This window comes from Ovis canadensis, chromosome 1 (assembly GCF_042477335.2).
Source record: "Ovis canadensis isolate MfBH-ARS-UI-01 breed Bighorn chromosome 1, ARS-UI_OviCan_v2, whole genome shotgun sequence".
Taxonomy (NCBI): domain Eukaryota; kingdom Metazoa; phylum Chordata; class Mammalia; order Artiodactyla; family Bovidae; genus Ovis; species Ovis canadensis.
Window position 1 is genome coordinate 199,167,794 of NC_091245.1, and position 144,179 is coordinate 199,311,972.

A 144,179-nucleotide genomic window follows, 5' to 3' on the forward strand; every position below is an offset into this window, starting at 1 on the left:
TGCTGTTGCCTTTCATTTGTCCTGTCATAGAGTGAAGGAAACATGGTGCTGAATAAAGCCTATTCTTTCTCTCATGAGTTTAACAGTTCAAACCTAAACCAACACCACTGGTCAGGCAGAGTAGACACTGTAGTCTTAATTGGCATCTCTCCGATTACCATAAAGTTCCCATCTGCATTTCTTCTCCAGACCATCTGTTTGTATTTTTTAAAAAATTTTACGAGTTGTTTGTGTTTTTCTGATTCATTTGTTGGGAAATTTTTTTTATATTAGGTGTAGCAATCCTTTATTAATAAGCATTAGGTTGTTTCTCCTAGATGACTGTTCATTTTGTGACTTTGTTTTAATAGGACCTTGGGCTGTGCAGAAGTTTTTGTTCTATGTGATTAAATTTGTCCTCTTGTTATTTGGGGCTTCTGGATTCCTAAGATTTATACAAAGAGTATCCTTTATTTTCTTCTCACAGTTGTGTTTTAAATTTATTACATAACTTATTTCACACTTGGACTGCAGTGTACCGTTCCTGATTTCCTTCAAAGAAAGTAAGCTGTCCCATTATCATTATTAAATTTACCTTCCCCTCTCCACTGAATTGAAATGCAGACTACACAGATACCAAGAAAATACATATTTACCGGTGTACTGTTTCTGCTCTGTATGCTGATCTACCAATGTATTTGTCTATTTCTGTTTTTATCAATCATAGTAGCATTAAGTTGTTTTAAATCTGATATGCGGGTCTTCCTCCATTATTATTTGCCAAAATCTTCAGTTTCTATTGAGTATGAGATAGGCTACATGGGTGTATTGTACAACATGGGAAATAAAGTCAATATTCTAAAATAACTATAAACAGAGTATAACGTTTAAAAATTGTATAATTTTATATTGAAAAATAATACAAAAATATCTTCCTCAGTTTCTATTGGCTAATATTTAAGTGCTTACACTGGGTTTGCAAAAATGTAATTTTGATCAAGTCGCGCTGGCTCTCTGGAAGTCGCTTAGAAAATGAGGTGAGTGTTCTCCATGTGTACCACTGCAGTTCATGAACTTATTCTCTAGTTTTCGGTCCTTTCCTAGTGTTCCTGGAGATTTCTTACTTCAAGCTCAGTTGTGTACTTTCAGTAAGATCTCAGTTACCTATCTTCTTTTTTGTGTACATTTTTTTATTTTTTAAATTGTTTTCTTTATTGGAGCATAGTTGATTTACAATGCTGTGTGAGTTTCTTCTGTACAGCAAAGTGAAACAGCCATACTCGATTACCTTTTATTCAGCATCCCAGGTAGTTGTGTGTGTGTGTGTGTGTTGTGGGGGGGAGGTATTTTTGCCATACAGGTGGTTAAAACAGAAGTCTTCACATTCCTAAGTCTGCAGGGATTTTTCTCTGAAATAAGGGAGTTGGACCAGATTTTCTTCCTCACTGTGCTCCCTGGAACAACAACCTGGGGATCCCTTGGGAAATTATTAAAAAGGCAGAACATAACCCCCCACCTCAATGCTATGTTTTTAATAAGTCTCAGGGCAAGTTTGCGTATTTGAGTATGAGAAGCACTGAACTGTTTTGTGTCTTTGTAGCTCTAGCCCTACAGAACTCAATAACTAAGTTACAATCGTGGTTTCCCGATTTTTCCTACCTCAGACTGAATGAAGTCTGGGAATATGCTCCAAGTTTGAAGAACTTCTCAAAAGAGTCAGTGAGAGGGAAGGAGAAAGCAGTAATCAGGTTTACCTGAAATTTTCCCAATTCATGGTAAATACAGACAATGTCGTCCTGGTCACTGGCATGATTATATGTCCTCTCCTAATCTCCTGGGCTTCCCTGATGGCACAGCGGTGAAGAATCCACCTGCCAATGTCGGGGACACAGGTTTGATCCCTGGGTTGGGAAGATTCCCTGGAGAAGAAACCCACCCCATTATTCTTGCTTGGAAAAGTCCACAGACAGAAGAGCCCGTCAGGCTACAGTCCATGGGGTCACAGAAGAGTTGGACACAACTTAGTGATTAAACAACAATGACAACAACCACCTGGTCTCCTGGCCTTCAGACTCTTCTCCCTTCCATTCTTTCTGCAAATTTCTCCTCCCTTGCTCAGCAATATTTCACTGACTCTTGTTCTCCTTCCCCGACAATCTGCTTCAACTTGTGTGACTACACTCTATCCACTTTCTATACAGAGTTTCCTTCCAATATTTTTTTTCTTCCAATATTTTATTTGATAATGGGTTCCCTAGTTTAAAAAAAAAGAAAGGAAAGAAAAAAGAACTCATCTCTGGCATTCTCATATTTTAGTATTTTACAAGTTAGAAAAGAAAATTTATATAATAAGTATAAATAGCCAATAAGGATAGGAAAAAAGTATGCTCTCTCTAGTGGCAAGGAAATGCCATTTAGAATACATAGTATTTTTCAACTATCAGCTTTTCAAGGATTAGAAATATTGGGCAAGGTTATGCAGGATAAAGTTGTTTCTCAAAGTGAGAGTATACAACATTGCTTCATTCTGAAAGAAGAAATATGTATCAAAATTCCTTAGGAAAAAATCACAGTAATCATATTTCCAGGAGTTTGACCTAAGCAAATATTTAAGTGCACAGAGATTTAGCTATAGAGATAGTCATCAAAATGGTGTCCCTTTTAGGCAAGAGAGGAAAAAAATTGAAATGACATAAATATGAAATAAATGTGAACTAGGTTCAGTTATTTATGGTAAAATTATTCAGTGGAACATTTACATAGAAAACCTTTATTTACAAAATAATATGATCCCATGTTAATAAAATAAATATGTGTATTTGCATGTATATTTGGCTTGAGGAGAATGTATTAATAAATGACTTGTCATCTTTTGTTCTGGAATTACAAAATGTTTCCCCCTTCAGTTTTCTTTTCTGTGTTTTCTAATTTATCTATGATATACATGGCTTTTTACTAGAAAAGAAATAAGAAAAAAGCATTGATAACTTTCAAAAAGTACAGTCTTTCTCCCAAGGCTGATAATGGATGAAAAAGAGATAAAATCTAAGAAAAAGTTCACCCGGCCTTTTTGAAGTTCTTAATCTTTTGTCCTTTTTGATGAAAGCTCCAAATTGCCAAATTACCTTTTCATGGCCATGACTGTCTTGATGGGGCCAAAGTCAATTACTGGGGGCATTATTAATTAAATAAAAATGTAACTACTTGTATCCCTTCAATAGACACAGTATCTAGGGCCTTTGTGTCTTTAGTTTCTCTCTGTATCTGACAAAGCACTTTTTAGCACCTTTGCCAAATGGGCTCAAGACAATTGCATACATACTTATCCAGATGACTCACTTTGCCCTTTTTTTAGCAGCTTCAGTTAAACTCCAAGTGTTAAAGTGGGTGAGAAAAATTGGTTAAACTTTGGGAAAGAACAAGAGATTTTTTTCAATTTTTCTCCACGTAAACAAATAGGAAAAACCAAATACAAGAGAAACCATTGAATTTCTGATTTCAGCAAGGTTAAAATAGGCACTAATGTTTTGCAAATTAAGTTGAAAAATAAATTTATTACTTGTAATTTTAATTTCTAAGCAAGATGGGGTAAAATCTAATGAAGAATTTGCAAGTATAATAACTATTGTTTTTTCATTTCAGCAAATAATACAGCCATTTGAATAAATTAAGAAAAAACAGATAAGCAAAAGAAAAATATATTAAAATTACTCATAAATCTCACTTCTAAGGAATGATATCTTTGCCATTTATAAGCTTATTGTTTCAGTCTATTTTCTATTCAAAATATATGTGTATGCACAGTTTATATAACTTGAATCATAGCATGCTTATTCTTTATAAGCCTTCATTTCATTCAAAAATGAATCACGAAGATATTCTGCGGATTAAGATTTCATAATGGTAAGTGTAATGACAAAAGAATGATCTACATGACTAGGTGTCCAAATTCTTTTTCATGTAAATTTTAGACTTACAGAATAGCTACAGTAATAATACTTTACAAAGAAATCCTAAAATCCTTTCACCTAAATTCTCTAAATATTATTCTATTGCCTACGTTTATCTGTGTGCATGCCTCTTTCACTCTTCCTCTGTGTGTATATGCACATGTATACTATACTTATTTTCTTGAACCATTTAAGATTAAGCCGCAGAGAAAATGATACCTGTTTAAACAGTAGCATGCAGCTTTCTAAACTGAAGGATATTAACTTGAATAAACACACTACCAAGATTAAAAGCAGGATATTAACATTGATATGATATTTCTGATATACAGAATATATTTAAATTTTTCTAATTGTCCCATTACTGTCTTTTATAGAATTGAAATTTTCTTTTTCTTATCTGGAACCAATCAAGGATCACACATTACATTAATAAATTGAGTAAGAGTCAAATCAGGGTGAACATTAAGATGCAGGACTATTCAGCAAAAGACAAGTACTCTATGATATCACTCACATGTGGAATCTAAAAAAAAAAATGATACAAATGAACTTATTCATGAAACAGAAACAGATTTACAGACACAGAAGAGAAGCTTATGGTTACTAAAGGGGTAAGAGGTAGGGAAGGGATAAATTAGGAATTTGGGATTAACATATATACACTACTATATATAAAATAGATAAACAATAAGGATGTATTGTATAGCACAGGAAACTACATTCAATATCTTATAGTAACCTGTAATGGAAAAGACACATATATGTAGGTGTCTTTTTCGGGGTTTACCTGATGCAAAGAGCTGACTCATTGGAAAAACCTTGATGCTGGGAAAGATTGAAGCCAATAGCAGAAGGGGATGGCAGAGAATGAGATGGTTAGACAGCATCACTGACTCAATGGATACGAATTTGAGCAAACTCTGGGAGATGGTGGATGACAGAGGAGCCTGACGTGCTGCAGTCCATGGGGTCACAAAGAGCAGGATACAGCTTCAGTGAGTGAACAACACGCACATATCCGCGTGTATGTGTATGACTGAATCACTTTCCTGTACACCTGGGGCATTATAAATCAACTATACTTCAATAAAAAATAAATGAATGAATATTTTTCAAAAGATGTAGGTCTATTAAGAATTTTTTACCTAATCTTATAAAAATAGAAGACATTGGGGGTTTTAAGCAGGAGGGAAGGTTTTGAGATTGTTTTATTTTTTCAAAAGGCATTTCTGTTGTTAAACAGAAAATTATTTTACAGGAAAAGGTACTCTAATAAATTCCTGGAATCATGAGAGGAAGGAGGACAAGGTAGAGACTGTATGGTTAAAGAAGAAGGAAAATAAGAGACGGATGAAAATCCAGTGTGCAACAATCACCCCACGCTGATATTCCATAACAGCAATAAAACAGTTTGTCTGCAATGCCAGACCTGCTCTTATCACTGGTATGAAAATTCACACAAAAGAAGACGAGGAATGTTCCCTGCTTTTAACTTACGCTTACAAAAGATGTCTTAAGATTGAGTCTGTAATCAGTTGCCTATTTCTCAGTGGAAGGGCAGAGCCCAGTTTCACACCTTCCCATTTCATTTCTAAAAGTCCTTTTGTACCATCACAATCCCTATTATTATACTCCAATTAACCAGTGAAGTTGCTCAGTCATGTCCAACTCTTTGCAATCCCATGGACTGTAGCCCACCAGGCTCCTCCACCCGTGGAATTTTCCAGGCAAGAGTACTGGAGTGCGTTGCCATTTCCTTCTCCAGGGGATCTTCCCGACCAAGGGATCGAGCCCAGGTCTCCCACATTGCAGGCAGATGCTTTTACTGTCTGAGCTACCAGGGAAGCCCAATATTCCAATTAAGATAAGACCTAAATACTTAGGTTTATCCCATAGTCAGTGTAATGTTAAAGGTCATTCCTGGGTTTTACTTGATTTTAAGGAATCATCTCTTTAGTTATTTGTAATGCTGAACTTCTGTCATGTAACAAGCTAAGCTAAAGGACAATCAATAGCTTTATGAATTGAAATGAAAACATATATGCACATGTGTTGTTTTCCAATCCTATAGAGCCTGAGAGGCTACTCTAACCAAATATATCCATCAATTACATGTCCAATCTGAGAACTTAGTATCTTGCAGATTTCAACATGCACATGACTCTTCCAAGAATAGAGTTAAAATGTAGATTCTGATTTCATAGGTTTGGACTAGAGTCAAAGATTCTGCTTTTGAACATTCTGCCAGGGTTGGGGGTAGGGCATGGCACTGGTTGCTAGACCACATTTTGAATAAAAATGTAGAGATCAATTACTTACCACTAAATAATAGATTTTTCCTTGAAAATGGAGGTGGAACAGCAGGTTGGAAAGAGCACAGGGGTGGGTTTAGGATAAGAAATCCAAGACCTGTCTGCCATCAGTGAAGATCCTTTAATCACTTTGAGCTTCAGTTTCCACAATATAGAAATCTGCAATAGAAGCGTGAATTGCTTTCTAGGACATAAGGTATGCTTTAACTAAAACTTTAAGAAAATTTAAGACTTTAGGATGAATAAACTATAATTGGTTTAATTGCAGTAAATATATTTATTTAAAAATGGTAAATCTTTTCCAGCTGAGAGTGCCACCCCAAATAGCTACCATGTGATTTTATGGAAAATGAAAATTTAAATTACCTCTATAAGAAAGTGACCCTTTCTTTTTACGAAGTCACAAGCTGAATGAAACAATAAACAAAGAACGTGACAAAAAAACCCAGATTAAAATATCTTTTCGTATAAAAAAATGGATATACTACTTTTCTGCCTCAGGCATGGCTTTTAGCAAAATACACTCTTTGGACTTGGAATGAAGCAGATTTTCCTTTCAACATCTGTCTCTGAACTGATGGGAGGTAAAGAAAAATCAAGTGTTGAGTCTCTTGCTTAAGGAAGTGTTCAGATGAGTATTGGCAGAGCTCCCAGAGGAATAAAACTGGGAGACTGAAAATCCAAGAGTATAGACATTATACAAAATATTATTTCATAATAATCAGCAAGTGATCAAGTAGCAAGGATGGAGCTTTTAAACCCAGAGACAGACAGACAGAGAGAGTTTAACTTGGTCGAGGTCTTCACTCTTGGCTGGATGGTGAGCAATCCACCTGCCAATACAGGAGTCACGGGTTCAACCCCTAATCTGGGAAGACCCCATGTGCCATGGAGCAACTGAGCCCATGGACCACAACTACTGAGTCTGTGCTCTAGAGCCCAAGAGCCACAACTACTGAAACCCAGACTCCATAAGAAGTGTGTGCTCTGCAACGAGAGAAGCCACCTCAATGAGATGCCTGCACCCTGCAACTGGTGAGTGGCCCCTGCTCACCACAGCTAGAAAAAAGGCCATGCAGCAACAAAGGCCTAGCGCAGCAAAAACAAAAATAAATTATCAAATAAAAATTTTAATTACATTATTAAATAAATTACTTCTTTAAATAGTGAGAGAAGTTTTATTAAAAAAAAAAACTTGGTCAAGCCTTATCTTGAACACATTCATTTACTTCCTCACAAATGTCAGGATCAGCTGTGTTTTTGAAGCAGATGAGTATCCAGGGTCACCTTCTGCCAGCTGCCTGAGTCCTGTTGCTTTTGATCACCTTCTCTGGCAGATGTGATGTGATTCTTTCTGCCAGCTCACTCCTCTGTGTCTGCTAACTTGCTGCAGCCCGCTCTCATCTCACTAGCAAGGCTGCCTCTGGGTGAAGGCACTTACTCCTGCCACAGGTCCCTGTCATCTCCTGACAGCACAGACTCCCGTGGCAGCTCTCCCTCTGGTCCTGGTGTCAGATACAAAGGCCTGACCAGCTTCCGCTGGCAGAAGCTGCCTCTTAATTGCTATAGATCAGAGAGTACTGAACATGTCAATTAAAATAGAGTGGAAGAGGGCAGAAGAGATCTGGCATTTACCAAGATAGCCCATTCCCCTCTGGGTTGATGGCTTTCTTTATGCCCCATGGTCCTGCCTGACTAATGGGCAGGTCATTTCCCAGCAACACCACGAGCACAGCAACTGGTTACAGTGTCTGTCTCTTTTGCCCTACTCTAGCAGACTTTTCTCTTTCCTATCATTTGTTTTCTTCTTTAGCAAAAGGGTTTGTCCTTAGAACTAGCTACATATTTCCAGGAGAGAACTCTCCCAAACCACACAACACAAATATGAGGAAAGAAGCCCCAGTTCTTTTCATTCACTTATTTGTCCTTTGTTCTTTCCTGTTACATTCCATTCATGGAATGTATGTATGTAATTAATGACATGACTAAAAACTTGATTCTTAGAGCGGCAAGGGGCCTTCACCACATAGAGTCTAAAGATGAGTGAACAAAGACCCAGAGATTTGAGCTGACATGCACAGGGCTACACAGATGCTTTCCTTCCTACCTCACTTTCTGGGTGATGCACACTTCCATTGCATGGCTACATTCCCAGGCTCGCAGTGTTTCAAGAATCCGATTAAGACCTAGAGAGGCAATTCCATGTAGGATTGAAAACCAAGCCTACTGTGCTCATTGGTCCTGCCTCCTATTAGCTTCTTTTTCTGTACATTGGGAGGTTACAGAAGTAAGATGGTCAGTATTGGCAAAGCTCTTGGTCTGAACACATAGTGAATTCTACTCACAGACTCTTAATTATGTGGAAATTAGTATTCAGGAGGTAGATGGGTCCAGGACAAACCTGAATTATGGCGTCTGGGCATATTGAAAATCTGGGGCTGGAAGAGTTTGAGAAAAAAGCAGAATTAGAAAGTCCATCCTGACCTTCCCTCCTTGCCCCTCTTCCCTGAAGCAGGTCATAAACCTCTCATGTGATGGTTCCCTCCCTTGTATCAACTTACTCCTTGAGCTGGGGAGTTTAGAGCTAAGGAATCTGTATAAATAAACCTTGTTAAACTTGCCTTTGTCTTCCCAGTTACTTCTTCACCATTTAGAACTTCAAGTTCAAACACCTTGCCATCTTGCCATTTTTTCATGGATTTATTGTTTCTTTGCCCTTCCTTGGTGGCTCAGTGATAAAGAATCCGCTGCCAATGCAGGAGGCCTGGGTTTGATCCCTGGCTCAGGAAGATCCCCTGGAGAAGGAAATGGCAACCCACTACAGTATTCTTGCCTGGGAAACTCCATGGACAGAGGAGCTTGGCAGGCTACGGTCCATAGGGTCACAAAGAGGCAGACACAACTTAGTGACTAAACAGCAACAACATTGTTTCTTTGTCTTAAAGATATAAAAGCCTCCTGATTTGGTCATTTCTTCAGGTCTTCCTTCTCTTGTAAAACTTCCCATGGACATGTGAAAATTATGCTTTTCTCTTGTTAAATCCTTGTCAGTTTAATTTTCAGACCCTGCCAAGAACCCTAAGAGGGTAAAGGAAAAATTTTTCCCTTCTCTACAAAGTGAAAACATTATTTAATGTATCTAAAAGTATTATTTAATGTATGTAAATAAATTAGAGACTAATACTCTCTAATTTGATAGGTCAACAGTTGGCCAAATTTTATTTTTCCAAGTAAGCAGATAAAAAAATTCTACTTCCCATCACAACATCTTGTAAGTTAAAGAACACTTAGATTCATAGTAGAAAGGGTACACTTGGAAAAATAAAAACAATCCTTCTCAAAAAGGAACAATTATTTTGCTTTTGATGACAAAGATTGTCAGGGCCAGTGTTGGCACAAACCCTGGAGCTCACAGGCCCCTTGTCTCTGGTTCATCTTCTCTAAGGAAGAAGCACGTTGCCAGAGGCTGTCTATAGCCTCGTTCTCTTTACCTTCCTGTGGCAAGGCTCAGGGGGTCTGACTATGAAAGACAATTTCCAGGTTTCTAAATGGAGCATCTGCCAATCACCCAAGCCTTAGCCAGTGTTCTTCAAATCTGCACATAAACCCCCTTTTCCAGAATCAGAATGCCCAAAACATCATCAAAGGTAGATGACAGGCTGATCTGCAAAATGAGCAAGCCCTGCCCTTTGTTGAAAAAAAATCCATCTGCCCTTCTGGGGAAGTCCATAAAAATGCCATGGCAAAACCAATACAATATTGTAAAATAATTAACCTCCAATTAAAATAAATAAATTCATATTTTAAAAAAATCATTGTGGGCTTTATATTTGGAGGCTCTAACCTGCCATCTTCTCGGTCAGCCAGCTCCCCAATTTTTTGGCCTTCCTAGGTGGTAATAGTGGTAAAGAATTCATCTGCTAATGCAGGAGATGTTAAGAGACATGGGTTCGATCCTGGGGTCAAGAAGATCCCCTTGAGGAGGGCATGGCAACCCACTCCAGTATTCTGCCTGGAGAATCCCATGGACAGAGGAGCCTGGTGGGCTACTGTCCATGGGGTCACAAAGAGTTGGACACAACTGAAGCGACTTAGCATGCATGCACATGGGCTTCAACTGCATGAACTGTGTCCATACTTAAGATGGTGATGGCCCTACTCAGCGCTGTGGGATTCAGCTGGGAGGTGAGGTGTAGGGACAGAGATAGACTAAGACAGGCACAGAAGTGATCAGTAGTGCCAAGGCCCAGGTGTGTGTCACAAAAGGACACTGAAGACCCAGGGATGACTACAGGGAGACAGTCACTGACTCCAAATGTCTGAGGACCTGTCATGAGAAGAGAAGGCAAAACTGCTGGAGGGCATAAGGTCAAACGACTGGAAATAAGGAAAACCGATTTATGCTACAGAAAGAAAAATCTCTTAACTCTTACAGCTGTCAAGAGGAAAGGAAAAGAGAAGAGAGAAGACAGAAGGGGAAGGGAGAGAAGAGAAAAGGAGGACAGGGGAGCAGAGCGAAGGGGAGGAACTTACAGATTTTAACAAAAAGTTAGAGATCTTGATAATCCCGCAGTTTGATCTTGAACATCTCCTGGCTTCTTTCCGTTTTTCCTTGCCCACGATTGAATTTATTATTGATGAACTCAGAACATCCTTCCAGTTTGAATATGTTCTGGCTTTTATCAATAAATATGTCTTAAGTTTTTTTCCCTTAGTTTTGATTACAACCATCATTCAGTGAATATTTTCTATGAAAAAGACATTGTAAATTTTTGAAGTAGATGATTTTATTATCCCCATTTTTAGGTAGGGAAACTAAGTTTCAGAGTTAATATTTAATTTGTTCAAGTCACACAACCAGCATGAGAGTCAAAAACTTACTTCTAAACCAAATCTATCTAATGTTTAAATCCTACGGTGTGAGGCCTAAAAACAGTTCAAATTTATTACCTTGAAATAATATTTTTTCTCATTTTGCTCTAGGAGCCTTTGTTTCATTACTGAATTCTATGCCTAGAAATTGACACAAATTTCTGGTTACTCAAGGATCGCCTTCAAGATCAGCATCATACATTTTTGGCCCTTCCCAGATCTATTTCCTTTGCCATTAGTGCAAACTTCCGTGACAACAACTTCTGTCAGGTGCTGTGAGTCAAGGCCCACATAAATGGCATGTTAGACCACTAAGGGTTCAATGTCCTTGACCCCAAACTATAGCCATGGGAAATCGATGGGGAAACAGCGGAAACAGTGTCAGACTTTATTTTGGGGGCTCCAAAATCACTGCAAATGGTGATTGCAGCCATGAAATTAAAAGACGCTTACTCCTTGGAAGGAAAGTTATGACCAACCTAGATAGCATATTGAAAAGCAGAGACATCACTTTGCCAACAAAGTTCCGTCTAGTCAAGGCTTTGGTTTTTCCTGTGGTCATGTATGGATGCAAGAGTTGGACTGTGAAGAAAGCTGAGTTCCAAAGAATTGATGCTTTTGAACTGTGTTGTTGGAGAAGACTCTTGAGAGTCATTTGGACTTCAAGGAGATCCAACCAGTCCATTCTAAAGGAGATTGGTCCTGGGTGTTCTTTGGAACGACTGATGCTGAAGCTGAAACTCTGGGACTTTGGCCACCTCATGCGAAGATTTGACTTATTGGTACTTTGATGCTGGGAGCGACTGGGGGCAGGAGGAGAAGGGGACGACCCAGGATGAGATGGCTGGATGGCATCACCAACTCGATGGATGTGAGTCTGAGTGAACTCCAGGAGTTGGTGATGGACAGGGAGGCCTGGCGTGCTGCGATTCATGGGGTCGCAAAGAGTCAGACACGACTGAGTGACTGAACTGAACTGAACTGACGGCCAAAGACCTAAATATATACATACATATGTATATATATATATATATATATATATATATATATATATGCATATATGACTATGTGTCTCTGGTTCCTCACCATATCAGAAATTTTATTCTATGAGTAGTGGAATTTCTCTATTAATAGTGCAAGTTCTGAATAATTATTTTCATCATGGTTGATCAATCTCATCAGCTTTGAAACATGCCCAGATCTCTCTGAGCCCACATTCCCCTTAATATAACCATGATTACATGGAATTAAATTCTATGTGCAGGAAAGAGCCTGGAACTTTTATTCATAGTAAAAAGTATTTGTGTTTCAGCGGGACTATGGGGGTGATGTATTAATTGATGTAAATTCTACTCATCACAGTTATAAAAATTTCTGTAATTAGCACCTAATAGTTTCATAAGGTATTTGTTTTGTAAGAGTATGATTTTCCCTAACTGAACCACTGTATTGGTTTTTGTATCCAGCCAATCCAGTCAGTAAGAGTAAGTCTCTAGTACGTTCAAGTTAAAGACGACTTGTCAGCTCCGAGCGCCCTCTGCTGGTGATATTTGGGTACAACAGGCAAACTCATGGAATTTACAGTTAGGTGAAGGTTCAGTTCAGTTCAGTTCAGTTCAGTTCAGTGGCTCAGTAGTGCCCGACTCTTTGCGACCCCATGAATCGCAGCACGCCAGGCCTCCCTGACCATCACCATCTCCCAGAGTTCACTCAGACTCACGTCCATTGAGTCCCTGATGCCATCCAGCCATCTCATCCTCGGTCGTCCCCTTCTCCTCCTGCCCTCAATCCCTCCCAGCATCAGAGTCTTTGCCAATGAGTCAGCTCTTCGCGTGAGGTGGCCAAAGTACTGGAGCTTCAGCTTTAGCATCATTCCTTTCAAAGAAATCCCAGGGTTGATCTCCTTCAGAATGGACTGGTTGGATCTCCTTGCAGTCCAAGGGACTCTCAAGAGTCTTCTCCAACACCACTTCAAACGCATCAATTCTTCGGCTCTGAGCCTTCTTCACAGTCCAACTCTCACATCCATACATGACCACAGGAAAAACGATAGCCTTGACTAGACGGACCTTAGTTGGCAAAGTAATGTCTCTGCTTTTGAATATACTATCTAGGTCGGTCTTCACTTTTCTTCCAAGTAGTAAGCGTCTTTTAATTTCATGGCTGCAGTCACCATCTGCAGTGATTTTGGAGCCCAAAAAAATAAAGTCTGACACTGTTTCCACTGTTTCCCCATCTGTTTCCCATGAAGTGAGGGGACCAGATGCCATGATCTTCGTTTTCTTAATGTTGAGCTTTAAGCCAACTTTTCGCTCTCCTCTTTCACTTTCATCAAGAGGCTTTTTAGCTCCTCTTCACTTTCTGCCATAAGGGTGGTGTCATCTGCATATCAGAGGTTATTGATATTTCTCCCAGCAATCTTGATTCCAGCTTGTGTTTCTTCCAGTCCAGCATTTCTCACGATGGACTCTGCATAGAAGTTAAATAAGCAGGGTGACAATATACAGCCTGGACATACTCCTTTTGCTGTTTGGATCCAGTCTGTTGTTCCATGTCCAGTTCTAACTGTTGCTTCCTGACCTGCATACAGATTTCTCAAGAGGCAGGTTAGGTGGTCTTGTATTCTCATCTCTTTCAGAATATTGCACAGTTTATTGTGATCCACACAGTCAAAGGCTTTGGCATAGTCAATAAAGCAGAAATAGATGTTTTCTGGAACTCTCTTTCTTTTTCCATGATCCAGCAGATGTTGGCAATTTGATCTCTGGTTCCTCTGCCTTTTCTAAAACCAGCTTGAACATCAGGGAGTTCACGGTTCACTTATTGCTGAAGTCTGGCTTGGAGAATTTTGAGCATTACTTTACTAGCATGGGAGATGAGTACAATTGTGTGGTAGTTTGAGCATTCTTTGGCATTGCCTTTCTTAGGGATTGGAATGAAAACTGACCTTTTCCAGTCCTGTGGCCATTGCTGAATTTTCCAAATTTGCTGGCATATTGAGTGCAGCACTTTCACAGCATCATCTTTCAGGATTTGAAATAGCTCAACTGGAATTCCATCACCTCCACTAGCTTTGTTCATAGTGATGCTTTCTAAGGCCCATTTGACTTCACATTCCAAGATGTCTGGCTCTAGATTAGTGATCACATCATCATGATTATCTGGGTCGTGAAGATCTTTTTTGTACAGTTCTTCTGTGTATTCTTGCCACCTCTTCTTAATATATTCTGCTTCTGTTAGGTCCATACCATTTCTGTCCTCTATCGAGCCCATCTTTGCATGAAATGTTCCCTTGGTATCTCTGGTGAAGGTTAGAATTCAAAAATAGCTGAGATGAGATGGTTGGATGGCATCACCGACTCAATGGACATGAGTTTGGGTAAAGTCCGGGAGTTGGTGATGGACAGGGAGGCCTGGCATGCTGCACAGTTCATGGGGTCACAAAGAGTCAGACAGGACTTAGCGACTGAACTGAACTGAAGGTTAGAAAACACCATTTGTTACTGATCAATCACTTTATAATTTCCAAAATGCCTTCACTTCCATTGCTGTATAAGAGCTAGTTAACATGTTAAAATGGGACTCTCCTAGTCTCCGTTTGAACTGATGTTATGTAATAGACCTGTGCTGTTTGTTGGAGGAGCCACTAGCCAAGTCCGATTCCTATACTTGAAATGTATGAATTGACAGATTTTGTGAGTATAAAATACACACCATAATCCAGAACTTATTATCGGAAAAATTAAGGTTAAAATATTACGTTTTTGGAAGTTCTCAGCTATTATTTAGTCCGATAAGATCTCTGCTCTCTTTTCCTTCTGGGTTACCCATTACCCTAGTGTTGCCCTTTCTAAAAGAGTTGATTGTTCTTAGAAAATTTTCTCACATTTTTACATCTTAATTGTCATTTCCCTTCTACCTGTATCATTTCTATTTCAAGCTCACTATATCCATCTTCCAAATCCCCTGCTCAATTACCAATGCTTTTAAATGAATTCTTCATCTCATTTATTAAGCTTTTCAGCTTCAGAATTTGTTTGGTTCTTTTTTCAGAATTTTAATTTCTTTGGTAAGAAATTAATTTTCTTACCATCACCCTCCTCTGCCTCTGTAATTTCTTTGGAAATTAATTTTTTCATCAATTAATCTTGTTCATTAATTTTATCCCTGAGCTCATTAACGGAGAAGGCGATGGCATCCCACTCCAGTACTCTTGCCTGGAAAATCCCATGGACAGAGGAGCCTGGTAGGCTGCAGTCCATGGGGTCGCGAAGAGTCGGACACGACTGAGCGACCTCACTTGCACTTTTCACTTTCCTGCATTGGAGAAGGAAATGGCAACCTACTCCAGTGTTCTTGCATGGAGAATCCCAGGGACAGGGGAGCCTGGTGGGCTGCCGTCTATGGGGTCGCACAGAGTCGGACACGACTGAAGCGACTTAGCAGCAGCAGCAGCAGCAGCAGCAGCAGCAGCAGCAGCAGCAGCAGCAGAGCTCATTAAATTGCTTTCCTGAGTTTCCTTGCAGCTTGTTGAGTTTCTTCATGACAGCTACTTTTGAATTCTCTAACAGATTCTAATATTTTGTGACTTTAAGTTTGAATCCTGAAGAATTGTCATTTTCTTTTTGTGATACAACGTTTCTGTGGTTCTTCATGGTGTTTGATGAGCTGTTCTTTTGCTGGTGCATTTAAAGTAGTGAAAGCACTAAATACTACGAAAGTAGCATTTCTACTTGAGATCAAGCTTTCTTTTTTTCCTAACTTGATTCTAAAGAGTCAACGGGTTGGGAATGAGAGGGCTTTCTTTTATTTCCCAGTGAGTGGCACTATAGCACAACATTTGGTTTCTCTTCTCTGAGCTGTTTCTGGTTGCATCACCCTCCTCCGCCTCTGTAAGAGGCTTGGTCAAGTGCTTTAATTAGCACTGCTGGTGCCTTTGGGGATGCTGGCACTTTGCCTGGAGCACTCAGGTGGTGAGCACTTCGGCAGCATTAAAGATCTGTTTAGTTTCAGTTCCTGCTGCCACAGGGGGAGAGAAATGGGAAGCCAGGGAGCCAGGGTCTGCCTTGACCAGTGCTGTCAGCTTCCCAGGTGCCACACTGCAGGCCAGTCAGGGGCCGAATCTGTGGGCACCTTCACAGTCGAAAAGATGTGGTATCAGATGCCACTACCTCTACTGTTCAGCTGGGTTTCCCTGGTGGCTCAGATGGTAAAGAATCTGCCTGTCATGTGGGAACCCAAGTTTGATCCCTGGGTCTGGAAAGTTCCCTGGAGAAGGGAATGGCAACCCACTCCAGTATGATTGCCTGGAGAATCCCCATGGACAGAGGAGCCTGGTGGACTGTACTCCACTGGGTCACGGACTTGGACAGGACTGAGCGACTGACACCCACCTCTGCTTTTCAGTCACTTGTGGCCACAGACACCACTAGGCTGGGGGACTGCACACCACTCTTCTTGCTGATCCTGGGTTCTGTGGGGCTGCAGGCTCATCTGCCATGTCCAGGGGACCAGGCTACAGGCACAGCCTCCAGTGTTCCACTGGCTTTATCTCCTCTATTCCACCCACCTTTGGATGTACAGATGTGTGGAATTCTCTAGCATCTTGGTATGGTGGGTGGAGGAACCTTTGTTGAGTTGTGGATGCTCTATTGGTTGTAGATTGAAAGGGACAAAGGAAATGCCTCACTCAACCATGATGCTGGCATTGTTCTCCCTTGTTCTTTTATTCTTCATCCTATAAACGCTTCCAGCCTTTCACCCCATTTTACAGTTCTCCAAAAGAAGACTCTGCTTCATAGTTTGTCTGCTTAGTTCGTGTCACCTAAATTGTCTTCTTTAATAATTTTTTAACACTCTGCATAGTTATGAGGGTCCCAAGAATGTCAGAGTTGGAGAGGGCCTTATGAGTCTTCTTTCCATGGATCAATTCACCATGAAAACTTCTACACTGAGCTCCTACTCTATGTCAGATACTGTGCTAGGCAAGAATAAGATGTAGTCCTAGCCAGGGTTGTATTTGGTTAGAAATCACTATTTCTCAGTGTAGCCTGTTTCACCTTGAGAAACTTGTTTGTATTAGAAAGATTCTGTTTACATCTAAAATAGAATTATAAAACAGCCTGCATGTTTGGAGAAAGTAATTTCACTGGGATTGGACCATAACTTGGTAGATAACTTACTATTCCTGAGGCAGCCTAACAGCTTTAACTGTTAGAAAATTTCACTGATCATTTTGTCAAAATCATCCTGGTAAAGTGAAGTTTGCAAATTTACAAAATGTTCCTCTTTTTTGCTAGTAATATTTTTACTAAAGTTTGCTTTTTCTGAAATTTATCACAGCTTTCTTTTGGTTAGTGTTTTCATGGAACATCTTTTGTTTTTTTGTTTTTTTTTTTACTTTCAATCTTTCTGAATCATATATTTCAAATATTTCTCTTATAAGCAGCATAAATTTGGATTTTCTCTGGAACATTTAGTTCACAAACACACAGTTTAGTTCACTTCACAAACTACTGAAATGTTTTGGTTTGAATTTACCATCTAACTGCTGGCCTTCTAATTATTTCACTTTTCCCATGTTCCTTTTAGATTGATTATATTTTATTTTTCCATTTCCTTCAGTATTTTCTCTATCTTAGTAGTCTTACATTCTTTTACTACTTTTTTTTTGTTATAATAAAGATTACAGCAAGCATATTTGACATACCAAAGTCTAATAAAAGTTAGCATTTTTACTCTTCCAAGATATTGCAGAAACTTTACCTTGCTACTCAGTATGTTCTGGGACCAGCAGCATAAATATCACCTGGGAGGTTGTTAAAGTTCAAAATCTCCAGTCCCACTCTAGACCTTTTGATTAAAATCAAATGATTTAACAAGATCCCTAGGTGATTCATATGTTGAAAGTTTGAGAAATATTGCTTTATGGCACTTTAACTCCATTCACATTTTTATAATTCATATACAATTTTTGCATATTTATGTTTTAAACTGCCAAGATACCTTACTATTGTTTCTGATGATCATCATTCACTTATATTTACCAACAAATATATACTTTTCATATATGTTTATTCCTTTCTGTATTTCTGACTTTTCACCCAAGATCTTTTCGCTTTTGCCTGCAGCATGTATACATCTTTACTGTAGCTCTTCATAGTTTTTGTTTCAAAACTTATTTCCTTGTCATTTAAAAAACTTTACTATGGACGTTGATGTGTGCCGAGTTGCTGCAGTCATGTCCAACTCTTTGTGACCCTATGGACTATAACCGGCACAACCTCCTCTGTGCACAGGATTCTCCAGGCCAGAAAACTGGGATGGGTTGCCTTCCCCTCCTCCAGAGGATCTTCCTAACCCAGGGATTGAACCACTGTCTCGTCTCCTAAATTGGCAGGTGGGTTCCTTACCACTAGTGCCCCTTATTGTGGACATTTTCAAACACATATAAAAATAGAGAGAGTTCAGTTCAGTTGCTCAGTCATGTCCGACTCTTAGTGACCCCATGGACTGCAGCATGCCAGGCTGTCCCGTCCATCACCAACTCTTGGAGCTTGCTCAAACTCACATCTATTGAATCGGTGATACCATCCAACCATCTCACCCTCTGTCGTCCCCTTCTCCTCCTGTCTTCAATCTTTCCCAGCATCAGGGTCTTTTCCAATGAGTCAGTTCTTCACATCAAGTGGCCAAAGTATTGGAGTTTCAGCTTCAACATCAGTCCTTCCAATGAATATTCAGGACTGATTTCCTTTAGGATGGACTGCTTGGATATCCTTGCAGTCCAAGGGACTCTCAAGAGTCTTCTCCAACACCACACCTCAAAAGCATCAATTCTCGGTGCTAGCATTCTTTATAGTTCAACTCTCACATCCATACATGACTACTGGAAAAACCATAGCTTTGACTAGACAGGCCTTTGTCAGCAAAGTAGTATCTCTTCTCTTGAATATGCTGTCTAGTTGGTCATAGCTTTTCTTCCAAGGAGCAAGCATCTTTCAATTTCATGGCTGCAGTCATCATCTGCAGTGATTTTAGAGCCCCCCCAAAATAAAGTATCTCACTGTTTCCATTGTTTCTCCATCTATTTGCCATGAAGTGACAGGACCAGATGCCATGATCTTCATTTTTTGAATGTTGAATTTCCAGATGCCACAGATCTTCGTTTTTTGAATGCTAAATTCTAAGCCAACTTTTTCCCTCTACTCTTTCACTTTCATCAAGAGGCTCTTTAATTCTGCTTCACTGTAAGGGTGATGTCATCTGCATATCTGAGGTTATTGATATTTCTCCCAGTAATCTTGATTCCAGCTTCTGCTTCATCCAGTCTGGCATCTTGCATGATGTATTCTGCATATAAGTTAAATGAGCAGGGTGACAATAAACAGCCTTGGTGTGCTCCTTTTCCAATTTGGAACCAGTCCATTGTTCCATGTCCGGTTCTAACTGTTGCTTCTTGACCTGCATACAGATTTCTCAAGAGGCGGGTCAGGTGGTCTGGTATTCCCATCTCTTTCAGAATGTTCCAGTTTGTTGTGATCCACACCGTCAAAGGTTTTGGCATAGTCAATAAAGCAGAAGTAGATGTTTTTTTGGAACTCTCTTGCTTTCTTGATGATCCAATGGATATTGGGAATTTGATCTGTGGTTTCTCTGTCTTTTCTAAATCCAGCTTGAGCATATGGAATTTCATGGTTCACGTACTGTTGAAGCTTGGCTTGGAGAATTTTGAGTATTACTTTGCTAGCATGTGAGATGAGTACAATTGTGCAGTAGTTTGAACATTCTTTGGCATTGCCTTTCTTAGGGATTGGAATGAAAACTGACCTTTTCCAGTACTGTGTCCACTGCTGAGTTTTCCAAATTTGCTGGCATATTGAGTGCAGCACTTTCACAGCATCATCTTTTAGGATTTGAAATAACTCAACTGGAATTCCATCATCTCCACTAGCTTTGTTCGTAGTGATGCTTCCTAAGGCCCACTTGACTTCACATTCCAGGATGTCTGGCTCTAGGTGAGTGATTACAGCATCGTGGTTATCTGGGTTATTAAGCTCTTTTTTGTATAGTTCTTCTGTGTATTTTTGCCACCTCCTCTTAATATCTTCTGCTTCTGTTAGGTCTATACAATTTCTGTCCTTTATTGTATGGGAGGCAGTGGTCAAGATCATCCCCAAGAAAAAGAAATGCAAAAATAGAAAGAATAACATAATAAACCCGATTTACCATTCCCAGTTATTGATATGTGGCCAATCATTTCTTTTTTATACCTCATTTATATCCTATCCCCTGACACCATATCATCTATTAATATTTCAGTGTATATCTCTGAAATAAAAGAACTTTCTTTATAACACAACCCCAATATTATCTGACCAAAATTAATACTAAATTCCTAATATCAACAAATATCCAGTGTTCACATTTCCCGTATCACCTTATAGATTTCAGTCTATTTTCAACTGAAGTATTGCTTGCATCTTATACCCTCCCAGTTCTCCATTGTCCTCACAAGCATATTTTATTTTGAAGAATTTTTGCTATTTGCTTGATAAAGTTTATCAGTCTGAATTTTGCAGTTCAATTTTATGTTGCTATTTAAAATGGTCCTCAATGCCTTATACTTCCTATATATTAGTAGATAAACACAGAAACTTGGTAATTTTGTTGATAATATTGTTATTTTCATTTGGAAGGATATAATACCTAATTTTCCCTCCTTTTAAAATACCAAATGTTGGTGATCATTATATAGATCTATTAATTCTTTGAGGGTTGCAAAATGATTATAATATCATTCTGTCATTTTTAAAAATTTGACTAATAGTTAAAATGTTCTATAAAGGGAAGTTTATCATAATCAACAAGTCATTTATTCACCAATAAGGTATAGATCTTAATTTTTTTAAAAAATTGGCAGAATAAATCCTTGATCTTATTCACTAGTTTTCAAAATAACAAACTGACCCAGAGCATCTGAGGAGCCTGGCAGGCTACAGTCCATGGGGTCGCAAAAGAGTAGGACATGACTTAGCAGCTGAACAAAAACCACCACAGCATCTGCCACAGGTGATCAGTGTGGGTCGTTTTAAGCAGATAAAATAATTTTAAATCATTGGTTTAAACATATTTGATATGTTTCTATCCATTTCAGTTATTATCCCTGTTGATGCACAAACTACCCTCTCTTTGGCTGACTGGGGACATATTGACTCAACCTTAATTTCTTTGACAGCTTCCTAAGCTAGGACAAACTAGTTCAGTTCAGTCGCTCAGTCGTGTCCGACTCTTTGTGACCCCATGAATCGCAGCATGCCAGGCCTCCCTGTCCATCACCAACTCCCGGAGTTCACCTAGACTCATGTCCATCGAGTCGGTGATGCCATCCAGCCATCTCATCCCCTTCTCCTCCTGCCCCCAATCTCTCCCAGCATCAGCGTCTTTTGCAATGAGTCAGCTCTTTGCATGAGGTGGCTGAAGTACTGGAGTTTCAGCTTTAGCATCAGTCCTTCCAAAGAACACCCAGGACTGACCTCCTTTAGACTGGACTGGTTGGATCTCCTTGCAGTCCAGGTGACTCTCAAGAGTCTTCTCCAACACCACAGTTTAAACGCATCAATTCTTTGGCGCTCAGCCTTCCTCACAGTCCAACTCTCACATCCATACATGACTACTGGAAAAACCATTGCCTGACAAACCAAGACAGTGTATTAAAAAGCAGAGATATTATTTTACTGACAAAGGTCCATATAGTCAGAGCTATGGTTTTTTCTAGTAGTTATGTACTGTTATGTGAGAGTTAGACCATAAAGAAAGCTGAGCACTGAAGAACTGGTGCTTTTGAATTGTGGTGTTGGAGAAGACTCTTGAGAGTCCCTTCCAACTGCAAGGAGATCAAACCAGTCAACCCTAAAGGAAATAAACTCTGAATATTCATTGGAGGGACTGATGCTGAAGCTGAAGCTCCAATACTTTGGCCACCTGATGTGAAGAGCTGACTCATTGGAAAAGACCTTGATGCTGGGAAAGACTGAAGGCAGAAGGCATCAGAGGAAGAGATGATTAGATAGTATCATTGACTCAATGGACATGAATCTGAGCAAACTCTGGGAGATAGTGGAGAACAGGGGAGCCTGGCGTGCTGTAGTCTATGGGGTTGCAAAGAGTCAGACACTACTTAGTGACTGAACAACAGTTATTCTATTTTTTATTTGGTAAGGAAACTCAATACTGAGATTTGCTATAAGAGTAGATCCCAAGTGTTCTACACACACACACACACACACACACACACACACACACGAGTAGATCCCAAGTGTTCTCAACACACACACACAGAGTTAACTATGAGGTGATGGTTACGCTAGTTTGATTGTGATCATTTCACAGTGTATATGTACATCAAAACGTCACACTGTACCTCTTAAACATATAATATTTGTCAAAAATAAGCAGTTTTTTTTAAAGGGTACAAAGTCAGAAATGAGGCCTTTCAAATGAATGCCTAGGAAGTTTGTGGTTTTCCAGGCCCCCAGTAGTGCATGAGATTCTTCTCTTTCAGGAGCATCTGAAAGGAAACTGACACATCCTAACGGGATCCTAGAATGTTACAACTGAAGGAGTGCTTACAGATTACCAACCCTCACTGCAACAAGTTTATCAGTAGAAAGGCTAAGTGGTGTCCCAAGGCCCTGAGAAGTTCACAGCAAAGCCAGGACTAGGACCCAGGTCTCCTTACTCCTGTTGATTTCTTTAATCGTGGCTTTGCTGCGGTGTTCAGTTCATGTTTGTTTAAGAATCTGACTCAGATATAAAACAGGGAGGAAAACACATGATCTTTCTGCCTCTTGGTATGTGGGTGAGATTTTTCAAATCCCTACCCTAACATGGCATAGCCCAATGTCCTCTCAGAGATGTCTCCAAATTTCCAGAGTGTAGGAGCTGGCTATGGTTCTTCTGGATGCCTTTAAAGGACGGGGTGTCTCGTGCGCTTCCTCTCCACACCACGTGGCCAGAGCCTGACACTCAGACCCAGGCATATGCACGAGACCTATCCAAGAATACTGGGTACCTCCTGCTGCAGATTACAGGAAGTTACCTTAATTACGCACTTAAAGTTTTAATTGTCTTCTAGGTATGCAAACTTTTATCCCTACCAAGCTTCATCCATTCTTTAGAAACTGAAGGCTGAATCAGCACACCAAATTTCTTCAACTTGAAAAATGAAGAGTAACGTCTGCACATCACTGGTGCTCCTTGGGTGTCTGGCACTGACACAGCGTTAAAACAGAGCAAAGAGCAATTTTGCTTACGCAAAAATGAGTATATTTGGGAAAAGGACTTGCAATTTGGGACAAGCAAGCTATGTTAAAACATAAGCAAGTCAGCAGAACAAAGTGAAGGGCTGTTTCAAACGAAAGTTTGTTTGAGGAGAATGAGATTTCAAAGTGGTGGTGTCTTCTCATTGGCTGAAGCATAGGGCAGCTTAGAGTTGCCAAGTGAGAGAGGAAATCTTCCTTCTTCCTGCTAAATTACACGAGCAGCAACGCGTGGGACGTGTGAGAGCCCTCCTCTCGTGGCTTCCCAACTCCAATTTTGGATTGGGTTTCCTTAGCACATTTTCACAGTAGTATAAATACATAATGGAGATCACTTAGACTCCCTGTAACATTTGCCAAAGAAGAAAGTGTAGTCTAGGTTCTGGTCCAGGGAAACTTGAATAGTTATCTCTCTTAAATCAGTTTAATAGTCATTGAAAATTGTGTCTTAGCTTTAAGTAACCAGCCGAATTTCTGCAGAATCAGTTTCCACATCATGGCTAGTCTAGCAAACAAAATTAGATAAAGAAACACACCTCATAAAGCTAAAATGTTCAATAAATGTTAGTTATTATTGATGCCTATTTTCAACATCCATGGAATACATGTGTGGTGCAGACTGTTTTTGGCCTCATGGAGTATAATCATTCGGATTATTGTGTGAACATTCACGCATCTGTTTTTCTCTCAAATAAATCAACCAAGCTATCAACCACCACACACAAAACAAAGCCATTTCTCTAATGGATTTAGACTTGGGAATACTTGTTGAGTACATTGAGTTGAATACATTGAGTTACTGTACTAGGCATCAATATACGCTTCCCTGGTAGCTCAGCTGGTAAAGAATCTGCCCGCAATGCAGGAGGCCCCAGTTCGATTCCTGGGTCAGGAAGATCCCCTGGAGAAGGGGCAGCCTACCCTCTCCAGTATTCTTGGGCTTCCCTGGCACAGACGGTAAAGAATCTGCCTGCAATGTGGGAGACCTGGCTTTGATCCCAGGGTTGGAAAGATCCCCTGGAGAAGGACATGGCAACCCACTCTAGTATCCAGTATACTTGCCTGCAGAATCCCCACGGACAGACGATCCTGGCAGGCTACAGTCCATGGGGTCACACAGAGTCAGACACAACTGAGTGACTAAGCACAGCACACAGGCATCAGCATAATGTTATATATGGCTACAGTAACCAGTGTAAAAGAAAAAGCTACTGTTATTAAATGACATTTTAGGGTTAACTTTATAAAGAAAAAACAAATGAATGTTCCCAGAACTCCCCAAGTCCTTGAATGCAGTAAAGAAAACATGAGACAGAGACCACTGATGCAACAAATGAGTGACTTTATTAAGAGAAAATGACAAGGTTGGTGTTTGCCTCCAATCACTCAGGAAAACAAGCACACAGACTTATACAATACTTTGGTTTAAAAATTATTCATAATATCAATGTTAAGCCTGATGTTAAAGGAATCAAATGGGATGCAAGGTGTAAAAAATGAAGTACTGAAACACAAGCTTGCATAGATGAATAGATGGAGATGTGTAAGTGGCACTGACGGGAGGCCTGAGTACTGGAGAGGCATCACCACCTCAGCCGCCCAAGACACGAGAACGTCTCCAGCACCACGCTTTCTCACTTTCTCCAAAGAGGTCATGAGCAGGAAGGCGTGCTGTATGAAGGTGAATTGAAACCGTCTGTTTCCATAAGCCTCGTCCAAAAGGATGCACATATACCCGCCAGCACCCAGTATCAGGCACCTTTACGGCATCCACAGTGTCTCTCAGTTTCATTAATCTCTAGACAGGCATGTGATTTGAGGTGGCCTCCTCTTTTTCTGAACTGAGGCCAGTAACTCTGTTCCATTAAGGTTCTGTTCAATTCTGTGAAATAACTATGTCAAAGCTGCCTTTCCCCTAGGGCTTGGCTACAAACTGGTAAGTGCTTGGGATAACATCTCACTTGTTTAAACATCCACATTCTAAATGTCAAAGGGCTTTATTGCCAAAGCATCCAAAACCTTTTGGGCACTGTGCAGTTATTAATCTCTCTCAAGAGCGTACTTTTCCAAAATTTGAGACAAATGACAGCGCACCTCAAATTTCCTGAGCAACTTGATTCATATGAAAAACTCCTGTACTTTGTAATTCAGCACCTCTCAGGATACAACAGTGTGTTGGGATGGATTCTTCTTAAGGACCACCGCATTTACAGAGAATTCTCACTTTGGAATATCATTTCTATACCCTATCATCTCATAATACTTCATGAACAAATACTACCTTGCTTTTAAGAGGCAGGTAGAAAATACAGCTATAGCTGGGAAAAGACATTTGGCTTTCAGTTGATGGCAAACCTGAAGTTATAGCCTACAAGGATTCTAGCAGCTAATTCAATGAGAAATTTTAAAAATTCTAACATCAAAAACCTTCCCATTATATTTAACAGCTAGAAACTATTTTAGCAGTTATGGTCCAAAACTCAGGGCAACAAAAGCTTCTCCCAAGCATATGAGGTGTAACAGTATATCCTCTCACCTTTCTCTTTGTTGTCCTTAATCCTTGCTCTTCTGTGAAGGAAATGTCACTCAGACCCTGTCTTTCAATTCTTCCATTCTTTCTATATGAACCTCAGCAATGAGTCACGGGGCACTAAGTTATACAATTAACTCTGTCCTTATCTGAAATGCTGAAATCAGCACAGTGCCAGCTCCTTAAGGTATACACATTTAACCCAAAAGTGAGAGAAACATTTTCTAGTTTGCTGAGAATACACAAAAACATGTAAGTCTATTAGGAACATATTTCTAGGCAGTGTTCACAAATGTTTAAGGGCAGAAAGAGTGATCTTTAGGACCAGACATTTCCACAAATCAACATGATTACTTAGATGACATTGTATTACTCTGTGGCATCAAATGCAAACCTAAAAAACCACTCTGGTGTCTTCCCTACCCTAGCAAAAGTTTTTCTGATTTTCTCTTGAAAGTAATAAAACAGAAACACTTTTCACATCAACAAATCTCCCATTTGAGTAAATGTCTCTGTTTTGTTTCGGTTTTCTCCTTTTTTGTTAACGTATGTATGCATTTCAATATATAAGAGTGTTAGCAAAATTTTTACAGAATAACTGACTTCACTGCATAACAGAACCTTTGGAAACATCTTCTACACAAACACCATAGGAAATGAAGACAGTCAACTCTCAACTATTCAGGAAGTGATCACCTGAAGAATATGCTCAGGAAATTCTCACTCTCCAACCACCAGCATTCCTGATCATGCCACTGCTCATTCACAGACTGAGAGGCAATTTGAAATGAAATGACACGCCTATCAGTGCATACGTCACCCATAGCTCGGTGGAAGTCCAAAACGTCTGATGACAAGGAGGTTTGGGGCTCACCTGTGAATCTGATACCTCAATGGAGAGTTGACAGTCACTCATCTATAGGAAATACAGTACACTGACCTCGGTCAGAATCAAACTAATTTAAGGCAATACTGCTCCTCACAGACGTTGCTGACGTAAGTGTAAGTCTCATAAGAGAAGTGACTCTGCACAAGTGAGGGTTTCTTTCTTTACCCTTCCGTTCTTGACTTCTCTAGAAATAAATCTACCACTTCTAATGAGAGTTAAACATCAGGGGCAACAGCAGCCCCAGCTGTTCCCTTTGAAAATCTTATGTACCGCCAGGGATGACAGAGACTCTTGCTGGAGAACCCCGGGTGACACTGCGCCCCTCACAGCACTATCAGGACAGTCTCTGGTGTCGTAGGCCACCTACGACAGACGAGGGAAAAAAAAAAGATCCTATCACCAGTAAGACCAGCAGTTATGGCTTTAAGACACAGGCACCACCAGACAGAAGGAAAAACACTATCTAGTCACTCCTCTGACTCTGCGCTGTAAGCAGTAGACAAAGTATCATTAAAAACGTTCTTTTTTTTTCTTTTTGCTCAAACAGCAGGTTTTTATTTTTGTATGTTTGGTTCTAAAAAACTGATGTTATCAGAATATGACACACTACGTAACAGTGACATCTACCTGAAGGGTTTCCTTTCTGCATTGAAGTCCCCAACACAAACCAAAGGGAAACAAGCCTTTGAGAGCAACTTCTGTTTTGTTCTCAGTTCTTCAGAAAGCTGCTTACATGGCAGTCTCGTGCCTTTAACAGGCTGAGGACATTACAATCACCACAGTTACCTTTCAAGAAAATCAACACTGAATAAATGAGTAATCTCCCCCAACGTGATTTTTATATAAAGGCAACACTCATGAAAAATCAAGGCCCGAAAATGTTAACCACTCATGTGGTAAACCGAATGCACCATATTATACCAGAGATTTCTAAACAGCAATTTGGCACAAGACAAAATTCGGAGAATATCAGACAGCATTAAAGAAAAATAATTATCAGTTAAACGTTAAGTTTTATACTGAAAAGTCCCGACATTGTGCGAAGGGTATGGACAAAGTCAGCAATGGATTTATTCATCGTCCAGTTCTGCTGCAGGCCACGAAAAAAAAAGGGGAAAACAGGTTTGGTTCCTAATTTTCTCAAGCGAGTTCAGTGGAGCACAAGGCCCAAGGTCATGCTTTTTGGAATATGTTGATCTAGATCCAAGTGGCCGCTGCTATTCTAGAAAGGTTTTCCTCTTGGGAGCATCTATCCGTATCTTTTCTACTTCAGATGTTTTCCTATGATCAAAACCCATGAAGTCTTTTCTGCAGTTCGTCTGCGGCTGGTTATTGTAAATTCACTTGATAAATATTAAGTCACTGTGTGCAAAGTCACCTTCTAAAAATCTCAATGTCATTTTAAAGCATGTGAAGCAACTGTCCCGTCACCCAATAAAATTATGTCTAACAACAATTTGACAATACAGTCACATTTTTTTTCAACTCAGAACATTTAAACTGACCCCTTTCTAACCTTGCTTCCAGGTGATGACTTAAAAAAAGTTAGGTTGGGGTGATGCGGTGTCCATGTCCAGCAGCCTCATGACAAGGCTCCGCAGCACACTGTGCTCATTCAGTAACACTGATGTTAATGGGGTCTGGCCCCTGGGAGAACAGAGGTATAGAAACAGGAAGATTTTCCAAGGCCAGAATGATTACATCACAACATTAAAGTATAATACACTATGGATCTAAAAATTAAACTGTGTGTGTTCCAGCAGTAGGAAAAGAAATAAAATAAATGCTTCCATATTTATATAAAAATGACAAGTGGAAAGCAGAGAACACAGTGAAGATGTTTGGCAGTTTCTTAAAATAAAGTGCTAGTTGCCTCTAAATGGGGCTTCTCCAGTGGCGCAGTGGTAAAGAATCCACCTGCAATGCAGGAGACCCAGGTTCGATCCCTGGGTTGGAAAGATCCCCTGGAGTAAGAAATGGCAACCCACTTCAGTATTCTTGCCTGGAAAATCCCATGGACACACACAGTTGCTCCTACAGTCTCAAAATCAACAATAATTAACAATTACACTATTTGAATGAGAATAAGAGGAATTCAACTGGTTGTTTGATGTGTCTTCTTATTCACAGGAAAAGAATTACTCTGATACTCCTTAAAAAATGTTTGCTTTACAAAAAAAAATTAATTAAATTAAAATATTTAAAAACTCTGATCTTTTAAAAACATTAAAAAAAATAATGAATTTTCAATACAGATGTTGAATTGTGTGTAATGAGGGAAATACTACCTTTGGTCACTTACTAACATAGCTGAAACACTAATATCCTGGTTATGTGTAAAGTGACCTGACATTTTTTGAGTAAAATACACCCAGTTAGCATTTTACAATAATAAATATGATTGCATGAAGTAGTACATGAGAGGATAAATGGAGAATTTGAAAAGAAGAACTGATGATTGTATGAGATAGAAAAATAAACATTTATAAAATAAAAATATGGCAAATGATGTTGCCCATTTGCCTGATTTTCAAATAAAAATACATTGTTTTTCTTTTCTTTAAAGCTACTATAAAAAACTTTTAAAAACATGAAGCAAATCACAGGGCAGACAAAGAAAAATATAGCATTACTATGAATCAAAAGGCCTAACCTTTGATATTGAAAACATCTTCTGGAATTTGATTTAAGGCTAGCACCTCCATTTGGTCTCCTCTTGCCTATTTAACTGAAGATTTTTCTTCCTCAGTCATTTCATCTTGGACATGCAAAGTTATGTTCTTTTCCCTTTACCTATTTCTCCAAAATGACTACAACCTTAAGGATTTTATTTCTAGATTATTATTTTCTCAAAACTTAACTCTTAAGTATCCTTTGCTTAAGTTCATACAATCCATTAACTATGAAATTAAACCTATTCCTCAAAATGAAAAACCCAAATCCTCTGAGAAGCTAGTCTAAAAAACTTCATGAATATTGTCCAACTAGAAAGACTATTTCAAAAGACAAGGCCAACAGAAGGCAGTTCCCAGCCAGAAAGGAATGGATTAGCAACTTTTTTCTCAAGTATAAATATGCTGAATATGCAACATGACTGATATTTATGTTAACTAACTGGTATGGAAAAAGAAGCATTTCCATGAGGCTAGAAGATTAACAAAAATTCCAGATTTCCTGAAGAGGGGTTTAAGGTCTGGCACAAAGGAATCCAACACCCATGTGTCACTAACGTATGTGCAGGACCAAATAATTGGATGAAGAACTTCTTTATCAACTTCAAGTCCAATTAATCTGCTTATTGACAGATATACAACATTTTTTTGAGAGGTTGCCAACCAATGCTGCTATGTTTTATATGCAAGAGGAAAAATTCAATCTTACAGCCAGAGAAAATGACAGCATCATTACCTACATAAACATCTTTCCAATTCTAATTCCCTTGGCTTTATACATAAATGTAAAATAAGAGAAGGGATACAAAATTTTTCATCTTTAATTGATCTTGCAGACTTGAGTTAAAACTTCTTAGAATTAAATTTTTGCCAATAAGTACTAAAAAATGGTTCAACACCCAGAGGCTTTAGCATTCTTGCTATTGTGGAGGCAATAGCAGAGACGGTGTTAGTGAATGACATCTAGGCCAAATCCTCCCAGAAGGGTGTGTAAGGATACATAAAACCTCTACAGTCTTTATAGTCAGTTACATATTTCAACTGTTCCTTTTTATTTTTCTTTTTAAATACTTTATGGTTGTGATTTTTTTCTTTCCCTGAATAGCAAAAAAAAAAAAAAAAAGCAAAAGTCTCTTATCTTTTAATGTATCATACACTAATGCACAAAAAAGGCTATTTCTTATATTCTTTTATTCTGCATTGCATCCAAACATTATGTTTTACTTCAATCATTACCTCCACAAAATCCTAACTGCTAAGTAAAGCCTATTCATTAAATATCAATACTCCACACCTAATGAAAATGGCATTTTATAGAGCTCTTAGATACTATACCCCAGGATGTATATGCTCCATAGAGATGGCCAATATTCAGAAGCTAGATTTTCTTGTACTGCCCAAGTGATCAGGAATAACCAAAATATTTTAAATGAATGAAAAATATTCATGGTCCAAAAAACACTTGAGGATAAATCTCAGGAATACAAAATAGAGGAAGAAAAAAATAAGCGTGGAATGTGTTCTGTATCATCCAGTAATTTTGCTACAGTGAGTCCGTTTTCAAGGCAGATTCCTAGGTTTTTACGGTTTATAATGGAAACCTGAGGAGAGAAGGAAAAAGGAAGAAAAACGATTAAGGAAAAAATGTCTGAGGTGCTGTTTTTCTCCCTGTTCAAATAAAACAATGTTATCTATATTTCTATGCATTTCAAATGGTTCATGTGTTTTGTTTGTTCTTGGTTGTAAGCATACAAATTGGCTCTCCGTATCTGTGGGTTCTCCATCCAGCATGGATTGAAAATATTCAGAAAAAAAAAATCCCAGAAAGTTCAAGTTTTGAATTTGACATACATTTGAAGTATTTACAGAGCATTTACACTGTATTATACATTATTAATATAAGTAACCTAGAGATGACTTAAAGTTTAGGGGAGGGTGTAAGTAGGTCATATGCAAATAATATGACATTTTATATAAGGGGGCTTAAGAATCCAGGGATTTTGAAATCCTTGGGAATTCTGGAACCAATCTGGAACCAAGGTACCTAGGGAAACTGTAATCAATGTGTTGGTTTAGTATTACGTATAAAATGTATGGCAAGGACAGGAATGCACCTCCTAAAAGTAATGCTTGTATATAATTTGAGAAAGAAATAAACAAGGGATGCTGAAAAGGTCACCAACTGATGAAAATCGTAGTGTATGGGTTGTTTTGATAATGTTCAACTAACCTCATCTTTTTGTCTTATTTTCAACATTGGATAAATGCAGGATGATAGGGAAGCAGGAGGAGAGCTTTTCATTATTTTTAATTGGAGGATAACAAGGAGAGATTTAAAAAAAAAAAAAAATAGAATGCCTGGCAAAACAAGTCCTCAAAAATCCTAATTTAATGTGTCTGGAGTGGCACCTGTGCACTGGTATCTTGTATGTCATTGCAGAAAAGAAAATTTAAGTAAGCTTGGAAAGGTAATCATTAGATTTGGGAAAAGATAATGAAAACATCACCTAAGAAATCTTCAAAAAACATAAAAAATAAAAAACATCAACTAATAAGACCTAATATTTGTGAAGTCCATTGCAATCTGCTTTCATGTATTTTACTTATATAATTCCGACAATGCTGACACCATTAAACTCACCTATACTTTTAGATGAGCAAATTAATATGAGAAACTCCATTTTCATTATCTCATTTTATGACTGTCATAAAATTACACATTAAGTCAATGCCTATCGTTGGTAAAGGAGACAGACCTGAGTATTCCTTTCATTTTAAAGATCTGGTCCAACTTAGATCTCATGTTCTTTCCTCATTTTCTTTGCCCCATTTTTCTTCTGTGTGAAGTGTTTCTGGGGATGTGTATGTGTATCTGTGTACTTTAATCTAATTAAGAGAGTCATGGGCAGATGGGAAACAATAGCCAGGACAGTAAAAGTCCAACAGATCTAAATGGGGGACATAGCCATCTATTAAGAATCTGATAAAAGCTATGAACTCTCCTTGGAGAAAATGCAAATAAATACTGTTGACCCCTGAACAATGCAGGGGGAGTTAGAGGCACTGACCCTTTGCATAGGTGAAAATCCACATACAATTTACAGAGGCCCTCTGTATATTTGTTTGCTGGCTCAACCAACATGGATGGTGTAGTACTACAGTACTCACTACAGGAAGAAAAAAAAAGAAATCCATGTATAAATGGATACACGAGCAGTTCAAAACTGTGTTGTTCAAAGCTCAACTAAGTGCACACAGAAAATCTTCCATTCAATTTAAGGTGTCTGCTTTCTGTTTTTAAATCATTTTTTTTTAAATAAATGAAGAATAAAAGTTATGACCAACCTAGATAGCACATTAAAAAGCAGAGACATTACTTTGCCAACAAAGGTCCGTCTAGTCAAAGCTATTGTTTTTCCAGTAATCATGTATGGATGTGAGAGCTGGACTATAAAGAAAGCTAAGCACCGAAGAACTGATGCTTTTGAACTGTGGTGTTGGAGAAGACTCTTCAGAGTCCCTTGGACTGCAAGGAGATCAGTCCTGGGTGTTCATTGGAAGGACTGATGTTGAAGCTGAAACTCCAATACTTTGGCCACCTGATGCGAAGAGCTGACTCATTTGAAAAGACCCTGAGGCTGAGAAAGATTGAAGGCAGGAAGAGAAGGGGACGACAGAGGATGAGATGGCTGGATGGCATCACTGACACAATGGACATGGGTTTGGGTGGACTCTGGGAGTTGGTGATGGACAGGAGGCCTGGCAAGCTGCGGTTCATGGGGTCACAAAGTCGGACACGACTGAGCAACTGAACTGAACTGAACATAATGATCTTCTCCAGTGGATCTTCCCAACCCAGGAATCGAACCGTGGTCTCCTATATTACAGGCAGATTCTTCACCAACTGAACTATCAGAGAAGCCCTCTAATAAATGAAGAATAATATAATGATCTGCTCAAAAGACTAACTTATTTTTCCACTCTAGTGATCTATAATATAGCACCTGGCTTTTCCACTATAGCATGGCGATTATTAAAAACGATCTTACAGCTGACCATATACATTTGTCTTACCTTTATGAGAAGACTCTGACTTTGAGTAGTGACGTGTGGAATTATGCTGGTTTCCAGAAGGAGTGTAATCCAAACCCTCAGCATCTGTCATGGCAGGTGGTGGTGGCCTAAAAAAAGTCAAGATTTAAAGAGACACTCTATGTAGTGATGACTACAATTCCACCCCTCACTGGATCTCTTAGAAAACATAGTTTCAGTGGAGATGCAAAGCCAGAATATTTCAGAATCCTCATGGTAGTTCCTAGCCAGTTGTATAACCTCGGATAAATTATTTAACTTGTTTGTTTTGATGCACATAATTCAATAAAAACAAGTATCTTCTGGGGATCTAACAAGTGTGAGGCACTGGTGGGCTTCCCAGGTGGCTCAGACAGTAAAGTATCTGCCTGCAATGCAGTAGACCTGGGTTCGATCTCTGGGTCAGGAAGATCCCCTGGAGAAGGAAATGGAAACACACTCCAGTATTCTTGCCTGGAGAACCTCATGGTCAGAGGAGCCTAGCGGGCTACAGTCCATGAGATCGCAAAGAGTCGGACGCGACTGAGCGACTCATACATTCACATTCATTCACTGTGCTAAGGCATAGATAAACAAAGATTAATAGATATGATCACTGCCATTAATGAGAAATATATTTTGTTTTCGCAGGTTTCATCAAGAAAAAGAGAAAGAAAGGAAAAGACAGAATGGGGGGAGAAAGTAATTAAGGGAGAGAAGGTAGCAGCTAAGAGGGGAGGGAGATGGGACATTGGTCAATACAGGAAATTTAGAGCAAAGTTCGTTAAACCACTAGGTGGCAGAGTAGAGCTTAGAGAAGGAAAGGACAGTTATAATACATGTGCAACTTCATGTCAAAACAACTGTAAAAAAAAATGGGAAATTTTTAACACTCCAAACTTTTATTATTTTAATTATATAACAGATTTTTGCAGACACTTGGCATTGATAAAGCTATAAAACAAAATCTCTCATTTTTTTGGTGTTTCCCAAAGGTGTGCTCAAATTGTGTGTTAAGAGCATGGAATCATTAGTTTATAAATATTAGAAATTAAATAAGTGTTTTTCTTTCATTATTCACAGACATTTAGAACATTCACCTTTAAAAAGTAACATAAGTCTTGGCAGGTAAAGTTGAGACAAAGCAATCTGACTCCAGAATTAAGATTGTTAACTAAAGAAGTAACTTACACTCAAGAAAACAGGATTTATAATCAGGGTGGCAGGGTCTCTATTTTACTCTTTTTATTATCCTCATTAGATGACCAAATACTAGAGAAACACAAGCCAACTGGTACTGTCAGAAAAACTCATCACCAAGGAAAGGGATGCTGAAGTGTTGAACAAAGTTTAGGATGTCAACAAATCCTCTAGAATAGCTCCCATGAGGATAAACAGATCAGCCTAGGATGCCCTCAGTTATCTGGTATGCTGTTTTATTAATTTTTTGCTCATGTGGAGAACAAATCTTGGGTTAATGCTTCCAGGGGTTCTACCAAATTATCTGTTGCACTGGAGACAGTTATTTCAGCTCGGGGTATTTAAATCCAAAGTTGGAAAAATCTTGCTAACTAATAGTTTGTTTTATAGTTTCTGATGTATTAGGATTACCTGTTTCCAACTGTTCTTATGAAATGATTTATATCTTTAAGCTAGTGATAAAACCAAATATACTTCAGAATTCACTTAAAACTCATTTCTTCAAGAAGCCTTCCCAGACACCCAGTCTAGGTTAAATGTCTCCTTATGCTCTTCTAACAACCTGCATTTTTCATCCTTAGCATTTAACACAATCATAGTAGTTAGTTGCATAATTTTCTGTTTAGATTATAAATTTCTTAAGAGCAAGAAAATTTTTGTTGACTGCCACTTACTCTGGGTCTGGGCAATTATTATGGAGCTCAATAAATACTGGATAAATGAATAAGTGGAGAAAAATATATTTCATATTCATAAGAAAACTGTAGGAACCAAATGATATTTATAAAATCCTTAAGTTTTTATAAGAGAAAATACAAAAACAAAATACCAAGTAGCATTATTAATATAAAATCCTATAGTTAAAACAGTTTAGAACTTAGGTTAAAACTTTTTCCAATTACAAAGAATTGGAATTAATTCAGATTGACAACTAGTTTTCTGTTTTTTAGAGTAGAAATCTTTAATGGACAACGAAAACGACTTTTAACCATGACTGTTATAAGCTCTCCATGAGAATCTGTTTCCCCTGTACCACTATTGGTACTAAATTGAAGTAAACATCTTGAACTAGCAAGCTCCAAGTTTCTCAATCCTTGAAACCATCTTTCTGTACAAATGGTTAACTCATCTTCCACCATGAATAAATCTGAAAGAGGAAACCACAGAATCTAACTTTAACAAAGCATACCTTCTAACATTAACTGTACAAGTTATCTATAATAAGATCATAAACTATAAGTTTTAACTATGAAAATACAGATTTCATAAAAGTCTTATTCATTTTGTTTTGCCATATATAGAGTCTTTCTGCAAAAAAGGTTTTTTTCTTTTAGTACTTTATTTTTTGATTAAAAAATAATATTTTTAATAGTTATAGACAAATATTCTTAAGTCAAAAAATGACTTCAGTTTTACTAGTCATAGGCCACTTTTCATTCATTTACAAAGGCCAGTTTTAACACTGGATCATTTGATTATTCATTCTTTCAATATATCAAATATTTTTAAGAGAACCCATTTACATTTCAGAAAGTTGTTTTCAACTTTAATAAATCCTTTAAATAGACGTTTCAGACTGTTCTATCATATGCTGTCAAAAATACTGGTGTTCTAAAAAGTCCAAGGACTTCAAAGGCTGCAAAATAACTCTAAAGATGATTTTAATTCCCTTTATTAAAAAAAAAAGGCATAATAAGCAACTCCTACCTATTTACCTACTGAGAACAGATTAGTTCTTCCTGTTTTACTTGGATGTTGTGCAGGGATATAAATAAAGCTGAACTAAATCTAAAATTTGCTTTAAAAGACATTTGGCATGTGTGTAACTAAAAGCTGTAAGAACCAATTGTGCACAATTAGACAAAATACACTACTGTGCCCTAAAAGTTTTACAATCTGATATAATTTTCTGAAAGGTATTTATCTTCTGAAAGCCCATGAGTTTAAAAATAGAGTATGGCTTTTCAAGAACACGAAATACATTCTATTTAAAGAAATAAGTCTAGTAGTTTAAGCGTGAGCAATGAGTGCCAACAAGAGTGTATATTTTTCAATGTCATAAAACTTATCCTTTAATAATTAGTAAACATATCATTAATAATCAGGACCAAAATACTGTACAAAGTTTCAATAATTTAGAGTTTTCAAATGTTAGATTTAGTGTTACTTTTGTCTTTTTCTTTTTAACTTTCTCTTTTCCTCTTCCAATCAGTTTTTCCTTCAAAAGCAACAGAAAGCAATAAAGAAAAAATAAAGGTTGCTTCCCAAAGACTTAAATGTTGACAATTTGCAGTGGAAAAGTAGCAGTTGCTCCATAACCATGACCCCAGACTGCCTGAGAGAAGTTAGAAAGTATACATATACTGTAACCACAGCTACCTGTTGCAGTGGGATGAAGAACAGTCTGCAATGACTGAAATGAATATTTGCCTAGGACACTGAGATTCACACGGAAATGAATTTAGACATATGTAAATGTCATGCACACACCCATGTGATCATGGAACTCAGTAAACATTTAAAACCTGAGATTTTACTTAAGAAAATGGTTAATCTCATCCCTTCTTAGTTGAGGGCAGTCAATTCAGTGACTCCAGAAATAAGAACTGGTCCTAACAAAAAAGTGCATCTCTCCTTACCTCAGCTTCTGTAAAATTCCCCATCTTCCTGAGTTGACTTGTTCAACACAATTTAAAACAGAAAACAAAGCTTGAAAATAATCCTGCGAGACTTGATACCACCTCACAACTGCAGATTTCTAATCTCCTCTCCAAGGAACAAACACTCTTCCCAGGCAGCCAGTATCTCTTGCTCACCCCAAGGTCAAGATCCTCACTCCCCTTTTCAGGTGTCATCTTACCGTGCTGGTCTGTCATTCTTAGAACGGTGAGGTTCATCACTCTCTTTTGACTTTGAGTGTGCTGATTTAGCTGTTTTGGGCTAAGGGGGAAAGAAAAAAGACACACACACACCCAGAAAACAGCAAACAGAGAAAGATTACATTTATAGATTATCTAAATAATGTCAAACTCTCCTTTCGTAATTTTAGGTTACTTACACCTAGCTTAGCAACATAAAATATATTTGAACAGTTACTTAGAGACCAAAAATTACAGTTATGAAAGAGTGTTGCAGGTTGTCAGTACAACCAGATGAGTGGACTAAACCCTCACAAACAGGCTCTACCACAGAGGTACGCTTGGTCACCCATTAGTAACAAGGCAGCCACATGTAGCTGTCAAGAACCGTAACTGGGCACGAATCTCTCAAGCCTCCCCCTCCCCCATAGCCTCTGCTTCAGCTCTCTTATGAAGTACTTCCATAAAAGTATATGGTGCTCACTTCCTGAGTGGTTTTACAGATGTGAAAACCCCCACCAGATGAAGACGTGAACTACATGATGACCACAAGTACACAGTCTCCAGATCTTCTAAAAATGCTTTCCTGAAACCCACCAGGGAGTTCGGGCCTTCTGAGTACTAGCTGTCCCTGACTGCACGTACGGAGCCTTACAATAAATGCTACACTTTGCTTCACCACAACCCAGTATATCAGTAGATTTGCTTTACTGTGCAAGAGCAAGCAGATCCAAGTTTGGTTCAGTAACAGAACTGGAGGACTCCCAGAGTCTATCGAATCCAGCTTCATGCTATTAAACTTGTTTCTTAACATCTGACTTAGGGATGATAACTTCCAAGCCCAGAAATAAGGCATATTCATGCCAACTTTTCTGGAGAGAAACAACTCCAGCCACACTGACAGAATCTAAAAATACCAGAAGTCCTGATGCTTGCTAGAAATGTGACCTTCTTCCTCTTCCCTTCCTGATGTGTAACCTTTAAAAATACCTACTTCCAGTATAGCTGAGTTAACAAAGAACTTGAGGAACTCTTGGGCAATTACTTGCAGCTTAATTTACGTAACAAGAGCATTTGGGAAGCCTTCTATGAAAATGATATATGTCTGTTTGGAGAAATCCTGAATTACAAACAGGGTAAATAGATAACAGGGAAATAATATTTTCATTTGCTTTTAGATTCGCAACTGAGCCACAGGCAATAGTAGAGAAATACTATTATAATACTTCCTCTTTGTTTTTCTCGAAACATATGCTGAGACTGTGACAGGACCAGCAGCCCAAGGGCGGATTTTGTTTGAGAGAGGGAGGGAAGCGGGGAGAAGAACCGAGCGCAACCTCAACCATATCATGGACACACACCTGGTTGCATCCTTCAGGCCCAGTACAGACTGCCTCCCTAAAAGCCTTTACAGTATAAATCATCACTCCAGCTCCTTTTGTTTCTCCATTATGCATTTTTCAGCCAGCTTGACCTCACATTTGTTAGCTGTCTATAGTCTGTCTTCTTCCCAACATTATACATTATTCTGAGGAAAATCTATCTTCGTCTCTCCCTGTAAGTCCAGAGTGGTGCTTTGCACACAGAAACTAATGAGTAACATCTGTTCAATTAAACTTGCAGTCACCACATACAATAATTAGACTATGTCAGAATGAACAGCAGTCGCTGTCTATTTTGTCTCTGCTATTTCTGATTAACGAGAAGAAGGTAACAATTGAAGCTCATGCTAGATAGTTTCATAAGCAATGATGGCTGGTGATAAGAATGGCTGTCCATCTGCCATGGATCAAGTGATGCCAGAGGCAAGAGAGACAGCTGGCATAGGACCAAGAAGGAAGGACAATATAAGCAAACAGAAAAGTCCAAAGAAGAGGGAAAGGCCCCTGTGGAAATCTAAGAGCATGTGGGAAACACAGCATTTTCCTGGAAAGCAAGCAGAGTAAAAAACTATGTCTGCTTGTGGCCACAGGCACCTACCTCTTAGTAGCTATTAAAATGAAGGAAATGAGTTTTTCAACCTCATAAGTAACTTCTTTACATAGTTACTTCCAAGAATTCAATATGATTTTTCACGGTGAAACAACTCTTATAAGTCAGATTCACATACGAGAAACAGATAATTTATATGCCCTAAAAATATCTGTGAGCATACCCTAAAAAGGACTCCCCATTATAGTTTTACCTGTATTTCTCTTTAAAGACAAACAGACTCTACCTTCCACTCAGGGTCATGCTTTCTTTTGTCCAAAGATGATTTCTCCCGCTCCCTGGCTTTCTTGTAAGCTTTCTTTTCTTCAGCCATTAGGAGTCTAGCAATTTCCTAAACAAAAATTGCAAAGCTGTAAGTAGAAAATTACTGGGGTATTTCCAAAGAATAATGGCTAAACAAATTAACATGAACGCACCTCATCCTGAGCAACTTGAGCTGCTCTCATGTCCACCTGGGTGGCCTATGGTACAGAAAATGCAAAAAAGCATAATTTAAGTGCAACCTAAGTTGGCCATTGGAAAAAAAACAAAAAAAGCTTACATTAAAAAAAAAAACACACACACACACACACACAAGAAAACCCACTGTATTTGAAACCAATTGTGATCAACATCCCTGAAGATGACAATCAGTTTGTATACTTTCAATAGCCAGTTCAGTTCAGTCACAGTCTGTTGCACAGAAGGATTTCCTCATTTTCATAGCTTAACAGTATTCCATTGTACATATATATATTGTCAAATATAAGCTGGGACTTTGCAAAATTGTTGCCAACAACTGGACAAATAGGGCAAGCGCCATCTGCCTCTGTAAAGACTAAACCCTCTGTTGTGGCAGCTGTTGACCTTTAACATAACCTGGGGGAGTTCAGGGTAGAGTAAGGCACTCTATGCTTGAGACAATCTGGCGGGACAGGTCTTTCAGTTCAGTTCATCTGCATAACTGAGGATATTGATATTTCTCCCAGCAATCATTAGACAGAAAAGCGTCTACCTTTACCAAATTATACAGTGCATAATAAACAGGAGCGTGAAAAAGTTGGCTTAAAGCTCAACATTCAGAAAACAAAGACCATGGCATCCGGTCCCATCACTTCATGGCAAATAGATGGAGAAACAGTGGAAACAGTGGCAGACTTTACTTCTTTGGGCTCCCAAATCACTACAGATGATAACTGCAGCCATGAAACTAAAAGACACTTACTAGTTGGAAGAAAAGTTATGACCAACCTCAGTTCATTCAATTCAGTCACTCAATCGTGTCCAACTCTTTTCAACTCCATGAATCGCAGCACGCTAGGCCTCCCTGTCCATCACCAACACCTGGAGTTCACTCAAACTCATGTCCAACAAGTCAGTAACGCCATCCAACCATCTCATCCTCTGTCGTGCCCTTTTCCTCCGGCTCCCAATCCCTGCCAGCATCAGAGTCCCTTCCAATGAGTCAACTCTTTGCATGAGGTGGACAAAGTACTGGAGTTTCAGCTTTAGCATCATTCCTTCCAAAGAAATCCCAGGGCTGATCTCCTTTAGAATAGACTGGTTGGATCTCCTTTCAGTCCAAGGGACTCTCAAGAGTCTTCTCCAACACCACAGTTCAAAAGCATCAGTTCTTCAGTGCCCAGCTTTCTTCACAGTCCAACTCTCGCATCCATACATGACCACTGGAAAAACCATAGCCTTGACTAGATGGACCTTTGTTGGCAAAGTAAAGTCTCCGTTTTTAAATATGCTATCTAGGTTGGTCATAACTTTCTTTCCAAGGAGTAAGTGTCTTTTAATTTCATGGCTGCAATCACCATCTGCAGTGATTTTGGACCCCAAAAAGATAAAGTCTGACACTGTTTCTACTGTTTCCCCATCTATTTCCCATGAAGTGATGGGACCAGATGCCATGATCTTCGTTTTCTGAATGTTGAGCTTTAAGCTAACTTTTGCACTCTCCTCTTTCACTTTCATCAAGAGGCTATTTAGTTCCTCTTCACTTTCTGCCATAAGGCTGGTGTCATCTACATATCTGAGGTTATTGGTATTTCTCCCGGCAATCTTGATTCCAGCTTGTGCTTCTTCCAGTCCAGCGTTTCTCATGATGTACTCTGCATAGAAGTTAAATAAGCAGGGTGACAATATACAGCCTTGATGTACTCCTTTCCCTGTTTGGAACCGGTCTGTTGTTCCATGTCCAGTTCTAACTGTTGCTTCCTGACCTGCATACAGGTTTCTCAAGAGGCAGGTAAGTGGTCTGGTATTCCCATCTCTTGAAGAATTTTGCACAGTTTATTGTGATCCACAGAGTCAAAGGCTTTGGCATAGTCAATAAAGCAAAAATAGATGTTTTTCTGGAACTCTCTTGCTTTTTTCATGATCCAGTGGATGTTGGCAATTTGATCTCTGCTTCCTCTGCCTTTTCTAAAACCAGCTTGAACATCTGGAAGTTCACAGTTCACGTATTGCTGAAGCCTGGCTTGGAAAATTTTGAGCGTGTGAGATGAGTGCCATTGTGCAGTAGTTTGAGCATTCTTTTGCATTGCCTTTCTTTGGGATTGGAATGAAAACTGACCTCTTCCAGTCCTGTGGCCACTGATGAGTTTTCCAAATTGGCTGGCATATTCAGGATTTGACATAGCTCTACTGGAATTCCATCACCTCCAGTAGCTTTGTTCATAGTGATGCTTTCTAAGGCCTACTTGACTTCACATTCCAGGATGTCTAGCTGTAGGTGAGTGATCACACCATCGTGATTATCTTGGTTGTGAAGATCTGTTTTGTACAGTTCTTCTGTGTATTCTTGCCACCTCTTCTTAATATCTTCTGCTTCCGTTAGGTCCATACCATTTCTGTCCTTTATCAAGCCCATCTTTGCATGAAATGTTCCCTTGGTATCTCTAATTTTCTTGAAGAGATCTCTAGTCTAGACAAGATGACCAACCAAGACAGCATATTAAAAAACAGAGACATTACTTTGCCAACAAAGGTCCATCTAGTCAAGGCTATGGTTTTTCCAGCAGTCATGTATGGATGTAAGAGTTGGTCTATAAAGAAAGCTGAGCGCCGAACAATTGATGCTTTTGAACTGTGATGTTGGCGAAAACTCATGAGAGTCCCTTGGACTCCAAGGAGATCCAACCAGTCCACCCTAAAGGAAATCAGTCCTGAATATTCATTGGAAGGACTGATGTTGAAGCTGAAACTCCAATACTTTGGCCACCTGATGCGAAGAGCTGACTCATTTGAAAAGACCCTGATGATTGATTATATTCTTTGCAGCCAAAGATGGAGAAGCTCTATACATTCAGCAAAAAGAAGACCAGGAGCTGAATGTGGCTCAGATCATGAACTCCTTATTGCCAAATTCTGACTTAAACTGAAGAAAGTGTGGAAAACCACTAGGCCATTCAGCTATGACCTAAATCAAATCCCTTATGATTATACAGTGGAAGTGAGAAATAGATTTAAGGGACTAGATCTGATAGATGCTGCGGCTAAGTCGCTTCAGTCGTGTCCGACTCTGTGCGACCCCATAGAGGGCAGCCCACCAGGCTCCGCCGTTCCTGGAATTCTCCAGGCAAGAACACTAGCGTGGGTTGCCACTTCCTCTTCCAATGTATGAATGTGAAAAGTGAAAGTGAAGTCACTCAGTCGTGTCCGACTCTTAGTATCCCCATGGACTGCAGCCTACCAGGTTCATCTGTCCATGGGATTTTCCAGGCAAGAGTACTGGAGTGGGTTGCCATTGCCATCTCTGAAAGACTTGATAGACAGAGTTCCTGATAAACTATGGACGGAAGTGAGTGACACTGTAAAGGAGATAGGGATCAAGACCATCCCCAAGAAAAAGAAATGCAAAAAAGTAAAATGGCTGTCTGAGAAGGCCTTACAAATAGCTATGAAAAGAAAGGAAGTGAAAAGCAAAGGAGAAAAGGAAAGATATACTCATTTGAATGCAGAGTTCCAAAGAATAGTAAGGAGAGATAAGAAAGCCCTCCTCAGTGATCACTGTAAAGTTATAGAGGAAAACAACAGAATGGGAAAGACTAGAGATCTCCTCAAGAAAATTACAGATGCCAAGGGAACACTTCATGCAAAAGATGGGCTCAATAAAGGACAGAAATGGTATGGAACTAACAGAAGCAGAAGATATTAAGAAGAGGTGGCAAGAATACACATAAAACTGTACAAAAAAGATCCTCATGACCCAGATAATCACGATGGGGTGATTACTCACCTAGAGCCAGATATCCTGGAATGTGAAGTCAAGTGGGCCTTAGGGAAGCATCACTACAAACAAAGCTAGTGGAGGTGATGGAATTCCAGTTGAGCTCTTTCAAATCCTAAAAGATGATGCTGTGAAAGTGCTGCACTCAATATGCCAAAAAATTTGGAAAACTTAGTAGTGGCCACAGGACTGGAAAAGATCAGTTTCCATTCCAATCCCAAAGAAAGGCAATGCCAAAGAATGCACAAACTACCGCACAATTGCACTCATCTCATATGCTAGCAAACTAATGCTCAAAATTTTCCAAGCCAGGCTTCAGCAATACGTGAACCATGAACTTCCAGATGTTCAAGCTCATTTTAGAAAAGGCAGAGGAGCCAGCGATTAAACTGCCAACATCCGCTGGATCATGGAAAAAGCAACAGAGTTTCAGAAAAACATCTACTTCTGCTTTATTGACTATGCCAAAGCCTTTGATAGTGTGGATCACAATAAACTGTGGAAAATTCTTCAGGAGATGGGAATACTAGACCACCTTACCTGCCTCTTGAAAAACTTGTATGCAGGTCAGGCAGCAACAGTTAGAACTGGACAGGGAACAACAGACTGGTTCCAAATAGGAAAAGGAGTACGTCAAGGCTGTATATTGTCACCCTGCTTGTTTAACTTATATGCAGAGCACATCATGAGAAATGGTGGGCTGGAGTAAGCACAAGCTGGAATCAAGATTGCTGAGAGAAATAGCAATAACTTCAGATACGCAGATGACACCACCCTTGTGGCAGAAAGTGAAGAGAAACTAAAAGCCTCTTGATGAAAGTGAAAGAGGAGAGTGAAAAAGTTGGCTTAATGGAGAAGGAAATGGCAACCCACTCCAGTATTCATGCTTGGAGAATCCCATGGACGGAGGAGCCTGGTGGGCTATAGTCCATAGGGTCGCAAAGAGTCAGACACGACTGAGTGACTTCAAAAAAATAAAAAAAAGTTGGCTTAAAGCTCAACAATCAGAAAACGAAGATCATGGCATCTGGTCCCATCACTTCATGGCAAATAGATGGGGAAACAGTGGAAACTGTGGCTGACTCTATTTTGGGGGGCTCTAAAATCACTGCAGATGGTGACTGCAGCCATGAAATTAAAAGATGCTTACTCGTTGGAAGGAACGTTATGACCAACCTAGACAGCATATTAAAAAGCAGAGACATCCCCTTGCCAGCAAAGGTCCGTCTAGTCAAAGCTATCGTCTTTCCAGTAGTCATGTATGGATGTGAGATTTGAGTTATAAAGAACGCTGAGCACCAAAGAACTGATGCTTTTGAACTGTAGTGTTGGAGAAGACTCTTGAGAGTCCCTTGGACTTCAACGAGATCCAACCAGTGCATCCTAAAGGTAATCAGTCCTGAATATTCACTGGAAGGACTGATGTTGAAGCTGAAACTCCAATACTTTGGCCACCTGATGTGAAGAACTGACTCATTTGAAAAGACCCTGATGCTGGGAAAGATTGAAGGTGGGAGGAGAAGGAGAAGACAAAGGATGAGATTGTTGGATGACATCGCCAACTCAATTGACATGAGTTTGAGTAAGTTCTGGGAATTGGTGATAGACAGGGAGGCCTGGCGTGCTGCAGTCTACAGGGTCACAAAGAGTTGGACACGACTGAGTGACTGGACTGAAATGAACTGAATGCTAACTTAGTGAATAAAACTGGACACTTCATCCCTGTTGTTTTGCTTTTTACATCCATAAAAAAGGTAACAGTTTCTCAACAGAAAGGACTAAAACACCTATTATATAAATGCCAAGGTTGATTTAATTCACAGAGAAACCTGATTAACCTAAAATCTTGCGTTAAATTCTGCTCACCAAAATTTCTTCTTCTTGAAGTTTTCTGGCAATTTCAGCATCATACCATTCCTGATCTCTGTGGGTCACTCGTGACGGAGTAGAAACTGCTTCTTTCATCACTCTGGGCTTCATTCCTAGAAAAAAGTCAGTGCAATAAGGCTATTGAGTAATTTCATGAGAAGTTGCAACATATAAGAAAAAGAAGTTTGTCTTCGTATCTAACTGTGACAATACTGTGTCGACTCTAAACTTCAGTGTAGGGTGTGATGGAAATAACTGTTTCCCCTAGGCATGGGAGAGGAGATACAGGTAATCCACACATTTAAACACAGTTACCCACCCAAACCTGCCTGGTAAAAAATGCCTCCCAGTTTCTCCAACAGAAGTAAACCACACAAAGAACTCTAAGTGAAGGTTTTGTAAAACAGGAAGTGAAAAAAGATTAAGTCTCTGAAATAAAAAGAATTTGGAGAAAAGAAAGTTAGTTGCAATTCTGAAGAGACCAAGTTGTGAGGCTGCAGGAGCTGAGAGGCTTTGCACTTTTCTGCCTCAGCCTTGCAGACCTCACTTCAGAGGGGACACGAACAGCATCGCCTGGGAGTTCTGTGGCAGTGCCTACTAACCAACCAATGGCTGTGCCCTGGGTTTTGCTCTGATAGCCTCCAAATTCACTTGCTTTAGATCTCTCTCAGTGCTTTGATCAGTTTAATGTTGTTAAATTTTAAGGAGGATGTAACATAAGTGAAATGTCAGAGAGCACAATGACCTTGAGTTTTATTTGCTCTGAGGAGAAAGGAACAGGGAGACTAGTAGGGAACCTTGACTTTTTACTTTGAAATGTTATGTGTGTTAGTTACTTGGTCGTGTCCAACTCTTTGTGACCCCATGGACTGTAGCCCAACAGGCTCCTCTGTCCAGGAGATTCTCCAGTCAAGAATACTGGTAGTAGGTTGCCATTCCCTTCTCCAGGGGGTCTTCCCTGACCCAGGGATCAAATCTGAGTCTCCTACCTTAAAGAAACATAAAGAATCATTGCAGGCAGATTCTTTACCATCTGAGCCACTAGGGCAGCATATATTCCTTTTAAAACTCTTAAGTGGTGAATGCTAATGGTTTTTCCAAAATTGTGTGTACTGCCCTCTTGATATCCTTTATAAACTACAATTTTTCAACAATGTATTATATTCAAAAATAATAAAAATGTTTTATGCAGTGAACAAGATTAACCATCTGGAACAGTGACTTTCAGTAACTGTGTCACTAAAGGGAGGAAAAGTAATTTACTCCTAGTTGCCTATTTCTTTATATTAGTGGTTCTCAATCATGTCTATACATCAGAATCACTTGGAATACGTTAAATACACGTGAACATTTTTAAACCAAACCCCTGAGATCCTAATACATGTAGCATGGGTGAGATCTGGCCTTTGTTCAGTTCAGTTCAGTCCAGTCGCTCAGTCGTATCCAACTCTTTGCAATCCCATGAATCGCAGCACGCCAGGCCTCCCTGTCCATCACCAACTCCCGGAGTTCACTCAGACTCACATCCATTGAGTCAGTGATGCCATCCAGCCATCTCATCCTCTGTCATCCCCTTCTCCTCCTGCCCCCAATCCCTCCCAGCATCAGGGTCTTTTCCAATGAGTCAACTCTTCGTATGAGGTGGCCAAAGTACTGGAGTTTCAGCCTCAGCATCAGTCCTTCCAATGAGCACCCAGACTGGTCTCCTTTAGGATGGACTGGGTGTATCACTTCTGCAACTACTAGTGCATTATGTCCATCAAATTAACTGTACATGAACATACTTTTTTCAAAATGCCTTACTTCATGATTCACTTGCTTTAAATAAAAGAGGAAAAAGTAAAGGAAAAAAATACAACTAAATTCTGGGCACATGAAGAGTTTACTTATCTGGTGCAGCGTCTTATAGAACTTTAAATCCAGCACTGTGGTAAAACCAAAAGCCACAGGCTCATGTGCCTTACCACAAGTGAAGACTAGTGAACCTGGGTTTCTTCCTGGGTTTCAATCAGGAAACAGTGGCATACTCACTCCCAAGAGTAGATAAACCTCCTTGAATTATGATTAGTTTGGTCGTAACTAGAAAGGAAGATTTTAGGGAAAAATAATAGAATTAGATGAGCACTGGGAAAAGTCAATGGACAAAATAGATTTCTGTACCATATGCCCATCTACAGAGCCTCCTGGTATCTCAGACGGTAAAGAATCTGCCTGCAACTAAGGAGACTTGGGTTCGATCCCTGGGTAGGGAAGATCCCCTGGAGAAGCACATGGCAATCCACTCCAGTATTCTTGCCTGCGGAATTCCAGACAGAGGAGGCTGGTGGGCCACTATCTATGAGGTCACAAAGAGTCAGATACTACTGAGTGACTAACAATATCACTTCCTGCCCATCTACAGGAAAATGACACTTCCAAGAGCAGTCCAAAGCCTAGTTGAGGACAACAGGGAAGATCACACCCTGTTCCTTCAAGTAAGCCATGTGGTGAAAGAAACACAGTGGAAATGCACTCACATTTTGAGAACTAAACTTTCTCTATGGCTGTGCCTCCTACTCTATTATCATAAAACTAACTAAGAAAATATTTTGCTTTAATATCAGTAAAGGATGTTTGGAAGGCATTCAAACGCAATGGTAAAATGAAGAGTCTTAATTGATTTAAAAGGGTGTTAAGTCTATGACTGCTTGGCAGCTAAAAAGAGAATGACACACGGGAATTCTGTGGGGTTCCAGTGGTTAGGACACCGAGCTTTCACTGCTGAGAGTGTGGGTTCAATCCCTGCTTGGGAAACTAAGACCCTGCAAGTTGTGCAACCAAAAAAAAAAAAAAAAAGAGAGAGAGAGAATGATACACAGACCAATGGAGCAAAACAGAGAACCCAGATGCATATATGGTCAATTGTTTTATGGCAAAGAAGGTAAGAATACACAATGGAGAAAGGACAGTCTCTTCAGTAAATACCGCCACGAAACCTAGACAGCCATATTCAAAAGAATGAAACTTGACCATCTTGAAACTTGACCGACACCATACACAAAAATTAACTCAAAATGGATTAAATACTTCAACATAAGACCCAAAGCAATAAAACTCCTAGATGAAAACAGAGGCAGTAAGCTTCTTGTCGTTTTTCTTAGAGATGACTTTTTGGATTCAACATGAAAATCAAATGCAACAAAAGTAAAAAGAGCAGGTGGGACTACATCCAACTAAAAAACTTCTTCATAGCAAAGGAAACTGTCAACGAAACAAAAAGGCATGGGAGAAAAAAAGAATGGCAGAAAACATTCACTAATCACATATTTGATAAGGTTTAACACCCAAAATATATAAATAACTCATACAACTCAATAGCAAAAACACAATCTGATTAAAAAATAGGCAGAGGATCTGAACAGACATTTTTTCAAAGGAGACACACAGACGGCCAACAGGTACAAAAGGTGCTGAACATCACTGTATCATCAGGGAAATGCAAATCAAAACCACAATGAGGTATCATATGGCACATCTTTAGAATAACTATTATCAAAAAGACAAGAAGCAACAAGTGCTGGCAAGGATGTGAAGAAAAGAAAATCTTTGTGCACTGTTGGTGAGAATGTAAATTGGTGTAGCCACTATGAAAAACAGTATAAAAGTCTCTCAAAAAAATTAAAAAAAAAAAAATTAGAACCACCATACAATCCAGTAATTCTACTTTTGGAATTTATCTGAAGGAAATGAAAATACAAACTCAAAGATATGTACACCCTATATTCACTGTATTATTATTTACAATAGCCAAGACATGAAACAACCTAAATGCCCATTGATGGATAAATGGATTAAGAAAATGTGAGATTTACACATACACATACACACACAGAGGAATATTATTCAGCCATAAAAAGAATTAAATCTTGCCATAAAGCTGAAACTCCAGTACTTTGGCCACCTCATGCGAACAGTTGACTCATTGGTAAAGACTCTGATGCTGGGAGGGATTGGGGGGCAGGAGGAGAAGGGGATGACAGAGGATGAGATGGCTGGATGGCATCGCTGACCCGACAGACGTGAGTCTGAGTGAACTCTGGGAGTTGGTGATGGACAGGGAGGCCTGGTGTGCTGCGATTCATGGTGTCACAAAGAGTCGGATACGACTGAGTGACTGAACTGAACTGACTGATTTACAAAAACAGGAATGGACCCTGAAGGCACCTTGGTAGGTAAAGTAAGAAAGAGAAAGGTTCAGTTCAGTTCAGTCACTCAGTCGTGTCTGACTCTTTGCAGCCCCACAGACTGCACTATGCTTCCCTATCCATCACCAACTCCTGGAGCTTACTCAAACTCATGTCCATTGAGACAATGATGCCATCCAACCATCTCATCCTCTGTCATCCCCTTCTTCTCCCACCTTCAATATTTCCCAGCATCAGGGTCTTTTCCAATGAGTCAGCTCTTCACATCAGGTGACCAAATACTGGAGTATCAGCTTCAGCATCAATCCTTCCAATATTCAGGACTGATTTCGTTTAGGATGGACTGGTTGGACCTCCTTGCAGTCCAAGGGACTCTCAAGAGTCTTCTCCAACACCATAGTTCAAAAGCATCACTTCTTTGGCCCTCAGGTTTCTTTATAGTCCAACTCTCATGGAAAAACAGACTGGTTCCAAATACATCAAGGCTGTATATTGTCACCCTGCTTATTTAACTTATATGCAGAATACATCATGAGAAATGCTGGACTGGATGAAGCACAAGCTGGAATCAAGATTGCCAGGATTTATATCAATAACCTCAGATATACAGATGACACCACCTTTATGGCAGAAAGTGAAGAAGAAATAAAGTCTCTCGATTAAAGTGAAAAGGGAGAGTGAAAATGTTGGCTTAAAACTCAACATCTGATCAAATTAAGATCATGGCCTCTGGTCCCATCACTTCATGGCAAATAGATGGGGAAACAATGGGAACAGTGACAGACTTTCTTTTCTTAGGGCTCCAAAATCACTGCAGTTGGTGACTTCAGCCATGAAATTAAAAGACGAAGATGTTTGGTCCTTGGAAGAAAAGTTATGACCAACTTAGACAGCATATGAAAAAGCAGAGACATCACTTTGCCAACAAAGGTGCATGTGGTCAAAGCTTTGGTTTTTCCAGTAGTCATGTATGGATGTGAGAGCTGGACTATAGAGAGAAAGGTAAATAACATATAACTTCACTTATACATGGAATCTAAAACATAACAACAAAACAAAAAATCCTGAGCCCAAAGATACAGAGAACAGATTTGTGATTGTCAGAGGAGGGATCGGAGGATAGACAAAATGGGTACAGAAAGTCATAAAATACAAACTTCCAGGTATTAAATAAATAAGTATATAATGTACAGTATGGAGACTGTATTATACAGTCCATCTACAGGTTGCTAAGAGAATATATCTTAAAAGTTCTTATCACAAGAAAAAAGTTGTAATTAAGTATGGTGATGATGTTAACTAGACTTATTCTGGTGATCATTTTGCAATATATACAAATATACATTTGAAACTTATATGTCAAATATACCCCAATAAAAATAAATGTTGTTAAATTTTAAGGTAATTTCTCCCTAGGTTAAATATTTAGAGGGAGAGAGAAGAGTTTATTTGAACTCTCTGTTTGGAACGTGTAGATCTCGTTAAGCAGAAAATTTCTACATCCTGGAATACTAGGTTTCTAGACTGACAAGACTGCGGACTAACTGCAGCATATTTCATACCAAAGGTGAAAAGAGCTTTTCTAAGTATCTAAGAAGGAATTTCAGATAGTACACTGTAAGCCTGTCATTACAGAAAACAGAGATGCTTCTAAATGTTATTAAATATAGTTAATTCAAAGAAATTAAGAAAATGGTGGTCTTCATTTTGGTAACCTAAACACAATCTGGAAACCAGCTTTCAAAAAACCAGGTAAGCCATATTTTCAACAGTTCCACAATGACTTTTCAATCAAATTCTTGCTTATCTTTTTCTGTTCATCATTCTCCAGTTTGAGAAAATAAGAACCTCCCTCAATAAACAAACAAAGCTTACCTTTAAAGAAATTTTGATAAAATAAAACTGCTAAAAGTATTGGTATTCAAGATAAACTTATCACAAACTATGGAATAAGCCAATATGATGACACATGGATCCTGATACCATTCACGTATATTTTTTTTTTTTTAATTTTTAGTTTTTTATTTTTTAAATTTTAAAATCTTTAATTCTTACATGCATTCCCAAACATGAACCCCCCTCCCACCTCCCTCCCCAGAACATCTTTCTGGGTCATCCCCATGCACCAGCCCCAAGCATGCTGCATCCTGCGTCAGACATAGACTGGCGATTCAATTCACATGATAGTATACATGTTAGAATGGCATTCTCCCAAATCATCCCACCCTCTCCCTCTCCCTCTGAGTCCAAAAGTCCGTTATACACATCTGTGTCTCTTTCCCTGTCTTGCATACAGGGTCGTCATTGCCATCTTCCTAAATTCCATATATATGTGTTAGTATACTGTATTGGTGTTTTTCTTTCTGGCTTACTTCACTCTGTATAATCGGCTCCAGTTTCATCCATCTCATCAGAACTGATTCAAATGAATTCTTTTTAACGGCTGAGTAATACTCCATTGTGTATATGTACCACAGCTTTCTTATCCATTCATCTGCTGATGGACATCTAGGTTGTTTCCATGTCCTGGCTATTATAAACAGTGCTGCAATGAACATTGGGGTACATGTGTCTCTTTCCATTCTGGTTTCCTCGGTGTGTATGCCCAGAAGTGGGATTGCTGGGTCATAAGGTAGTTCTATTTGCAATTTTTTAAGGAATCTCCACACTGTTCTCCATAGTGGCTGTACTAGTTTGCATTCCCACCAACAGTGTAGGAGGGTTCCCTTTTCTCCACACCCTCTCCAGCATTTATTGCTTGCAGATTTTTGGATCGCAGCCATTCTGACTGGTGTGAAGTGGTACCTCATTGTGGTTTTGATTTGCATTTCTCTAATAATGAGTGATGTTGAGCATCTTTTCATGTGTTTGTTAGCCATCCGTATGTCTTCTTTGGAGAAATGTCTATTTAGTTCTTTGGCCCATTTTTTGATTGGGTCGTTTATTTTTCTGGAGTTGAGCTGCAGAAGTTGCTTGTATATTTTTGAGATTAGTTGTTTGTCAGTTGCTTCATTTGCTATTATTTTCTCCCATTCTGAAGGCTGTCTTTTCACCTTGCTTATATTTTCCTTTGTTGTGCAGAAGCTTTTAATTTTAATTAGATCCCATTTGTTTATTTTTGCTTTTATTTCCAGCATTCTGGGAGGTGGATCATAGAGGATCCTGCTGTGATTTATGTCTGATTTTGCCTATGTTCTCCTCTAGGAGTTTTATAGTTTCTGATCTTACATTTAGATCTTTAATCCATTTTGAGTTTATTTTTGTGTGCGGTGTTAGAAAGTGATCTAGTTTCATTCTTTTACAAGTGGTTGACCAGTTTTCCCAGCACCACTTGTTAAAGAGATTGTCTTTACTCCATTGTATATTCTTGCCTCCTTTGTCAAAGATAAGGTGTCCATATGTGTGTGGATTTATCTCTGGGCTTTCTATTTTGTTCCATTGATCTATATGTCTGTCTTTGTGCCAGTACCATACTGTCTTGATGACTGTGGCTTTGTAGTAGAGCCTGAAGTCAGGCAAGTTGATTCCTCCAGTTCCATTCTTCTTTCTCAAGATTGCTTTGGCTATTCGAGGTTTTCTGTATTTCCATACAAATCTTGAAATTATTTGTTCTAGTTCTGTGAAAAATGTGCCTGGTAGCTTGATAGGGATTGCATTGAATTTGTAAATTGCTTTGGGTAGTATACTCATTTTCACTATATTGATTCTTCCAATCCATGAACATGGTATATTTCTCCATCTATTAGTGTCCTCTTTGATTTCTTTCATCAGTGTTTTATAGTTTTCTATATATAGGTCTTTAGTTTCTTTAGGTAGATATATTCCTAAGTATTTTATTCTTTTCGTTGCAATGGTGAATGGAATTATTTCCTTAATTTCTTTTTCTACTTTCTCATTATTCGTGTATAGGAATGCAAGGGATTTCTGTGTGTTGATTTTATATCCTGCAACTTTACTATATTCATTGATTAGCTCTAGTAATTTTCTGGTGGAGTCTTTAGGGTTTTCCATGTAGAGGATCATGTCATCTGCAAACAGTGAGAGTTTTACTTCTTCTTTTCCAATTTGGATTCCTTTTATTTCTTTTTCTGCTCTGATTGCTGTGGCCAAAACTTCCAGAACTATGTTGAATAGTAGCGGTGAAAGTGGACACCCTTGTCTTGTTCCTGACTTTAGGGGAAATGCTTTCAATTTTTCACCATTGAGGATAATGTTTGCTGTGGGTTTGTCATAAATAGCTTTTATTATGTTGAGATATGTTCCTTCTATTCCTGCTTTCTGGAGAGTTTTTATCATAAATGGATGTTGAATTTTGTCAAAGGCCTTCTCTGCATCTATTGAGATAATCATATGGTTTTTATTTTTCAATTTGTTAATGTGCATTCACGTATATTTTGTAAGAAGCCAGTCTTGGGAAATATCATAGAATGGTGTTTAATGGCTCTGAGAGGCTGGAAGTTAAACTGCAGAAAATTAATAAGCTGTTTCAATCTAATAGCCCAATAGCAATGTTACCCTCAAAGGTAGTATGGATTTACTGCTCTTTAGAAAATTAGCCAATCATATATTTAATTTAGCAATTTTATTCTGTGTTCCTTTTTCAACGGATCGTCCCACAAACCAGCGCTCTTAGAACTAGCTCTCTGTTGTCCTGCTGCTTTCTTCATTATTAGGTTAAACAAAACTTTGGCCTATGCTAACAACTTTAAGAACTTTTACAACAGCAAGAACAGACACCAGTACATGATTATATTTTAATGTAATCTTCTGACCTATTCTAGGGTGGTGGGTGGCTCACAAAATCAAATGCCAACAAAGTCTTTGTAGGTGAAATCTGCAAAGTAAGCTGAAAATAAGATGACAGATGCTAGCAGCTATGATGCTGCCATTTTAGTAACTGCCTAGTCACACTGTTTTTAAAACTCTTATGCTATTAAATTAAAAGGAACAAAACATTTGCCTACAACTCCAGTAGTAGGGTTTGTGAGTCACTGAGTTTCTTTCATATTATTTCCACCCTTTCTGAGTCTGTTTAAAATACCCTTGAGCATACTAAAAAAGCCATAGAGGTTAACCAGCCCTCAGAGCACACTTAGCGGGTAGCAGTCACAAAATCAGAAACACAGAGGTCGGTGAAATCACCCTTCCTCCCTGATACTTTTTGGACTCCAATGTCTTTCTAAATCTGATATAAAGTAACTTTAAAAACATACTCCAGGTAGATTTTATCACTTTCTCCTCTATTGCCCCAGAGCTCTTTGTTCAAAGTGTATCAAATTTGCAATTGCTTATTTACATATCCACCTTTGTGGCTTGACTCATGAACTGTTTGAGGCTCAGATCCAAGCATCTATCCCTGAACATAAAGCCTGAGGCAAGAAGATTTGCGGCATACAGATACTTGCTGACCTGGATTTTCATTTTCTTTATCACCAAGCCCTTTAGAAACTTAAAGGAGTAACATGACACGAAGAGATAAAATGATAGGGGGAACCAAAAGAATCAACATGAACCTGCAACCTAGAAACCACTCTCCAAACCAGAAGCAGAGGTTGGCTGGGCAACAGTAAATGGAAGGAAGTAAGAAGAGTCGCCTCCTTGGTACTTTCCCCTCAATAACCCCTGAGTCTCTGTAAACATTCCATAAGAGCAAAACAAAACTAGGGAGATGAGTATGGTCTAATTGAAACACCAGACAGCCAGTGCTACGACTTGTAGTGGTACAGCCATATGGAAAAACATCACAGCAGCAGTTTCCAGAAAGGCATGGAGAGAACCATTATTATGTCAGTGACGGGCTTCAGAGTAGGGCCTCAGGGATGCCAGAAACTGGAGGCTCATTCACCTCATTCCTAAGTAAGTACCAAGAACTTAGCTGACACTGGTGCTTCAGAGCACCAGCTGTAGAGCTGAAGCTGGTTAAAGCACAGGAAGGAACTCAAAACAACTGTTTTCAAACTCTAAGTACACAAGAATCACCCCCTGGTAAAACAAGCCCGAGCTGCCAGGCTGCACTCAAGGGATTGATAACACATGTCCAGAAATCTGCATTTTTAGGAGATAGCCCAGCTGATTCTGACGAAAACACACTACAGGCTCACTATTTGAAAAACACTATCTTAAAAGACCGTCTGTCTCATCTCTCACTTCACAACTGAGAAAGATGAGGTGAAGAAAATCCAGTACTTCCAGCCCTGTAAGTCTTCTTTGGAGGCAAATATTATGAAGGTGGTGTCATTAGACCTTCTGGGTTCATGGAATCAAAATCAGAAACTCAATAGCACTGCTTTAGTATCAGAATCTCTGATGTAAGGTCTTGGCAGTTTAAAAATTGTACCTGGGACGAGTACCTCCACTGCAATTGTGGGGCTGGAAGAACCCTGCAAGGAGTGTGTATTCTCTTAGAAAGAAGGGAAAAGGTACAGATATCCTCCTTCTTGAGATTTGAGATTAAGTAAATACCTTTTATAATATCTGGTCCAGGATTTATTTCAAAGCCATAAGCATAAACCAGAGAGAAGGGCCATGTTGTCTACGGTGCTTAACAGATACATTTGTTTGCATGTATATACAAGGTAGCAGCACTTCCGACCAGGCTGGCCTTCATTACCTGTGTCTCGGAGCGGGAGCTGCTCCTCACTCTCTGAGAAGGGAGGGGTCCGGGGCCTGCGTTTCCTCTCTCTGTGCTCACCTTGCCCATGGTCCCTCCTATAAACGGCTTCCTTGCAGGGAAGCCCCGCTTTCCGTGAGGTTTTGGGAGAGAGCTGGTCTTGCTGTTTGAACTGTTTTTCCCAGTTCCGAGTTCGATGGCTAGAGTGAGCCTCCCAGTCATCCGATTCGGTGCTCAGAAACACCTCACCGCTGATCTTGGGGAGGGGAGGTCTCCGGAGCCTCTCGTGGCCACAGCGTTTTCTTTCGGGCTCAGTGTTAACTTGGGGATCATCCCTCACTTGACCCGAGCTAGAAGATGATGGAGGTTTCTCTGACGAACAGTGCTCTTCCGGTCCTCCCAAGTTCTCCTGTGGATGTCTAGGTCTCTCCCTCCTGTGCTTCACAGTCTTTTCCTCATGTTGGAGTCTACAAGGCCTTGAGCTTCCTGAACCCAACTCCCTTGCCCTCCTTGACCGTGGCTGGTCTGAGCGGAGGTGGAGGAACGTGAAAAACAAATGCAGGTTAGCTTAATGATTGAGTATGAACTCACTACAGGATGGAGACAGGCCTCAAGCTTAATGTATTTTAAAATGAAGAGGACCATTTTTTCAGTTTAACAAACTGAAATGAATGGATGAGTATTTGCCAGAATGGTCCGTGCATACATGAAGGATTCTAGGTACATAGCCAAAAAGGTAATAAAACTAAAATGAAATTAAATGAAATAAATCTGAAAGAAGAGCTTGATCATGATTAGGGAAGGATTAACACAGTGCTTTAATATTTGCCAATAACAAAAATTCCAGTCATTAAGTGTTCTATTCTATTTATAAAATCAATTTGGAACTAGTATATGGTGGGGGAGGACAGTAATAGAAAAAGAACTATACTTTGTGATTCCAGTCAGAGACTTTCAAATATTCTTATTGGAAATAACAATAAATTTAGATCAGAATATTGCTAGTTTCTACTTGGTTCAGACAGATGATCCACAGATTTTGTATTCCTCCATCCTCTCCCCTTAGGTGGCCAAAGCAAACATCCCCAGAAAAATTACAGTTCAGTGTGGAAGAAGAGGGAGCAAAGGAGAATTTTACGTGAGTAAATGACCCTGTTATCTTTGGATGACTCTGTTTCAAATCTTACTTGAAGCTGTGCAGAGGAAAATAATTAAAAATAGATGCCATAACGGAATACATAAAAAGAAGCCAATTCCCAAACCCATTTCAAAAAACTTTATGATACTGTATTCTGTATATAGAAATACAACAAGTTCTAAATATACAAGTTCCTAAGTTTAACACAAACTAGAGAAACAGCACATACACGGTGCTTTGTTGTCAGGGCTTTTTTAGGAACAGGCAAACTATGAAAACAAAGGAAATGAATTAACAACGCATATTCCAAGAGCATATTTAACATTTCCAAAGATTTTTACTATAATGGGGAAATAACAAAAAGAAATCCTAATTCCATAGAAAATTGCTAAAACAGCCAAGATTCCCCATTGGAATTAGTCATTTGCTGAACTGCATTTGAAGCAGCTCTTGCAACTGGATGGAATGTCGAAAAAATAAATAACCATACCTTTCCTTATTTATCAGGGTTTCCTTGTTTGTTTGGTTTGGTTTTGGGCTCTTTGCTTTTGTTAATGTTTGTTATTGTTAATCTAGTGAGGGAATTCAGGAAGGGGAGATATGGATATGTGTTAAATGCATCAATGATGCCAAAAAAGCTTGCACTCAAAACTCTAAATGGTTTCTTTCTGAGCTTTCCAGAAGAAAAGAACATTTGCTTCAAAGACGATGTCTAAATTAAAACTTGTCTTCTAAAAAGTCTGTAGAGGTATTTATCTTCATAATTTATGACAGAATTTATTTTTTACATAAAGCAAAAGTGAAACAGAACAATTCCTCTCTGTAATAAAAAAGTATGCTTTACGCAAACTATTATTTTAAGTGTATCTTGACAACTGAGAAAGAATCTATTTACTACTTCTATGAATTAACATAATACTGACCAGCTACTTAAACGATGATCACAAGGAGGAAACAATGGTTTAGTGTTAATACCAACGTTCCCACAGAAAACTGCAGGAGTGAAGCCTGCCTATAAAACCCAAACAGAGAAAAGAAAGGTTTTGTTTTTCACATGGACTTGCGAAGTCATGATTGTTTTATTTTTACTTCTTTTAATATGTTAACAGATATTAACAGTTGTACTTTAGGGAAGCGTGTTGCAAGAATTAGAACTGGGCTATTACTACATTTTCATAGAGTTGATAGGGAAAAATATTTATTGTGATCACTTGTGATATCTTTAAACCTGGGGCAAAAAAGAAGACACGGATGGAGGAATGTTTGAATCCTTTAAACCCCTGTCCATTTAAGGATTGAGACTTCTATATTTCTTGAGACCAAGTTATTTGGCAAATATAATTAACTTCCTTACAGGCAATACATACATATGTATATACGTATATATATATATATATATATATATATATATATATATATATGTATGCATGTGTATATATATATATATACATATATATATATACACACACATACACATATATTTGCAAACATTTTGTATTCTTCCATGTTTGTCTTTCAAAATAAAATGATTTTTGTTTAAACAGACCAAATGTTATTTAATACACATATTACATTAAAGTGAAATGTGAAGTCATTCAGTCGTGTCCGACTCTTTGTGACCCCATGGACTGTAGCCTACCATGCTCCTCCATCCATGGGATTTTCCAGGCAAGAGTAGTGCAATGGGTTGCCATTTCCTTCTCCAGAGAATATTCCCAACCCAGGGATCGAACCTGGGTCTCCTGCATTACAGGCAGACACTTTACCAGCTGAGCCACCAGGGAAGTCCACTTTACATTAATATATGTACAAATAATAGTACTTTAATAAGTCTTCACAAAAATTCTATTGTTTAATCAACATCCATGTGAAGGATATATTTTTAGAATCTCCATTTTACAAATGAGAAAAAGGCTTACAGTGATTATAGTGGATAACTTCCTTAATATTACAATTTTTCTAAGGAAGGGATGTAACTTGAATTAAGGTCTAATGACTCCAAAGACAATGACTTAAAAAAAAAATCTCTAATATGCCAGCCATACAACTGAGTGGCTTTGAAAGAGAAACATGGATTCATAGATAAGATATACAATTTCAGTTAATATAAATCTGACAGGGGTTTTGGATAATTCCAAATTTGTAGAAAATCTATAAATGATTACTTTTTAAAGATTAATTTATTAAAGTTTAAGTAAAATTAAAGCTAAAGCGACCACTTCCATATGATTCGCTGTGATTATTATGTAAGACAGACAAAAATTATATTGCACGCAAAGGCAGAGAAGTACAATTCAAGAATATCCCTTATGTGTTGGGAAAGGACCACTGCAAAGAACATACAGCTGCTTTGTAAATGTCAGCTGGACTACAATGTGGTTTCTGTGGAATTCACCTTGGTCTAACTCAAGGGCATAGAAACGAAGATCACATGTTCAGCAACGTATCATCTCCCAGCAACAACACAACCGAGGAGAAATTCCAACAGTACTTTACAAGTATACACTCAGGAGACCCCTAGATCCTATTCCCAATCCCCCGCCCCAACTCCAAGAAAAGCACATACAGCATTCTCTGTAACTTTACAAAAGCACTAAATACAAATTTTTTTAAAATTTAGGTGTCCCTGAAAATCTACTGAATTGTTAACACAGTCTACAGAGATAAATCACAATGACAATACTCTGGTCAAAACCACCAGGTTTGACTCCCAATTCAAGTAACTGTAAGGTTTTAAAAGAGGATTGCTAAAATCAGTACTTTTGTGTACTTATTTACCAACCTAATGTTTTTAGATTCAAGTTTAGAATGGTTATATTTTTATCTGCAATGAACGTGCCTTCTGGCAAAAAAAAAAACAAAAACAAAAAAAACACCAGATCATATCTCTTAAGATTTTAAAGCTGATGAGTAACTCTTTACCTTTTGATCTCTAGTAGAGAAAAATACTGGCAGTTTTTCTTCTTGAATGATATATCACATGATTTTATTAGAAAAACCCAGATAAGGAAAATGGCTATCAAAAAGAGTTGAGCATTTCACATGTGGAAGAACACACCGAGCCACAAGCAGAGAATCAGTCTGCTTACTAAGTGTTGAGCTCAGTCTGCTTACTAAGAGTTGAGCTCTACTCATTTTGAAAGATTTGGAACAATGTGACTGGAAGACTCAACTATAATAGTTCTATTATCTACATACACATACTTTCCATTCTACTCACCAAAGAAAAATACCTACTTACATTTTATGATACTATAGAAAAGCAACAGACAATTAAGTTTCAGTGGCCTTGGGGATTACTCATCTTAAAATCTTTACTCTCTAGAAGCTGCCTTTAGATGTTATTTGGTTGGTATTTGGTATCCTAAGTATGGTCTCCAACTGAGCTACCACAGAAGCCAAGTTGGTTCAGAGCGTAAAAATCCACTTGCAATGCAGGAGACCTGGGTTTGATCCCTGGATTGGGAAGATCCCCTGGAGAAGGGCACGGTGACCCACTATAGTATTCTTGCCTGGAGAATCCCCAGGTGCCTGGCAGGCTACAGTTCATGGGGTCACAGAGATGCGACTGAGAGACTAGGTACAGCACAGCACATGGTCTCCAAGCTGAACTACAGTTAAACGCTGACACTAAAACTATACGAGATATCCTTCCTTTGACATGTCTTTAAAAAGAAGTAAATAATACTTGCAAATACTCATTTCCCAACACACTTTTAAGATAAAGAATCACCATTACCACAAGCGCTACTACCAGCACATCACCACCACACTGCAGAAGCAAGCACTAGAGAAGGGGTCTCTAGAGAACTTTCTATATGGTAGAAATAGCAAAGAAGCATCAAAAGCAAACACTCAACAGAAAATCATAGTATTCAATTTTGTCTCCAGCAGGATGATCCACCGGCCTAGGTTTAAAAGATAAAAGGCATGGGAAAAAAGCTCTGGTATCCAGTAATCTATAAATGCTGCACCTCCTTTATCATTTATGCCACTTTGAGGCTTCAAACAGTACTGCCCGGACTTCCTTGAGGCAGAGACTCCTCTGCCATTTTTCCGTACCCTAGTTTATGTGCTTAGAATGTAATGTAACATTCTAAGTAGCAACAGTGCAAAAGAACACATGTCAGATTTTGCTAAACTATATTCACATTTTACAGCCATAAAAATGACTCTAGCCATCCATCTAAAGAACAGATGGATTCATTAGATAAGATAAAATTTCACCACAAATCCAAATGGGCCCTAGAGTCACTTTACAGACAAATTTAAAGGGTGTCTTGCAACTGAGTCTAAAGACAGGAACTGTTACCTCCATCTTCGTAACAGTAACTATCACCATGAGCACTGACTCCAGAAGACTCTGGAAAGTGCTTCTTTCGCTTTTTCTCTTCCTGTAACTCCTTTTCTTGCAAGAGTCGAGCAATGTCCTGCAAATACAGAGAGAAGAAAAGTAAATACTTCAGAGAAAGAAGAGATGCCACACAGCAACCCTACTGGTCAGCGGTTTGACATTCCACTCCCAGGCTTTCGCGGCTCTGCCTATGGTTTTCCAGACCTTCCGGTATTATGCTCACCCTGTCCAAATGTCAAAGACGACTGCTCAACAGGAAGCGCATCAGATACAGATGAGGGAGAAAGGTTTTTTAACTAAATTTAAATCTAACTCAACCTGAAGATATTCAAATATAATATTCCTAAAACTGGTTATGGAACAGAATTTTTAAAACACATATTTATGGGCCCTTTTTCCAAGATGATGATTCACTAAGTCTGAATGAGGAAGACTGTCATAATCTATAACCTTTTTTAAAATTTATTTTAAATTGGAGGATAATTGCTTTACAATATTGTGTTGGTTTTTGCCATAAAATAACATGAATCAGCCACAAGCATATCTATGTCCCCTCACTCTTGAATCTCCTCCCCACCCCTCTAGCTTGTCACAGAGCACTAGACTGAGCTCCCTGTTTTATACAGCAACTTCCCATTAGCTGTTTATTTTATATATAGTAATGTATATATACAGTGATTTCATTTCATTAAAAAAAAGTTTTTTAAAGAATCTTTCAGCTGATTGTGATTTAGCTTTGCGATAGAGGATGGCTGTGTTAACTAAAAAATAAACAGAAAACAGTCCTCCTCCTGTCTCCCCTATGTTCCATCTCCAGGCAAGTTTTTAGTAGCTGCTGAGTGGCAAATAACATTCTGATTTCATCCCCTAAAAAATCACCACCCCACTTTGAAAATAAGCAATACAATAAAATTGACAAACCATTAGCCAGACTCATCAAGAAGCAAAGAGAGAAAAATCAAATCAATAAAATTAGAAATGAAAATGGAGAGATCACAACAGACAACACAGAAATACAAAGGATTATAAGAGACTACTATGAGCAGTTGTATGCCAATAAAATGGACAACGTAGAAGAAATGGACAAATTCTTAGAAAAGTACAATTTTCCAAAACTGAACCAGGAAGAAATCGAAAATCTTAACAGACCCATCACAAGCACGGAAATTGATACTGTAATCAGAAATCTTCCAGCAAACAAAAGCCCAGGTCCAGATGGCTTCACAGCTGAATTCTACCAAAAATTTCGAGAAGAGCTAACACCTATCCTCCTCAAACTCTTCCAGAAAATTGCAGAGGAAGGTAAACTTCCAAACTCATTCTATGAGGCCACCATCACCCTAATACCAAAACCTGACAAAGATGTCACAAAAAAAGAAAACTACAGGCAAATATCTCTGATGAACATAGATGCAAAAATCCTCAACAAAATTCTAGCAATCAGAATCCAACAACACATTAAAAAGATCATACACCATGACCAAGTGGGCTTTATCCCAGGGATGCAAGGATTCTTCAATATCCGCAAATCAATCAATGTAATTCACCACATTAACAAATTGAAAAATAAAAACCATATGATTATCTCAATAGATGCAGAGAAGGCCTTTGACAAAATTCAACATCCATTTATGATAAAAACTCTCCAGAAAGCAGGAATAGAAGGAACATACCTCAACATCATAAAAGCTATCTATGACAAACCCACAGCAAACATTATCCTCAATGGTGAAAAATTGAAAGCATTTCCCCTAAAGTCAGGAACAAGACAAGGGTGTCCACTTTCACCGCTACTATTCAACATAGTTCTGGAAGTTTTGGCCACAGCAATCAGAGCAGAAAAAGAAATAAAAGGAATCCAAATTGGAAAAGAAGAAGTAAAACTCTCACTGTTTGCAGATGACATGATCCTCTACATGGAAAACCCTAAAGACTCCACCAGAAAATTACTAGAGCTCATCAATGAATATAGTAAAGTTGCAGGATATAAAATCAACACACAGAAATCCCTTGCATTCCTATACACGAATAATGAGAAAGTAGAAAAAGAAATTAAGGAAACAATTCCATTCACCATTGCAACGAAAAGAATAAAATACTTAGGAATATATCTACCTAAAGAAACTAAAGACCTATATATAGAAAACTATAAAACACTGATGAAAGAAATCAAAGAGGACACTAATAGATGGAGAAATATACCATGTTCATGGATTGGAAGAATCAATATAGTGAAAATGAGTATACTACCCAAAGCAATTTACAAATTCAATGCAATCCCTATCAAGCTACCAGGCACATTTTTCACAGAACTAGAACAAATAATTTCAAGATTTGTATGGAAATACAAAAAACCTCGAATAGCCAAAGCAATCTTGAGAAAGAAGAATGGAACTGGAGGAATCAACTTGCCTGACTTCAGGCTCTACTACAAAGCCACAGTCATCAAGACAGTATGGTACTGGCACAAAGACAGACATATAGATCAATGGAACAAAATAGAAAGCCCAGAGATAAATCCACACACATATGGACACCTTATCTTTGACAAAGGAGGCAAGAATATACAATGGAGTAAAGACAATCTCTTTAACAAGTGGTGCTGGGAAAACTGGTCAACCACTTGTAAAAGAATGAAACTAGATCACTTTCTAACACCGCACACAAAAATAAACTCAAAATGGATTAAAGATCTAAATGTAAGATCAGAAACTATAAAACTCCTAGAGGAGAACATAGGCAAAACACTCTCAGACATAAATCAAAGCAGGATCCTCTATGATCCACCTCCCAGAATGCTGGAAATAAAAGCAAAAATAAACAAATGGGATCTAATTAAAATTAAAAGCTTCTGCACAACAAAGGAAAATATAAGCAAGGTGAAAAGACAGCCTTCAGAATGGGAGAAAATAATAGCAAATGAAGCAACTGACAAACAACTAATCTCAAAAATATACAAGCAACTTCTGCAGCTCAACTCCAGAAAAATAAACGACCCAATCAAAAAATGGGCCAAAGAACTAAATAGACATTTCTCCAAAGAAGACATACGGATGGCTAACAAACACATGAAAAGATGCTCAACATCACTCATTATTAGAGAAATGCAAATCAAAACCACAATGAGGTACCACTTCACACCAGTCAGAATGGCTGCGATCCAAAAATCTGCAAGCAATAAATGCTGGAGAGGGTGTGGAGAAAAGGGAACCCTCCTACACTGTTGGTGGGAATGCAAACTAGTACAGCCACTATGGAGAACAGTGTGGAGATTCCTTAAAAAATTGCAAATAGAACTACCTTATGACCCAGCAATCCCACTTCTGGGCATACACACCGAGGAAACCAGAATTGAAAGAGACACATGTACCCCAATGTTCATTGCAGCACTGTTTATAATAGCCAGGACATGGAAACAACCTAGATGTCCATCAGCAGATGAATGGATAAGCAAGCTGTGGTACATATACACAATGGAGTATTACTCAGCCGTTAAAAAGAATTCATTTGAATCAGTTCTGATGAGATGGATGAAACTGGAGCCGATTATACAGAGTGAAGTAAGCCAGAAAGAAAAACACCAATACAGTATACTAACACATATATATGGAATTTAGGAAGATGGCAATGACGACCCTGTATGCAAGACAGGGAAAGAGACACAGATGTGTATAACGGACTTTTGGACTCAGAGGGAGAGGGAGAGGGTGGGATGATTTGGGAGAATGCCATTCTAACATGTATACTATCATGTGAATTGAATCGCCAGTCTATGTCTGACGCAGGATGCAGCATGCTTGGGGCTGGTGCATGGGGATGACCCAGAAAGATGTTCTGGGGAGGGAGGTGGGAGGGGGGTTCATGTTTGGGAATGCATGTAAGAATTAAAGATTTTAAAATTTAAAAAATAAAAAACTAAAAATACAAAAAAAAAAAAAAGAAAATAAGCAATACACAAATAACTATAACACAATCAAATTGTAAATGTCTCAAAAAAAAGGGGGGGGAAATGCCTATGAGTGCACAAAAAAGGGAATACTACTTCTGCTTATATGAATTGGTTCAAGGCTCTACATTAATGTTAGGTTTTAAACAAAGAACTGGATTCCAACAGGCAATGGAAGATATTCTTTGCTGAGAACACCACCAGCAAAGTGATAAATATTTTAATGGACATCACTCTAGAAAACAACCAATAGTACGTGGGGTGTTAGAGAAAGATGAGGTTTAACAGACAGAGGCTGGATGCTAGGCACTCTTTATAGTCAATTTTTTAAAATATAAATTTATTTAATTGGAGGTTAATTACTTTACAATGTTGTATTGGTTTTGCCATACATCGACATGAATCCGCCACAGGTATACACATGTTCCCCATCCTGAACCCCCTCCCTCCTCCCTGTCTGGAGTCTATAATGTAAGGGATGAAAAGTTCCTAAAGATTTTGAGCTGGAGATAGAGTTCGGAACTTGAAGATTATTTCTATAAAAGGCCCAATAAAATAGCACATAAACTTTGTTTACGTACACTTTAAAAAAAAAGAAGATCCCTAGATGTTACTAGATTCTTAAAGATCTTACAAATATAGCAACCATACTCACTGATACAAATGGTAATAAAAATCCCAGGCAGTTCTGAGGGGCTTACTTCTGAGGTAAGAATTAATCACCATTCTTTCTGCATTTTTCTGAATAAGTCAAATGAAGAATATACAAAGACTTCAAGGCAAATAAAATTCATCTGAATGACTTAATTTCTCTTATATCAGTGTAGAAATAAGTTGGATGCTGAGGCTAGATGAATTAGCAGAGGTTATCAGTATACTTGGAGGGCTTCCCAGGTGGCTCAGCAGTAAAAAATCCACCCGCCAATGCAAGAGATGCAGGATACTTGGCTTCCATCCCCGGGTCAGGAAGATCCCTTAGAGGAAGAAATGGCAACCCACTCAAGTACTCTTGCCTGGAAAATGCCATGGAGAGAGGAGCCTGGTGGGCTACAAACTATGGGATTGTAAAGAGTCGGACACAAGTCGGCTGAGTGACTGAGCACGCGTGTAAGGACACACACATCCATGTACGTGGCTTCTAATGTTCACGAAATAGGCCTAAATTCAAATTTTTGTTATTAACATATATTCTGTAACTGACTTCGATGCTGGAAATTTCTCATGAAACTGTGTAAATACATACATATATTTGATAAGTTCCAGGAGAAGGCAATGGCACCCCACTCCAGTACTCTTGCCTGGAAAATCCCATGGACGGAGGAGCCTGATAGGCTGCAGTCCATGGGGTTGTGAAGAGTCAGACATGACTGAGCAACTTCACTTTTACTTTTCACTTTCATGCATTGGAGAAGGAAATGGCAACCCACTCCAGTGTTCTTGCCTGGAGAATCCCAGGGAAGGGGGAGGCTGGTGGGCTGCCATCTATGGGGTCACACAGAGTCGGACATGACTGAAGCGACTTAGCAGCAGCAGCAGTTCAAGTCAGAGATGCTTCAGAGACATTGGAAGAAAAACATTAACTATTAAAATGAATCTCTTTGGGCCTGAATTCTTTATTTATAAAATGAAGAGTCTGAACTAGTGAACCTTAAAAGACAAATGTCTTAACATCCCAGTACACACTGTAATAATTCTGGAAATGTTACTGGGTGCCCTCCTCTGTGCCAGGTTCATTACATTGATGGGTTACAAAGCAATACAGTAATCAGTTAGGGAGGGGTGTGACAAGATAATTTATTCTCCTTATACTAATATCTACTTCAGAATTTCCTAAATCCATATACATCTTACTAGGAAAGCAGGAAGAAAATGTAAACACTTCCCTCAACTGTCATGCTGACTGAACACCCAACACTACATTTTCTTAAGGGGTTTGTTTTACTGAAAACAAAAAGACCCCCTTTATGTAACTGAATAAAAATATAAAGGAAAATCACCAGGTCCAACTGCCAGCCAAAATTATTAAACTGCCCTCCAGGGACTTTATAATTGCTTTCCTACTATCAAATTTATTCCTAATACATACCTAGTAATAGGGCACTTTCTCAATGTGAAGAGCCAAAAATGAACCAAAGAGAAGCAAAGTGATACCCGTTTTGTACAATGTATTAGCTGGTCAAAAAGAGTGCTTTTAACCAAGCAGAAAAATAATAATCACAATGTGTCATGCATCTCAGCACCCAAACCTTTGTTCTTTTAACATCTCAACTCCTTTTTTTTGAGTAAGCTTCTTCTGGCTGAGAAGAGTAAGAACAGCTAGCTGTACTTGAGGTGGGAAAGGAAAAAGGATTTCAACGGAAATCTGCTGCTATACTATAAACCACGGCTCAGCCAAGTCAGCTCTCTTCCCTGCTCTCCAACATTACTGCACAGTAGGTTTAGTTAGGTGATTTCAAAGAAAAAAAAAACAACTCCCCTGAAACAAGCTAAAGACAGCAATTATTAGTCACCATGCTTGGATGCAGCTTAGTCACCCCTGACATAAACAACCTCCTTGATACTCTGCTTCCTTCCTGTTAAAGGTTAGTCTACAACAGCATTTCCCAAGCTGTTTCTGAGAACACGGGTATCAAAGATTTACAAAAAAAAAAAAAAAAAACAGAAAACATGTATTATATCTAATTCTTTAAACACACTGGCTCATGTTAACATCCTAATGAAAGAAAAGTAATGTTATCTTCTTGCAACCCTGGAATTTCCAAATTTATTTTGTGACAGAGGTCTTTTTGTTACATAAAATATATACACATATATAAACCTTACTAAATTAGTGTTTGACAAAATATAACTTGGGGAAAAAACAAATCTAAAAGAACTCCAAAATCCTTCTGAAATCACATTCAATTATTTTTTAATTAATAATATTAATCTGGTAGACTTACTTTGGGTTAATATGAGAAATAACTGTTGTGCAGAAGACTTTCTCTTTTTTTAATTTATTTTTTAGTTGGAGGAAAATTACTTTACAATGTTGTGCTGGCTTCTGCCATACGACTAATCAGCCATCATTATACATATATCCACTCCCTCTTAAGCCTCCCTCCTCTCCTCCCACAGAAGACAAAGTAAACACACTTATTGAATTAACACTCATCTCTGGAAAATGGGAAGCTGTGAGCATAAGTAAAGGCAGAGTTAAGGATTCCTGGAATGCTACAGGAATGCTATGTCAAGAAAAAAAGATTCACTGATTCCTTTCAATGGCTCACATATTCTGCTAGAGACCTCCTACAGAGAAATAAGATACATGGTCATTATTAATGTTCTTGTCCATTTCAGTGCTAGAAGCAAAATGATTAACATAATATAAGACATGCAAAGATGAGTGCTCTAAGACAGACATTCACACAGTAAGGTGCAGAGGAGCCCCATGCAACTTTCCTAAGTAGAAGACAAATTACTAAACTGTTGGATCCCTTTGGGTACTTTTATGGTTTATACAATTTTATATGAGGGTTACTTCTCCCTTAAAGTTTTCACCACTATCCTAATAGTAGGGGGATTCAAAATGAGAAAATCTTGGGTATAAAGACAATCTAAGGGAGATGTGAAAATGTGACTGTCAAATGACTATCAGAAGAGTTAAAAAAAGGAAATCCATTCCATTAGATTGCTAAACTTTTTTATTACCTAGCAATTACTGTATTAACATCTAACTCAGTAGGAAATGTAAATCAGGTATAATCCTAAAAGGGTTACTCTGTAAGACCAGAAGAACAGACAGTACCAAATTCATGGCTGTAAAAACACCAATATAACTAGGATAAAAGGAGAGAATAATTTTATCAACCAGAGGCCTCCCACTCACTCCCTGTCTGGCTATATATGTGTAAACTTATTTTTAAAGTGCCATAACATAGGGAAAAAAATTACATAGTTTAAATTATTACTACCTGAGATATTTCCTAGATATTACCAATTTACATAGATATATTTTTAGACCATGAATTTCTAATCAAATTAAGAATGCTATGAAAACGTACCATGGCTCACACTAGATTAATTTTTAATGTAAAGTGGTTACTATGTTTATCCCTGAATAGTTCACATTATAAATGGCTCCAAATTGTTGGATTAGTGCCACAGATTTTTTGTTACATGGTTGGCCAAGATACTATTTATTTAAGAAAAAAATAGGCTTTCCCTAAAATAGTTTCACATTCACACATATTTGTACCTAGGTTCAAAGGCACATATGTAAAACAATATTCACATATACACAAAGTAGTTAAGAGCTTTATTTAAGAATAAATTCAGATCAGTTCAGTCACATCCAACTCTTTGTGACCCCATGGACTGCAGCACGCCAGGCTTCCCTGTCCATCACCAACTCCTGGAGCTTACTCAAACTCCTGTCCATCGAATCGGTGATGTCACCCAATCATCTCATCTTCTGTCATCCCCTTCTCCTCCTGCCTTCAATCATTCCCAGCATCAGGGTCTTTTCTAATGAGTTGGTTCTTCACATCAGGTGGCCAAAGTATTGGAGCTTCAGCTTCAGCATCAGTCCTTCCAATGAATATTCAGGACTGATTTCCTTTAGGATGGACTGGTTGGATCTCCTTGCAGTCCAAGGGACTCAAGAGTCTTCTCCAACACCACGGTTCAAAAGCATCAATTCTTTGGCACTCAGCTTTCATTATAGCCCAACTCTCACATCCATACATGACTAATGGGAAAACCACAGCTTTGACTTGACAGACATTTGTTGGAAAAGTAATGTCTCTGCTTTTTAATATGCTGTCTTAATATGTTGTCTAGGTTAGTCATATCTTTTCTTCCAAGGAACAAGCATCTTTTAATTTCATGGCTGCAGTCACCATCTGTAGTGATTTTGGAGCCCCAAAAATAAAGTCTCTCTGTTTCTATTGTTTCCCCATCTATTTGCCATGAAGTACTAAGACCAGATACTATAATCTTAGTTTTCTGAATGTTGAGTTTAAGTCAACTTTTTCACTCTCCTCTTTCACTTTCATCAAGAGGCTCTTATTTCTTCTTTGCTTTCTGCCATAAGGGTGGTGTCATCTGAGTATATGACGTTATTGATATTTCTCCTGGCAATATTGATTCCAGCTTGTGCTTCATCCAGCCCAGCATTTTGCATGATGTACTCTGCATATAAGTTAAATGAGCAGAGTGACAATATACAGCCTTGATGTACTCCTTTCCCGATTTAGAACCAATCTGTTGTTCCATGTCCAGTTCTAACTGCATATAGATTTCTCAGGAGGCCGGTCAGGTGGTCTGATATTCCCATCTCTTTCAGAATTTTCCAGAGTTCGTTGTGATACACAGAGTCAAAGGCTTTGGCATAGTCAATAAAGCGAAAGTAGATGTTTTTCTAGAACTGTCTTTAGCTATTTAAGAGTTTTAAGTTATTTATTTTTTTTAGTTGTTTAAGAATAACTAAATTAAATCAACTAAAAACACATTTCTTGGCTTGATTAAACAATATTGACAAATGCTAAACCTGTGACCAAAGAGAAAGATCCCAATAAAATTTGTCCACCCATATTAACCACAAACTCATGTGATTATGAGGTAAGTACTCCCATAAACTCAGTCCAGTATTGCCAAAGGCTACATGTGCCTTCAATAGGGCGCCACGAAAGAAACGCTACTACTATGATATTCAAGACACCATGTAAGAGTTTTTTAAAAAAAAAAAAAAAGCAAGGAAGACAGGAAGGAGGGAAAGAGGAAAAAGAGGGAAGGAAGGGAAGAAGCCACATGGTGGTAAGAGTACAGATCTTTTTAAACTCTTCTACATCTGTCTCCCCAGTGGAAATGCTACCTGCCTACATTTGTGCTCTGTTAAAAAACACAATAAAATTATACCACAAAGTTAGACATGCTAACTCACCCACAGAAAGTCGTATAACTCTACTTCTCATGAACAATGTTGTTCAGAAAAAAAGTATCTATCCCAAGAGGAAAGAATCTTGAATTCTACATCTGGTTGTTCTGGATGATTATAAGCTACAAAAGAGAGTTAACTCCAAAAATCTGTAAAAAGAGATCTGGATGAAAATCCAGAGAGGAGTTTTCCACAGCCTTGCTGCTGGATAAGAACTTATTAGTTAAACAGACTCTACAAGGAAGCAGAAGAGCACAGAAAGAGGGAAAATGTAACAACAACAACAAAAAAGAATCCGGACAGTTGACGAGTAACAGGCAATGCAAAGTTGGCCAGAAAAATTAGCACTGTTGTTTCAGTCTCCCCTATGAGGCGCCTTGGACTAAATTAAACAAATAAGCATCATCACACATCCTTCAACATCAAACTTAATGCAAATTTTATTTAATATTAAAACAGTCTAGTCAGCTGGAAATCACATTTCTCTACAATTAAAGAACTTCTTGACAGGACAGCCATATTCTAAACTAAGGCATCAGTGAAACTCAAAAATGTCTGGAAAAAAAAAAGGTCTTGAGTTTTTAAAGGCTAGTCTCATTAAACCTCCACAACTAGATTTCTCATCTCATCTCTCCATTGTGTTGGACAAGGGGAAACATTTCAGTAGGTCAAACAGTAGTGGAGGTAATAGGAGGCCTGTAAAGGCAAGAAAACCCCTAAAGATTCCTCAAATCATACCATACTGGAATACACTTAACTCTGCTTATTTCACCCCCACCTATTAATTCAGCACATATCTCTCTATTAGAGAAATCAGAGTTGCTACAAAGGGAGAATGGTGGGGCAAACACCTGGCGAGAAAGCAAAGAAGAAGGAACAACTATTAACTTAATATGTAGCAGAGACCTTAAATACATGATTTTAAACTTCACAGCAGCCCTTTAGGGTAACGTAGTTATCATAACTTCTTCAGTTTGGAACCTGAGGGTCTACATGGCTAAATGAGATGATGAAAGTCTCAGCTAAAAGTTAAACAGACAAGATTCAAACTCCATAGTTTACATGTTCTATGCTGTGTCACAGTATACCCAAGTCAGAGGCAGTCAGAACTGCAGAGACATTTCCCTGGCATCTTACTATAGTTCAGAACTGCAGAGACATTTCCCTGGCATCTTACTATAGCCGGGGACCAGTCATTCATATACTTCTTTAAGACTTAATTTCTTCATCTGAGAAATGCAGTTATTCACAACACTGCATACTTTATATAGTGTAACAATGAGATTATTTATTGTGATTGCTATTTAGATTCCACAGGCATCTGTTTTCCCTAATACTGCTTTCCCCTGAACGGAAAGAAAAAATATTACAGGACACCAGGAGCATTTATAAGAAGCCAACTTCATTACTCTGTGATTTTTAAAATAGAAGCTTTCCTGTCTATAAAACATAATCACTTCTTTCAGCTTCCAGACTCATCTCCAAGGAAGTCTTGACTATAGAGAAGCAACACATCCTGCAGTAAGAAAGAGCTCCTGTGTTGACAACAGAAGGATGAAAAGGAATCCCTCTTTCTTACTTACAGTTCTGATCATCACATAATCATGGTTTGTTTCTTAAAGAAATAGCTAAATACACTCACACCAGGTGTCTCACACTCGCCTGGCATTGAACAAGGAGTTCCAGAGGAACAGAGTGGCTCAGTAGGAGAAAGAGAAGATGCAGGCTGGTTCACTGATAACCCTGAAATATCTGTTTAATAGGGTGATTGTATGTGCCAGTGTGCCCAGGAGAGTACACAAAATTTCTCAGTACACAAAATATCATATGGTCATTCTACTATTAAAAATGATAAATCATTTTCTTTATTATAAGTTAAGACAAGGGCCAAGAATAGGGGAATAGGTATTAAAAAACCAGACACAGAGTCAACACAATGAAAAAGGAATTGTTTGTAAGAAATGCTGAAAACATAACGCAAAAGCAATGATCAGTGAGTACAAATTCAAGTCTTTTCACAAACCATATACTACTGCTAATTTTAGTCATTTTCAGCTTAAAAACAATACAATTTAAAATATATATACAGAATTAAATGGATCACTGTTTTGAGGCAGGGTATCATAGGAAAGTGAACCCACTAACAAAAGAGAGGGAGAGCAAAGACCAGTCCAGGACTCCTGTTCAGGCTACATTCAAGGTTTGCTCTCCCTAAAGTTGTGGGAATAACCCATACACAGATATCTTGTATGGAGCTGAATTACCTCTTTAAAATTCATTTATATCAAGAACTTCAGAACATGACCTTATTTAAAAATAGGGTCTTTCAGATAGAATTATTTAAGAGAAGATCATCCTCTATTAGGGTGGGCCCTCAATCCAATGACTGGTGTCCTTACAAGAAGATGCAAGGACAAAAAGCCATGTGACAACAAAGGTAAAGACTGCTATGATGCAACCGCAAGGCAAGGAATGCAGACTGCCAAGAGCCACCAGAAGCTACGAGGAGGCAAAGAAGGGATCTCTGCTAGTAGGTAGCATTGCCCTGCCAACACCTTAATTTCAATGTGCAACCTTCGGAACTGTGAGAGAATCAAGTTCTATTGTTTTACACCACCATGTTTGCAGTGATTTGTTACAGCAGCCCTACAGAAATGAATCCACACTTTTTGTCAAAGTAACCATTATCATCTTTTAAGATTTTACCACTTAAACAACGACCAAAGGACAATAAACGGTGGTCCATGGACAGGTCAACACTTGGACTATGCACCCCCAAAAAGGGAAAGCCCTCCTGCCCACCCAGCAACCCTACACTAAGCCTGTGAATACAGAGAGTCAGAGCTGAGCAGCCCTCCTCCACGGGGTGGAGGGGCATTAAACAAGTTGTACCTCATCCTTCTTCTCCTGAATCCGTCGTCTCTCTGCCTCAATAGCCAGCTTCTCCTGAATCTCCTGAGCAATTTCACAGTCTTGCTGTTCACTAAAAAAACAAAGGAAAAAACAAAGGAACACACAAGGAATGATTTTTCAAACCACAACACAATTTACTGAATACTCACTATGAGCCAGGGCATATTTTTATCTCACTTAATTCTTACAATAATGATGCAAAGAAGTCAATACCGTCACATCCTATAGCTAGAAAAACTTGAGGCCCAGAGTAGTAAAATCACTTCCCTAAGGTCACAGAGAAAATAAGTGGTAGGATCAGAATGTGATCCCTGGATACTATAATGGAAAGCTCCAGACCTTTTCTGTATGATCATATCCCAGGTTTAATTCCTGGGTCAGGAAGATCCCCTAGAGAAAGAAATGGCAACCCATTTCAGTATTCCTGCCTGGAGAACTCTATGGACAAAGGAGCCTAGAAGACTACAGTCTGTGGGCTTGCCAAGAGTCAGACATGACTTAGCAACTAAACCACCACCACAGTCCCTCAAGATTCTGCAAAGGAGATGTATACTATGAGAATGAGATCCACAAGTATCCAAGTATGCACAAAGTACACACAAACAGAGTAAGAGTGAATTCACTAAAATGTCAGTAATACTGTGGTCACTTAGAGGTGGTGGTATGACTTCAAAACAATTTTTATAAATTTTTAATTAAGTACATTTTTTCCAGTTTCAATAAAACTTTAAAAATGTGGAGGTGGATGTATATTCCACAGCTTCAGGTGCCAGGAGAAACCTCTGTGGCTGATGTCAGTTTTCTTAACACTCAGGCCACTAAGGCAACCAAAGGTTGTAATACTGCTGCTACCATAGTTTTGTTTTGTATTGGCATTCATGCATTCAAAAAAGACTCCAACAACATGTGCTGTCATCCAGGCACCATGCTCAACACTGAGGACACAAAACTAAATAAATCTCCGTCCTGCGCTCAGAACCCCACAATATACTTTGGTGGGAGAAACCAGACACATCATTTTGTGGGGAGAAACACGTCCTTTCAAACAGCACAAATGAATAGCAGTTTCATCAAGAAATGGGGTTTGGATATCACGAAGATGGTCTTTTGGTTTCAGGAACAGTCAGACTAGACTAAGTTGCGTTAGCTGTGGCCAACTCTTTGCAACCCTATGAAATGTAGCCCACCAGGCTCCTCTGTCCATGGGATTCTACAGGCAAGAATACTGGACTGGGTAGCCATGACCTCCTCCAGGGGATCTTCCTGAACCCAGGAAAAGTTAACAGGCAGCTTTTAACTCTATTATAGAGTGTGATACTGCTGGGGAGCCACTGTTTACATGGCCCTTACAACCTTTAGTTGTTATCTAAAGAGATATACATATGCTTAGAGCTTATTATGTAAAAGATGCTGGAACAAAACTACAGTTGTGGCTTATACAAGCAGTTCACTTGCTAAACCTGTATTCCCTTTGATTCTTGCCCTGCCAGGTGAACTTAAGAGTATCAACGAATCTAGTCTTGGTTGTATACTCCCTGTTTGAAAGCAGCCTTTTGTACCTGAAAAGTGTTGGGGGTGGGGGTGGCGGTAATATCCTAACTTCTCTGGAGGAACAGAAATCCCCACATTCTATTCTAACAAAAGTGAGGGGATGAACACTATCCTTATTTGTATAAGGAAATGGTCCTTTTCAACATGTTTGGAAATAGACAGCTGGAGATGAAAGCAGACGGGTGCACATACAGGGATGTGTATGTACACACAGAACATGCACATCGGACAGGAAAGGGGGAAGGGAACACATGAGAGAGAGCGCAGGCCGGAAGTGGAAACGGCAAGCTTTTTTAGTCACTAGCAGGAAAACTACTGGACAAGATACCTGGAGACCTGACTTCCGGTCCTGCCACTATTAACCAGTGAATCATGCCCTTTCATGTCGTCTCATTAGCTACAAAAGTTTTGGGATTTAATGACTTCATGTTACAGATATAATATTATAGGATTCTGAACCATTCAAACCACAGAATTGAAAATAAAAATCTACTCATTTATTATTTCTATATCCTCTTTTCATTCACTCACTTTTTTGACCTTACCAAAAAGTATTTATTAATCTAGTTTTAAAAATACAGAATTCTTCATGAATTTGCATGTCACCTTGGCAAGTGCTCAGAGTTTTTTCCCTGAGTCCCTTAAAAACAATGGCTATGTTTTATTCATATGTGTGTTCTCTGGTGCCTTTCATGGTTGAAAGGGTTATTTAGCAAGAGCCAATAAGAATGTTTATGAACAAAATAAGAAAACTGAATAAAACAATGAATAAAGTCCTCTCTGCAAATAACAGAAGAGAAAAACCCTTCCTCAAAGATGGCAAAAGTAATAGGCTCTCTCATTTATTTAAATAAGACAAATGAAGTAAATAGAAGGGTCCCTTCACTTCTTCCTTTACTCCTTCCTCCTCAAAACGATTTTGGAGTTAAGTCTACCACTACAGATTGGAGTATAGGAACCTCTCTCTAAGAAGAGATGTATTCTGTGAGCTTTCAAAACATTAAAAAATAAGTTTAAAAAGTCTTTATGATGGAAGAGACCTTAGACACGATCTCTCTATTTAGGAGGAGATGGAGAAATAATTTTGGTCAGACACTGAAGTTATGAAGAGAATGGAGGGTACAATTCAGAACTTTCCAAAAGATTCTGCCTCTATATAAAGAGCAAGGGGTTCTCGATTTCCCTGGCAGTCTAGTGGTTAGAACTTGGCACTTTTACTGCTATAGCATGGGTTTGATTCCTCAAGGAACTAAGATCCCACAAGTCAAGTGGCATGCCCCTCCCCCCAAAAGGTAAGGGGTTCAAGGAAAATAAGAGCAACAAACATTACTAGGAAATAGTAAAGGAACCCAGGAGACTTCAGAAAGTTCTGTGACATCCAGTATCTTGCTAGATTCCCCCCAAAACCACAGGAGGCAGAGGAGACAGAGATCATTTCCCCAGTGTACAGTTAAGGAAAAGTGAGACACAGAGCTGGACCAACTGGCTCAAAGCCATCAGTGAAAAGTGTTAAGTCCTACCAGAAACTGCATGCCCCAAAACCTAGAAAGGAATTCCAACAACAAAGACAATTTTTTTAAATAAAAAAAAAACTATGGGATCGTCACTGTAGGATTTATAATCTAATAGTGAAAGGAATCAAAGGGACAGACAGAAAGTCCTCTTCCCTGAAAACCAGTCCTGGCACAATGCTCTCCCACTCCCCAAGTCCTCACAGGTCTTTATAGCGCTTCTGCAGCTGAGCCTGGGCTTTCAGATCTTCCTCTTGAAGCTGCTTAGCCACCTGCAGATCATGCTGGACCAAACGGTTCCGTTGAACATTCGATGCCAAATGATGCTCAACTGGACAGGAAGATTAGAGAGAGGAATTACAATGCTTTGGCTTATCCGTAACAAACTTTTAAGAATAAACTTAAGAGTCTTTCAATTAAAAAGAACTTCACAGCCATCATTGCCACGTATACTCTCAGTAATGCTGCATAATATGCAGCATAGGAGTTGGCATTCTCATCTTTTCATTAAAGAAAAAGAGAATCAGAAAGGTTAAGTCATGTGTATTTGGTCAGCAGTGGCAATGCCTAAACTTCTACTCAAACCATCTAAAGCCAGGGCCGGTGCTCCTCCTGCTCCACAAGTTGCCACTTCATTTGAAAACTACATTTTTCAACACTTGATTTTTATACTGACACACAAATTAAAAGTTCACATATATGTACTTTTGTATAACACATAAAACTTAGATTTACTTTTCATAATTACATACATAAATATTCAGAAAACCCTACAATCTAGATACCAATAGGTATGTTTACCAATTGGTATCTTTACCAATCTAGGTAAAGGTATTTGGACCCCTATTCTTATGCCAGCCTTCTACCTACTCCTGATCCCCATATAACCACTGTATCCCTCCTACAGCATTAAAGCAAAGGAAATGGCTCAAGTCCCTCTCTTCCTCCAATACACCCAATGGTCTTCTCACCCCCAGCAGCTGTCTCCCTTCAAAACACCGAGAAGTGCATTCTTCACCGAGGTGTCACCTGCCTAGACAGATCCCTTGGGATGATGGGTGGTGTACCCTGATGACTCTGTCTTCTCCCCGCCTCACCCTAAGAAATCTGCCTCAAGGCTACCACTAAAAAAGAAAACTGGAGGAGCTTGCAGGGGGCTATTACTCACTCTCTTGTTCCTGCAGGCTGTGGGCCAAGGAGTGGTCCTCCAGGACAGCAAAATCTCGGCACACTGCAGAGCACGAGGGAGAAGGGCAGACAGGAAAGCTCATTAGTAGCACTTCAGCATAAAAAGAAAGAGGCTTTGTTCAGGGCTTCAAAGAGTCCATTCTAGTACTCCAGGATGATCAACTTTATAACTGGCAATGTACAAAAGAATAATTAGTTGGTAAAAAGTCTTCATTCACACAAATCCAGACGGTATCTGCTCAATGCCAAGTACAGGTGTACCACAAAGTAACAAGATAACGGTGAGACCCTGGCCTAAGGATGAGGTCCAGAAATTCTAATCCATGTCTATAAAAGGAGGGAAAGTACTGCTGTGACAGCAAAAGAGTTAAGAATGTTTTACATATTGCAGCGGAGAAAATCTGGTTTTTCCATGGTCAGAAGGATCAAAGGAAATCTGGCCTATGCCTCAGTGATCCCAGGTGACACAGTGATAAAGAACCCGTCTGCCAATGCAGGAAATGCAAGAGAGGAGAGTCTGATCCCTGGATCAGGAAGATCCCTTGGAGCAGGAAATGGCAACCCACTCTAGTACTCTTGCCTGGGAAATCCCCTGGACAGAGAAGCCTGGCGGGCTACATATAATCCATGGGATCACAAACAGTCAGACATGACAAAACAACTGAACGTGAGCGCATACACACACACACACAGCTTATGCCTCAGCCATCCGCGGTTCAGCAGATCCTCTCCCAGAGACTTGAGCGTGCACGCGCACACACACGCACACACACACAGCTTATGCCGCAGATCCTCTCCCAGAGACTTGAGCGCGCGCGCACGCACACACACACACACACACACACACACACACACACACACACACAGCTTATGCCTCAGCCATCTGCGGTTCAGCAGATCCTCTCCCAGAGACTTGAGCGCTTGCACACACACACACACACACACACACACACACACACAGCTTATGCCGCAGATCCTCTCCCAGAGACTTAGTTTATCCTGATCCTCTCAGGGAAAAACACACCTTTATTAGCCCCTCAGGCAAGAGTATATCTCAACTTAAAATGCAGTCACATTCAGTGGTCTACACTCTCACCCATGAGTTAGAACTGGTTCTCTAGGTTTCTCTAAATGTAGAGCTACCTAAAAAGAATCTGCAAACCAAAAGACAGTAGGAACCTTGGAACTAAGCATCTGCCACTATCTGCCTCCACCTGGACAGCCACGCAGAGTATTTCCTGGACTATTTTTTTAGACACCAATAGGAAGAGATGGTCTTAAAGGTTCATTCCACCCAAACTGTAATTTAAACTGTTTCTTAAAGCAAACATACACATGAAGGACTCTTGTTATGAAAAATACTGTTCTGTTTAAGGACGTGTGGCTTAGGTGATATACCCTTATTCTGTTCCAAACATGTACCTCACATTAAAGAGCAAAGTTCCCAAAGCCTCAGATGCCTGCCATGTGTAGAACTCAGGAACCTGTCCTCCACGGCTTCTACCAGAGTTTACAGATTTTGTCCTGCCGCTCTGGTTTTGTCTGTGAGGACATTTAATTAAAACAGAATGCAGAAATATTCCTTTGCCATTCTTAGCACTTATAAACGTTTACATTCACATTCACACAGCCCTGTCTCTCATTGAGAGATAATGAAACAAAAAAGTAGGCAGAGCTTGGAGACATCAGATTACTCTGAAAAGGCTTTATGATGGAAAGTCATTTCTGACTCAACATATTAAACCAAATATCACCTGCTGACCCCTGGCTCAAACACAACCTCAAAACCAGCAATTTCAATAGAAAGTCCTATTCTTTCACACCAGATATATTCTCATAAAATTTTAATAATTGAGGCCCAGGTCAAAGTTCTTCCATATTTCACAGAATGAACCTACTTTTAAGAAGAGCTAGTTAAACCTTCTGTTTAATAGGTGAGGAAATGAGGCCCACAAGGAAGAAAGGACTTATTAAGGGTTTATACACAGACTGTTGGTGGCAGGGCTGGGAGTCAGTTTTTGGGCAAGCAAGAATTCCTTCTGTTCTTGACACCATGACAGCCCTCCTGGACTCATGGTAGACCACGGTCAGGACAGACTGAAAGGAGATACAAGGACTAACATGCTTTCTCTAAAACACTTAGCTATTAATTAACATCAATTAATTAAATGGCTAGACATGCATGGATTTAGTTCATAGAAAACAAATATTCAGAATGAGTTAGCCAAAATGAATGCAATCAAACCTCTTGGCAGAAGAATGCTATTTTAATATGAGTGCTCAGTTGTTCAGTTGTGTCCGACTCTGTGACCCCATGGACTGTGGCCCACTAGGCTCCTCTGTCCGTGGGAGTTTCCAGGTAAGAATACTGGAGTGGACTGCCATTTCCTCCTCCAGGGGATCTTCCTGACCCAGGGATTGAAGCCACATCTGTGTCTACTGCACTGCAGGTGGTTTCTTTATCGCTGAGTCACACTACCTTACTATCTGAAGTACATTTATTAAACTACAAAAGCTTTTATTATTTGCAAACTAAAGGCAGTATTAATTTTAGATTAAGACTAATTTTTTAGATTAATCTTAAACTAATGTTTTTCAAACCATGGATGGCAACCTATTATTAGATTATAAAAGCAATTTATTGAGCCTGGGACAAGCATTTCAGAATGAACAACCTGGAAAATAGAGTATATCACACAGAGTAGAGGAAACTATGGTTTGGAGAAATTTTTTTCAGCTTTACATACACATATATGCATATGCAACATGGATTAGGCCACAATGTAAAAAATTATCACTCTGCAATTACATTCAAAAAAGTTTAAAAGCCACTTCAATTTATGTTATTAGGGTAAAAAGTTATGTCAACAATATATATTTTCTATGCTTTTAATATTATGCTGAATAAAATAAAAATTATAAAATTAGTGCAGTTTTCATGTGGATAACCATGTGAAGAAGTCAGCATGACATTAAAAATATGTTTATGGATACATATACCTGTAGCAAAGGCAATGGCACCCCACTCCAGTACTCTTGCCTGGAGAATCCCATGGACGGAGGAGCCTGGTGGGCTACAGTCCATGGGGTCACGAAGAATCGGACACGACTGAGCGACTTCACTTTCACTTTTCACTTTCATGCATTGGAGAAGGAAATAGCAACCCACTCCAGTGTTCTTGCCTGGAGAATCCCAGGGATGGTGGAGCTTGGTGGGCTGCCATCTATGGGATCGCACAGAGTCAGACATGACTGACGTGACTTAGCAGCAGCAGTGATATAACTGAATCAAGAAAAGTAGTGACCCCTAGAGACACAAGTACATGAGCAAGTGTGCCTTTAACACATACCCTGTTGCACTGCTTTACAAACAGAGAAGACTGAAGCAAATAAGGCAAAATATTAACATCTATTAAATTCAGGTGGTAGGTTCCTGGGTTTTTTATGGTATATTTTATATATATTTATTTTCTATGTTTTCTGTACTTTTTGTGATGTTTTATATATATTACACTTAAATTCTACAACTAAAACTGTTAATATAAAAACAATATAAAACCTTATAAAATTCACATCTTTTATTTTAGTAGCAGCACACATTGCTAAACCATAAACATGATGACATCACTGACATATCATAATAAGCCAAGGACTTTATGAACTTATGATTAACTTAATAATGACTCCTCTCAATCATTTCTTAATGTTTAAAAAGTAAGGCTGAAATATATTCAATTATTGTCATTTGACTCAGTCTTATTACAGTAGAGGCTGAACTGGTACCCACAAAATATGGGTACAGCCTGAGCTAGAAAAGAACCTAGAAGATCTTCCATGACTACAAAATGTACACACATACACACATCCCTAACTGCATGAGGCTATACTGCAATACACAGAGAGTTAGCCTTTAAGGTTTACTAAAAACTTCCAAATCATCATCTCATTTATACTGAAATATTACTTGCTTAATCCATAATTTCTTATACATCCTCCCTAGTCCCTTTCAAAATCAGCCTCTGCATTCTTTGCATTGCTACTCTAATGCAAGATGGGAAAGTCACACAACCAGCCACTTTTGTGAATCAGTAACCAGGTTGGAAATTACAGAAAACACTTCTCAGTCAGGACAAGTTCAGACAGGATCTTTGCTCCTCCTCTAACCTACTTTGAAGCAAACAGCTAGAAACTGTACTGAGAATAAAGAGCATCAACTTATCTGACTGTTTCCCTGCAGGCACATTTAAGAGGAACCACTGGACCATGGGCTTTTACCCTCCCTATTCTCAAACTTTTCCCTCCCATGTTCATTCTCATTCACCCTAATCTCAGGCTATCTTTTTTGCCATGAATAGCCAATCGCATCATTTTCCATTCTCATCCAACCCTGCAGTCTCTACATATTCCACCCGATTAGTGCTGGATGTAGCATAAAGTAAAACTTCAGGAGATGGAGATGCTCATTAATAGGGAAAAAAGGAAGAAAACCTGGTCAAAAAAAGTCAGAGTTCCATAGACAAAGGATGAAGACAATATGTTATGAATAGAAAGAATTAAGCTCTGTTTTTGATGACAGCATCATAGAGGCTTGTAAAATTATCCAGACATTCAAATAAAAACTAGAAACCTCTTCCTTTCCCATGAAAAGAACAGAGTTTTAGTGATTTTTAAAATTCAGACATGTACATATATACAGTGGAACAGTTTACATAAAAGCAAGCAAGTCCCATAAATGGGAAGTAAGATTTATAGACCTCCCACCTATTTCCCTCGAAAAGAAAGATGATTCTCACTCATCTGTGGATCCCCTTAAATAAATAAATGGCACAGTATTCACCTGTTAACACAGTTATTGAACAAACATTTGCTGAATTCTATTATTAGAAGGGTTAAGTCATTTATAAGTCATCAAAGAGGTAGAAGTAACAGGTTAACAGACAAAAAAATAAATTTGATAAAGGTTATAAAGACCTATTGGAGAAAGGGATGGCAACCCACTCCAGTATTCTTGCCTGGAAAATCCCATGGACAGAGGAGCTTGGTGGGCTGCAGTCCATGGGGTCACAAAGAGTCAAACATGACTAAGTGATGCAAACATACATGAAAACCTATAGAAAATTCTTTGGAGGCAGAAAAATGGAGCAGTTACGCTTGTTATGAAGGGGAGTGAGGGGGAGGGACAGGTGCAAGGAGTGGGGGTGACCTGCAGAGCTGTAAGAGGAAACCTTAAAGTAGCTAATATTCAAAGCCAATGTCAAAGAAAGGTTTAAGCAGTAAGCATTCTTAGCAGAGGGACCATTTAACTATACAAACTAAAACAGGAGTAAAGAAATCATTCCCCTTTGTCATTTTTTTACCCACATTGCAAACATTCTGAAAATGCAATTGCTATGACTCAGTCTTAACAAGCTTCCTCCCACATAAAAATGCCTAGATTAGTAATACATTCACTAGAAACTGTATCTTTCAACTGTCTGCATTACCTTTTATGTTCTGGTATAATTTTGTGAATTATTCTGTTTTAGTGTAAATGCTATTAGTAGCAGATGGAATATATACTCAATACTGAGAGCTGGGTTTAGGCTTGCTCTCCTTTTTTCTGCACACATGGATACACATTCTATGCATGGGGAAGATGTTTCGTCTTGAAAAGTTGGGTAATAACAGTCAGCTACAATTGACACTGAGAGAGCACTTTGGGGATTACAATGCACTTCCACACCTACCTCTCCTAACCTTCTGAAGACAGAGGTTTTGTCAGTATCCTCACCTTATTTATGAGGAAACTAAGGTTAAGAGAAATAAACTGCCTCGACCAAAACAACACAGCAAATGAGCAAATGAACTGGAAACCAAACTGAACTATTCTCGCCTCAAACACTTCTGTTCAAAGAACTTGTAGAAGAAATGGGTTTGTATTTAAGTATGTCAGAAAAGAGTGGTATTATTAAATACTAATTAAGATAAAACAAATATGAGTTAGGTTCTTTGAAATTGAGGACGAAATAAAATTCAGGTCAGAAGGTGGATTCCAAGTCTTAAAACAGAGCAATAAAAATGGGACATAGTTTACTTTATCTCACTAACAATTACAGTTGGCCTATGTTCACTTTTGAAAAGCAAGGACAAAAAAAAAAAAAAATTCCTGTCATTTGTACAGTGCTTCACAGATGACCTATAAGAAAAACCCTAGGTAGTAACTGCAATGGGAAATTCCAAGGAAAATCTCCCTTTGGGATCTAACAACTTTCCCCCATCTCCATCCAAAAATCAATGGCTTTCCTTTCCTTTGGTAAGACAGTATCAACGAATTCAAACTAATGTGTCTAATAGTTGCTAAAGACAATTTTAAGAAATGATAGCATATGTAAATCGCTAAGTTCTTGTTCACTGCCCTAGTTCACTGCCTTACAAGAGAAATGTCTCTAAACCATTAAAGAAGAGTCTCTACCCTGTATTTAAAGTTTTAATAAAACTGCCTCAGTAGAAGAGAAATGGGATGCAGGTAAACTGTGAACAGACCTCATCCTAATGCCAATTCTTCCATATTCTCGATCCCAGCAAAGTTTATGTATAGGTAGGTGACAGCGACATCACCACCACTGAAATCAACTCCAAAACCAACCCCCATCCATCACCACCACCATCAGCTTCTTAGAGATGCTCAGCTTTGTCTCTTAATGGAAACACTCTCCTAACCACTCGCCCCAATTATGAGCCCCCAAATAACCCCAAAATTAGGAGCCTCAAAATAATGTTGAGTCCCTGGGTCACTCTGAAAAGTGAAATTTCCCACTTTCAGATAGAAAGCTGGAAACAACTAGAATAGTATCTAAATAATGCTTGAGCAATTGATTTTTTTAGGGATAAATGGTAACTGAAACCTTTGATCCTTCTCTGACTTTTAGTGATTCTAATTTCCATCTTGTGGTAATGAACAAAATTGAGGTACAGTATAACAGAGAGAACACAGTGGCACCAAATTTTGGCTGATGTTAACAGCACAGCTGCTCCATTTTCATTTACTTTGTTCCTGGTCAAAAGTAGCCAATGGTAGGAAGCGTAACTTTTCTGATCTCACGTCTCCAAATCCCCTGTTCTTTCCAATTTATTTTGATTACTCCAGCTGTCTTGGAGACAGAGGGTCCTTCTCAGCAGAAATCTATAAAATATGGTAATTAAATCAGACCCACCTTCCTGTACTTACTATCCTTGATATAATTACCCCTACTTACTAAACTACCCACAAAGTACATAGAGATTTCCGCAATTACTTTGTGAAAGGCAAAGATTTTCATTCCACATATTGTACAACTGATCAGAGCATCAAGTATCACTAACCAATGTTTCAATTGTTTGGGGATTTTTATGGTTATTGGTTTTGGTTTGAGTTTTTCTTGGTTGGTCAGTGTGGGAGTGAAACACACACCAACAGGAGAGCCATACAAGTCTGAGGGGAATTCAATGACCACTATATACATGGTGAGGGTGGGGACCCTTTCCCTTCTGCCCATGGCACCTTCCCACTCTCTAAAAAATTCATAATCAACCTTCAGAAAAACTTCACTCAAATGTCACCTCTTTATGCACCCAATCCTACAGGACATACAACCAAAACCATCACAACTGACACTTTACAAAACCGAGCAGATTTACTTATGCTCTTTTCCCCAATGATTTCATAATATGTAATAAACATAACACTAGAGGACTAATCATATTATAAATACATGTATTCATTTGTTTTCCCAGCAAACATTCAAGATCCTGAAAGGCAGAGAAAAATCTTATGATCTTCTTGCTAACATTTATCCCAGTGCCTAGGATGATAGTTTTCTGATAAATCCCTATAGAAAGGATGGATCCTGAGAAAAATGACTAGTGTAAATGATGTGCCATGAAACTGGGTATTTTTTGGAGGTGTGATCCATCCTGATTCTCCACCAAAACAAAGCTAAGGAGCTTCACATATACCCACACATCCATCCTGAGTCTCCACCAAAACAAAGCTAAGGAGCTTCACATATACCCACACAGCCTTAAGTGACAGTAAAGGGTTTCTCTTCCCAACATCCAGATTTCAGATGTATTATAATGGAAAGGATAATGACCTGACAGACTCCTAGGATACCTAGAAAAGTTGTACACTCAGAAAGGTGGTTAATTGTTGGTTCCTTCAGATGACAATTAAGCACGTCACTCAATAAGGCTCTGCAAGTTGGGATAACATGCCAAGAATCACATAGTTTAATATGTGGCACTTTCAGATTAGACCTCAAGGTTACAAAAAATGTGTATACATGAGGAAATGTTTGTTAGACTAAACAACCTGACAGGGTACATAGGCTGTACATGGTGTTTTGAAGCAGAACACTCTGTGCACTAAAGACCTGGCATGAATTTTCAGAATCTGGAGCTAATCCCCTGAGTTATTCGTTTGAAAAAAACTGTCTCATGTCCTCAGAAGTCCTCTACAATTGTGCTCACTCGCTCAGCCGTGTCCAACTCTTTGTGACCCCAAGGACCGCAACCCGCCAGGCTCCTCTGTCCATGGAATTTTCCAGGCAAGAATACTGGAGCCACAGGCTCCTAAATAGTCCTGAAAATTCGAAAATGTTAATAAATAAAGTATAAGGTGAATGGAAAACAGACAAAAAAAAAAAGTAGAGGGGGAGTCATAAGAATTCTAGTAACAGAAAGATGTTTTCAAAATTAATTATCCTTCCATAAACATTACAGAAAGACAGAAACCTACCCTTTTATATATATATATATATAAACACACACACACACACACACACACACACACACAAAGACCAGAACAGTGTAACTCAAGATTTTCTGCAAAGCTCCACCAAGTATCTGATCTACAAAGTCACCACCTTGGTCAGAAATCCAAAATATCTTAGAATATCAAGAGGCTTTAATCCCCTCAAAATATCAAGGAAAACAATAAAGTTCCTGGATGATGGGTTGAGGTTCCCAAGTTTCCTCAAATATTTCTAAATGTCAGTCACTGTTCATATAAAGGTGCTGACTGATTCATCACTTTCTTAAAATTATAAAAACCGATTATCAGAAAGAGTGTGAGTAGCTGCCATGTCCAACTTTATCCTGTCCAAATAATCATTTGGACTCGTCCTAAATATTTAACCACAGGAAGCCCACTTCCTTTCCATATAGCTTTCAAACAACTACAAAGTTGTCTGTGGAAGGACTTTCCTGCTAATCTATAGGTATCATTCCCTGGTCCTAGTTTCAGCCTCAGAGCACTCACCTTTTCCTAGAATGTATGTGGATGCTTCATAAAAAACCGCTGGCACTCAGAAGTCTGTTATTTTGCATACATGATAGATGACTATTCACGTGGCATATTACATGAGCTATGCCCAGGTGAAGGAAGTCCTGAAGGCACTAGACACAATAAGAGCAGAGCCCAAGGCTGATCTCTGAGCCTCTGTCTAGTATACGCCCATACCACAGAGCAGGGGGCTTCCCAGATGGCTCAGCGGTAAAGAATGTGCCTGCCAATGGAGAAGACACGGGTTTGATCCCTGGGTTGGGAAGAACCCCTGGATTAGGAAATGGCAACTACTCTGGTATCCTTGCCTGGGAAATTCTATGTACAGAGGAGCCTGGCAGGTTACAGTTCACAGTGTCGCAAAAAGTCACACATGACTGAGCACACAGGTGCGCCACAGTGTACATGGACTACGGTTGAAATACCTGGTTTTTCAAGTTAAATTTCATTTAGAAAATACTAGAAACAATAAACATCAAAGTCCTAACACTCATTATGTACTGCAGGACTATAATGTAGCTTATTTTTCTTCTAAAACGTATTTATATTTTATTTTCTAGTTTATCTATCATGAAATGGAATCTTATTATTCATAATCCCTTTCATAGTATTTTATAAAATTTCATAATAAAAAGATAGTTATATGTTTTTAATCCTATTTAAGCATCTAAATGGTGAAGCAGCAAATATTTACTAGAGGAAAAAATGAGTTGCAGTAGCAATGTTTATTTACTCAATTTAATTATTTAATACTGTTTCCTTAAGATTAGAGAAGAAGCTTTTTTTTTTTAAGGAAAAAAGTATACTAACAAAAACAAAATCTACGTGAGGCTCCAGATTTGTATCTGATCCTCCTGAGAACCAAAGCAATCAGGAAAATATGAAAAGATGCTCAGTTCTCATTCTCAAAAAGGAGAAAAAAACACCAGTTCCTGACTGAAGAGAAATGCTTTTCTAGCACCAAAAATGAAAGCAAGGTCAGTTAACACACTGGAACTTTAGTAGCAAACATTAAGTTATATAATAGACTCATACACAGTTTGAGTTTTAAACTTGTGTTTACATATATACAGACATACACACACAGCTTCAATAAAAAGCACAAACTTGAGCTCAGTAAAGAGATGTTAAAAAAGCAGAATAAGTGATTTAATCCAAACATTTAACTGATGCAATTTATCAAAATAGGTTCCTGAGTTTCTCTCTGCCCCCCTCAATCTCCCCCAATTCAAAGTTAAATGAAAACCTCAGTAACCCAAACCACTTGTTTGGCAAGGAGATATATTATAGCTAACCACAGACACACTAGATTGCAGGCAAGTGGGTTTGAAAATGCTGAGATAATGTGTCCTCAAATCAGAAGCAGTACTTTAATATCACAAACCATCTACATCATTATCAGAGACCACAGAGTAACTGGGTAGCTTATTGGAAAAGTGAAAATGGCTGAGTCAGAAATTTCCATATGACAGGGAGAAAGACTGGTGATGAGAAAAAGACTGGCGATGAGAAAAATACTGAAAAAAAGGACAATGAAAACAGGGAAGGAGGTAGCAGCATGAAAACACAGCAAATTTTACTCATCCCGGTAGAACTGTTAGACAGAGGGAAGACTTTCCATTAGGAAATATCTGACTCAAGTTACCATAAATGATTACAAAAAAAAAAATACCCACAAAGTACCTCACAAGCTTCCTGGGCTACAGGCATAAACTTTATGGAATGGTGCTCTGAAGCCAAACCTTTCTGTACTGGCAGTAACAAAATAAAAAAGTTACCCAAGAAAAGTTACAACTCTCCAAAACCCAAGTCAGGAGGCGTTCAGACAGCCCAGCATCAGATGGAACAGGTATTAGAAAAGATTTCCTTAAACTGAACCAATTCTGTATGTTCTATCCATCCATTATTCTATCCACTAGGGTCAGAAAAAAAAATGTTTTCACATTGTTTACGGCAGCTACTAGTCACATATAGCTATCTATTTAAATCGACTAAAATTAAATTATAAAAATCCAATTCCTCAGTCTCACTAGCCACACTTCCAGTGCTAAATACACATAGGACTGGAGCTTACCATTTTGGACAGTGAGAAATACAGAGCACATCCATCACCATGGAAGATTTGTTGGACAACCCTGCTCTGAACAATAATCACAGCATAATAGAAAGGACAGTATCGGTTTAGACAACCAGACCACTCAGCAGCATCTAAAACCATTTTAATCGTGTGCGTGAGAGTGTGTGTGTGTGTGTGTGTGTGTGTGTGTGTGTGTACACGAGAGCAAGAGAGAGAGAATGCATGCTTACGTTTTAACCAACAGATATAATTCACTTTGCCAGTATGGGCAATCAACGATCCTAAATGTATTTCTAGTCTTGTAGTAGCTACTGATTTAATTTTAAAGTGTTTTATGCTTCTTTTCCTCAGCCTTAACGTGATGGTAGTTTTGCTAACCTCAGCCGCATGAAAAAAAAGAGAGATTTTCTACATTTATCAAGTAATCACTACACAGATATAGTCACAGAAACAAAGTGAACAAATATCCTCCTGGAAAGGAAAGTGAGCTGTTAATTCAATACAGTTACAGTAATTTGATTCCGTGAAATACAACCGCTACTGAATAAACCTATCAGATCTCTAATACCTTACTGATTATTCATCGAAGAATGCTGGGTTCTCATTAGCAAAAAAACGCATCTGTGAATTTCAACTGTCTTATAAAATTAAATTAATCATAACCACAGAAGACTTTTAAATTTACTATCTTTGGTGGCCTTTTTAAAGAAAAATTACATTTTACAAGGGTGCTTCACTTCAGAACCATTCAGGAAAATATGAATTTACAAAGCAGCTAAGTGTACACTACATAAAAACGATTTAAAAAGAAGCACTCCTGCTTTAAAATGATTCAGCTGATTTCCAAATAGACTTATAAAATTTCATATTTAAACATAAAAAAGATGACTATCAAATTACACTTAGGAAAACATGAATCTCTTAAACAGTGTTTTCTGTAGTGTGCTGCAGAGAGTCCTGGTAAGGAGATATTCAGTGAATACCTACTGCATACACTTGCACTTTAACTAAGACTATGCTTACTTAGATTCTAATCCTAGCTCTAACACTCACTAGATGAATAATTTCAAATAAATTAATATCACTTACATTTGCTCACCTGTAATATGAGTAATAATAACCATTATGGTACTTAAGCATCAGAGGAAATTTGTACTTTTTTACATTTTTTTTAATTGGTGGAAAATTGCCTTACAATGTTGTGTCAGTTTCTTTAAAAAAAAAAAAAAAGTACTCACAAACTATTCCAACAGAGATAAACCTTTTATGTAGAAAACAGACCACTGATAACTACAGGGGTCTTCAAAAGGGTAAAATATCCCTAGATAAGCAGTGGCAGACAGTTTTTTCAAAGCAATTTTCCACTATGAATATCCTCATAGAAAAAAAAAAAACTATTTAATTTTCACTCCTGCTGCTTAGTTGCTTCAGTCGTGTCCGACTCTGTGCGACCCCACAGACGGCAGCCCACCAGGCGTATCCCTAAAGAAACTACAATGTTCTGTTCCTCTATTTGAGGCACTTTTCCTGGCACTGAAGCCCTCAAATGGTTTGGCAGGCCTCAAATGGTTTGGTTTCTCTGTTTGCCTTAGCCTAGAAAGAAAAGCCACCCATCTCCTTAAACCTCTGTAGGATAAACCCAGTCATGCCCATTAAAACCCAAAAGATCACACCAACCCAACTTAAGTACAAGTTTACACCAAGGGAAGAAAAACCATTTTGCCTGTATTGGCTTCATATGACAAGTTTTCTTAAGTACTAGCTACTGCAAGTTTTATTTATCCTTGAGTCAGACATTTCCACTTTCAACTTTTCTGCAAGCGGATACATAAGCTAGCACTTTCATGTTAGGATTAGTAAATTCATTTCAGCTTCAAAAATTTGAGAGAACAGTAATACTCAAAGTTAAAAAAAAAAACTGCTCATGGGATAAGTAGGTATGGGGAAAATATTCTTACAACCTGTTCCCATAAAGCAAACTGCAACACTCACAGTTCCACTGTGATAACCATTTGTCAGAATTCTACACACATTTCCAGTAATCTTGCACTAAATCTCAAAGTATGCTACTAAGTCACTTCAGTCGTGTCTAACTCTGTGTGACCCCATACACGGCAGCCCAATAGGCTCCCCCATCCCTGGGATTCTCCAGGCAAGAACACTGGAGTGGGTTGCCATTTCCTCCTCCAATGCAGGAAAGTGAAAAGTGAAAGTGAAGTCACTCAGTCGTGTCCGACTCTTCGAGACCCCATGGACTACAGCTTACCAGGCTCCTCTGTCCATGGGATTTTCCAGGCAAGAGTAATGGAGTGGGCTGCCACAAATGGATGATCTCGAGATTTCTGGAATCTTACTCTGATATGCTGCCATATGTTCAATAATTGGTCACGTTTACTGACTAAAAATGTGTTTTTTGGTAAAGTATCTTAAGATCATGGGTACATTCCTAGAATCAACTGTTTTTACACTTACTAGGGGATGGCCTCCTTGGAATACCAGGAAATTTCTCTTATAAGCAGGATTACACTAAAATCAGAGTTCTTTTCCTAGAAATACTCTATACAGAAGAAGGTTAAGGACCCAACAGCAAATTGGAAGAAGTGAGCCTGAGTTCCAAAGTACAGCCAGAAACTTCCTAAGCAGGTAATAGGGAGTTGTGTGCAGATTTTAAGAAAGGATTCTATCAATCACTTTGGGTTTCCGTGTATTGATAGTTCATCAGAGGAGATATTTTACTTTATTTTTTTTTCTTTTTGAGGAAGAAATCTGTATTCACCTTAGTGGTATTTAAATTAGATGTGAACTTTTGATTGTCCTCTATTCCCAAAGAAAACTGGAAACTCTGTGAATGGAAGAGAGAAGCAAAAATTGAAGTTCAGTAATAAATTCCAATAAGGAGTACGCTGAGGTTTCTTCAACCACACAAAAGTAAACAGAATACATAAAATGGCATCATGGTTCTGATATCGATTTTTAATGTTTAAAAAGTGTTTCAGAAAAGAAAAAGACACCTTTAGAGCTATACAGATCAGGATTCAAATACTGCATTCCTATTGGCTAAAAGATTTTAGACAAGTTATTTGATCTCTTTGAGCTTCAGGTTTCTCATCTGCGAAATGAAGATAAATGTTGTGAGGACTAAATTAGGTAATGAAGGGCCAAAGAATATATCTGTCACTCGGTAAGAGGAAGTTCAACAAATGGAACTTCCAATTATTATTGGTATCATCAGAATTGGGGGCTTCCCTGGTGGCTCATATGGTTAAGAATCTGCCTACAATTCAGGAGACACAGGTTCGATCCCTGGGTCGGGAAGATCCCCTGGAGAAGGCAATGGCTACCCATTCCAGTATTCCTGCTTGGAAAATTCCATGGACAGATGAGCCTGGTGGGCTACAATCAATGAGGCTGCACAGAGTCGGTCATGACTGAGCAACTAACATTTTTTTTTATCAGAATTGATGAATTTTTATAATTAGTTATTTTTCATTAAGTATTTCTTTTGGACAGGTCCCACTAACTCACTGATTAACACAGATCTATCACTTCCCTAATACAGAATCTATAATGGAATAAGCAATCACTACTTTCTCTTATGAAAGCATGGAAATATTTCCTGGCAAGGAATTACAGTATAATCAACAGCTGACCACATTTCAATAGCTCTTTCCTACATTATAGGTTTTCTCATGAGGGAGAATACATTTTCCACACATATACATCGCAGGCCCGAGTTAAAAGAAAATCAGAATGCCTAGAATGTTTAATAAGCTCCACCACACCAAACCTTTTTCAGTTCAATATTAAGGATTAGAAAGCAAAGAAGAATTCTATGTGAAAGTCATGTAGTTACAGTTTATCAAAATATAAGAATCATCAAAGTATCACCATCAGGTATGGTGGGAGAACAGACTATTGAGTAGAAGTAGAGCCAGTCAAAATCTAAACAACATATTAACACGCAGATTTAAAATACTGCCTGCCTAAAACTAGATAAATTTTCCTAATTTCTGTTCCTTGAATTATAAAAGCTTTCTGCCAAATCCACATGGCATTTTGGTATCTTACTATACAAAAATTTAGTAAGATACCAAAACGCTACATGCATTTAGATATCTCTTTCCAGGGCTGAAGTACAAAAAGCCCAGTTCTTCATTCCAGATACCAGTCAGAACTTTCCAAATCAGAACCTCAATGTCCTGACCTATTAAGGAAACAGTTCAAATTATTTTTAATAATTCCTCCAACTTAGACAGAGAGTAGTATAAAGTGTAGTTGATTCAGTGTAAGTGATATACGTTTGTCTCTAGTATATAAGCACATCATCTAAAAACGTGATAAGTACAGCCCATATAGACTATCCATACAGGAAGACTGTTACACTTTCTTCTATACCAGATATTGTTTTCTTCACTGTTGCTGATGGTTTTCTTATTTCTGCCATTCAAAAGGGCAAACATCTGCTTTTACATATTTATACAGTGGGCTTCCCTGGTGGCTCAGTTGGTTAATCTGTCTGCAATGCAGGAGACTGCCTGCAATGCAGGAGACCCAGGTTTGACCCCTGGCTTGGGAAGATCCCCTAGAAAAGGAAATGGCAACCCACTCCAGTATTCCTGCCTGGGAAATTTCATGAACAGAGGAGCCTGCTTGGCTACAATACATAGGATCACAAGAGTCGGATACGAACGACTGACTAAACCACCACCACCCACAGGAGTTTTGAAAGTCGAAGTGTTAGTCACTCAGTCATGTCCAACTCTTTGCAACCCCATGGACTGTAGCCCACCAGGTTCCCCTGTCCATGAAATTCTCCAGGCAAGAATACTCCTAAGTGGGCTGCCATTCTGTTCTCTGGGGATCTTTCCCACCCAGGGATCAAACCCACGTCTCGCACATTGCAGGTAGATTCTTTATTGTCTGAGCCACCAGTAACCAATAAATCTTAAAATAATCTTTTGTTCACTCTGAAAAGTGAAAGTAAAGTCGCTCAGTCATGTCCGACTCTTTGTGACTCCATGGACTGTAGCCCACCAGGGTCCTCAGTCCATGGAATTTTCCAGACAAGAGTACTGGAGTAGGTTTGCCATTTCCTTCTCCAGGGGATCTTCCCAACTCAGGGATCAAACCCGGGTCTCCTGCAGGCAGACGCTTTACCATCTGAGCCACCAGGGAATGTCACATAAAAAGGCAGACTCATCCTGTCTAAACTAGCGGTTCTCACAGAACCTTCAATTTCATGATAAAATGAGACCATGTTAAGATTCATTTAATGTCCAATGAACTCAACTGTGGACTGTGCGATTTACTAAAAGGTTAACCTGGGGCCAGGTGATCAGAGCACAGCCTGGGAAAACGAATACCTTCCATACTCAGGAATCTTGAAGATCACTAAATTTAAATTCAACTAGAATGGATTCGAGATGCCTTGGATTTATTTCTCTATGTGTTGTTACTGAAGTTGGCTTCAATACAGTATATTTGGTTATCATGTAATTCCCCTGCAGAGGAAGTGAAAGAAAATCAAAGGCAGCCTGCATCGGCGAACAGGAAGACAAGCTGTCCAAATACCTTTTCTGCTCTATAGCATTCACTTGTTTCATTTGTTTTTTAAGGATTCAAGTCATTTCGATGATTTTAAAATACCATTATACTATCTACTTACCAATATAAATTGGTTTTTGTAGCATAGCATGTTTTTAAAAGGGTTAACTTCTAATACATCAGAATGAAGTTAAAGCAGACTAAACTGTATGTCCTAATTGACAAAACCATCCTCAAGTAAGTATGAATTAAACATACCACCCCCAAAGCAAGAAACTCTTGAGCTCTTTTGCTTGTGCCTTCCTACTCTCTCCTGATCTCATAAACCATAGCAAGTTTACAATTTGTACATTCATCTTCTTAGTTTCTAACTCATACACTCTTCACAATCACCTCCATAATCAAGAACTTAAAAATACATGTTACATGTGACCTGTTTTGTTAAAACTTTAACCCCTCTTCCTAAGCATAAATCTAAGGAAGAAAATAGCAAACATAAAAATTCTGAATAGAATCCAATGCCGTCTAAGAAACTAACTGGATCCTTTAGTAACAGCAACGAAATGATACCATATCACAATCCTGGAAAGTTTACACACAGTAATATGGTCATACATAACTAAAATCAACCCATAAACAGGTAAGATCATTGTTTCCAAAGGAACCTACTATGTGTTTAGGCCTTGAGTTAACCTTAATACCAATCAGCCTCCTACAGAAACCTGAGAGATGGGGAAAATTCATGCAACTGAAAGTGAAAGTGACTGCTTCTAATCCTCAATTCCAGTCCCACTGTATTCAGGCAAATGCTCACAGCTCTTATTCCAGGGTCATTAGTGTAGTTAGCTCAGGTCCGACGGCCTGTCAGATAGTCTGACAAGTTTTCTGGAGTATCTCCTATGAATAAGGATCCCCAAGAAGTACTGAGATCCATATGCTGCCAAGCTTGTCTTGACAGAGAGCTAGCAGACCAATACAGTGGGTGAGACAAGGTTAAGGAGACACACAGCAAAGAAGCAGGGTAGATGTAACAGAGAATCAGCATTTGAACTGGGCCTGAGGAGGTGATGAGACAATGAGCGGAGAGAAACAGGCTATATTTGGATAGTACAGACGGAAATATCATGTCAAGGATTAGGGCTCAAAGAACAATGGTCTGGAAAAAAAGAGAAGTGGGAGTATTACAGGGTAACTTGAACAGTAATATCATTGAGACTGAATATACAAGACTGCATTTTGCAAAAATTTTCATATCCATTTCTTCAATTAACTCTCATGGAAAATCCATGTATCAGAAATAGTAAATGTTATTGCCAATAAACAGATAAGGAAACTGAAGAAAGACATGGAGCATTTTCTCTGAGTTCTTACATCAAATGAGTAGTAATGAGGAGATGTGAAACCAAGTCTTACAAGCCTAGGTTCAAAATACTTCTCTTTCCAAAGAAGTTAGTCTGCTTAAACTAAATTTTATACAAGCTTGACTTCAACCTGGACAAATTATTTAATGTATCAGTAAACTAGAGCAAATACTGCAAAATAATTCTAGGAGGAGCTCAATTATTGGAAAGATACATAAGCAGAAACATACAGAGTAAAATGGTAGCTTCCTACTCCATTTAAAATGAAGAGAATGATAGTTGTGTTACATACTGGCAAGTAAGTAGAAATCAGAAATGTGTGCATTTCTTACCTCTCCTCGGTTGCACAAATCTTTTCAACACCCATTACCCACTTTCGGGTGGTATATATGGGGAGAACAGATAAATAGGAAACAAAAAGAAAACTAACTAAAAGCAGAATTTTGGGAGACTCAACTATGAACAGCTTAATGAAACTTTAATCCTATTACCTTCTGTAGAACAGACTTCATGTTTGATTTAGTATCAGTTATGAAATAGAAAACCCATTAAGAATCTCCAGTCTACGCAAGAGAGGGATTCTTTATGCTCTAAGTGTCAATGAAAACTTTATGTATCCAGACAGGGTTTTTTAACAAGGACCTCACTTGATCATCATATCCAACCGCCTGTGGTATTTCAGCAATCTCTTATATATCTATTCTGGTACAATTATTAAAATTGCCCTTTTTACTCACAAAGTGTCTGGGTTTGTCCTATAAATGATTTGGCAGCACTCCTTTTAAACCTCAATAGGTATCCCAGTTTGGGGAGCTTGAGTGCCACTGCAACCAAGTTCCTGGAATTTGGGCATATTAAAAGCACGTTAAACTGGAGTCTTATTAATAAGAGCTCCCTAATTAACCATTTTCTAAACCTCCAGCTTCTCCCCTCCAACACACACACACACATAGCTGAAATAATTTTTCAAAGATCAGCTCTTTGGAGTTTTCATGGGGAAACTACAAGGAGAAAAGAAAAAAAGAAAGACTTCATGGGTAAGCTAAAGTCCAATTTAAATAAAATAATGAGGTCTGACCATGAAAAACTGGGAAAATAACAGAAGCAGATATGGTAAGTTAGAATCCAGCAATCACTAACAGGATAAGGAACGTTTGTAAAGGCAGACACTGAGAGTGCAAAATCCTTTCTAAAATAGATGCTGGCAGATGTTACACCAAACTGAACATGTGCAGATGGGAGGATATGAATCTTAATCAAGTCCCTTCTTTGTCCTCCTCTACTTCTGGTTTCCCATCTAGACAATTAAAAAAAAAAAATTCTGAATGTATTTGCCAACCTTAACAGTCTGAATTTTGCAGAATTTCATAATATGAAAGAAAAAGCCAATATTTTAAAGTGTTTAATGGGAAGTGCAACTCAAAAATTAGTGAGTATAGTTTAAAGCAAACCATGGACTCTCTATATAGTCAACAGACCAAAAAAAGAAAATTGTTGATGGGGAGGCAGAGAAGGGGGAAAGATATCCTTGTAAGTCATCCCTGCTTTTACTAAACGCAATTAAAATCCTTGAGTAATGTTAACGGAAAGTGACTCAGTCTTTATGAGTCACTGGAAAAATAAAAGCCAAAAAGTCCAGGGGAGACTCCCCTGATTTCAATCACTGAGAAGCTGTATCAGAACTGGAAATGCTCATCACACATTGAGCCTTCAAAGTTTAGTGGTAAATTAACCTAGGTACTTCTGATGCAAGTTTCCAAGAGACAAAGTGACACTTCATTCATGCAGATGTTGGTCTGTGTGTTTTGAAGAGAGTCAGTAATAAGTGATAAACTAAGAATCATAAGCAAACTTTTCAAAAGTTGAACTTGTTTACTCATATACTTCACTCATGAGAGCCCCACTGGCCCTTACTCAGAACTGGCAAATGGATTATTCTTACTTTACGTAAGGTTTCTACTTTGATCATCAATTTTGAAGTACCTAGACATTTTTAAAGAAGTACATGTTCTTCTTTAAAAAATGAATGAAAATCAGATGTAAGTCTATATTTTTAAAAGTCACTACAAAAATAATACATGCTGTCACATGGGTTCAACCAATAATAGTCTCCAACAATGCACCACTATATCAAAAAAGAGTTTTGATAACTGATGTTTATAATGATTAATGAAGCATCAAAAAAATATCAATTAGGGAAGTTTTTTAAAGGTTTCACTGAAATGGTCCAAGAGAAATTATCTTTTCTCCACAGAGTAACAGAGAGTAAACAATGTAAAGTTTTTCTGACCATAGTCTCTGCTGTAGTTACTCACTCATTTCAGCCTTTACAGCACAAAAGCAACCACAGACATTATGTAGACAAATGAGTAAAGTTATGACCCAATAAAACTTCAGACACAGAAATTTGAATTTCATATCATTTTTACCTGTCACAAAACATTCTTCTTCCTCTTTTTCTTCAATCATTTAAAAATGTAAAGTCTATATTCAGCTCCACTGTATAAAAACAAGCAGTGGGTAGCTGGACTGGCCCACAGGCCATAGTTTGCAAACCTCTATCCTAGAGGAACAAATTTCAACTACTAAAAGGAAAAAAATGCTGCCATCCTTTAACCCTGATAAAGGTAATGAGTTGCTACTGAAAAAACAAAAAATTAAAGTAGGGCAGGATGCATCCCTGCATTACGGTGGCCACAGTATTTTTAGTCAGTATATTCCAAATGTCCATTGTAAGCCCAATGTATAATCTGGGTATAAAAGACTACAGTTTCCTGGGACAATCTCCAAGAGATTCAGCTGGTACAGCAGGAACCTGCTCATAGCAAAGCTCCTAAAATTGCATGAAGGTTCAAAGACCACTGATATTTACAAAATATTATCTGGAAAGTGAAGTCGCTCAGTCGTGTCCAACTCTTTGCGACCCCATGGACTACAGCCTACCAGGCTTCTCTTGTCCATGGGATTTTCCAGGCAATAGTACTGGAGTGGATTGCCATTTCCTTCTCCAGGAGATCTTCCCAACCCAGGGACGAACTCGGGTCTCCTGCATTGTAGACAGACACTTTACCGGCTGAGCCACCAGGGAAATCCAGTTATTATCTGGAAAGAGAGTTGAATTCAACTATATAAAGAGTTCTCAAAGCTCAATAACAAGAAAACAGCCTGATGTTTTTTTAAAGGCAAACTTTAGAACACTCACTTCAACAAATGATGTAAGAATAGGAAATAAGCACAAGAAGAGTCTCCAATCACTAGTCATTACAGAATGCAAATTAAAGCCACATGAGGCAATATTACACTGTTAAAATTTAGATCACAGCTACAAAAAAACAGAACCAGAATTTAAACCCTTAAGAAAATCACTAAAAAAATTTTAAAATATATGTTGACAATGTAAAGTGCAGACAAAGATGCAGAGCAATTGGAGCTCACATACACTGCTTGCGGGAATGCAAAATGGTACGGCTACTTTGAAAAACAATTTGGTAGTTTCTTATAAAGTTAAACATATATTCACCATACAACCCAGTAATCCTACCCCAGGTTCTAACCCAGGGCTTCCTTGGTAGCTCAGCTGGTCAAGAATCCGCCTGCAAAGCAAGAGATCCAAGTTTGTTTCCTGAGTCAGGAAGATCCCCTGGAGAAGGGATAAAAGTACCCACTCCAGTGTTCTTGGGCTTCTCTGGTGCCTCAGTGGGTAGAGAATTAGCCTGCAATGCAGGAGGCCTAGGTTGAGTCCCTGGGATTGGCAAGATCCCCTGGTGGAGGGCATGGCAATCTACTACAGTACTCTTGCCTGGAGAATCCCCATGGACAGACAAACCTGGCAGGTTGCAGTCCAAAGGGTCACAAGGAGTCTTACATGACTGAGCAACTAAGCACAGGTGCTAACCCAAGAGAAGTGAAAACACATTCATGCACACACAAAAAAATTGTATGCAAATGTTTATAGAGACTATTTATAACCACCAAAAGTAAAAACATATCAATATTCATCAACCAGTGAATGGATAAGCAAATGTGGTACAGCCATTCATTGGAATTCAGCAATGAAAAGGAACAAAATTACTGATACACACATGGTATTAGATGTATTAGGTTAAGTGAAAGAAGTCAAACACAAAAAGCTATTTATTGTGTGATTCCATTTATATGTCATTTTCGTAAAGGAAAAAGTACAGGGCCAGAAAACAAATCAGCGGTTGGTTGGGGTGGAGAGGAAGGGGTAGAACAAATTGGGGGTTATGCAATTGTTCTATATCTTGACTGCTGGTGGTGGTTACAAGACCAAACATGTCAAACTCAGAACTGCACATTAAGAAGAATCTTTACTGTACATGAATTATACATCAATGAACCTGGCTAAAAAGAAAAAAACACTGATATATAAGCAAGACTGGTTTTATACTGGCTCTGGTTCATTAGAAAGTTTTCAGTGCTTTGATGTCAGTGTATGGTTACCAATATCATATATGAAGACCCACCTATATTAATGTGTGCGTTTGTATTATTGAAATAATGACAGAGTTAAAAAAAAAAAACACTTCTTTTGAGAATGCATGCTTGTGGTGTCCTATTAAATATAATCAGTGACTTTGGTCACTCAGTTCAGTTCAGTCGCTCAGTCGTGTCCGACTCTTTGCGACCCCATGAACTGCAGCACGCCAGGCCTCCCTGTCCATCACCAACTTCCGGAGTTCACTCAGACTCACATCCATCGAGTCAGTGATGCCATCCAGCCATCTCATCCTCAGTCGTCCCCTTTTCCTCCCACCTTCAATCTTTCCCAGAGTCAGAGTCTTTTCCAATGAGTCAACTCTTCCCATGAGGTGACCAAAGTACTGGAGTTTCAGCTTTAGCATCATTCCTTCCAAAGAAATCCCAGAGTTGATCTCCTTCAGAATGGACTGGTTGGATCTCCTTGCAGTCCAAGGGACTCTCAAGAGCCTTCTCCAGCACCACAGTTCAAAAGCAGCAATTCTTCGGCACTCAGCCTTCTTCACAGTCCAACTCTCACATCCATACATGACCCCTGGAAAAACTATAGCCTTGACTAGACGGACCTTAGCCGGCAAAGTAATGTCTCTGCTTTTGCATATACTATCTAGGTTGGTCATAACTTTTCTTCCAAGGAGTAAGCGTCTTTTAATTTCATGGCTGCACTCACCATCTGCAGTGATTCCAGAGCCCCCCAAAAATAAAGTCTGACACTGTTTCCACTGTTTACCCATCTATTTCCCATGAAGTGAGGGGACCAGATGCCATGATCTTCGTTTTCTGAATGTTGAGCTTTAAGCCAACTTTTTCACTCTCCATTTTCACTTTCATCAACTCAGTCGTGTCCAACTCTTTGTGACCCCATCAACTGCAGCATGGGAGGCTTCCCTGCCCATGACCAACTCCAGGAGCTTACTCAAACTCATGTCCATCAAGTCGGTGATGCCATCCAACCATCTCATCCTCTGTCGTCCCCTTTCCCTCCCACCTTCAACCTTTCCCACCATCAGGGTCTTTTCCAATGAGTCAGTTCTTCACATCAGGTGGCCAAAGAATTGGAGCTTCAGCTTCAACATCAGTCCTTCCAACGAATATTCGGGACTGATTTCCTTTAGGATGGACTGGTTGGATCTCCTTGCAGTCCAAGGGACTCTCAAGAGTATTCTCCAACACCACCATTCAGAAGCATCAATACTTCAGCTCTCAGCTTTCTTTAGAGTCCAACTCTCACATCCACACATGACTACTGGAAAAACCAGAGCTTTGACTATATGCACGTTTGTTGGGAAAGTAATGTCTCTGCTTTTTAATACGTTGTCTAGGTCGGTCATAACTTTTCTTTGAAGGAGCAAGCATCTTTTAATCTCATGGCTACAGTCACCATCTGCAGTGATTTTGGAGCCCGAAAAAATAGTCTGTTACTGCTTTCATTGTTTCCCCATCTATTCACCATGAAGTGAAGGGACCAGATGCCATGATGTTAGCTTTCTGAATGTTTAGTTTTAACCCAACTTTTTCACTCTCTTCTTTCACTTTCATCAAGAGGTTCTTTAGTTCTTCTTCACTTTCTGCCATAAGGGTGGTGTCATCTGCATACCTGACATTTTTGATATTTCTCTTGGCAATCTTGATTCCAGCCTGTGCTTCATCCAGTCCAGCGTTTCTCATGATGTACTCTGCATATAAGTTAAATAAGCAGGGTGACAATATACTTGATATACTCCTTTTCCTATTTGGAACCAGTCTGTTGTTCCATGTCCAGTTCTAACTATTGCTTCTTGACCTGCATAAAGATTTCTCAGGAGGCAGGTCAGGTGGTCTAGTATTCCCATTTCTTGAAGAATTTTCCAGAATGTGTTGTGATCCACACAGTCAAAGGCTTTGGTGTAGTCAACAAAGCAGATGATTTTCTGGAACTCTTGCTTTTTCGATGATCCAGTGGATGTCGGCAATTTGATCTCTGGTTCCTCTGCCTTTTCTAAATCCAGCTGGAACATCTGGAAGTTCACAGTTCACACACTGTTAAAGCCTGGCTTGGAGAATTTTGAACATTACTTTGCTAGCGTATGAGATGAGTGAAATTGTGCAATAGTTTGAACATTCTTTGGCACTGCCTTTCTTTGGGATTAGAATGAAAACTGACCTTTTCCAGTCCTGTGGCCACTGCTGAATTTTCCAAATTCGATAGCATACTGAGTGCAGCACTTTCACTGCATCATCTTTTAATATTTGAAATAGCTCAACTGGAATTCCATCACCTCCACTAGCTTTGTTTGTAGTGATGCTTCCTAAGGCTCACTTGACTTCGCGTTCCACGATGTCTGGCTCTAGATGAGTGATCACAGCATTGTGATTATCTGGGTCATGAAGATCTTTTTTGTATAGTTCTTCTGTGTATTCTTGCCACCTCTTCTCAGTATCTTCTGCTTCTGTTAGGCCCATACCATTTCTTTCCTTTATTGTGCCCATCTATGCATGAAATGTTCCCCAGGAATCTCTAATTTTCTTGAAGAGATCTCTAGTCTTTCCTATTCTATTGTTTCCTCTATATCTTACACTGATCACTGAGGAAAGCTTTCTTATCTCTGCTTGCTAGTCTTTGGAACTCTGCATTCAAGTGGACATATCTTTGTTTTTCTCCTTTGCCTTTCACATCTTTTCTTTTCTCAGCTATTTGTTAAGAACTCCTCAGACAACCATTTTGCCTCTTTGCATTTCTTTTTCTTGGGGATGGTCTTGATCACTACCTCTAGTTCTTCAGGCCCTATATCAGATTTCATCCCTTGAATCTATTTGTCATTTAATACTGTATAATCATAAGGGATTTGATTTAGGTCATACCTGAATAGTCTAGTGGTTTTCCCTTCTTTTTAAGTCTGATAATAATTTGGCAATAAGGAGTTCATGATCTGAGCCACAGTCAGCTCCCGGTCTTGTTTTTGCTGACTGAAAAAGTTGGCTTAAAGCTCAACATTCAGAAAACGAAGATCATGGCATCTGGTCCCATCACTCCATGGGAAATAGATGGGAAAACAGTAGAAACAGTGTCAGACTTTATTTTGGGGGGGCTCCAAAATCACTGCAGATGGTGACTGCAGCCATGAAATTAAAAGACACTTACTCCTTGGAAGAAAAGTTATGACCAATCTAGATAGTATATTCAAAAGCAGAGACATTACTTTGCCGACTAAGGTCCGTCTAGTCAAGGCTATAGTTTTTCCAGTGGTCATGTATGGATGTGAGAGTTGGACTGTGAAGAAGGCTGAACGCCGAAGAATTGATGCTTTTGAACTGTGGTGTTGGAGAAGACTCTTCAGAGTCCCTTGGACTGCAAGGAGATCCAACCAGCCCATTCTGAAGGAGATCAACCCTGGGATTTCTTTGGAAGGAATGATGCTAAAGCTGAAACTCCAGTACGTTGGCCACCTCATGCGAAGAGTTGACTCATTGGAAAAGACTCTGACGCTGGGAGGGATTGGGGGCAGGAGGAGAAGGGGACGACCGAGGATGAAATGGCTGGATGGCATCACGGACTCGATGGATATGAATCTGAGTGAACTCCGGGAGATGGTGATGAACAGGGAGGCCTGGAGTGCTGCAGTTCATGGGGGCAGAAAGAGTCGGACACGACTGAGTGACTGAACTGAACTGAACTGAACAGAATTTCTCCCTGTTTGGCTGCAAAGAACATAATCAATGGGTTGGCCAAAAAGTTTGTTCAGGTTTTCTGTACCAGCTCACTGAAAAACTCTTCTGTTTTGGCCAACACAACAGTATCTCAGCTTCCCTGGCAGCTCAATCCGTAAAGAATCCGCCTGCAATGCAGGAGACCTGGATTCGATCCCTGGATTGGAAAGATCCCCTGGAGAAGGGCAGGGCAACCCACTCCAGTATTCTTGCCTGGAGAATCCGCATGGACAGAGGAGCCTGGTGGGCTACAGGGGGGTCCATGGGGTCACAAAGAGTCAGACACAACTGAGCAACTAAGCACAGCATACGAACAGCACACAGTATCTAGGAATTCCTGTACTGATTTCTAAATTCAAACATCTGGGAATAAACAGTCTATATAACCCCACGGTATATAAAACCAATTATCCTTTGTAGTTCTTAATTAGGATCTAGGGCACCCTAATTTTACAGTTTTGAAGCACAGGACACTTTTAAATAGGTCATCAGCTCAAAGCATTAACCCAACAATCCTTTCAGTGGCTACATCTGAAATTGCAAACATAGCTGTGATAAGGTTTATTTTTTTCCCCTACAGTTTGGGGTAGTTAATTGTAAAATACACTCCTTTACTTAAAATACTGGGATTTCAAGAAAAGTTTACTAAAGTTTTGCGGTGTCACACTGTTTTCTGTTACTGAGGCAAAAATTCACTTATCTCAATCAAAACTCTGCATCTCTAAAGAGAACTGAGGAAAGATCATGGTTTTATTTCCACAGTATGTTTAACTGTCTTAAAATATTCAAGCCTCTAAATATTAGCCCCTCCAGGCTGAGTATACCAGAGAGGAAATGCATCTTCTGTCGGAAAAACCACTGAGGCAGGAATATGACCTCCTGTATAGCTCATGCAGCAATTCATTTGCTGAATGAAAACAAAAACCTTAAAAAAAAAAAAAAGCTTTTAATTAAGAAATAAAATAAAACTTAGGTCAACTTTTTAACATTCATATCAAACATTATTGCTAAAACAACTTGAGAAAAAGCTCTGAAATTGTTTTGCCACTCATTATTTTTATAGCATTGTTTTTCTCCAGTGGATCTAGCAGTAAAGAATCCGCCTGCCAATGCAGGAGACACAAGGGATGCAGGTTCGATTCCTGGGTCAGGAAGATTTCCTGAAGAAGAAAATGGCAACACACCCAGTATTCTTGCCTGGGAGATTCCATGGACAGGGGAGCCTGGCAGGCTACAGTCTATGGGGCCGCAAAGAGAAGGATACAACTGAGTAACTGAGCGCGAGCGCATACACACACACACATTAAGGAAATACCTCAGGAGTGATTCTTTTTTATCTACAGAATACTTGAAAAGAGAGAAGAACACAGAGAGGGAACAAAAGAAGAGACAGAAAGGGAGGAGACGGGAAAGGAAGGGGAAGGTGAAAAAGGAGACAGGAGGGAAGACTGAGCTGTGGAATACTCAATTTTAAACTTCTCTAAATTTAGGCCCCATATCGCAATTTTTAGATACGTTAAGTCTAAGGGGTTTATTACAACTCACTTCCCCATCCTGGCTCTCAGATTTTCATCTGGAAAATCTGGCGGAGCAGTGGTTTCTAATAGTTTCCCACAAGGGAGAAGTTGGCCTTTATGTACTTGTCAGTTTAAAAAAAAAAAAAAGGCATTTCTTGAATCATTAAAATAATCTTTATTTTACAAATAGCAGGTATTTCAGTTTTTAAAAATCACTGTATTTATTTAAGAAGGTACTACATACCTGCATATAGCAAATGTGAGAGGCATTCTGGGTGGAATTTCAAGAGTTCTTTACAACTCTTTGAACAACTCTTGAACTCTATAGGACTGCCTTTCCAGCACAGTCAAGATCACACCATACACTACAGGGCACCTTTTACTGTGAAACTACCCTCACACAATAGGTGACACACATAAATTTCTAAAAAATATGTATCTACGGTTTTTCAGCTTCCAAATTATATGATACTGCTTTGTATTTTACCTCAGGGGGAAAAAAAATTAAACATATTACTCAAAAAAAATTCAAACCACCAAACAGCATTTTTTAAAATGTTTTTACTAAAATTTTATTCTTAATAATGATTACCTTCAAAGTCATAAGGAAGAGCATGCAATGACTTTTTTTTTTTACTATCTATGTTATCCATAACTTTGTATGGATTCCATTTATAACACATATCTATGAAAAAAAAAACACTAGAAAAAATACATAAAACATTTTCATAAATATAACAGTGGCACTAAGATACATGATGTCAAGGTTAAAAGGCATTATCTCTGCCCTCTAAGAGGTTATGCTCTGAGAAGGAACAGGAAATTACGCCAGAGATAGGATTTCTAAACTAACAAGAGAGCATCTAGTAGTCATGATTTACTCATTCATTCATTCACACATTCACATATCTGCTGAGTCTTTGCCAGCTATGTGAAAGATCTGAAGCCAGATCAAGGTAAAGAAAAACAAGACACATACCTAAGTCAAGATTTAGCAGTGGTCTCATTAAAAAAAAAAAAAAACCACCCCCTACCCTCCAAAACAACCTATGGAATTTTGAGGAAAAGAGAAACTGAGTTTGTCTGAGAGCCAGTAAACGGACCTCTTAGAGACCTCCATCACATTATGTGTCTTGTGGGCATGCCACATGCTTTGGATCTCTGGGACTATTTGACTAACTTACTGTAACACACATAATTTTGTATCTTTCTGCTTAAAGTTCTGGACTTAACGCCATTAATTTAATTTACCCTCATCTTGCCACTATGGTGTTCTGGACCTAAAATGAATCAGTGCTTTCTAGGCATATTTCTGAAAATGCATTAACTCTGATCTTTAAAGAAAAAGAATTTGCTCTCAGAATAGCTAGCTATCTTCATTTCAAGAAATGTCTCTACCACAAGTGCACAGGTGGTCATCAGATGCTAACCGTGAGTAAACTAACTTTGGAGATGCTGGAACTTCCCACTTGAAGGACAGTAAAAATACAAAATACATAATAAATTCCCTTACTGCTGAGAGGAAAGAAGAAAGAAGGTTGGCCTGGTAGATGAGAGGACTGTAGATTGTATATTTCGTGTTCAATGTTTGAAAGTGGGAAAACGCTAATGACTAAAAAACTGCAAAGGAGTTAATAAACTTTAGAGTCTAGAAATGGCTTTGATGCACAGTCTACATCTCTCAGACCAAAATCTTAAGATAATGTGAAAACTTTGCTAAATATAGGAAAGAGCAAGATTAGCAGTGAGCAATTAAAACCAAGTAGAGTTATGGAAGCGGCCTCCCCAGTGTCTCTTCAGTAAAGAATCCCCTTGTCAAAGCAGGAGACACAGGAGACATGGGTTTGATCCCTGGGACAGGAAGATCCGCTGGACGATGAAATGGCAATCCACTCCAATATTCCTGGTTGGAAAATCCCATGAACAGAGGAGCCTGGCAGGCTACAGTCCTTGGGGGTCACAAAGAGTCGGACACACAGAGATGGAAATCAGACTGGAGAGAGCAAAAAGTGGGGAGTCTGGATTGTGGTTTCAGAAAGAAAATTCAGCAAAGAGGCTAAAACTGACCAAAAATCTAAGTTTGTTAACTAATAAAAGTGCTTTTTTTTTTTTAAGGGGGGAAAAAAAAGCTTTTATCTAAACTAAAAAAAAAAATTGGAATATTGTTGGAACCTTTTTCTACTGGAGAATACTTTTGTCTAGCATTCACAAATTGCATGATGTATTTGAAATATACATCTGATATAAAAAAAATGGTTGAGAATTATTTCAAATCTTGTAGCAGAGAACCTCAAATGTTCCCGAAGAAATAAAGCATTACTTCTAAACAATGGCAACAGTATTTCCATTACAAAAAGTATGCAGATGTTCAAAAAAAAAAAAACACCCTTTTTAACCCAGAAACAATGATGTGTGTTAAAATTCATCTTAGACTTAATTCTTGACTTAATTCTTTTCACTACAAATGAACTCAAACAGACAGACAGACAGACATCTGTCTCCTATTTAAGACAGATTTCCCAAGGTAAAAATACTGAAGTAGTTTTTTTTTTTTAAGTCTGTCCAAATGATGAGTATCTTTGACCATCTTAAAACTAAGCAAGTGCTAGATTTTAACCTAGAAGAAAAAAGTTTTCAAATACCCTCCTTCCCTAAAGTCAGCTGCTACCATGACCTCTGTTGAGCCGTTCACAAAAAAGTTCCAGTGTGCCCGGTCCCTTCCTAAAGAAAAGGACAGTGGGAAGGGGCAGACATCCACCGCATTCTCAGTCTCTACTGGAATTTGCCCAATGATTCCAAATTGTAATTGTATACAAAGGTTTACATTAATACAAGAAGTAGAGAGTTTTCAAAACTGGAGTTTAAAAATCTATGCCAGAATATTAAGCAAATTATTACTAAACTTCCTTTTCAAACTGAGTTGGAGTTTCAATATTAAGAACAGTCTCAATGTTTGTGTATGTTTTACCCAATCATGGTCACCAACTTTATTTTCTTTAATTAGGGTCCAAAAAAAATCATTAGGGAGCAACCAGACTATAATCAAGAGTTATATTAGAGAAAGATACACTTTATTAGATGTGACTACTTCCCAGAACAAAAACCACACCGCCATTAGGACATTCCTAGTATAGTGTATCATTTCCTTTGATGATCTTTAAACCAGAAAAATCAGATGCTTACAAAAACAATGATCTCTCAACAATTTCTGACCACCTTCAAAGTGAATCAATATATGTAATTCTCATTTAATGAAACAGCTACATAAATTTCCATACCACTTTACCATATTATATAAACTGGACTGCCTCATATCAAGTTGTGCAAAACGAAAACCAATCCAAATGAGTTAAACTCCAGAGTTTAGCAATGGAAAAATCTTGCATTTATAGATGGAAAGTGTTTGTTGAAACCCTTGAGAAAAGAATATACTGGAATAAACCATTCATGTCTTGGTTAGAAACCAAAAGAACTAAGAGTAATACAAATGCATACATAGAAAGAGTTTCAAGTTTGTTTCAGGTCACTAACATGTACACGGAGCAAGGTAAATCCATAGCACTACATGACTGCGTGCTGCGCTTAGTTGTGTCTGACTCTTTGCAACCCCGTGGACTGTAGCCCACGAGGCTCCTCTGTTAACGGGGATTCTCCAGACAAGAAAACTGAAGTGAGTTACCATGCCCTCCTCCAGGAGATCTTCCCAACTCAGGGATCAAACCCAGGTCTCCCACACTGCAGGCAGATTCCTTACCGACTGAGCCACCAGGGAAGCCCTAGTTAACAAACTGAGGTTGTGTCTGAACTCCAATTCTTATCCTACTCCTCACACCCCTCAAGGAAGCATTATATATGCAAGGATATATATAAACACACATGCACAACTTCATACCACAAAGGTTAAAGACAATCTCTAAGACTAGGACTTTCAAAGTGCAAATTTGCCTTTCCTACCACTCAGCTCCAGACAAGACCATGCAAAGAAAAAATCATTTACATATGAATGCAAGAACCTTTACCAAAACCAAGATGGGAACTCAAGGGTTGAAAAACACCACTTGATAAAAAGTCTCCGGCCTAAAAAACTCTAACATCCTTTAGGAACAACAGGACAGGCCCAAACCCATTAAAAATTCTACACAAAACCAGCGACTGTCTCCTGGTGTTTGGAACTCTGGGGCCTAAAGCAGTCAAGCTTTCTTTGGATCCTGGGTTCAGCCCTAGCAGCCACAAGCCCCTGAGTCAAATCAGGTTGGCAATGAAACACACAATTCCAAGAAAGCAAAGATCCTTTTCAATTCCACCTTCCCAGGACAACTAAGACCACAAGAGTCAGCTGAAACAAATGACATCCACTACAAAGGCAACCTCTGCAAGCCGGGATAGCACTCTGGGACTTCTATGCTTCCCAGGGACAAATAACAGCCTAAGATTACTAAAGATTACAGCGATCCAGCACCAAAGAGCTCAGTTTAAAAAAAAAAAAAAAAAAAAAAAGGGTCTAGGATGAAGACAAGAGGCAAGAAGTCAATGGGCTTCTTGCTAGAAGTCAAGCCAGACCAGTAGTAATCAAGCTCTTACATCTGGACATCAGTATAGGAAACTAGCAAAATTCAAGAGCACAATGAGTCCCCTGCTTCCCCTCGCTTACTGCTTTTTGTGAGAAAATGCTTATTTATAGCAGCTTCCCATCTGGCTGCTCGCGCTGGGCAATGCCCAGACTAAACTTTTAAACCTGGAAAAAGGTGGGAAAGTCAGCCAGCCACACGCAGCGCTAGGAAACGTAGACAGAAGGAGGGAAAGAGTCAAGTTTCAAAACAAAGGTTCCACAAGGAACTGAACGTCAACCACTCCCCACTTCCTAGCCTTCAAGCCAGCTAGGCTGGGCCTGAATTTTTAAGAAGAGAAGTTAAGTCAGAGGAGCCCAGCTCTGGAGCTTTCACTAACGGCACGGCTATTCTGGAGAACCTTTGCACAACCACTTGATGAGAGTGGTGTTGGCCTCTCCCCCCATCTCCCGACGGTGGAGAAAAACGGGCTCAGAACTTAGGTGACTTGCCCAAGGTCCCGCAGCAGAACCGGAATTCAATTTCTTCCCGGCCACGGCGGGCCGGCACCCGGTGGGCGCCAAGCGAAGGCCGCGGGGGCCGCCGAGACTAGGAAGGCCCTCCTCCCTCGGGAGGGACCCGGCGCTGGGAGCCGGAGGGGCCCGGCGCGCGCTCCACGGCCCGGCCCCTACCTTCCTTGACTCCCGGCAGCTTGGACTGGTCGATGGTGACTTCAGCCATGTTGGCCTGGGGTCCGGGCTGCACTTCGCCTCCGGCTTCCCGGCCGCCGCCTGCACAGAGCACGGCCCGGCGCGCAGCAGCAGCAGCGCCCGACGCGGCGCAAAGTCCAGCGGGCAGCGCTCGGCCCGGAGGACGGGGCGGGCCGCCGTGCAAGGGCTAGCGACAAGGGCGGCGGGAGACCGACCCGGGCGCAGCAGGCTGCGCCGCCGCAGCCACCTGCTCCCGCGCCCCCGGCCCTGATCAATACCGAATACCCGGAGCCCGGAAATGGACCCGGGCCGGCCAGTACGGAGGGAGAAAGGAGACAGAAAGGCGGGCGGGCGGGCGGGCCTGGGTGGGGAGGGGGAGGGGAGCTGCAGGTCTGTAACCGCAATTCAAGTGGCTGGCGAGCGCAGATCGGCTCCTGCGGCCGCCTCCCTGCTGTCTCCTTTGTGCCGAGTGACGCGCCGGCGGCTAGGGCCCCCGCCCCCTCGCCCTGCCTCCCTCCCAAGGGAGGGTCGCGTCTGTCGGCGGGGCCCTTGTGTCCTGAAGGCCTCGGCCAAAAGGCCGCACGGATCCCCCACAACAGTCGTTTCTGTCGCCGGTGTAGTCCCCATTCTTGGGCTCTTTCCACAGGATGCTTCCTGTGTGCCTGGCTCTCTGGGACACTCTGTCTCCTGGGATTAGAGGAAAGATGATGTTTGGTCATTAAAAACTCTACTACAATGTACAGAACTAGGGAGCCGCTGATCAGAAGCTAGGCGAGTTAAGAGAATGTTCACAACCAGTTGAGGGAACTGAGTCATTCATTCATCAAAAATGCACGAATGTCTAGCGAGTCCAATGTTAGATACTGTGGGTGATAACAACATGCGTCAGACATCTCCCTCTTCTGGCATGTCACACATTGGTCTACAATTGTGACATTTTTATTTCCCAGAAACAGCAGCTCCTGGCAACAGAATTCTCCCTCCCTTTGGGAAGTCCTCTTCGGAAGGGGCCTCCTCCCCCAAGCTTGTGCGATCAAAGAACCTCTCCACCATCAACAAGCTTCCTCCCTCACCTACATACATTCATCTAAGGAGGGGTGTGTGACCAAGACAAGTCAAGTAGAATACTTATCTGAGGTTATTGTATAAAGAAAGACAGACAAGCATTGTTTCTTGTGAGGAGGGTTGACTCTTCTTAATAGACAATGAGGCCAAACTGAAGACAGAAGTAAAGGTAAGGAGACAGTAAAGATGAAGAGGGTGTGTTCTGGTGTTACCATAGTAGCAAACCAGCCAGTCCCTGAGATTCCCACTGCTCTGGATTCTGGTATTTACCTCCAGCATCTTCTCAATTTAGGCTAGCACATTTTACTACCTCGAACTAGTAAAAGTTGATATTCTGTCACTCAACAGCTCAAAGAGTAACTGTATGAGAGGCCACATGGAGGAGGGTTTATTTGGACTTGCCATTGACTTAAGATTAGCAAAAATTTAAGAAAGGATTTTCTAAGCCAGAGGGTGGCAAACCCTGGGCCACTGGATTTGAATGGCTGCCTTTTATGTGTTTAAATGATTACATTTAAGTGCTTATAGAAATACAATATAGTATTTTCAATCTTGCCTCTTTGTACTCAAATTATAAAATAATTACTATTGGATCATTTTCAGAAAAGGTTAGCCAACCCTATTACTAGGCAGAAAGAACACCAGCAAATTAAGTGTGTAAATAGAAATATTAGAAAAGTAGCTTCGTGGGGAATTTTAAGTTGCCTGCCTTCTATGACTTCTTTTTTTTAACTTCCCATGGTCATAAAGAATATTTATAATAACAGCATTGTCTGTTTTCCTCCCCCAAATTCATTGTCTTCATTCCTCTGTCATGCTCTGCTCTGGGAGGGTGACATTTATGAAAACATCACCAGGGTCTCCTTACCCTGTGGCTTCTTTTTGAGTTAGACCAATGCACAACATTGGCAAAAGATTAAAAAAAAAAAAAAAAAAAGGAGGAGGGAAATGTCAGGGTGTATATTACATGCCTTTCCTTTATGCTACCTAGGCCAAAATTTTGGTCATACTGTGTCTCTCTGACTACAATGCCTGTCTAGAAACCTCTTTCCCAGAGTTCCAGCTCTCATGAGTCTCTCATAACACCATTTCTTTACAGTGCCCCTTCAGGCCCAGAGTGGTAATAGCTTCACACTGTTACTGGTTCCCTTAACCACACCCATACCTTTGTAAATAATCCCTTAATTATATTCTTTCCAGTTTAACTATTTTGAGTGTGCATTCTTTTGCCTAGACTCTGATTAGCATAGTTGAGATATGCCAAAGGGTCATTGCTTTGTTTTCCTTAACATCGACATTTCTTATGATCACCGTAAGACCATAAAACATATGCATCTATTCATATGATCTCCACTTCCTATTCTCTTGGTCTTTCTTGAGTATTTCAATCATAGTTTTTAGCCTCATTGCTCCAAGAAACAGCTGTTTTTATTAGAATTAACAATGATCCCCATGTTGCCAAATCCAGGAGTCAATTCTCAGCTTTCCTCTTATTGGCTTACTATTCCCATGTAATAGATATGATTTAACTCATCTTCTTAATACATTTTTTTGTTTTGGGCTGGTTTTAGTTTTTGTATTTTCACTTACCTCATTTATCTCCCTCACTTATCTACACCACTAGCCATATTGTTAAAAAATGATTCAAACAATGTAAGCTCACTTTTGAGAGTTCTTCTGGATACTGGTATCTGCCAATTATTGGAGATAGTTATAGGCTTCCCAGGTCATGCAATGGTAAAGAATCTGCCTGCCAATGCAGGAGATACGGGAGATGAGGGTTCAATCCTTGGGTTGGAAAGATCCCCTGGCAAAGGGAATGGCAACCCACTCCATTATTCTTGCCTGGGAAATCCTGTGGACAGAGGAGGCTGGCAGTCTACAGTCCATGGGGTCACAGAGTCGGACACGACTGAACACACACACACATAAGCTAGCAACTCCACCTGAATTGTTTTTACCAGGTTATAAAAAAAGTATGTCTGAAACTAAATTCATATATACACACATTTAGGCACAGAGTCACAAAATCTACTCTGAAAACTTAATAAAGCCTCAATTCCTTATCCTTTTATAGCCTCTAACTACACAGTCCATAAAAGATTTGTGCAAGCACACACATTATTTTGGAATCATGCCTTGAGCACCATTGTACAAATTAAAGACTGAAAGACTCTGTTGGTTCTTACACCCTACCCAAATAAGAGTGGGGAATTTTTTAAAATATTTAAACCAATTCACATATCTATATATTTCAAATATTCCCAAATTTAAACTGATTCCTAATATTCATTATATTGTGCTATGAAATTTCTGTTATTAATCTAAATTTTTTGAAAATAGCTTAATGTTCCTATTACAATTTTCTTTGAAGTGTAGCCTTCTGGTAAAATCCTAGGTTATAACGCCTCAGTTTGTATTCCTAGTTAGGCAACTGACCACCCCTAGAATGTACACCAAAACTAAACACACATACATATACACTCCTATGTGTCTTTCTTTATGGGTTCCTCCCAATTTCCTAGACCTTCAAATGCTGGAGTGTTTCAGACTGTACTTTAGTACTCAAACTATTCCTTCCTAACTATTCTTATTACTTCTAGTTATTAATCCAGTCTCTGCTTTAATTATTAACCCTTGGGTAAATGAAATTGCCAGTATGGCACAATTTTGGCTGAAAAAAAAATTGACAATTAATGTGGTTCAACCTAATATTCTGACAAACCCCAAAATTTATATTTTCAACCCAAATTCTCCATGAGTTCCATCTTCATGTATCCAACTGCTAAGTTTCATATTCATTTAAAGGTTTGATTGGCTGTAGTGTCAAATATGTTGACAAAATAAGGGCAACAAGGACTGGAAAAGAGAACTTTTGATTGACTTCCAGATTATTCATAAGGAAGCAGAAATAGGAGAGTTGAGAGAGAGTAATCAGATTACGAAGTTTTTTGTATACTTATCAGTTCAGTTCATTCGCTCAGTCATGTCCAGCTCTTTGCAATCCCATGAACTGCAGCATGCCAGGCCTCCCTATCCATCACCAACTCCTGGAGTTCACCCAAACTCATGTCCATTGAGTCAGTGATGCCATCCAACCATCTCATCCTCTGTCATCCCCTTCTCCTCCTGCCCTCAATCTTTCCCAGCATCAGGGTCTTTTCAGATGAGTCAGCTCTTTGCATCAGGTGGCCAAAGTATTGGAGTTTCAGCTTCAGCATCAGTCCTCCAGTGAATATTCAGGACTGATCTCCTGGTTCAAAAGCATCAATTCTTTGGCACTCAGCTGTCTTTATAGTCCAACTCTCACATCCATACATGGCCACTGGAAAAGCCATAGCCTTGACTAGACAGACCTTTGTTGACAAAATAATGTCTCTGCTTTTTAATATGCTATATTGGTTGGTCATAACTTTCCTTCAAAGGAGTAATATATATATAAAGTATGTATAATATTTATATTTTAGAAAACATGAACTTTTTCCTAACTAAAAAGTATATGGCATTTTGATTCCACCTGTTTGACTCAGTATGAATAGAATGCTAGATTTCTGCTTTTAAAAAATGGACATGTAACAAGCAACAAAGGGAATAACTTATAATGGAAAATAATTTGAAAAAAATTAATGTGTATATGTATAACCAAATCACCTTACTGTGCATCTGAAACATAGTAAGTCAATTAAACTTCAATAAAATATATTTATTAAGAAGAAAAAAGTGAATGGAGATGTTTCAGTAAAGATGGTGGATTGAATCCAGGTATCCAATTCAGTCTTTGCTGAAAATGCACCAAAGCCACACTCCCCTTGAAATATAAATTTAAAAATGTGTGTGTGTGTGTGTGTTTGGTTTTATTATCTCCATTTTACAGAGGAGGAAGCTGAAGCAGGGAGAGGTAAGGTCATTTGGACAGTCCTTGGTGGGGATCTAAGATGCAGATCCCAACAGTCTGGCAGCAGGCTGTTAATGCTTATGGTCAATAGAGTAGAATTCCTTTCAAACTGATGACAATCAAGACAACTGGGGAGAACAGGCTCTGGGAAGCCCACCCTACAGCAATCCTAAAAGATCTCAAGTGCCTAGCAGAGGATTTACTGGGACTGGAATGTAAGGTCCGTACCTGCCAGCTGAACTCAGCCCTGGACCCCTTGGGGTTCACTAGCCTCAGAGAAGCGAGAAGAGAAGTCCAGGTAGTCCTGTTCATTGTGAAACCAAACTGTCTTGAAAGGAGCACAAACTGGTAAAACATTTTCAGAAATAAATGTTGAAGCAGAATGTCGGTGTTCACGAGACTGTGCGTTCAGAATCAGTTTCCTCCCCATGCTTCTGGCAACTGATGGATATGACCATAAACACAACGGTATCTAAAAGCAAGTTTGCCAAAGACCCTCTGTTTCAGGAAGGACGCTCAGCCCTCACTACTCAGGGAGCAGCTGAGATCAGCTGATGCCAGGTTATGTTCTCTGACAGTTCTCAGGATCCATTCCTCCAGAATTTTGAACAGTGTACCCTCCAAAGGTGGTCTTTCCTCTCTCAGAACATGATGTAACTCTCCAAACCTAGCCTCAAATGGTTTGCACATTTTCTGGGGGGTGGGGGGGTGCTGTTTCCTGTGTTCTGAGATGCCAGGTGGTGAGAGCATTCTGCCTGAGAACTGCGGACAGCATGTACATGGAAAGTTGCTCCTAGCAGACAGGAGGTGCCTGGTGGCAAGTAACAGAAAATGCAGCCCATACTGATGTGCACGAGAGAAGGAAGCTTGTTGGCTCCTGTAACTGAACATCTCTGGACAGATTTCAGGTGAGGATGGATATAGTGACTCAATCATGAAAACACACAAACAAATACCTTTCTTTTTATCTCTTTTTTCTGCTTTCTGAGTTTTTGATGAGTTATAATTTATATACAATATTATACATTACAGGTGTGTAATAGAGTGATTCACAGTTTTAAGGGTTATACTTCATTTATAGTTGTTATAAAATACTGGCTACATTTCCTATGTGGTACCATGTATCCTGTGGTTTATTTTATACTTTATAGTTTGTAGCTCTTAATTTCCCATCTCTGTGTTGCTCCCCTCTCTTTCCCTTCCCCTCCCCACTGGTAACCACTAGTTTTTTCTCTATATCTTCAGAATCATCCACATTTTCAAATAAGAGTCAAAGAATGTTCCTCCTTTGCACTTGAATCTCTGTGGCATTCCATCTTCTTCAGAATACAGTCCAAAGTGCATACCATAATCTACTGGAATCACCCCTACCACTCTGCTTTCATTTCCTTGCTCTTGTAAGAAAGAAAGAGGCCTTCTCTCACCCTGACACCTTGCTGTTCCTCGTAGGCCATGCATATTCTGGCATCAATACCTTTGATTTAACTGGTCCTTCTTCCTGGAAAGCCTTCACCCTGCACAACCCCTTGCCAAACAACTTCATGACGTGCTCCCCTAATTTCATTCAAGTGTCTACTCAAATGCCACCTTCTCAGAGAGATACTTCCTGACCTTATCTGTCATTCCATATCTGCCCACTCTTTTTTTTCCTCTCCCCGTCAGTTATTCTTGCAGATATTTCAGGTTTTATATGTTTATTCAATACATCTGTCTAGTTGGGTGAGAAGATTGGATCTTTGCCTATGTGAATCCTAAGTACATAGAACAGTGTTGGCATATAATAACTGCTCATGAAACATGTATTGAATACATTGTTGAATAAAGTATTTGGTAAAGAAGTATTAAAATGCTGATCAAACAATATTTTCTAAGTAAATTTCTTAATATTTTCTTTTCAAAAATGACTTTTAAGAGAAAAAATCTAGACCTTACTAGATTGTAAACATCCTTGAAGTGATTTAGAGGAACAACTAGGTTAAAAAGACAGAACTCTAACTTTGCCAAAAGGAAACTTTAACTTATTTATAACCACGTCCTGAAGTCTAACTTTTGCTTATGGGACATTTATTTCTTACATACATACATTTCTTAAGTGAAAAAATAAGGACCATAAAAAGTAAGTATGGATACCACTGTCATCTGGGGGATTTTCCATGGCTGCCACCAGAGTGCAGGCAAAAGACAACAATGAAGAAAGTGAGTCTACATGGAGCCAGAGCAAGGGATTCTCATCCAAGAGACTTGGCAGCAACTAGGGTGAGATGTCAGCAGGCTTCACATCCAGGGATGTAAAGTACACTGGCACAGGTTCTGACTCATGCAAGGAGGAGGATCATGACCTAAGGCAGAGCTAAAGCAAGATACAGCAACGAGAGCTATAGTAAAATATTCCTAGCCTCTGGGGAAAAAATCTTGTGTGACGGAGTTACTATCATTAGTTCCACTAATTTATATATATGTACACACACACACACACATATATATATATACGTGAAATGATATACAAATTGTATGAATAATAAATCTCTCATAAAACATAATTCCATTTTTTTAATGAACTCAGGTACATTTGTGATTCATATATAAAATTTTTTATGAACATTACTAAGGTCAGCATAACTTTCTATGGATATTTTTTTTTTCAACCAAAAGTAACTACAAGCAATTGTGAATGAAGGAAGGTCTAAATTAAAAAGATCTTCCACCTAGAAAAAATTGGAATATACTCTTAAAGAAGAATTGCACACTCAGTTTTTATGCAGGAGACCCATAATTCAGGAATCTTCTTCTCCATGTTATTTTCCCCATGATACCTATAACTAAAAGGGCAAGACTATAAATTCAAATTGAGAGAAGGAAACAGGATAAACATGTGTAACTCAAGTTGTTAGCACTGTAATGGCCTTAGAAGATTCTTGGATAAATACATCTAAGGAATTTCTGTCATGTTATACCTTGTGAAATTTCTTCAGTACTTTGTTTGGCTCTATATAAAGAATGCTTGAAGCATGAAAGGTGTTCTGTGCTAGAGAGAGCTTTAATAAAGGCATAAAAATATGAATAAGAAGTTTAAACATTGATTACAGTGGCTACCTCTGAGTAGAGGAGGAGGGGAAGGAATAAGGAATGCGAAAGATTGTGAGTTGTAGAGTATATTTGCAAAAATGACCACAATCTTGCATCCTATCATACATGCCCTCTTGCATGATGATATTATAGACCTTCATTGACACATGGAGTCTAATTCTCCTCCCATTGAATCTGGGCTGCATCTGTGACTACATTGGCCAGTAAAATGCAGTAGAAGTAACATTCTGAGACTTGAAAGCCCTGACATTAAGACTAGGCAATTTCTGCTTTGATACTCTGAGAGAAGTAAGTTGCCTTATAAGAAATGTGACTATCTGAACAGCTCCATGCTATGTGAAGCTCATCTAGCCATGTGGAGAGGCTCTCTGTAGGGCAACAAAGATCCCAAGCCTGAACCCCTAGTGGAGATCCCGGTTGACAGCTAACACCAAGAGGACTGCCAAGCATTTTGAAAATGAATCTTCAAAATCCAGTTGAGACGTTCCAGATAAAATCATGTGCGACAGAGATAAATTGTCTTCACTGATCTGGAGCAATTTGTCAAAAAGTGAAAGTGACAGTTGCTCATTTTGTCTTACTGTTTGTGACCCCATGGATTGTAGCCCACCAGGCTCCTCTGTCCATGGGATTTCCCAGGCGAGAATACTCGAGTGGGTTGCCACTTCCTTCTCCAGAGGATCTACATGACCTATGGATGAAGCCTCATCTCCTGCATTGCAGGCAGATTCTTTACTGTTTGAGCCACCAAGGAAACCCTCAATTTGCTGAATATCGAATAAAGAAATGAATGTTATTGTTTAAAATTAAGAAGCTCTTGAATGATATATTGTGCTCAGTTGCTTCAGTTGTATCTGACTCTTTGCAACATCACTGACTATAGCCTGTCAAGCTCCTGTGTCCATGGGATTTTCCAGGCAATACTGGAGTGTATTGCCATGTCCTCCTCCATGGGATCTTCTCAACCCAGGAATCAAACATGAGTCTCCTGCATCTCCTCCATTGCAGATGGATTCTTTACCACTGAGCCATTAGGGAAGCCCAGAATGGTATATACAGAAGTAAATAACCAAAAGAGTGTATTTCAATTATATCTGTAAAGTTTCGATTCTTTGAGGACAAAGCCACATATTTGAGGCTAGTATGGAAAAATACTGGCTTTGGTCCGGGTGTGGTGATATTTTCTATTTTTTTCTTTACATATAAAATATTACATATTTCATCATTCAAAATTTAAAAGCCTATTTAGACTTGCATTCTTGCTCAGATAGAGTCATGGTTCCAAGCATGGCCTCCCTCCATAAACAAGCATAATGTTGGAGAAAACATATGTGGCAAATGTTTTAAAGTCCTGGGCTTTAGGCAATATGATCCCTGGGAGAAGGCAAATACGTGAATGAGCTCCCATGCTCTTAATAACTTTTTAATTTGGTACAATTTTCCAACTTTTATAAAGGGAGTGTAGTCCCAGCACTCTCTCTGGGGAGTCATAAAATAGATTTCAGGGCTTCTGACACAATTAGAACTTGTGGGGCAGAGGATTGAAGAAGCAGAAACTGCACACAGGAGTTCCCAAGTCCTTGGTCAAAGCCAGCATTGCATATCTGTCTGATGAAACCAACATTAGGAGGCCTAACAGAAAGCAGCATCCACAAAATAGAGGATGGAATGGCCATTCTAGAGGGCACCAGATGCAGGAAAATGTTAAAAAGATACACTGAGAGTGGAGAGATCTCATTAACACTTCTGATATTCAGGTAAACTACCAAGGAAGGAAGGAATGAAGGAACGTGGCTCAGTCGTGTCAACTCTTTGCGACCCCGTGGACTGTAGCCTACCAGGCTCCTCTGTCCATGGGATTTTCCAGGCAATAGTACTGGAGTGGGTTACCATTTCCTTCTCCAGCAGATCTTCCCAACCCAGGGATCGAACCCAGGTCTCCTGCCTTGTAGACAGACGCTTTACCATCTGAGCCACCAGGGAAGTCCTAAAACTACCAAAGAGGCCATAAATTATATGGATAGCCTACTTGTAAAGAATATTCTGTAGCTAATCTAATCTGCTGCTGCTGCTGCTAAGTCACTTCAGTCGTCTCCGACTCTGTGTGACCCCATAGATGGCAGCCCACCAGGCTCCCCCGCCCCTGGGATTCTCCAGGCAAGAACACTGGAGGGGGTTGCCATTTCCTTCGCCAATGCATGAAAGTGAAAAGTGAAAGGGAAGTCGCTCAGTCGTGTCTAATCTAACACACCCTAAAACCAAGCTTTGACAGAAAGAACTTCTAGCATATAACTGCCTGCTGAAACAAAACTCAACAGTCATTAAAACAAAACAAAACAAAACAGTTAATTTAACCCAGATTCTTTACAATGTATCACTCAAAATGTTCATGAGGAAAGAAAAGTTTTCCCACCCAAAATTACTAGGCAGGTAAAAGAGTAGGAAAATGTGATGAATAATCCAGAAAAAGGCAATCAGAGGAAACAAACACCAAGATGACCCAGATGTTGAATTCAGCAGTCAAGGACATAAAAGGACTATTTTCAGCAGTTGTGGGAGTTGGTGATGGACAGGGAGACCTGGCGTGCTGCGATTCATGGGGTCACAGAGTTGGACACGACTGAGCGACTGAACTGAACTGAGAAATATTTTTAAGGACTTGCAAACTATGTGGTCATGATGAATAAATAGCTAGAAACTCCCAGTTGTTCAGTCACTAAATCATGTCCAACTCTTCTGTGACCTCATAAACTGTAGCCTGCCATGCTCCTTTGTCCATGGGATTTCCCAGTCAAGAATACTGGCCTGGGTTGCCATTTCCTTCTGCAGGCCATCTTCCCAACTCAGGGATCAAACCTGCATCTCCTGCATTAGCAGGCAGATTCTTTACCACTAAGCCACCAGGGAAGCCCAGAAACTCAGTAATGAAATCAAAATAAAAAAAAAAAAAAAAAACAGTGAACAAGTATAGAATTTTAGCAGATAAAAACCAAAAACATAAATGGAAATCCTAGAAACAAAAATTACAATTTCTAAAGTGGAAAAAAAAAATCACTGATGGACTTAATGATATATTGGAGATGGCAGATACAGACTCAGTGAACTTGAGAACAGACGAATAGAAATTATTTAATCAGAAAAAGAGAGAAAACAGATTCTTTTTTTAAAAAAAAAAGCCCTTATTACCAGTGGAATAATAGTATACTGTTTATAACACAGAGGCTTAAGGACACAAGATAGGAGTGAAAGATAATGACCAAAAAACACCCCGAGAAAATAATGGTTGAAAATTACCCAGATTTTATTTCAAAGCATAGTCTACAGGTCCATGAAGCTCAGGAAAACCCAAGAAGGAAAAATACAAAGAAAAAGCACTTAAACCACTTTAGTAGAAATGGGTGACAACCATAGAGGAACAGAAAATCTTCAAAACATCCAAAGAAAAATGACATATTATGGGGCTGGGCAAAAAGTTGGTTTGGGTTTTTCCATAACACTGTATGGAAAAACCTGAAAGAAGTTTTTGGCCAATCCAATATATACAAGGGAAAATGTATATAAATGATGATTGACTTCTAACTAGAAACAATACAGGTCAGAAAATAAAAATTACAACTGTAAAGTCATAACAACAAATACCTATCAAATGAATATTCAATATGTTACAAAATGGCCCTTCAAAAATAAAATAAAGGTAACTTATGAAAGATGAAAGCTCAGAAAATGTGTAGCCATCATATCTACACTACAAGAAATACTAAAAGAAGTTCAAGTTCAAGGAAAAATAGCTTCTTTTCTTTTTCCCTTTATTTTTCTAAAAGACAACTGTTTGCTTAAAGCAAACAGTTCATTATAGGTAGTGTTTATAAAGTATTTAAAAATAAGATTCATGATAACAAAAAGCATGAAGTAATAGATGGAAAAAATGAAATTGAAGTACTAGGAGGTGGGAGTGTGAAAAGAGAAGACTTGAATGAATCAGGAGGTGGAAGCATGACCCGATTTATTTTGTGTGTGCAGCATAACACTGAATACAAAACCTGACAAAGATACTATGTAAAGATTAGACCAGTAACCCTGATGAAGATAGATGCAAAAATTCTCAACAAAATGTCAGTAGGTCAGTAGAAATATACAAAAGGAATAACACATAGACACCAATTGAGGTTACTTCTAGGAGGGTAAAATTGACTTAATATTTAAAAATCAGTCACTGTAACTCAACATCTTGATCATCTCAATATAAAGTATCAAAAATAATCTTGAGAAAATGGAAACCAATTCATACTTTTAAGAGAAGCAACTCTTACCAGGCCAGGAATAGAAAGAAGCCTCTTCAATATTGTAAAAGGTATTTATGAAAAATAAGAAAAAATAGAGGTTCGTGAAATACTGCACTGTTTGCTTCTAAGCTGGGAACAGTGAAAGGATATCAATTCTCCGTGTTTTTATTGAATATTTTACTGTGCAACATTCCACAGTGGAGTAAGGATAGAAAATAAAGTCCACTTAGATTGGAAAAGAAATAGACTCTAGTTATATTTGACATGATTGTTTAAATAGAAAGTAGAAGGAAAGCAACTCTTGGAAGTAATACAAACAAAGGCATAGAGTACAAGTTCAACACACAAAAATCAATTGTATTTTTATATACTAGCAACAATTAGCAGAGAAGGCAGTGGCACCCTACTCCAGTACTCTTTCCTGGAAAATCCCATGGACGCAGGAGCCTGGTAGGCTGCAGTCCATGGGGTCTCGAAGAGTCGGACATGACTGAGTGACTTCACTTTCACTTTTCACTTTCATGCATTGGAGAAGGAAATGGCAACCCACTCCAGTGTTCTTGCCTGCAGAATCCCAGGGACGGGGGAGCCTGTTGTGCTGCCGTCTATGGGGTCGCACAGAGTTGGACACTATTGAAGTGACTTAGCAGCAGCAGCAGCAGCAACAATTAGAGAATAAATAATTTTAAATCAATTTCCTATAGCATTACCAGCACTTATAAGTAAGAAACAATATCACATTCCAAAGGAATTGAAGAGATTTGAACCACCATCAAATATCTAAAAGGTGTATCCCTTGGCCTTCCCAGGCAAGGCGGGACTCTTGGGTTCGATCCCTGGACCAGGAAGATCCCCTGGAGAAGGAAATGGCTGCCCATTCCAGTATTCTTTCCTGGAGAATTTCATAGACAGAGGAGCCTGGCAGGCTACTCCATGGGGTCGCCAAGAGTGGATACAACTGAACAACGAACACTTTCACTTTCACCCTTTGGATCCACCATGGACTCTTTTGAAGTGCAGTGCTTCCTTGAACTCAGAGCAGATTCACCCGCCAGACTCAGGTGAGTCATGGGAAACTGTGGCCAGCACAGCAGCACATTGTTCTGTATTTGCTTTACCTCTTTCCATACCTTACTTTCCTTTTTTGTACCATTTGGGAGTCAAAATAATACCTCTAAGACTCTTAGAGTTTTTGGCGGGGATTCAGAATTAAACTGACATAGGCAGATTAACGGAGAAATGTATAAAAATGAATTTAATATGTGTTTTACAGGCTAGAGAGCCCTCAAAAGTAACTGAAGACCCAATGAAGCTGTTAGATTTGAATGCATATTTACTCTGAATTGGATGAAGACTAGTAAATCATGAGAACGTGACAAAATAGAGAGGCTAGAGCTAGGGTAGTTAATTGAGTAGAAAAGTGACCAGCAAGATAATTGTTAGTTTAGCAAGGTTTATTTTTATAGTTTTCTCTCAGATAAGAATGTTACTGTCCTCTTGGTATGAGGAGGGCATACGGGGGTTTTATTTCCTGCTTTCAGGAAGAAAAAGAGGAGGGTGCAGTATCCATCTTTCACTTGCTTTCAATTTCCAAGTGTCTTTAGCTCAAAATAATCCTTATGTCAAAGTGGCATATTTTAAAGTGGCATATTCTGTCACCCTTCAGTACCCTCCAATAAAACATCGGCATGTAATCTTGCTGCAAGTTATCTTCTGTAAAATACTTGGTCTAAAACACAGTGTACTGGCATATAGAGGTTATATGGAAATGTAGTCAGCAAAGAACCTATAGGGATAGGTTGAGGCAGGTTAGACTAGGTCAGGTTCAGCATTCAAAGCAAGCGAAGGTTCCAAGAATCTATGATTCTGTATTCAAACAGAGTGGTCGAATGGAATTCTGCATCAATAAAGCGACTCGGTGCCTGTCCAGGCATTCATTAGCTGATTAAACTAGGGAACGAAGATTGCTGATTCTTTCTCTTCACATAATTCCTATGAACCTCTCTTTCATTTAATTACGTGGGGTGCACTCTCATTCCTGTCAGTAGCCCATCTCTCATGTGCTGGAGAGAAAAGGTCTGCCAGAGGTGAAGCAAAGCTTCTTCAGGGAATTAGTTAATGAGAATTCTGCAGCAACCTCCAGCGTGAAATTTCCCCATCCTTACCAGAGGGGACGATTTAGTGCTTAAGCAGCTAAAGAACCCGAAAGCAGGTCTTTTGTCTACTTATCAATATCTCTATCACGCTTTAGGCAATTTCTGAAACTGATACAAATCTAGTGGTTATTGTATATTTCTGACTTAAATTTGGGCCAAGGCATAAAACAAGAAAAGACAGAGACTAAACTGAAAAAATGCATGACAAGCAGATCTTTGCAGGACATTTGGTCCTGTCCAAAGTGTCTGTAAGATACTTTGTTGTTGTTTGTATTGTTTGCTCGTTGTCATATCTGACTCTTTTGCATCCCCACGGACTGTAGCCCCCCAGGCTCCTCTGGCCTTGGGATAACCCTGGCAAGAATACTGAAGTGAGTTGCCATTTCCCTCTTCAGGGAATCTTCCCAATCCAGGGATCAGATCTTAGTCTCCTGCATTGGCAGGTGGATTCTTTGCCACTAAGCCACCATGGAAACTCCCTAAGACATTTGGTCCACTAGATATTTGGTCCATGCCAAAATGTTTTTATATTTGCATGACCATTTGGTCCTGTCCAAAACCATTTGGTGTGGACCAAATATGCCATTGGACATTTTAGATAAGAAATGTCTATTAACCCAAACAGATTATCTGCAAGTTGTAAACGTGCTAGCGTTAAATCATCATTACACCTAATCTATAGATGATGAAATCTGTGAACAGGTTGACTATGTCTCTGAAGTAAATTTGTGCTCTTTATGTTTTTATGTTAATGTAGTCCTTCTTTATTTTATAGGGTAAGTGAGGGAAAAGATAAACAATATTTACATAACTTGTTTTCATTGAATTTATGTACAATGGAGTTTTGAGGTTAATATTTGATGTTAATATTATATATATTCTGCATTAAAGGTGTCTTAATTTGCTTTCAGCAGAAGTACACTTTTAGACAAGAATTCAATAAAAGTAGTTTATTTGGGAGGAAATACCAGAAGAGAGTAATGGGGACAGGAGTAATGAGCCTAGGAAAGGAAGAAGGCTGATAGAGTATGTTATCAAGTAGGCTACTATTGTGGACACCTGGAGCATAATCTAAGAGGGAACTTGGGCTGTCAGTGAAGAACATGCTTCAGAGTTATCCCAATCAAGGCCAAGGAAGCCAACACAATTATTTCTTGAATCCCTTTATTGGATGAAGGCTGTCTCAGGAACTTTACTAGATGTAACTTGAAAGCCATCAGTTAAGTCTCTTTTCTGCAATAGATCCTTCACCAAGTTGGCCCTAAACAAGTATGTCTCATCTTATTCTATGTCTTAGTTCAGTTCAGTTCAGTTCAGTCACTCAGTCATGTCTGACTCTTTGCAACCCCGTGAGCTGTGACAGGCCAGGCCTCCCTGTCCATCATTAACTCCCGGAGTTTACTCAAACTCATGTCCCTTGAGTCGGTGATGCCATCCAACCATATCATCCTCTGTCATCCTTTTCTTCTCCTGCCTTCAATCTTTTCCAGGATCAGGGTCTTTTCAAATGAGTCAGCTCTTCGCATCAGGTGGCCAAAGTATCAGAGTTTCAGCTTCATCATCAGTAATGCCAATGAACACTCAGGACTGATTTCCCTTAGGATGGACTGGTGAGATTTCCTTGCAGGCCAAGGGACTCTCAAGAGTCTTCTCCAGCACCACAGTTCAAAAGCATCAATTCTCTGGTGCTCAGCTTTCTTTATAGTCCAACTCTCACATTCATACATGACTACTGGAAAAACCATAGCTTTGACTAGATGGACCTTTGTTGGCAAAGTAATGTCTCTGGCTACACAGAAAGCTATAACTCCAGGTGGCTTGGGTGCGGGTCTGTATCATATGTGTAATGTCCCATGGACAATGAACAGTTGCTTATTTATTGTACCATCAGCTTGAAATACTGGGAAGAAGAGTGGATAAGGAAGAAGATAAAGAAATCAGGATTCACCAGGCATTGTGACATTCATGAATAGTGCATCACAGATTGAACTTAGGCATTCTGAATCTTAGTGATAGGTTCTTACTATTATGTAGCACAGCTTATTAAATGATTTCGTCAGGGGAGTGTAATCTGCTCGGTTCTGTCTCGTCTTAACAAAAATTTGAAGCGACGGATATTAAAGCCCTTGGCGCGGCACAGCTCTTGGACAGTCCATAGATCTTGGACAGATCAGTTTTATTTAGAAAATAAAGGAGAATATATCCTCGAGGCATGAGGGCATGCCAACCCAAAAGGTGCGAAGAGAAGAGAGAGAGAAAGAAAGAGAGACAGAGAACGAGTGCGTGTCGGGGTGGGGGGAGAGAGAGAGAGAGGCCAGGCCCTTTGGCTCCTCTTTTTAAATGTTTTTTCCTCCCCCGGGGCCTGCCCTCTGTAAATTGGGCTAGCCAGGAGTGCTGTGTGTTCTACCCGAGGTCCTCACTCTGGTCCTTGGACCTTCTTCCTTTGTTCTATTTTTGCAGGCTTTTCCCTTCCTTTTCTTTTAGTCACCGTTATTCTGGACTACTTTTCCCTATTCTACCTACCTAACATGTTTATCCTTTATATCACTTGGCTCACTGATGTTTACATGGTTGCGGTTAAATAGGTACTTGTGAATTAACTGTGAGATTTTTTTTGTTTGTTTTATAAAGAGAATATGTTCCTAGGTACCACTGTCCAATTCTTAAGTTCTCCATTCCCAGAGAAAATATTTCTTCCAAGGGGTACTGATGAAGATGTGTATGGAGGTGAATCCCAGCAGTCAACAAAATTGATTGTTTCTACATGCTCACTTCCCAAAGACTCTTTTCCTCTCAACTCACACATCTTAGAAAAGCTCTCAGTAGTGGCAATAAATCTGAGCTCATCCTATTATAGTACTTAATGGACTTAAGAATAGCTGAGCTGAAAAGTCATACCCAAGCAGGAGTTACAAATTATACAAGTCAGGATAAAAGCTTCATAAATATTGACTCCACCTAATGGTTTATGTCAGAGGAAGAAATCTCATTATGATAATGGCATCTTCTTCCAAAAGAACTGTTCTTTGCACTGAAGTTCTCTGTACACTAATATCATCAAGAATTTAGTTAATAAAGCTGAATTGTTCAACATCTAATTTCATCCATTACTTAATGTATTGATAGCATAGAAGATTTCTCACAGTGAAATCTTGAAAAATATTGTAATGAGAAATAAAAGGAAATTTGTAGGTGGCAAGGTAGCGTTGTGAATCAGCTAAGACTGAGTAAAATGGATTATGTGAAGCCAAGCAAGTTTGAATGACTGTGTTCCATTCAAATCTTCAGGTCACCAGTTAAAATGAGACAAATTCTTTTGTTGGTTTGACTAAGGCTTACATAAGTTCTTACATTTGTTTAGCCACCCAGAAAGACTTCCTGGAATTCAACAAAAGGGGAGGAGATGACTCAGTCAAGGAGAGGAAAGTGACATATTGTGGTAAGGAGTAAGTCACTACTGTAAATGGAAGAAAAAGAATAATAAACTAGAATACACACATAGACACACAAAATTGATTTAGTGAGAAAAAATAGTAACCATTCTAAGTTAAGGGCTTCCCTGGAAATTCAGACAGTAAAGAATCTGCCTGGAATGCAGGAGACCCAGGTTTGATCCCTGGATCCAGATCCCCTGGAGAAGGGAATGGCTATCCACTCCAGTATTCTTGCCTGGAGAATTCCATGGACAGAAGAGGCTTGTGGACGACAGTCTATGGGGTTGCAAAGAGTCAGATATGATTGGGTGACTAACACAATACACATTCTAAGTTAAACAAAACAGTGATGTTTTCATAGTTTAAATTGATGGATTTTTTATGAGGCTACTATGGACCTATTATTGTGTTCAGTACTATGTTGGGTATGAAAATATATGACAAGAATTTAGCATTATTTTTAAGATGATTTTGCATGACAATATAGCTTATAAGAAAGTGTTTAGCAAAATTTTGCGCAGAATATTTAAGGAGAAAGAATCTAAGATATAATTAATCTCAGCATCTTACATGGGGAAGACTGGAGTCTAGATCTTCAAAGTCCCAATATTACATGGTAGAGCAAATTGTATTCATTGTTTTTCTAAGGTAAGTGACAAAAGAACATTGAACCTGACTGGATAAAAATGAGCATATTTCTTTAAGTACATTTTATAATGAATAATGTTTTCTTAAATTAATTTTCTTAGTAAATAGAGATCATCTAATGAAGATAATGAATGGTGAAATTCATTAATTCACTTTGACCAACATTTATAACCACAAACTATGTGACATGAACCATGCTAATTTTTTTACATCTCATATTTTCTTGCTTAATTTTCACCACAGGCTGGAAGATATATATTACAGCAAAAAATAAGGAATAACTATCCTTGTCTTCAAGCAACTCAGATTTAGACAGTGATCCAGACGCTGACTTAAGGAGCAACCAATATTATGCAACAAGTGCAGTAACACATAGAATTATATTATACTATAAATATATGGAAAAGAAACAATTTATTCTTCCCTTAGGAGATTTTATAACTGTTAGTTGAAAAATACAATCTTGGATTTCTGTTTTTTAAAAAATGAACTTACAAGGTAGGTTAAATGAAGGTTAAGAATCTCCTCAATGATGGGAACTGTAGGAACAAAAGAATGATCTCTCAAAAGTATTTTCCTAACTCCACTGCAGAGTGAGGCAGATTTTAAGAAACCAGATCTCAGAGCAAGAGAAAGGAAAAAGCTGAATTAGGGTTCAGTTCAGTTCAGTTCAGTTCAGTCGCTCAGTCGTGTCTGACTCTTTGCAACCCCATGAATCGCAGCATGCCAGGCCACCCTGTCCATCACCAGCTCCCGGAGTTCACTCAGACTCACGTCCATTGAGTTAGTGATGCCATCCAGCCATCTCATCCTCTGTTGTTCCCTTCTCCTCCTGCCCCCAATCCCTCCCAACATCAGAGTCTTTTCCAATGAGTCAACTCTTCCCATGAGGTGGCCAAAGTACTGGAGTTTCAGCTTTTCTGTTGTTCCCTTCTCCTCCTGCCCCCAATCCCTCCCAACATCAGAGTCTTTTCCAATGAGTCAACTCTTCCCATGAGGTGGCCAAAGTACTGGAGTTTCAGCTTTAGCATCATTCCTTCCAAAGAAATCCCAGGGTTGACCTCCTTCAGAATGGACTGATTGGATCTCCTTGCAGTCCAAGGGACTCTCAAGAGCCTTCTCCAACACCGAAGTTTAAAAGCATCAATTCTTCGGCGCTCAGCCTTCTTTACAGTCCAACTCTCACATCCATACACGACCATAGGAAAAACCATAGCCTTGACTAGACGAACCTTAGTTGGCAAGGTAATGTCTCTGCTTTTGAATATACTATCTAGGTTGGTCATAACTTTTCTTCCAAGGAGTAAGCATCTTTTAATTTCATGGCTGCAGTCACCATCTGCAGTGATTTTGAAGCCCCCAAAAAATGAAGTCTGAGACTGTTTCCACTGTTTCCCCATCTATTTCCCATGAAGTGATGGGACCAGATGCCATGATCTTCGTTTTCTTAATGTTTAGTTTTAAGCCAACTTTTTCACTCTCCTCTTTCACTTTCATCAAGAGGCTTTTTAGTTTCTCTTCACTAGGACTCCTGAGATTAGTTCCTAACAGGAATAAAGTCAGGAATGGCCAAACATATATGAATTACTCTATGAGTCAGACACTTACAAAGGGACAAAATCTTTAAGTTAATTTGCAGTCCAAATCCCAAAGTCACACACAAGGAGAAAGAGAAAAACACTTATAGGGAAGCTCTTTATTTGAAGAGATCCTCATTAAAAACTGCTTTCTGCTCCTGAGCTTCTCTAGGAGAAGCCTTGATTCAGGCTCTAAGTGAACTGCAGGATGCCTGCCAGGTTCCTTTTCTGACATCATTTGGTTTTCAACACTGTTCTTCCCTATAGATAATAACATTCTTTCTCAAGGATAGCAAGCATAATATAGTTTATTGCTTGGTCTATATACACATTAAGATGTTCATATATATATATATATATATATATATATATAATCAATTAGTTTACCTATTAATTCAAAGTCACGCTCAATGCCAGCTATTTCCTAATTTAGGAGAACAATGAAAAATGAAACATAATATATGCCAGCCTTTGTTTTCTTTTGTCCTCTTTTCCTCTGCGCTCTGAGATTCTCAGCCCTGCCTAGTTTTAGGCATCCTTCCACTTTTCTTGAAAGAGCCCTATTCTATGTCTAGAATAGTTCAGAGCCTTCTTGCCTCTAGCAGGTGGAGTTTAAATTAGTCATACTAATGGAAGACATCCAAGCGCAAACAGGACTACAAATGGAGCCTTAATCATTAGATATTCTGTGGAAGGCTGTTATATATACACTAGGACCTCTTCTGGTTGCCGGGGATGTAGTTATGAGCAAGACAAACATAAACCTTACAGGAATAGTGAACCTTATAGTGCAACGGAGACAGACACTGCACAAAAACGTACAGGAGTAATTGATTTCAAGTTAAGATATGTGCCATTCAGAAAAATATGGCACGGTGGGAGGCCCTGATGGGAGGACTCATCCGGTATGGAAAAATCAGAGATTTTGCCAAGGAAATGATGGTTTTAACTGAGGAAATGTGTGTGTGTGTGATGGGGGGCTGGGAGAGGAGAGTGTGACTTCCTGCCGGTACTAAGACCTTGTGGCAGAAAAAAAAATGACATTTTTGAAAAATTGAAAGAAGGTCGTTGTGGCTGAACTGTGGTAAGGGAAAAGTGGATCTGGACAGGATGGAAGATGTAGATAGAAGTAGAGAGTGTAGAACCTTATTGACCATATTGTGCCTTTTGCTCTCTATCCTAAGTGTAATGGAAAGAAGGTGAAGGGTTTTAAGTAGGAGTATTACAGACTGCTATTTTCAGTTTCAAAAGATTACTTTAAAAGCTTTCTGGAAAATGGATTGAAAGGGACAAAAGTGGATGTGAAGAGACTTGGTAAAAAGTGTACTTCAGTAACCAAAGTGTGAATGACATCTTCTTGGTCCAGGGAGGTGGTATTAAAGATAGAAATGGAAAGATCTGAAAAACGCTTATAAGGTTTAGACAGCACTTTGTTCTTGGCTGGAAAAGATGGAGAGGAAGGGTTTTCCTGAATGAGTAACTTGGTAAGGGCCCTACTATTTACTCAGGTAGTAAACATTAGAAGAGAAGCGAAGCACTAGAGTGAAAAATGAATGGTTCTCTTTTGTATATGGTTGAGAAAATTGTAAGAAAACCAGGCATGGTAACCAAAGAAAGGTGAAGTGAGAGATACATTTTTGAGTCCCTGGTATGTAGATAATTAAAGTCATACATTTCCTAGAAGAGATTGAAGCCTGATAAGAAAAAAGAATCTAGAATCAAAACCTGAGGAAGTTCATCTTTTAAAGGTCAGAGGAGGAGGAAATGGTAAAAGAAACTGAAGAAGAATGACTAGCAAAGTAGGAGAACACCAGGGAGTTTTTCGGTAAGAAGAGTGTGGTCAACCAAGGAGATTCTGAAAAGATATCCACGAAAAGAAAAACCTAAGCAGTAATAAGGTCATTGGGAAGGACCATTGCAATAGAGTTGGGAAGACGAAGCTGAAAGCAAGATTGAAATACACTAAAGTAAATATCGGAGAAGGCAAGGGCACCCCACTTCAGTACTCTTGCCTGGAAAATCTCATGGAGGGAGGAGTCTGCAGGGCTGCAGTCTATGGGGTCATGAAGAGTAGGACTCAACTGAGTGTCTTCACTTTCACTTTTCACTTTCATGCATTGGAGAAGGAAATGGCAACCCTCTCCAGTGTTCTTGCCCAGAGAATCCCAGGAATGGGGGAGCTTGGTGGGCTGCTGTCTATGGAGTCGCACAGAGTGGGACACTACTGAAGCAACTTAGCAGCAGCAGCAAAGTAAATATATGAGAAAGAACTGGGGGTAGCAAATTATTTCAGGAAGCTTGGCCTTGGTGGAGTGCAGAAACTAGGAACATAGTTGAAAGACTATGTGAGTAGTCTAATAAAGCTTATTTCCTGTTTGTTTTAAGATGGGAGAGAAAAAAGCCTTGAGTACGAACAAAGGTTGTAGAGGGGATGGAATTCCAGTTGAGTTATTCCAAATCCTGAAAGATGATGCCATGAAAGTGCTGCACTCAATATGCCAGGAAATTTGGAAAACCCAGCAGTGGCCACAGGACTGGAAAAGATCAGTTTTCATTCCAATCCCAAAAAAGGCAATGCCAAAGAATGCTCAAACTACCACACAATTGCACTCATCTCATATGCTAGTAAGATCAGTTCAGTTCAGCTACTGAGTTGTGTCCGACTCTTTGCGACCCCATGAATCTCAGCACGCCAGGCCTCCCTGTCCATCACCAACTCCCGGAGTTCACTCAGACTCACGTCCATCGAGTCCGTGATGCCATCCAGCCATCTCATCCTCGGTCGTCCCCTTCTTCTCCTGCCCCCAGTCCCTCCCAGCATCATAGTCTTTTCCAATGAGTCAACTCTTCACATGAGGTGCCCAAAGTACTGGAGTTTCAGCTTTAGCATCATTCCTTCCAAAGAAATCCCAGGGCTGATCTCCTTTAGAATGGACTGGTTGGATCTCCTTGCAGTCCAAGGGACTCTCAAGAGTCTTCTCCAACACCACAGTTCAAAAGCATCAATTCTTCAGCACTCAGCTTTCTTCACAGTCCAACTCTCACATCCATACATGACTACTGGAAAAACCATAGCCTTGACTAGACGGACCTCAGTCGGCAAAGTAATGTCTCTGCTTTTCAATATGCTATCTAGGTTGGTCATAACTTTTCTTCCAAGGAGTAAGCGTCTTTTAATTTCATGGCTGCACTCACCATCTGCAGTGATTTTGGAGTCCAAAAAAATAAAGTCTGACACTGTTTCCACTGTTTCTCCATCTATTTCCCATGAAGTGATGGGACCAGATGCCATGATCTTCGTTTTCTGAATGTTGAGCTTTAAGCCAACATTTTCGCTCTCCTCTTTCACTTTCATCAAGAGGCTTTTTAGTTCCTCTTCACTTTCTGCCATAAGGGTGGTGTCATCTGCATATCTGAGGTTATAGATATTTCTCCCGGTGATCTTGATTCCAGCTTGTGCTTCCTCCAGCCCAGCGTTTCTCATGATGTACTCTGCATAGAAGTTAAATAAGCAGGGTGACAATATACAGCCTTGGCGTACTCCTTTTCCTATTTGGAACCAGTCTGTTTTTCCACTTCCAGTTCTAACTGTTGCTTCCTGACCTGCATACAGATTTCTCAAGAGGCAGGTTAGGTGGTCTGGTATTCCCATCTCTTGAAGAATTTTCCACTGTTTGTTGTGATCCACACAGTCAAAGGCTCTGGCATAGTCAATAAAGCAGAAATAGAAACTTTTCTGGAACACCCTTGCTTTTTTGATGATCCAGCGGTTGTTGGCAATTTGATCTCTGGTTCCTCTGCCTTTTCTAAAACCAGCTTGAACTTCAGGGAGTTCACAGTTCATGTATTGCTGAAGCCTGGCTTGGAGAATTTTGAGCATTACTTTACTAACATGTGAGATGAGTGCAACTGTGCGGTAGTTTGAGAATTCTTTTGCATTGCCTTTCTTTGGAATTGGAATGAAAACTGACATTTTCCAGTCCTATGGCCATTGCTGAATTTTCTAAATTTGCTGGCATTTTGAGTGCAGCACTTTCACAGCATCATCTTTCAGGATTTGAAACAGCTCAACTGGAATTCCATCACCTCCACTAGCTTTGTTCGTAGTGATGCTTTCTAAGGCCCACTTGACTTCACATTCCAAGATGTCTGGCTCTAGACTAGTGATCACATCATCATGATTATCTGGGTCGTGAAGATCTTTTTTTGTACAGGTCTTCCATGTATTCTTGCCACCTCTTCTTAATATCTTCTGCTTCTGTTAGATTCATACCATTTCTGTCCTTTATCGAGCCCATCTTTGCATGAAATGTTCCCTTAGCATCTCTAATTTTCTTGAAGAGATCTCTAGTCTTTCCCAGTCTGTTGTTTTCCTCTATTTCTTTGCATTGATTGCTGAAGAAGGCTTTCTTATCTCTTCTCTGCCTCCCCAACAGCTATTTTTCTTTTTTGCATTTCTTTTCCATGGGGATGATCTTGATCCCTGTCTCCTGTACAATGTCACGAACCTCATTCCATAGTTCATCAGGCACTCTATCTATCAGATCTAGGCCCTTAAATCTATTTCTCACTTCCACTGTATAATCATAAGGGATTTGATTTAGGTCATACCTGAATGGTCTAGCAGGTTTCCCTACTTTCTTCAATTTGAGTCTGAATTTGGCAATAAGGAGTTCATGATCTGAGCCACAGTCAGCTCCTGGTCTTGTTTTTGTTGACTCTATAGAGCTTCTCCATCTTTGGCTGCAAAGAATATAATCAATCTGATTTTGGTGGTGACCATCTGGTGATGTCCATGTGCAGAGTCTTCTCTTGTGTTGTTGGAAGAGGGTGTTTGCTATGAACAGTGCATTTTCTTGGCAAAACTTTATTAGTCTTTGCCCTGCTTCATTCCGCATTCCAAGGCCAAATTTGCCTGTTACTCCAGGTGTTTGTTGACTTCCTACTTATGTATTCCAGTCCCCTATAATGAAAAGGACATCTTTTTTGGGTGTTAGTTCTAAAAGGTCTTGTAGGTCTTCATAAAGCGTTTTAACTTCAGTTTCTTCGGCATTACTGGTTGAGGCATAGACTTGGATAACTGTGATATTGAATGGTTTGCCTTGGAGATGAATAGAGATCATTCTGTTGTTTTTGAGATTGCATGCAAGTACTGCATTTCAGACTATTTTGTTGGCCATGATGGCTACTCCATTTCTTCTGAGGGATTCCTGCCCGCAGTAGTAGATATAATGGTCATCTGAGTTAAATTCACCCATTCCAGTCCATGTTAGTTCGCTGATTCCTAGAATGTAAAGTAATGCTCTAAATTCTCCAAGCCAGGCTTCAGCAATACGTGAACCGTGAACTCCCTGAAGTTCAAGCTGGATTTAGAAAAGGCAGAGGAACCAGAGATCAAATTGCAAACATCTGCTGGATCATGGAAAAAGTAAGAGAGTTCCAGAAAAGTATCTATTTCTGTTTTATTGACTATGCCAAAGCCTTTGACTGTGTGGATCACTATAAACTGTGGAAAATTCTGAAAGAGATGGGAATACCAGACCACCTAACCTGCCTCTTGAGAAACCTATAAGCAGGTCAGGAAGGAACAGTTAGAACTGGACATGGGACAACAGACTGGTTCCAAATAGGAAAAGGAGTGTGTCAAGGCTGTATATTGTCACCTTGCTTATTTAACTTCTATGCAGAGTACATCATGAGAAACGCTGGGCTGGAGGAAGCACAAGCTGGAATCAAGATTGCTGGGAGAAATATCAATAACCTCAGATATGCAAATGACACCTCTCTTATGGCAGAAAGTGAAGAGTAACTAAAAAGCCTCTTGATGAAAGTGAGAGTAGAGAGTGAAAAAGTTGGCTTAAAGCTCAACATTCAGAAAATGAAGATCATGGCATCTGGTCCCCTCACTTCATGGGAAATAGATGGGGAAACAGTGGAAACAGTGTCCAACTTTATTTTTTGGGCTCCAAAATCACTGCAGATGGTGAGTGCAGCCATGAAATTAAAAGACGCTTACTCCTTGGAAGAAAAGTTATGACCAACCTAGATAGCATATTGAAAAGCTGAGACATTACTTTGCCAACAAAGGTCCGTCTAGTCAAGGCTATGGTTTTTCCTATGGTCATGTACGGATGCGAGAGTTGGACTGTGAAGAAAGCTGAGTGCCGAAGAATTGATGCTTTTGAACTGTGGTGTTGGAGAAGAGTCTTGAGAGTCCCTTGGACTGCAAGGAGATCCAACCAGTCCATCCTAAAGGGAATCAGTCCTGGGTGTTCCTGGAAGGAATGATGCTAAAGGTGTAACTCCAATACTCTGGCCACCTCATGTGAAGAGTTGACTCATTGGAAAAGGCCCTGATGCTGGGAGGGATTGGGGGCAGTAGGAGAAGGGGACGACAGAGGATGAGATGGCTGGATGGCATCACCGACTCAATGAACATGAGTTTGGGTAGACCTCAGGAGTTGGTGATGGACAAGGAAGCCTGGCATGCTGCAATTCTTCGGGTCACAAAGAGTCAGACACCACTGAGCGACTGTTCTGAACTAAGGTGATAGTGGGATATGGAATTCCTGATCCATAATAGAAGAATAGACTGTCTTCACAGCTACCATCTCTGTGGAAACTGAAGGAAGATGGTGAATTTTGAGACATATTTTATATCCCAGGTCCCCTGTTAGCCAAGGAGGCCCAAACCTAAAATGAGGTCCAAAATTCTTGAGTTTTTTTCCTGTCATCTCAATTCTAAGAGTCCAACTTCTCTTTCTGTTTCTATAGGCTGTATTTCATATGATTTTTTGCTCTGTGGTTTCACCTTGGTTACAGTTCTAAATGATGTTATGTCTTGCATCGAGTACTACAGGTGTGGAGGCATATATTTTAAGTCCCCAATCTGGGCCAAAATCTAAGCCTCTACTTCTACTCAAATATTTACCATGCTGTCAACCATTATAAAAAATGCTACTTGAAAATAGGCTAAACTCCCACAGTATATTATGCAGGTACCTAGAAATTCCTGCTTGGAGAAGGAAATGGCAGCCCACTCCAGTATTCTTGCCTAGAGAATCCTGTGTACAGAGGAGCCTGGTGGGCTGTGGTCCATAGGGTGGAAAGAGTTGGACATGACTGAAGCGACTGATCATGCTTGCATGCATTGGAGAAGGAAATCGCGACCCACTCCTGTATTCTTGCCTGGAGAATCCCAGAGACAGAGGAGGCTTGGTGGGCTGACGGCTGTGGGGTCACACAGAGTCGAACACGACTGAAGTGACTTAGCAGCAGCAGCAGCATAAATTCCTGCTGCCATGCTTATCCACTGCAGTAAAGGCTTTTCTGGATTCAGTTCTTATTGCTGTTTAATATATATTGTATATGTTATTATTACTATTACTCTGCATTGGATTCTGCCAGAGTGGTCTCTATATCTCATGGCTCTTCTTAATAAAAAGTGACAAGTATCTCAGTATTTTGTTTTTAGATTTAAAACATGTATAATTAAATTATTTATTCCAAAAAGGCATATAAAAGAATACTATGAAAAAAATGTATTCCAACAATTAGATAACCTAGATGAAATGGATAAATGCCTAGATAAATACAGACTGCTAAAACTAAATCAAGAAGTAGAATAGCCCTATGAGAAATAAGATTGACTAGTATTTCAGAAAAATTTTCCACAAAGAAAAATACGGGAACAGATGCCTCTATTGTCAAATTCCACCAAATATTTAAAGAAGAGTCAACATGAATCTTTCAGAAGCTCTTTTAAGAATTAAAAGATAAGAAAACACTTCCCAGTTAATTCTATAATGCCATTATTCTCTTCATACCAAAGCTGGAAAATGACATAGCAAGGAAAGGAAAACTACAGGATAATATCCCTTTAAATATAGGTGTAAAAAACCCCATAAAATACTAGCAAACTGAATCTAGTAACATACTCAGAAAACCATATACCACGACCAAATGGAATTTACCCCAGGAATACAAATGTCATTTAACACACAAAAATCAATGTAATACAACATGTCAGTAGAAATAGAAGAAAACCACATGACCACAATAGATGTGAAAAGCCACAGTGGATGAGAAAAAAATTTGACAAAATCCAACACTCTTTCATAATAGCAACACTCTACAAACTAGGAGTTGAAGGGAATTTCTTCAGCCTAGTAAAGTGCATCTACAAAAAGTCCAGAACTAATATCAAACTTAAAGGTGAAAGACTGAAAGCTTTTCCACCTAAGATCAGAACAAGGTAAATCTATTCTCACCGCTTCACATCTAGATTGGAAAGTATAGAGAACAACTGTAGTTGTGGATGATATGATCGTCTTATTGAAACTTTGCAGAAATCTGCAAAGCAAACAAACAAAAATGTCAGTGCTAATAAGTAAGGTCAGCAAGTTTGCAAGAAATAAGATCATCAATTATATTTTATACACTGGCAATGAATAGTGCAAATATTGAGTTAAGAAAGTAACTCCATTTATTGTAACAACAAAAAGCTATGTAGATGTAAATTCAACAAAATTACTGTGAGCTTTGTTTATTGAAAACTATGAGACAACTTTGAAAGTAATAAAAGACATAAATAGTTAGATATCCTGGGTTTGTGGATTGAAAGACTTGACGGTGATATTTCCCAAATTGATCCTACAAATTCAAGACCATTCCTGTCAAAATCCCATTTGCTTTTTTTTCCCACAGATATTGACAAGCTAATCCAAAAATTTATGTAGAAGTATAAGTGATACAGAATAAACAAAAATGTTAGAAGTCTCATACTCCCTGATTTCACAGCTTACTACAAAAAAAGAGAGTGAAAAAGCTGGCTTAAAACTCAACATTTAAGAAACTAAGATCATGGCATCCAGTCCCATCATTTCATGGCAAAGAGATGGGAAAAAGTGGAAGCAGCGATACATTTTATTTTCTTAGGCTCTAAAATCACTACAAATGGTGACTGCCACCGTGAAATTAAAAGATACTTGCTCCTTGGTAGAAAAGCTGTGACAAACCTAGACAGCATATTAAAAAGCAGAGACACCACTTTGCCAATAAAGATTCATATAGTCAAAGCAATGGTTTTTCCAGTAGTCATGTATGGATGTGAGAGTTGGACCATAAAGAAAGCTGGGTCCTGAAGAATTGATGCTTTTGAGCTGTGGTGCTGGAGAAGGCAATGGCACCCCACTCCAGTACTCTCGCCTGGAAAATCCCATGAGTGGAGGAGCCTAGTGGGCTGCCGTCCATGGGGTCGCTGAGAGTTGCACATGACTCAGTAACTTCACTTTCAGTTTTCACTTTCATGCACTGGAGAAGGAAATGGCAACCCACTCCAGTGTTCTTGCCTGGAGAATCCCAGGGACGGGGGAGCCTGGTGGGCTGCCATCTATGGGGTCACACAGAGTCGGACACGACTGAAGTGACTTAGCAGCAGCCGCAGCTGGAGAAGATGGCAAGGAGGGTCCCTTGCACTGCAAAGAAATCAAACCAGTCCATCCTAAAGGAAATCAGTCCTGAACATTCACTGGAAGGACTGATGGTGAAGCTGAAGCTCCAGCTCCAATACTTTGGCCGCCTGATGTGAAGAGCCAACTCATTGGAAAAGACCCTGATGCTGTGAAAGATTGAAGGCAAAAGGAGAAGGCAGTAGAGAATGAGATGGTTAGATAACATCACCAACTCAATGGTCATGAGTTCGAGTAAACTCTGAGAGATAGTGAAAGACAAGGAAGCTTGGCATGCTACAGTCCATGGGTTCACAAAGAGTTAGACACAGCTTAGTGACTGAACAACAATAACATAGTCAATTGATATAGACATGATGCTGAGATCATTCAATGGGGAAATTTCAACAAATGGGGCTGGGACAACTAAACATCTACATGTAAAAGAATAAGCTGGACCCCTTCTTCACATCATATGCAAAACTTAATACAAAATGGGTCAAATGCCTACATGTTAGAGGCAGAACTACAAAACTCAAAAAAATAAATAAGACCCCATGACTTCGTATTAGGCAATGGTTTCTTAGATACAATACTCAAAACACAAAACGACAGATTAAAAAAAAAATAGATAAGTTGGAGTTTTGCCAAATATAAAGTAAGTTTGCCTATTATACATCTGATAAGGCACTAGTATCTGGAATATGAAGAAGCCTTACAACTTGATAATAAAAAGACAAATAACTCAATTAAAAAATTTTTCAAGGTATTTGGATAGACATTTCTAGTTAATCTTGACAAAGGCCATTCTGAACTCTTAAAAAAATCTATGTACTGATTTGTCAGAATTTCAGAGTCTCTGCTTTTGCCTTCCTCCTGCCTGCTGCTTTTATTCAGTCATTTAACTGATGTGTCAGGAATTTTACCAAGAACTAACAGGGTCAGGCAGAGGTCAGAATGAAATTGTTCAATTTTCCTACTTACTGGGAAAAAAGCCCATTCAAAAAGTGATTATTCAAGTGCGTTAGAGTCACCATATGGACCCTGTCTGCTCTTTTCCTGTTGCTCATCATGAGAAACAGATAAAATGTATGTGAATCTTAAAGCTATCTGTAAAATATAACTTTAAAATGTCCTTACTGACAAAATAAAAATGTTATTTATCTGCTGTAATTGAAATACAGCTTAAATGACTAAAAAATTGCTCTTGAAAATGCGAAGTGAAAGTGTTGTTTCTGAAAGCTGCATGTGCGCATGCTCAGGCGCTTCAGTTGTGTCCAACGCTTAGTGATCCCATGTGCTGTAAACCCCAGGCTCTTCTATCCATGAGATTCCTCAGGCAAGAATACTGGAGTGAGTTGCCATTTCCTTCTCTAGGGAATCTTCCCAACCCAAGCATCGAACCCTCATCTCCTGTGTCTCCTACATTGCAGATGGATTCTTTAAGCACTAGGTTACCCGGGAAGCCTCTCTTAAAGATCAGGTCTCTGTTATTGGAACAATCTGTTTTTCCCTATTTATGGGAAAGAGACAACTTGGGTTAAGAATGTGACTTTGCAGTTGGATAGATCTAGGTTTCACTTTTGGTTCCACAACTTTCTTCCTTTGCCGAAAAAGGTGAAATGTTACAACCATTATATAATTATTGAGGGATTGAGGTGGGAATTAAATAAGATACAGTATGTGAAGTGCTTAGAACAGGTGACATGAGATGACTGCTCACTGAATAGCAACAATAACCTCAGTATATATTATTACTGTGTCTACTTAATGGCAGGCTTCTCTGGTGGCTCAGCAGTAACAAATCTGCCTGCAAAGCAGGAGACCCACGTTCGATCCTTAGGTCAAGAAGATCCTCTGGGGGAGGGCATGGCCACCCATTCCAGTACTCTTGCCTAGAGAATCACAGGGACAGTGGAGCCTGCCAGGCTGCAGACCATAGGGTCGCACAGAGTCAGACACGACTGAGGCGACTAAGCCACAGCAGCAGCATAGTAACGGTTCCAGGAACAAACATGCTAACTTCATTTACTTAACACAGTCAATAGCGAAAATTTGTTTTTCTTTGAACAATTAATTTGTCTATACACTCATGAGAAGGATTTAGTAAAATAATTTGATTGTTAGGGAGAGAGGATTGAATGATTTAATGAAAGGTCTTTGTAAGTTTTTTTCCCAAAGTGAATGGATGGTCGTGAATAAGGAAATTATTTGTCATTAAATTGCCAACATCAACTAAAACATAACAGAAGAAAAGGTTCAGAAAGTTGTATCAGATATCCTGAAAAAGCCTTTG

The 144,179-nt window shown here is 39.1% G+C and overlaps 1 protein-coding gene and 1 non-coding gene across 3 annotated transcripts; both read right to left on the reverse strand.

Annotated features, from left to right (window-relative positions):
- Positions 1–27,539: 27,539 nt before the first annotated feature.
- Positions 27,540–112,933, reverse strand: CCDC50 (coiled-coil domain containing 50). Of its 2 annotated transcripts, XM_069557685.1 has the most exons (12): positions 112,272–112,760; positions 79,026–79,088; positions 78,062–78,188; positions 74,775–74,865; positions 61,978–62,095; positions 56,528–57,052; positions 45,731–45,846; positions 40,065–40,109; positions 39,875–39,979; positions 37,659–37,738; positions 33,602–33,708; positions 27,540–31,128 (listed from the first exon to the last, which is right to left on the reverse strand). In XM_069557685.1, exons 1-12 carry the CDS (start codon positions 112,318–112,320, stop codon positions 31,109–31,111), a joined length of 1,446 nt encoding a protein of 481 aa, XP_069413786.1. In that variant the 5' UTR covers positions 112,321–112,760; the 3' UTR covers positions 27,540–31,108. The 2 variants fall into 2 exon arrangements, with proteins under 2 accessions (XP_069413786.1, XP_069413793.1); XM_069557692.1 differs by lacking the exon at positions 56,528–57,052 and having other exon boundaries at positions 112,272–112,933.
- Positions 59,378–59,449, reverse strand: TRNAY-GUA (transfer RNA tyrosine (anticodon GUA)). The gene has a single exon. It is a non-coding gene; the product is annotated as a tRNA-Tyr (tRNA).
- Positions 112,934–144,179: the final 31,246 nt, after the last annotated feature.

Bases quoted from the DNA above. Each gene is read 5' to 3' on its own strand.
- CCDC50 (XM_069557685.1), bottom strand. From the start codon at position 112,320: ATGGCTGAAGTCACCATCGACCAGTCCAAGCTGCCGGGAGTCAAGGAA. The intron at 79,089-112,271 runs GTAGGGGCCGGG...CGTGCTCTGCAG, and splicing joins GCTGCCGGGAGTCAAGGAAG to TGTGCCGAGATTTTGCTGTC. The intron at 37,739-39,874 runs GTAGAGTCTGTT...TTTCCCCCTTAG, and splicing joins AGCATGACCCTGAGTGGAAG to CCCAAAACAGCTAAATCAGC.